This window comes from Scyliorhinus canicula, chromosome 6, assembly GCF_902713615.1.
Source record: "Scyliorhinus canicula chromosome 6, sScyCan1.1, whole genome shotgun sequence".
NCBI classification, from domain to species: Eukaryota; Metazoa; Chordata; class Chondrichthyes; order Carcharhiniformes; family Scyliorhinidae; genus Scyliorhinus; species Scyliorhinus canicula.
In genome coordinates this window covers 201,757,019-201,901,197 of record NC_052151.1, presented here as the reverse complement: position 1 = coordinate 201,901,197, position 144,179 = coordinate 201,757,019, and the positions used below count along the sequence as shown (strand labels likewise).

The 144,179-nt window shown below is 49.6% G+C and overlaps 2 protein-coding genes across 4 annotated transcripts; one reads left to right on the top strand and one right to left on the bottom strand.

Moving 5' to 3' along the window:
• Positions 1-1,677: 1,677 nt before the first annotated feature.
• Positions 1,678-16,664, top strand: LOC119967804 (T-lymphocyte surface antigen Ly-9-like). Its single transcript, XM_038800807.1, has 6 exons — positions 1,678-1,870; positions 2,564-2,884; positions 6,364-6,663; positions 13,321-13,425; positions 14,371-14,415; positions 14,893-16,664. Exons 1-6 carry the CDS (start codon positions 1,816-1,818, stop codon positions 14,937-14,939), a joined length of 873 nt encoding a protein of 290 aa, XP_038656735.1. The 5' UTR covers positions 1,678-1,815; the 3' UTR covers positions 14,940-16,664.
• A 27,217-nt stretch (positions 16,665-43,881) lies between these two features.
• Positions 43,882-106,059, bottom strand: LOC119967799 (signaling lymphocytic activation molecule-like). Of its 3 annotated transcripts, none has more exons than XM_038800801.1 (6): positions 105,706-106,059; positions 63,026-63,346; positions 61,049-61,345; positions 47,228-47,353; positions 45,068-45,186; positions 43,882-44,116 (listed from the first exon to the last, which is right to left on the bottom strand). In XM_038800801.1, exons 2-6 carry the CDS (start codon positions 63,261-63,263, stop codon positions 44,021-44,023), a joined length of 876 nt encoding a protein of 291 aa, XP_038656729.1. In that variant the 5' UTR covers positions 63,264-63,346; positions 105,706-106,059; the 3' UTR covers positions 43,882-44,020. The 3 variants fall into 3 exon arrangements, with proteins under 3 accessions (XP_038656729.1, XP_038656730.1, XP_038656728.1); XM_038800802.1 differs by lacking the exon at positions 105,706-106,059 and adding an exon at positions 98,698-98,776; XM_038800800.1 differs by lacking the exon at positions 105,706-106,059 and adding an exon at positions 86,028-86,143.
• Positions 106,060-144,179: the final 38,120 nt, after the last annotated feature.

The following is a 144,179-nucleotide window of genomic DNA, read 5'->3' as shown; positions in this document are numbered from 1 at the left end:
TATCGTGACACATCCTATGTTAATCTCTGTGATTGATTTTTGAGTGCGGGAGGTTGTATAATTGTTCCCCTGGGGGAGAAAGGTAAATGTTGCCCTTAGACACGGGAAACTAAAAATATACAGCGGGCGATTCTCCGCGAGGCGGACCAAATCCCCGCGCCATCGTGAACACCGTCGCCTTTCACAGCAGCGCGAACAGGGCCCGGGCACGACCTATTCTGGCTCCTTACGCAGTGCCAAATGGGCCCCGCGCTAACCCGCGCATGCGCAGTTGGGGCAGCCGGCGCGCTGGCCCCTCATCAACATGGCGCCGGTGTTCTGGGGCCGCCAGCGTAAGGAGGTAGGCCCGGGGGGGGCGGAGAGGCCGGCCCACCGATTGGTGGGCCCCGATTGTGGGCCAGACCCCATCGGAGGCCCTCCCCGGTGAAGGAGCACCCCTCCGACCCCCCCCCGCCCCCCCCCCCCACCCCACAGGCCGCCCCTCCAGCGTTCCCGCAGAGTTCCCGTCGGCAGAGACCAGGGGTGGACGGCGCTGGCGGGAACCTGTCGTGTCATAGCGGCCGCTCGGCCCATCTGGTCCAGAGAATCGCCTCTTGCCGTTTGCGGCGAATCTCCGAGTGGCCCAGCGTGGTGCTGGTTTCGGGGGGGTGGGGGGGGAGAACCCCGCGTGTGGGGTTGGGGCTGCGTGGCGCGATTCGTGCGGTGCCCCGGCGATTCTCCCACCCGGCTTGACCTCACTGGGTCATCTGTCTGTCTCTCTCTCTGTTGGTCAGTTCCAATCAGACCGACCTGATAGACAACAGGGTATCAGCCCAGTAATAAACGAGGGAGATCTTACCCCTCGAACCACACGGGAAAATCTCCATCTGCGCTGTTCGGCTTATTACAACTGGTGAAAAACATATTGTCAGTGGAGACACTTACTCTCGTGGGGGCAGTAGATACGGCATTATTTACATCCAGGATCCTGAGTGGAACTTTAAATGGAACAGGGTGTTGGATTCTCCATTTGAGAGACTAGGTTCCCACTCCGTCGTGAAAACGGTGGGTTTTACGCCAGGAAAACTGGCGGCAAACGGCCATCGATTCCCCGTTTTGCTGGGGGTTAGCAGGGAGGCAGCGTAGAGCACTGGAGTCTCGTTGCCGATACGGCCCGCAGCATTTCTGGGTCCGTGGCCGCACATGCGCAAGGTGGGGCTTCAGGGATAGGGCGGAGGAGTGGGCCTAGATAGGATCCTCTCAGAGTAATGGTGCAGACTCGATGGGCCAAATGGCCTCCTTTGGTACTGTTTGGGTTCAATGGTTCTATTCTACGGCAGGTTGCAGACGGGGCTCTATTTTCCTCCCCCCTGCTCCCCCCACACCTACTCCCCACCCCACACACCCATCTCCAACCCCAAAAAAGCAGGGGAATAGTGAATTCCAGCTCCACTCTGTGACTGAATTACTCTGGTCTTCTCGTCAGTCTGTGGCTCAATCTAATTATTGGAACAACCTCCGGCCAGCCCTGGTTTCCTTTCTTCACCCCAGTGTCAATTGTCGGCTGCACAGCCGTCCAATGGCCGGGCTGCTCTCTGACACCGACCAGTGAGTGAGACCCTGTCAGGTCTGAGTGAAGCCTCCCTTGGCCCATCATCCAATCACACTTCAACCCTCCCCCACACAATTAGCAGTCCGGTAAAGGGACAAGGGGAGGTGTTGACTGGGTCATTAGGATCTGATCTGTCTCTTTAATCTCATCATCAAAACCCCAAATATCCCCCAAGATTGGCTCCAATCTCTCAGATCTGCTCCCCGCCCTGTTACTGCTGGAAGATGGAGTTTGGGGAATTGTTCATCTGTTGTTCGCTGGCTCTCTCCCTATCAGTCTGTGAGTTTGATTCAGTGTTTCCGGTTCTCTCTCTCTCTCTCTCTCTCTCTGAACTTTCTTTGCTTCCTCATTTGCGTTGATGTCCAAATCCTTCCTTGAGCACTGCCAAGCCCTCGGGGAGAGGTACAGAGGAAGATTTACCGGAATGGTTCCGGGAATGAGGGACTTCAGTCGGTGCGGAGAGACTGGAGAAGCTGGGGTTGTTCTTCGAGCAGAGAAAGTTAAGGGGGGGGGGGGGATTGAATCGAGACGGTCAAAATCAGGAAGTGTTCAGATGGAGTAAAGAAGGAGGAAGTGTTTCCAGTGACAGGAGGGTGGGGAACGAGAGGGACACAGATTGAAGAGAATCAGTAAAAGAAGCAGAGGGGGAGATGAGGATGAGGAGAAATGTTTTTACACAGAGAGTTGTTGTGATCTGGAAGGTTCTGTCTGAAAGGGTGGTGGGAGCAGACTCAATAGGAACTTCCAGAAAGGGGGAATGGGAGAAACACTGGAAGGGGGGAAACTTACAGGGAGTTGGGGAAGGAGGGGTGAGTGGGATGAATTAGCTTGCTCTGTCACAGAGCTAGCATGTGCACGATGGGTTGAATGGCATCTTCCTGAATGGTATGGGGCTATGAATTGAAATTCTGCCTCCAGTCACTGAGCTTGTCTCGTTCCGCACTCACTGACTGTCTCCTCTTGTTCCCTCAGTTCAGAATCAGGCTGCTCGTCTCCCTGTGAATGGATCCCTGGGTCAGTCAATCTCCCTGTCTCCAGTAATCCCACATGGATTGATGGATGTCGAGGTTATCTGGAAACGATCTTCACGCAGACTCAGAATAGCACGATACAGCAAGAAACATGTCAGTTACTTTGGGTCTGAGGATTACCAGAAACGGATCAAATTTCATCCTGGGAACTTCAGTCTGCAAATCAGTGACTTACAGAGAGAGGATGCTGGGAGTTATGAGGTGGTTTTAACAAAAGTTTCAGGAGTGGAAACTCCAGAGACCATTCAACTGGACGTGTACGGTAAGTGAGATTCTATTGGATAGACTGAGCTTTACTGATCACTGAAAGATAGGATTGAGAGGAGGCCATTCAGCCCCTCGAGCCTGTTCCAAAGTTCAATAAGATCCTGTCTGATCAGGTACATCAACTCTATCATCCCACCCAATCGCAAAATCCCTCAATCCCACTTCTGTACAAACATTGCCCATCTCAGTCTCAAATACCCTCATCGAGTGAGAAACCCGAGCTCTCCCAGGGAGAGAGAGAGAATTCCAAATCTGCAGACCCTCTGACTGAAGAACGTTCTCTTCATCTCAGTCTGGAATGGGCTGACCCCGTAACCCTGAGATACTGTGACCCCTCTGATTCTACCCTGTCCAAGTGGGGGAACAGCCTCTCGACATCTAACCTGTCAAACACACAAAAGAATTTTAGACATTGTGTATAATCCTTCCCCTGCCCCATGTAAATAAACGAGTTGTTGCTCCAACCACCGTGTCCTGGTCCAGACATTTGGAGATGCTGCTCATTGTTACTGAGAACAGAGAGGACTGCTGCCAAAATGTTCCAGGAGTTGGGGGATATTTTATTCTTTCCTGTGGACGTCACTGACACGGCCAGCCTTTATTGCCCATCCCTAATTGCCCTTGAACTCAGTCACTTGCTGGGCCTTTTCAGGGGGGCAGTTCAAGACATCACTACAGGAGTTCCTCAGGGTAGTGTCCTCGGACCAACCATTTCCAGCTGCTTCAACAGTGACCCTCCTTCCAACATCAGGTCAGATGTGCGCAGTTCTGGAATCCACATTATGGGAGGGATGTGATCGCCCTGGAAAGGGAGCAGAGGAGGTTTACCAGCATATTGCCGGGGCTGGAGAGTGTTAGTTATGAAGAGAGGTTGGACAGACTGGGGTTGTTTTCCTTGGAGCAGAGGAGACTGAGAGGGGGACATGATTGAGATGTATACAATTATGAGGGGCATAGATAGACAGGAAGAAACATTTCCCCTTGGTGGAGAGCTCAATGACCAGGGGGCATAGATTTAAGTTCAAGGGCAGGAGGTTTAGACGGGATGTGAGGAAAAAGTGCTGGAAAATGGGACTAGAATAGTTAGGTGGTTGTTTTTCACCAGCTCAGAGTTGATGGGCTGAAGGGCCTTTTCTGAGCTGGAGGATTCTGTGACTCCCTATTTGCCGATGACTGCACAATGTTCAGCACCATTTGCGACTCCTCAGATAGTGAAGCAGTCCATGTCCAAACGCAGCAAGAACGCTGGACAATATCCAGGCTTAGGCTGCAAAGTGGGAAGTAACATTTTCACCTTAAGTGCCAGGCCATGACCATCTCCTACAGGAGAGGATCGAATCATCGACCCTTGACATTCAATGGCATTACCATTGCTGAATCCCCCACAGTCAGCTTCCTGGGGAGGTTACCATTGATCAGAAGCTGAACTGAACCCAGCCATATAAATACTGTGGCCCCAAGAGCAGGTCAGAGGCTGAGAATCCTGCAGTGAGTAACTCACCTCCTGACCTCCTAAAACCTGTCCACCATCTACAAGGCACAAGTCAGGAGTGTGATGGAAAACTCTCCACTTGCCTGGATGTGTGCAGCTCCAACAGCACTCAAGAAGCTCGACACCATCCAGGACAAAGCAGTCCACTTGATTGGTACACCATTCTCAACATTGCTCTCTCCCTCCCACCGACGCACAGCAGCAGCCGTGTGTACCATCTACAAGATGCACTGCAGCAACTCCCCAAGGTTCCTCAGGCAACACCTTCCAAACCCTCGACCACTACCGTCTAGAAGGACAAGGGCAGCAGATACCTGGAAATCTCTCCGTCACAACCCTTAAGAAAATTGGCAGTCAGAGGGATCTGGATGCAAAGGTCCACAGTTCACTGAAAGAGGCAACACAGGTGGAGAAGTTAGCCAAGAAGGTATACAGCATGATTGCCTTCATTGGCCGAGGCATTGAGTATAAACATTGGCAAGTCATGTTGCAGCTGTATAGAACCTTAGTTAGGTTGCACTTGGAGTATAGTGTTCAATTCTGGTCGCCACACTACCAGCTGAATGTGGCAACAATGGAGAGGCTGTCGGATTAGGTACACTGGTCCAACACTGGCTGCAACAGGATGCAGCTTAGATCAGAAAGATACTCCAGACCTTGAAGTTGGTTCAATCTGATTTATTGAACTAATAGCACAGTTAGCACAGTTCTCTGTGAGTTCGACTCTCTACTAACTTAAGTGGGGTTACTCTGTCTGACTGAACCAGACTAGCTCTTAGCCACGTGGTGGAGGTGTGAGATTGCAACAACACCCTTGGCTGACTCTCCAAGCCGGGGAGAGGATGTGGGGTGTGGAGGTATGATTAGCATAGCTGCCTGCCATTGGTGCAGAACACCGGCTTACCATTGGCTCTGGTCGGTCATGTGCCTCTCGACCGGTTGGTTGAGACCAGTCATGTGACGGCTCCCCGATTGGTCGAGAGGATGAGTTAACCCCGCCTCCAGGGTGGGGTATAAATACCCAGTACTCCCGGTGGTCGTCCATATACTGTAATCGACCGCAGGGCTAACATCTAGCTGATTAAAGCAATACTTTTGTACAGCAACTCGTCTCGCGATCAATTGATGGTACATCAGGGGGACAGCCTCTCAACATCTCACCTGTTTTAACATAATCTAAACAAAGAATTTTAGACATTGTGTATAATCCTTCACCTGCCCCATGTAAATAAACAAGTTGTTGCTCCAACCACCAAGTCCTGGTCCAGACATGTGGAAATGCTGCTCATTGTTAATGAGAACTGAGACGACAGCCTGGAATATGTTCCAGGAATCAGAGGATATTTTATTCTTTCCTGGGATATGAATGTCACCGTTAAGGCCAGCATTTGTTGCCCATCCCACCAGCTGCTGGGATGGGATTTGAACCCGTGTCAGGAGATCATTAGTCTGGGCCTCTGGATTACTGATCCAGTGACATCACCACGACACTACCATCTCCCTTGAGCTTGGTATAGAGTGATGACTGTATCTAGAGTCTCCCTATTGTGTACCCAGACTGATCTTGTTTAACCTGTTAACCGTCAGACTGAGAGGGTGCACTCCACATAACAAGGGTCACAGGGACCACTGACGGGAGTCACCAATGAGACTGATCCAGACAGAAATCCCAGGATGCAATCCCAAAACATGGACAATCACAGAGTGGGAGTGAATGAGTGTTTGTGATTGTAGTGAAAGAGTGTGTAACACACTGCGTATGTTCCATCCAGCCGGCATATTGACACATGTGACCTGTTTGAACTCAGTGGGATGAGGGGATGGTTAAGATGGTGGATGGAGGGATGGAGGGATGGAGGGGGGGGGGTCAGAGTTTTCTTTTGAGGGTCTGAAGTAGGGGTGAGGGTGCTGGATATTGAGGTGTCCCACGAGGGTCGACATTCCTTCCTCATGTTTCTTTTGTCTATTGATTTGAATGGCAGAGCCTGTGACAGGAACAAAGATCAGCTATAAACTCATCGAGAATTGTAACCTGACCCTGACCTGCTCAGTGAACACAGGCGACAACATCAGCTTCAGATGGTGGAGGGGACAAGAAGCATTGAGAAACGGCAGCTCCCATCATCTCTCCGACAATGGACAGGAATTACAGCTTCACTTCACAGAGGAGACCAACGACGCTGTGTACGTGTGTGAGGCCAGGAACCCAGTCAGTGAGGGCACTGCACAATTCAACACTGCACAATTCAACGTGAGTGGCGTCTGTAAAGGAATCAAACCTGGTGAGTCATAGAGAGAGAAATAAGCAACTAACATTAGATATTACACAGTAAAATGCTGTACCTGTCCTGCGAGTGTTTGATGGGGACAGTGCCGAGGGAGCTTTACTCTGTATCTAACCCCGTGCTGTACCTGTCCTGCGAGTGTTTGATGGGGACAGTGCCGAGGGAGCTTTACTCTGTATCTAACCCCGTGCTGTACCTGTCCTGGGAGTGTTTGATGGGGACAGTGTAGAGGGAGCTTTACTCTGTATCTAACCCCATGCTGTCCCTGTCCTGGGAGTGTTTGATGGGGACAGTGTAGAGGGAGCTTTACTCTGTATCTAACCCCGTGCTGTGCCTGCCCTGGGAGTGTTTGATGGAGACAGTGGATTGGGAGCTTTACTCTGTATCTAACCCCGTGCTGTGCCTGCCCTGGGAGTGTTTGATGGGGACAGTGTAGAGGGAGCTTTACTCTGTATCTAACCCCGTGCTGTACCTGTCCTGCGAGTGTTTGATAGGGACAGTGTAGAGGGAGCTTTACTCTGTATCTAACCCCGTGCTGTGCCTGCCCTGGGAATGTTTGATGGGGACAGTGTAGAGGGAGCTTTACTCTGTATCTAACCCCGTGCTGTACCTGTCCTGCGAGTGTTTGATGGGGACAGTGTCGAGGGAGCTTTACTCTGTATCTAACCCCGTGCTGTACCTGTCCTGGGAGTGTTTGATGGGTACAGTGTAGAGGGAGCTTTACTCTGTATCTAACCCCTTGCTGTACCTGTCCTGGGAGTGTTTGATGGGGACAGTGTAGAGGGAGCTTTACTCTGTATCTAACCCTGTGCTGTACCTGTCCTGGGAGTGTTTGATGGGGACAGTGTAGAGTGAGCTTTACTCTGTATCTAACCCCGTGCTGTGCCTGCCCTGGGAATATTTGATGGGGACAGCGTAGAGGGAGATTTATTCTGTATCTAACCCCATGCAGTACCTGTCCTGGGAGTGTTTGATGGGGCAGTGTAGAGGGAGAATTACGAACCCTATGATTATTATCTCTGTTATCTCTGGGTTGTTACCCGTGCCACGTGCTAGCGAAGTGAGAAATAAGGAGAGAGAGGAGTTGAACACGTGGCTACAGGGATGGTGCAGGAGGGAGGGTTTTGGTTTCCTGGATAATTGGGGCTCATTCTGGGGTAGGTGGGACCTCTACAAACAGGATGGTCTTCACCTGAACCAGAGGGGTACCAATATCCTGGGGGGGAGATTTGCTAGTGCTCTTCGGGGGAGTTTAAACTAATTCAGCAGGGGTATGGGAACCTAAATTGTAGTCCCAGTGTACAGGATGTTGAGAGTAATGAGGTCAGGGATAGGTTTAAAAATTCGAAAGAGGGCACCGGCAAGCAGGGCGCTGGTTTGAAGTGTGTCTACTTCAACGCTAGGAGCATCCGGAATAAGGTGGGTGAGCTTGCAGCATGGGTTTGTACCTGGGATCTCGATGTTGTGGCGATTTCGGAGACATGGGTAGAGCAGGGACAGGAATGGTTGTTGCAGGTTCCAGGATTTAGATGTTTCTGTAAGAACAGAGAAGATGGTAAAAGAGGGGGGGGTGTGGCATTGTTAATCAAGGAAAGTATTACGGCGGTAGAAAGGACGCTTGAGGACTCGTCTACTGAGGCAGTATGGGCCGAGGTGAGGAACAGTAGAGGAGAGGTCACCCTGTTGGGAGTTGTCTATAGACCTCCGAATAGTTCCAGAGATGTAGAGGAAAGGATTGCAAAGATGATTCTTGACAGGAGCGAGAGTAACAGGGTAGTTGTTATGGGGGACTTTAACTTTCCAAATATTGACTGGAAATACTATAGTTCGAGTGCTATAGATGGGTCAGTTTTTGTGCAGTGTGTGCAGGAGGGTTTTCTGACACAGTATGTAGACAGGCCAACAAGGGGCGAGGCCACATTGGATTTGGTACTGGGTAATGAACCCGGCCAGGTGTTAGATTTAGATGTAGGTGAGCACTTTGGTGATAGTGATCACAATTCGGTTATGTTCACTTTAGTGATGGGCAGGGATAGGTATATACCGCAAGGCAATAAATATAGCTGGGCGAAGGGCACTTATGATGCTATTCGGCAAGATTTAGGATGTATAGGATGGGGAAGGAAACTGCAGGGGATGGGTACAATCGAAATGTGGAGCTTTTTCAAGGAACAGCTACTGCGTGTCCTTGATAGGTATGTACCTGTCAGGCAGGGAGGAAGTTGTCGAGCAAGGGAACCGTGGTTTACTAAGGAAGTTGAAGCACTTGTCAAGAGGAAGAAGAAGGCTTATGTTAGGATGAGACATGAAGGCTCAGTTAGGGCACTTGAGAGTTACAAGTTAGCCAGGAAGGACCTAAAGGGAGAGTTAAGAAGAGCGAGGAGAGGACACGAAAAGTCGTTGGCGGATAGGATCAAGGAAAACCCTAAGGCTTTCTATAGGTATATCAGGAACAAAAGAATGACTAGAGTAAGATTAGGGCCAATCAAGGATAGTAGTGGAAAGTTGTGTGTGGAATCAGAGGAGATAGGGGAAGCATTAAATGGATATTTTTCATCAGTGTTTACACTGGAGAAAGACAATGTTGTCGAGGAGAACACTCAGGTTCAGTCGACCAGGCTAGATGGAATAGAGGTTCAAAAGGAGGAGGTGTTAGCAATTTTAGAAAATGTCAAAATAGATAAGTCCCCTGGGCCAGATGGGATTTATCCTAGGATTCTCTGGGAAGCCAGGGAGGAGATTGCAGAGCCTTTGTCCTTGATCTTTATGTCGTCTTTGTCGACAGGAATAGTGCTGGAAGACTGGAGGATAGCAAATGTTGTCCCCTTGTTCAAGAAGGGGAGTAGAGACAACCCTGGTAATTATTGACCTGTGAGCCTTACTTCGGTTGTGGGTAAAATGTTGGAAAAGGTTATAAGAGATAGGGTTTATAATCATCTTGAAAAGAACAAGTTGATTAGCGATACTCAACACGGTTTTGTGAAGGGTAGGTCATGCCTCACAAACCTTATTGAGTTTTTTGAGAAGGTGACCAAACAGGTGGATCAGGGTAAAGCTGTTGATGTGGTGTATATGGATTTCAGTAAGGCGTTTGATAAGGTTCCCCACGGTAGGCTATTGCAGAAAATAAGTAAGTATGGAATTGAAGGTGATTTAGCGGTTTGGATCAGTAATTGGCTAGCTGAAAGAAGACAGAGGGTGGTGGTTGATAGCAAATGTTCATCCTGGAGTTCAGTTACTAGTGGTGTACCGCAAGGATCTGTTTTGGGGCCACTGCTGTTTGTCATTTTTATAAATGACCTGGAAGAGGGTGTAGAAGGATGGGTTAGTAAATTTGCAGATGACACGAAGGTCGGTGGAGTTGTGGATAGTGCTGAAGGATGTTATAAGATACAGAGGGACATAGATAAGCTGCAGAGCTGGGCTGAGAGGTGGCAGATGGAGTTTAATGCGGAAAAGTGTGAGGTGGTTAGGGATCCTCTCGGAAGGAGCGATCACAATATGGTGGAATTTAAAATACAGATGGAGGGTGAGAAAGTAAAATCAAATACTAGTGTTTTGTGTTTAAACAAAGGAGATTACAAGGGGATGAGAGAAGAACTAGCTAAGGTAGACTGGGAGCTAAGACTTTATGGTGGAACAGTTGAGGAGCAGTGGAGAACCTTCCAAGCGATTTTTCACAGTGCTCAGCAAAGGTTTATACCAACAAAAAGGAAGGACGGAAGAAAGAGGGAAAATCGACCGTGGATATCTAAGGAAATAAGGGAGAGTATCAAATTGAAGGAAAAAGCATATAAAGTGGCAAAGATTGCTGGGAGATTAGAGGACTGGGAAATCTTTAGGGGGCAACAGAAAGCTACTAAAAAAGCTATAAAGAAGAGTAAGATAGAGTATGAGAGTAAACTTGCTCAGAATATAAAAACAGACAGTAAAAGTTTTTACAAACATATAAGACAAAAAAGAATGGCTAAGGTAAATATTGGTCCTTTAGAGGATGAGAAGGGAGTTTTAATAATGGGAAATGAGGAAATGGCTGAGGAACTGAACAGGTTTTTTGGGTCGGTCTTCACAGTGGAAGACACAAATAACATGCCAGTGACTGATAGAAATGAGGCAATGACAGGTGAGGACCTTGAGACGATTGTTATCACTAAGGAGGGAGTGATGGGCAAGCTAATGAGGCTAAAGGTAGACAAGTCTCCTGGCCCTGATGGAATGCATCCCAGAGTGCTAAAAGAGATGGCTAGGGAAATTGCAGATGCACTAGTGATAATTTACCGAAATTCACTAGACTCTGGGGTGGTCCCGGTGGATTGGAAATTAGCAAACGTGACGCCACTGTTTAAAAAAGGAGGTAGGCAGAAAGCAGGAAATTATAGGCCAGTGAGTTTAACTTCGGTAATAGGGAAGATGCTGGAATCTATCATCAAGGAAGAAATTGCGAGGCATCTGGATAGAAATTGTCCCATTGGGCAGACGCAGCATGGGTTCGTAAAAGGCAGGTCGTGCCTAACTAATTTAGTGGAATTTTTTGAGGACATTACCAGTGCAGTAGATAACGGGGAGCCGATGGATGTGGTATATCTGGATTTCCAGAAAGCCTTTGACAAGGTGCCACACAAAAGGTTGCTGCATAAGAAAAAGATGCATGGCATTAAGGGTAAAGTAGTAGCATTGATAGAGGATTGATTAATTAATAGAAAGCAAAGAGTTGGGATAAATGGGTGTTTCTCTGGTTGGCGATCAGTAGCTAGTGGTGTCCCTCAGGGATCCGTGTTGGGCCCACAATTGTTCACAATTTACATTGATGATTTGGAGTTGGGGACCAAGGGCAATGTGTCCAAGTTTGCAGAAGACACTAAGATGAGTGGTAAAGCGAAAAGTGCAGAGGATACTGTAAGTCTGCAGAGGGATTTGGATAGGTTAAGTGAATGGGCTCGGGTCTGGCAGATGGAATACAATGTTGACAAATGTGAGGTTATCCATTTTGGTAGGAATAACAGCAAACGGGATTATTATTTAAACGATAAAATATTAAAGCATGCCGCTGTTCACAGAGACTTGGGTGTGCTAGTGCATGAGTCACAGAAGGTTGGTTTACAAGTGCAACAGGTGATTAAGAAGGCAAATGGAATTTTGTCCTTCATTGCTGGAGGGATGGAGTTTAAGACTAGGGAGGTTATGTTGCAATTGTATAAGGTGTTAGTGCGGCCACACCTGGAGTATTGTGTTCAGTTTTGGTCTCCTTACTTGAGAAAGGACGTACTGGCGCTGGAGGGTGTGCAGAGGAGATTCACTAGGTTAATCCCAGAGCTGAAGGGGTTGGATTATGAGGAGAGGTTGAGTAGACTGGGACTGTACTCGTTGGAATTTAGAAGGATGAGGGGGGATCTTATAGAAACATTTAAAATTATGAAGGGAATAGATAGGATAGATGCGGGCAGCTTGTTTCCACTGGCGGGTGACAGCAGAACTAGGGGGCATAGCCTCAAAATAAGGGGAAGTAGATTTAGAACTGAGTTTAGGAGGAACTTCTTCACCCAAAGGGTTGTGAATCTATGGAATTCCTTGCCCAGTGAAGCAGTTGAGGCTCCTTCATTACATGTTTTTAAGGTAAAGATAGATAGTTTTTTGAAGAATAAAGGGATTAAGGGTTATGGTGTTCAGGCCGGAAAGTGGAGCTGAGTCCACAAAAGATCAGCCATGATCTCATTGAATGGCCGAGCAGGCTCGAGGGGCCAGATGGCCTACTCCTGCTCCTAGTTCTTATGTTCTTATGTTCTTATGTTCTTATGGTTCACTTTGGAAGGAGTAACAGGAATGCAGAGTACTGGGCTAATGGCAAGATTCTTGGTAGTGTAGATGAACAGAGAGATCTCGGCATCCAGGTACATAAATCCCTGAAAGTTGCCACCCAGGTTTATAGGGCTGTTAAGAAGGCATATGGTGTGCTAGCCTTTATAAGCAGAGGGATTGAGTTTCGGAACCACAAGGTCATGCTGCAGCTGTACATAACTCTGGTGCGGCCGCACCTGGAGTACTGTGTGCAGTTCTGGTCACCACATTATAGGAAGGATGTGGAAGCTTTGGAAAGGGTTCAGAGGAGATTTACTAGGATGTTGCCTGGTATGGAAGGAAGGTCTTACGAGGAAAGGCTCAGGGACTTGAGGTTGTTTTCGTTAGAGAGGAAAAGGCTGAGAGGTGACTTAATAGAGACATATAAGATAGTCAGAGGGTTAGATAGGGTGGACAGTGAGAATATTTTTCCTCGGATGGTGATGACGAACACGAGGGGACATAGCTTTAAATTGAGGGGTGGTAGATATAGGACAGATGTCAGAGGCAGTTTCTTTACTCAGAGAGTAGTAGGGGTGTGGAACACCCTGCCTGCAACAGTAGTAGACTCGCCAACTTTAAGGGCATTTAAGTGGTCACTGGATAGACATATGGATGAAAATGGAATAGTGTAGGTCAGATAGGCTTCAGATGGTTTCACAGGTCGGCGCAACATCGAGGGCCGAAGGGCCCACACTGCGCTGTAGTGTTCTATGTTCTATGTTCTTTGATGAGTCAAGAATTGATGAAAGGTTTTGTGACTGAGCTCTGAAATATGTCTCTATAAAATTATTTTTCTTTCCCCTTCCCCCTCCCCAGCTGAACAATCCTGTTGCTCTCCGTGTTATGTGAAGTTGATCATTTCTGTCACCATCCTGACTATTCTGCTCTCGGTCATTGTCATCGTCCAAGTGATCAGCAAACGTTGAGTATTCAGACATCATTTCTGAATTGTACTGAGTGTTAATGTTCAATATTCCTAGATATTATGATGGAGACAGAGTGATGGAGAAAGAGAGACAAATAGAGAATGAGACAGAGCGAGACAGAGAGAGAGGTAAAGGGAGGTAGAGTTGGAGAAAAGAGAGGGAGGGAGATTGGAAGAGAAAGAGGGCCAATAATTGAAAGAGTTAAAGAAAGAGAGAGAGATTGCGAGAGCCAGGGTGGGAGACAATTTGAGCGATGCATTGAGTGAGAGAGGAGAGAATGAGAGAAAGAATGAGTGGGCAGGAGACAGAAAGAGAGAGAAAGACCACAAAAGAGAGGCTGTGATTGAGGGGAAAAGTGACAGAGAGAATCTACAGAACCCCTACAGTGCAGAATGAGGCCATTCGACTCAACAACCCTGTACCGACCCTATCTCGGCCCCCTCCCCCGAACTATCGAACAACCCCGCAACCCACCAAAACTGCACGTCCTGAGACACAAGATAACCAATCTACCCAACCTCCATATCTTTGGACACTAAGGGGCAATTTAGGATGGTCAATCCAACTGTTCTTCACACCTTTGGGCTTTGGCAGGAAACTGGAGCACCCCGAGGAAACCCACGCAGACATGGGGAAGGAGAGAGAGTGAGAAACAGACAGAGAGAAAAGAATGTGAGAGAGAAGTGGTTGAGAGAGGCAGGGTTGAGAGACACAGCAAAGAGGACGAGCGGTGGGGGTAGTAAGAGAGAGAGATAATGAATGAGTGTGGCGTGGTGAGATGGAATGGGAGAGAGAATGAATGAGAAGTAGGGTGAGAGGGAGATTGAAGGTAGAGTGACGGAGAGAGAGGACAATGAAGAGAAGAAACAGACCGATAGAGATTAGGATCCAGCACTGTGTCAGCTCACTGATCTCCCTCCTTCTCTCTGCCCTCTCTCAGGCACCCAGTTGCGGGGTCGGAGAACGTGGATGCAAACTCGGAAAGGTTGGTGACTCCTTCCGTAGACTCATATCCCCCTCCCCCACCTCCCTTCATTTAAAATCTTCTTCACTTCCTGCAATCCATCCCCCCCTCCTGCGCCCTCCTCCATTGACCCTCCACTCCACATTCTCTTCCATTCCCTCCCCTTCCCATCTCCCTCACCCTCCTGTCTCTGTCACTTTCCTCACCTCTCCCTTGCTCTCCTCCTGTTCCTTCAAAACGTCTTTCCCCATTCTCTCCTTCACCTCCCTTTCCCTCAACTTTCCCTCCTCTCAAATCTCCCTTCACTTCCCTCCCGCACCCTCTCCCTCCCATCATCTCCTCCCTCTGCACTCCCTCCCCTTTCATCTCCTCTCCCTCCCCTCTCTTCCTTCCCCTATCCCTCCCTCTCCCTCCTCACCCTCCCCTCCCCTTCCCTCTCCCTCTCCTGTTCTCTCCCTCTCCTCTGTGCTGACATTGTGATTCCTGACTCCCTCACAGAGCTGCGTGGAGGGACAGAGGGACCTCTCTCTGAGCTGGATGGATGAAGAGATGGAGGACGCGTATTGAGGAGGTGAAAGGAGTGAAGGGAGTGTTCCAGCTGTCTCAGGAACTATCTCAAACTGTCCCAGGCTGTTTTCAGAGCGCAGTCCACTGTTACCCCAATGGGAAAAATCACAAAACACCCAGCCATGCACAGCAAGATCCCAGCTGCAGCCAACGTGAGGCTGACTTTCAGCCCCGTGACAAGATTGAGAATGACAGAAAGAGGGAATATCCCATATTCAGGAAGAGAGATCTCAGATTTTCCTGATGTGTGCTCACTGCAATCTTCACACAGACTGAATTTCACGGCTCTGAATGACCCGGGCGTAGAGTGGACTGGGGGTCATCTTCTCCGTGTTGTTCAATCTGGGCCGATCATTGAAATAGAGGATTTTCCCCAATCTTTGAAGTGACTCGGCTGCTGAAACTCCAACCCGTGGACATTGAGTCCCAGACTCGACTATTCCAAAGCTCCCCCAGCTGGTCTCCCGTCTGCCACCTCCTGTAAACATCAGTTCATCCAAAACTCTGCTGTCCCCATGTCCCAAACTCACATCAAGAACCATTCACCTGTCGCCCCCTGTGCTCGCTGGTCTACATTGTCTCCCAGTCCAATTCACTCACCCTCCTGGTCAAATCCCAATATGACCTCTTTACTATCGCTGTGACCTCCGCCCACCCCACCCCCCCCAGCCCATACAACCCTCCATACCTCCGTAAAACCATTCCTATCTCTGTAACCTTCTCAAGCCCTGACAAACTTTCGTAACTCTGTGACCTTCTCCAGCAGATATAACCCTCCCTATCTCCGTATCCTTCTCAAGCTCCTAAAAACCTGTGCAGTTGTGTAACCACGGCCAGCCTCTATAGAATCATAGCATTTACAGTGCAGAAGGAGGCCATTCGGCCCATCAAGTCTGCACCGGCTCTTTGAAAGAGCACCCTACCCAAGCCCACACCTCCACCCCATTCCCATAACCACACCCAGGGTGTGCCAGGGTCTCCCGGAGGAAACCCACGCACACACGGGGAGGACGTGCAGACTCCACACAGACAATGACCCAAGCCAATCGAACCTGGGACCCTGGGGCTGTGAAGCAATTGTGCTAACCACTGTGCTATCGTGCTGCCCCTATAATCCTCCCTATTTCTGTAACCTTCCCTGGAGCCCCTCTGCCATGAACAGTGTAAGTATGGCACAATCCCTGTGCCTAAGGGAGATCCCAGATCCCACCAGTCATACTCCACGTCTGATGCCTCAAAGGTGCTCGAAGCCTTTTCAGTAAAGTAAAGGTAAACCATAATTTTCCTCTGGATATCCGACCGTATAACCTAATCAATCTCCCTCCCCCTTTACTGTTAGCTACTGCATTATTAAGCATTTTCAAATCAATGGATTGCAATTAAGCTCTGACTGACCTTGGAACTTGCCTTTTTGCCCGACTTCCATCCTCAAACTACTGCATCAAACCACTAATTATTTAACACATAATTAATATATCCACCATGACATTGCTCCTGGTTAGTGCTCTGACAAGTTGTTATCACAACTTATTAAATAGTGCAGCAGAGATCAAATCGATTATAGATTGTGTTCACTGGAGTTAAGAAGAATGAGGGGGGCTCTCATAGAAACCTATAAAATTCCAAGAGGACAAGCCAGGGAAGATTCTGGAAGGATGTTCCCGATGGGGACAGGTAGATGCAGGATGGATGTTGCCGATGGGGACAGGGTAGATGCAGGAAGGATGTTCCCGATGGGGACAGGGTAGATGCAGGAAGGATGTTCCCGATGGGGACAGGGTAGATGCAGGAAGGATGTTCCCGATGGAGACAGGGTAGATGCAGGAAGGATGTTCCCGATGGGGACAGGGTAGATGCAGGAAGGATGTTCCCGATGGGGACAGGGTAGATGCAGGAAGGATGTTCCCGATGGGGACAGGGTAGATGCAGGAAGGATGTTCCCGATGGAGACAGGGTAGATGCAGGAAGGATGTTCCCGATGGAGACAGGGTAGATGCAGGAAGGATGTTCCCAATGGGGACAGGGTAGATGCAGGAAGGATGTTCCCGATGGGGACAGGGTAGATGCAGGAAGGATGTTCCCGATGGGGACAGGGTAGATGCAGGAAGGATGTTCCCGATGGAGACAGGGTAGATGCAGGAAGGATGTTCCCGATGGAGACAGGGTAGATGCAGGAAGGATGTTCCCAATGGGGACAGGGTAGACGCAGGAAGGCTGTTCCCAATGGCAGGTTTGTCCAGAACCAGGGCTCTCAGTCTGAGGATATGGGGTGGACCATTGAGGACAGAGATGAGGAGAAATTTCTTCACCCAGATAGTGGTCGGCCTGTGGAATTTGTTACCATAGGAAGGAGTTGAGGTCAACAAATTGCATGTTTTCAAGGAGTTAGATATTGCACATAGGGCGAAGGGGAAAACAGGATTCAGCTATTGAATTGGATGATCAGCCATGATCATAATGAATGGCAACGCTGGCTTGAAGGGCGTAATGTCCTCCTCCTGCTCCTATTTTCTATGTTTTATTAGGAATGCTGTAATGAATATGTAGTCTCGTAATTCATGTTTTAGGAAGTGGATTTATTTTAATGTGGATAAATAGGAAAGCAAGATTAAGAAACTGATGTACAACACTCAATGTAAATGCAAATCAAACAAATCTGGATTAATTTACAGTTATAAGGTAACCTGAGTTTACATTATTGTGTCAGAGGGAGAACGGCAAATTTGAACAAAGAATGACTCATTTCTAAGTTTGTAATGGAGTTAGAAGGTCCACACTTACCTAAATCAATTAGTTTCATAGATCCTGAGGTTATTTTGAATGTAAGAAAATTAAGTTGCATTTCTATTTGGAACATCCAAAAGCATGCCAGGTAGCCATGAAGATGGGCTGGAGGCATCTACAATCGTCTGGTTCATAGATCTGCAGTTTCTGACCAAAGCTAATTGCAGATTTGGTCCTGCACAGGTTGAACCTGATTGAGAATTTATGGGGGGAAAATAAATAAAATAATTGCATCGCCTGGATCCTGGGGCAGGAATCCCCAGTTTCCCGCACAGTGAAAGACAGGTGGCCTTACGGCAGGAGCAGTCAGTATGAATAGTTAACTTAAAGAGTGTGATCGAGAAGCTGTGGGAGCAAACTGGGGGAACAGCAGACTGTCAGGGCAAGGCAGCAATGGAATTATTGCTGGCAGATAAATCTCTGGAAATCTAAGTGTCAAAGTGGGAAATTGAGGTTTAATCAAAGTGAATTCTGGAGAGCTGTGGCATACCTATGGGTTGGTTCAGAAGAACTTATTCAAACAGGATTTTATGAGTGTATGGGTCCTCCTGTTTAAACCATGTTTGTTTCCTGTCTTCCACTTTCTTTTATTTCTTTTATTTATTTTGCCGTTACAATTTTTATCCATAGATGATTAATGGGCCTGTGACTTTAAACAAGACTTTCCCTTTAATTCAAGCTGGAGAGGTCAGTGATGACTCAGTTTGACTGACTTGGCTGGCGGCCAATGAAAGTGCTCGAAAAGCCTGTCTTTGCTGATAGCCAGTGGTGACCGGTTCTGACTTCACTGGAATCTTTTCTTCTCTCCAGTAAGCCTGGGTTGTTTTAGTTTTGTTTTCAGTTCAGAAGATGGAAGAAGCATCTCTGATTTTCTCTCTCTGATATGATGAAATCCCTCTGAAAGAAATCCTGTGTAAGAAATCTTATTTCTTTTCCCAGTAAAGCTGGATATCATTTATTGAAACTGCAATGGATTGAGATTAAAACTCAGGTTGGAAGCTGGGTTTAATGTGAGACCAAGAACCTTAAGAGAGAAGTAGACCTTTGAGTTGAAGACCCAGTTTAATAAAGGTGAATGTGTGGCTGCAGAAGAAATCCTCCTGCCTGTGAGCATTGTTTCTGCCAGAGGTCCATCACCAACTGTACACTGATAGCTTTGATCAAAGAGCATGCTGGGTGGACAGCCTGCTGCCAAAATCCAACATCAAAACACTTGTCTTTATTTTTTACCTTATTCATTATTATTTTCACCTCTTCCCACCCCTCTGTGTTTGTCTGCCTTGTGTGTGTGGGTAGAGGGTGGGGCCGTTAAAGGTGGTGCTCGGTGTGCTTGTCGCTATTCCGTTGTAATCCCTGCATATTCCAGCTTAATTTCTGCTACAAATAAACAGTAGTTGTGTTTACAGACTTGGTGACTGTCAATTATTGAGCTGCCAATGGCCAGAGATTTGGGGAATTTTATAAACATATTTGGTCAATTCACTTGCGTCGGGATTCCAGGGCCTGTGGGACTGGAATTAACCACACACTGGTTCAGGATGTCGTAACGTGAGATTTCTCCACAGCAAACATAGGTGGTTATAAAATGCATGCTGAACTTCCGGTGGCGGCCATGGAGCGAGCGGTCGCATATTTGGTAACTCCCGCTCAAGCTGGAATCTTTTGGTCCTTTCCCCGTTTGATGGGAGGTATTTTCCGGAATGGAAAGAGCTGCAGGAGTGCCAGGGGAAGGTATAGCCCCTCTGCTGTGGTTGGTGGATCAATCATCGAACTAGGAGTGGGGCAAGAAGGAAAGAGCTGTTGGGGCGGGAGAGTGTTCGCGGTGCGCCACAGGTTCAGACGGCGGAGAGCAAAGGGCCTGTTCTGCCCGTCCAGTGGTCAACGGAGCAGCTGGTGGACTTTTTAAATGATAAGTTTAGTCAGCAGAAGGAGATGGCCCTCGGGGACCTGGCCAAGGTGGTAGAGCCCTTCACAGAGGGTAATGAGAGAGTGGAGCAGAGGCTGGAGTCCCAGGGCCAGATGATCCAGAAAGTGGAGGAGGCGGTGGGGGAGCACGAGGAGCAGCTCGCCTCATTGGTGGGGCCTTTGACTGGCCTCTGGAGGTCGACCGAACACACAGGGCACTGAGGAGGAGGCCGCAGGCAGGCGAGCTACCAAGGGTGGTGGTGAGATTGTACTGCAGACGAGGCAGATGAGGAAGTGCACCTCGGAGGGGAACGAGCTGCGGGTGTATCAGGACCTGGGCACAGATCTGGCGAAGAGGAGGGCCAGGTTTAATTGGGTCAAGGCTGTCCTCTTCATGAAGGGGATGGAGTTTGGAGTGCTGTACCCGGCCCGCCTCTGGGTGACTTTCTCAAAGCGAGAATATTATTTTGGTGCGCCAGAGGAAGTGATGGAGGTGATGTGTTGGGTAAGCTGGGTCTGCGAGGACTGCGTTTACCAGAGCAGTGAGAGAGACAGGCTACCAACACTTGTAGAAGTACAACTCTATTTTATTAAACTATGAGCTGTTAAACATACTTACACTGTGGGTTGACACTGTTGAGTTGACTGGAGACCTAAGGCTAACCTGACCAGACTATCCTGCTGCCACATGGTGGATGTTCCTGTTGCTGCTCACAAGCTCTGGCTGTCTCAGAGGCTGCATCTCGAATGAGCGGGAAAACTAGTGCCCTCTGGCTTTGTAGTGGCCGTGTCCTGTCTGGTGATTGGCTGCTGTGTTCTGTGTGTTGATTGGTCATTCAGTGTGTCAGCCAGTGTCTGTATATGCACCATTATACACTGATGTGTATATTATGACAGGAGGTTCTGAGGGAAATGGATTGGCAGGAGAAGCAGGACACTGAACTTTTGAGGAGTTGGTAAGGAGAATTTTTGTTGTTCTTGGAAAACCTTTTCCCCTTTGAAATGTTTTTGGCGGGTTTGGTGGTGGAGTGTCTGGGAGCATCAAAGGTGAGTGGACCGTTTTTTTGTTGGGGGAGTGTGGAGGTGGGGGAGTAGGAGGTTTGGAGGCCTTGGGCAGGGGCTGCCATTCTAGCTGGGCAGGCTAGTTAACAGGAACACAGTGGGGGGTGGTCAGGAGGTAGGTGTATGGGAGGGGTTGCGGCTGTTGTTTTGTTTGGAATGGGGAGGGGTGCTGACACAGGCCAGATTGTTGTGGCCATATGGAAAAGGAATGAGGGTGGACATCCGAGGGTTGGCCTGGAGGGTCGCGTGACTCGGGACGCGGAGGGACCAAAAAGGAAATATGGCCGATTGGCAGGGGAAGGAGGTGGCGAGCCCTCCCGAGCAGGCTGGTCACATGGAACGTGAGGGAGCTGAATGGGCCAGTCAAACGGTCATGTGCGTTCGCGCACCGGAGGTGTCTGAAGGCGAACATGACCTTTTTATAAGAGACGTATTTAAAGGTTGGGACCAGACAAGGTTGAGGAAACAATGGGCAAGGCAGGTGTTCCATCTAGGAATGGTCATGGGGGGTGGTGGTGTTGCTGAATAAGCGGGTGGGCTTCGAGGTGGGGAACACTGTGGCAGATTCGGGCGGGGGGGGGGGGGTGTTTTGTGATGGTGAGTGGGAAGCTGGAGGGGATGCTGGTGGTCCTGATAACCGTTTATACCCCGAATTGGGATGGCTTTTATGAGGCGGGTGCTGGGGAAGATCCCAGACCTGGATTTGCACCAGTTGATCATGGGGAGGGGATATTAACTTGTTTATTGAGCCATGCTTGAATGGGTTGAGCCCAAGGTTGGCGAAGGTGTTGGTGGCGGCGAGGGAGCTGAAGGGGCTTATGCAACGTGTGGGGGGAGTGGGTTGGGCAGGGTGGACCCGTGGAAATTTGGGACGCAGAAGATGAAGGAATTTTCGTATATCTCCCATGTGCACACGGTGCCCTCCCGGATTGACTTTTTTGTGCTGCATAAGGCTTTGCTGGTGAGGATGATTGACTTTAAGTATTCAGCAATCAGGGTCTCTGACCACACGCTGCACTGGGTGGATTTCCGAGAGGACCGGCAGGGTGGGGGTGGGGGGGGGGGGAGGAGGGGAGGGGGGGGGAGGGGGTTTGCAGTGGGGGGGGGGGGGGACTGAAGTGACATCACAGTAAAGATGTGACGTGGTCGGCTTGAAGGGAATCTGCTAAATTGGGGGGGAAAAAATCATTCGAAAATCTAATTAATGAACTAGGTAGAAGAGTAACTAAACCTGAGGCCAGAGATTAGCAGTTTGCATTTAGTTTGACAGTAAAGGTCTAGCGCCAGGGCAATATAGTTAATTGTAACTTTTTCTAATAACAATGTAAGTATTTATTTTGAATTTATTAACTAGTGCATAAGTGTCACTCAGCGGGATGCAGTGCTCTAACTGTGAGATGTGGGAGATCAATGATGCTTCCAGCTTTCCGATTGACTACGTCTGTAGGAAATGTAATCAATGACAGCTCCTCGCACACCGCGTGGTTCAGTTGGAGCAGCAGTTGAATGCACTTAGGAGCATTCAGGTGGCGGAAAGCGTCATTGATAGGAGTTATAGAGACATGGTCACACCCAAGGTGCAGGCAGACAAATGGGTGACTGCCAGAAAGGGCAGGCAGACCGTGGAGGAATCCCTATGGCTGTTCTCCTCTCTACCAGGTAAACCGTTTTGGATACTGTTGGGGGGATAGCCAATCAGTGGAAAAAAACAGCAGCCAGAACAGCGGCACCACAACTGGCTCTGTTGCTCAGCAGGGAAGGGCCTGGTGCAGGAGAGCGATAGTTATAGGGCTCTCCAAAGTAAGGGGCTCAGATAGGCACTTCTGTGGATGTGAGACTCCAGGATGGTGTGTTGCCTCCCTGGTGCCAGGGTCAAGCATGCCTCTGAACGAGCACAGGTCATCCTGAAGGGGGAGGGTGAACAGCCAGTGGGCATAGCACACATAGGTACGAAAGACATAGGCAGGAAGAGTGATGAGGTCCTGCAGAAGGCGTTCAGGGAGTTAGGCAGTAAGCTAAAAAGCAGGACCCCTAGGATTGTAATCTCAGGATTACTCCCTGTACCACGTGCCAGTGAGGCTAGAAATAGAAGGATAGTGCAGCTAGCGACGTGGCTAAACTGGGTGGTACAGGAGGGTTTCAGATTTCTGGACCATTGGGATCTCTTCTGGGGCAGATGGGATCTGTACAAGAATGACGGGGGTTGCATCTAATCTGGAGGAGCACCAATATCTTGGCTGGGAGGTTTGCTAGACTCACTTGGGAGCATTTACACTGGTATGGCAGGAGGGGGGGGGGAAGGGGGGGGGGGGGTGGAACCAGAGCGGTTAGAAGGTGTAATAACTGAAGGGGAACTAGAGAACACAAATGAGAGAACAACATCACCCTCAGGCAGAGCAAAAATCATGACAAGTGTGAAAAGGGAGGTCAATTCAGGACTGAGGGTGTTGTACCTAAATGCGCGCAGTGTATGGATCAAGGTAAATGAGCTTGCTGCACACATTGAAATTGGCCTGCACGCTGTTCTGGGCATCACAAAGACGTGGCTGCAAGGGGATCAGGGCTGGGATCTAAATATACAAGGATACGTGAACTATCGAACGGACAGGCAGATGGGGAAAGGGGGAGGGGTTGCATTGTTAGTAAGGAATGAAGTTTAATTGATAGCAGGGAAGCGATATAGGATCAGAAGGCATAGAATCTCTGTGGGTAGAGTTGAGGAACGTAAGGTGATGGAACCCTGAGGGAGCAGGTTGTTGACAGAGCCTACTAGGGAACAGGCAATTCTGGATTTGGTGATGTGTAATGAGGTAGACTTGATTCGGGAACTTAAAGTGAAGGAACCCTCAGGGAGCACTGACCACAATATGGCAGAATTTATCCTGCAGTTTGAGAGGGAGAAGCTGGAATCAGATGTAACGGTATTACAATTAAATAAAGGTAACTGCAAAGATATGAGGGAGGAGCTGGCCAGAGTTGATTGGAAAAGGAGCCGAGCAGGGAAGACAGTGGAACAGCAATGGCAGGAGTTTTTGGGGGTTTTCCAGGAAGCACAACAGAAATTCATCCCAAGGAGGAGGAAACATGCTAAGGAGAGGCCAAGGTGCCCATGGCTACTGAGGGAAGTCAAGGACAGCATAAGAGCAGAAGAAAAAGCATACAAAGTGGTGAGGATTAGTAGGAAGCCAGAAGATTGGTAAGCCTTTAAAAGCGAGTAGAGTACAACTAAAAAAGCAATAAAGGAAGAGATGAAATATGAGTGCAAGCTAGCTCATAATATAAAAGAAGATAGGAAGAGTTTTTTTCAATATATAAAAGGTAAGAGAGAGGCAAAAATAGACATTGGATCACTACAAAATGTGGCTGGAGAAGTAATGACATGAAACAAAGAAATGGCAGACAAATGGAAAAGTTACTTTGCATCAGTCATCACGGTGGAAGACACCAGTGGGATGCCAGAGCTCCAGGAGAATCAGGGGGCAGAGGTGAGTGCAGTGGCCATCACTAAGGAGAAGGTTCTGGGGAAACGGAAAGGTCTGAAGGTGGATAAATCACCTGGACCGGATGGACTACACCCCAGGGTTCTGAAAGAGATAGCTGAGGAGATTGTGGAGGCATTGGTGGTCATCTTTCAGGAATCACTGGAAGCAGGAAGGGTCCCAGAGGACTGGAAAGTGGCTAATGTAACACCACTGTTTAAGAATGGAGGGAGGGAAGATGGGAAATTATAGGCCGGTTAGCCTGACTTCGGTCATTGGTAAGATTTTAGAGTCCATTATTAAAGATGAGATCGCGGTAGTGCATGATAAAATTGGATAGAGTCAGCATGGCTTTGTCAAGGGGAGGTCATGTCTGGCATATCTATTAGAGTCATTTAAGGAGGTAACAAGGAAGTTAGACAAAGAAGGACCAGTGGATGTGATTTATTTAGATTTCCCAAAGGCCTTTGAAAAGGTGCCACACTGTTAAATAAGTTAAGAGTCCATGGTGTTCAGGGTAAGATCCTGGCATGGATAGAGGTTTGGCTGACTGGTAGAAAGCAGAGAATGGGGATAAAGGGGTCTTTATCAGGCTGGCAGCCGGTGACTAGTGCTGTGCCTCAGGGGTCTGTGCTGGGACCACAACTTTTCACAATACACATTAATGATCTGGAAGAAGGAACTGAAGGCACTGTTGCTAAGTTTGCAGATGATACAAAGATCTGTAGAGGGACAAGTGGTATTGAGGAAGGAGGCAGGTTGCAGAAGGATTTGGACAAGTTAGGAGAGTGGGCAAAGAAGTGGCGGATGGAATACAATATGGAAAAGTGTGAGGTTATGCACTTTGGAAGGAGGAATGGAGGCATAAGACTATTTTCTAAATGGGGGAATGCTTCGGAAAGCAGAAGCACAAAGGGACTTGGGAGTCCTTGTTCACAATTCTCTTAAGGTTAACGTGCAGGTTCAGTCGGTAGTTAGGAAGGCAAATGCAATGTTAACATTCATGTCAAGAGGGCTAGAATACAAGACCAGGGATGTACTTCTGGGGCTGAATAAGGCTCTGGTCAGACCCCATTTGGAGTATTTAGCAGTTTTGGGCCCCATATCTAAGAAAGGACGTGCTGGCCTTGGAAAGGTTTCAGAGGAGGTTCACAAGAATGATCCCTGCAATGAAGAGCTTGTTGTCTGAAGAACGGTTGAGGACTCTGGGTCTGTGTGGCGGCACAGTAGCACACTGTTGCTTCACTGTGCCAGGGTCCCAGGTTCGATTCCCGGCTTGGGTCATTGTCTGTGCAGAGTCTGCACGTTATCCCTGTGTCTGTGTAGGTTTCCGGTTTCCTCTCACAAGCCCCGAAAGGCGTGCTGTTAGATAATTTGGACATTCTGAATTCTCCCTCTGTGTACCCGAACAGGTGTCACAATGTGGCGACTAGGGGCTTTTCACAGTAACTTCATTGCAGTGTTAATGTAAGCCTACTTGTGACAATAAAGATTATTATTGCTCATTGGAGTTTAGAAGGGTGAGGAAGGATATTATTGAAACTTACAGAATACTGCGAGGCCTGGATGAAACTTACAGGATATTGCGAGGCCTGGATAGAGTGGATGTGGAGAGGATGTTTCCACTTGTAGGAAAAACTAGAACCAGAGGACACAATCTCAGACTAAATGGACAATCCTTTAATACATCTCTGTATCAGCTGTTTGTCCAAATATAGATGGTTGAGTTGAATTCAAAATACAATTCAGTTTGTGGTAATTCTTCAGATCAAAATGCACAATACAAAAATGAAACGAATAAAATAATTATAATTCATCTAATTGACTGAAATGTCTGTCTATCAAGTTTTCAGAGATAATATGGCATGGGAAAACGTCTCTATGTTTCTATAATATGGTGCGATCGAACCACCTGTTTCCCACCATGTTTTCTAAAACTGGGATGTTTGCCCAGTAATGATAACAATGAGTCTATTCTACAACATGGATAGTCAGTTTGAACACTGACTTCCTTATCAGATCTTTCCCATGCTCTCAGCATTTTCTGCTGTCATGGCTAATACATGATTTTAATATTATAATGCCACTAAATCATTTCTTCTCAAAATGTACGTTTCTATCACTGGCACTGCAATACAGCAGTGCAAACCAATGTGCTACCTGTAATGATATGAATATCGTCAGGTTAGTGAAGGGTTAATAATTACATTATGTGTAAATCAAACACTAGAGGGCGTTACTAATTCTCTGTATATAAGACAGCCTCTCAGAGAATTCATGTTGCACAACTTGACCTCAAATTCTGACCCCTGAAATGAGTGAAGCCTCCCCGGCCCATGACCCAACTTAATCCCATCCCAATTCTCTATTTCAGTAAAGGGTCAGGGAAAGGTCTGAACAGGGCCTCTGAGGACTGATCTGTCTCTTCAGTCCCACCGTCACCAGAAATCCCCAATTCTTCCCCCGAGATTGTCTCCAATCACTCAGTGCTACTCCTCCCTCCTGATACTGAAGGAAGATGGAGTTCAGGAAATGGTTCATCTGAAGTTCCCTAGCTCTCTCCATATCAGTCTGTGGGTTTTATTCAGTACTTGTGCTTTTCTATCTCTCTCTGAATTTTCTTTGTGTTGTAACCTACACAGGACACACGGGGCTGAGCCGATTAGGGTCCCAGTGAATCTTGTGGAGTATGAACTTCCCCTCCGAGTGGGAGAGGTAACCAGAGCATTTAAACCTGGCCCGAGTGTGAGCCGGGCCTGGTAGTCACTGCCGTGGGACCTGTGTACATTGTCTTTTCATACGTCTGTAAATAAACCTCTGGGCCGGGATTCTCCCCGACCCGGCGGGGCGGGGGGTACCGTCGTGTCGGAGTGGCGTGAACCACTCCGGCGTCGGGCCGCCCCAAAGGTGCGGAACTGCACCTTTGGGGGCCAAGCACTCACATTGAGGGGCTAGGCCCGCGCCGGAGTAGTTGGCACTTCGCTGGCTGGGGTGGACGGCCTTTGGTGCCATGCCAGTCGGGGCCGAAGGGACTTCGCCGGCCAGCATAAGTCCGTGCATGCGCCGGAGCGTCAGCTGACGTCAACCCCGTGCATGCGCGGGGGAGGGGGTCACTTCCGCCTCCGCCATGGTGAAGACTATGGCGAAGGTGGAAGGAAAAGAGTGCCCTCACGGCACAGGCCCGCCCGCAGATCGGTAGGCCCCGATCGCGGGCCAGGCCACCGTGGGGGCACCCCCCGGGGCCAGATCGCCCTGCGCCCCCTCCCCAGGACCCCGGAGTCCGCCTGCGCCGCCTGCTCCTGCCGGTTAGGTAGATGGTTTGATTCCCGCCGGCGGGAGAGGATTGACAGCGGCGGGAATTCGGCCCATTGCGGGCCGGAGAATCGCCGGGGGGGGGGGGGGGGGGCTGCCAACCAGCGGGGCGCGATTCCCACCCACGCCGAATCTCTGGTGGCGGAGAATTCGGGACACGGTGGGGGTGGGATTGACGCCGGCCCCCGGCGATTCTCCGACCCGGCGGGGGGTCGGAGAATCCCGCCCCTCATTCCCAACGCTTCCTAAGTGGCTTCTTCTGTGAACTCAACACTTTGCTTCCTCATTTGCGTTGATGATGTCCAAATTCTCAGTGAGAAGGGGAGAGATAACGATTGTGAGATGGGGTTTTGAGTGGGAGATTGAATGCAGAGCAAGAGATGTAGAGAGAGGATAATGAAGAGAAGAGACAGAGCGAGAGTTTGGGATCCAGCCCTGTGTCAGGAATGGGATCACTTATCTCCCTCCTTCTCTTTTCCCCCAGGCACCGAGTGAGGGAGAACCTGGATGCAAACTCGGAAAGGTTGGTAACTCCTTCCGTAGACTCGTATACCCCTCCCCATCTCTCCAATTACCATTCCTTTGACTTTCCACAATCCAGCCCACTCCTCTTGCTCTCTCCTCTATTGACCCTCCACTCCACATCCTCCTCCATTCCCTCCCCTTCTTCTCCCTCCCTCCAGTCTCTGTCACTCTCCTCTCAACTCTCCTCCCATTGTTTAAACACTCCTCACCGAATTTTCTCCCTCCCCTCCCCTCTCCCCTCTATCTCCACTCACCGCTCCCACCCTTCTTCCGCTCTCCTCTCCCTCCCATATCCCTCTCCTCCCACATTCCACTCACCACTCCCTTCTCACCTTCACCTCTCCCTATGCTCTCCTCTCCCACACCCCTCTCCTTTTCCTCTTCTCTCCTTCCCCTCCCTCCACCCTTCTTTCCTACCCTCCTCTCCCTTTCCTCTGCTCCCGACTGCTCAATCCTTCCCTCCACTCACTCTGTTCCATCTTCCTCACTCTCCCTCTCCCTCATTCCCTTCCTCTCTGTGGTGATACAACCACTGTATATATGTCTGCTTTCCCACAGGGAGCTTGTGTATAAATATGCTCTAGCTTCACTGAGATACTATTCTACAGCTGTCGCCGGAGGAATAGCATCTCACAGCAATAAAGCCTGTCTTGTACTTCACTCGAGTCTTTGTGTACAATTGTTAGCACCACAATTTATTGCTGTGAGATTTTCCTTACACCATGAACATCAAGATCAAACCTGACCGCCTGCAGCTGGATCCGCAGTCGCCCCACGCCAAGAAAGACTTTGTTCACTGGCTTGCAGTCTTCGAGGCCTACGTCTCTTCAGCGGACCCACCCCCGACGGAGGCTCAAAAACGACAGCTTCTTTACTCAAGACTCAGCTCCAGCGTCTTTCCGCTAATTCGAGATGCTCCTGACTACGCCCGGGCCATGGAACTGCTCAAGGAAAACTACGCAAAGTCGACGAACACCCTGTTTGCGAGATATCTACTCTCTACTCGCGTCCAACAGCCGGGTGAGTCGATTGAGGACTTATGGAGGGTCCTTATACCTCTAGTACGAGACTGCGACTGCCAGGCCGTCACAGCCACAGAATATTCAAACTTACTCATGCGGGATGCCTTTGTTACAGTCATTGCATCGGACCCCATCTGGCAACGACTGCTGGAAGGGGCTGTCCTTGATCTCGCGGCTACAAAGACTGGCGCTATCAATGACGGCCACCTCCCATAGTGCGCGATCCTACCCCGCTAGCCACTCGGCCCACCCGTCCTACCCCTCGTGGACCCCCAAACGCCCCCCCCAGCAGCCGCCCCCGCGCACTATGCTTGCGCTGTTCGCCGCACCGCGCACCCTGGGGGTCCCCGATGCTACTTCTGTGGTCAGCAGAAGCATCCCCGCCAGCGCTGCCCGGCCCGCACCGCGACCTGCAAAGCTTGTGGCAAGAAAGACCACTTTGCAGCGGTGTGTCAGTCCCGGACGGTTGCCGCTATCGCGCCCGCATTCCCCCCTCGCCTCAGCCGATCGCACAATGGGCCCTGCCGTCCACTGCCCCCGACCCCACGTGCGATCAGTGGGCGCCGCCATCTTTCGCCGCCCCCACCATGTGCGCACCATGGGCGCCGTCATCTATACCCTCCACCCCCACAACGTGCGCTCAATGGGCGCCGCCATTTTGTCCGCAGACATCTTCTTCCACACAGGTACTCCAGACGCCGCCATTTTGTCCTCCCCTCGGGACGGGACCACGGGACTCGGGACGCTGCCGCTACTCGTCGGACTCATCAGACTCGTCTGCCAATCGCCCGCTACTCGCCTCCGTTACGCTCGACCAGTCCCGTCCTCGCAACCTGGCACCCTATTCCTCGACGGTGCTCGTCAATGGCCACGTGACCTTCTGCCTCATCGACTCCGGGAGCACCGAGAGCTTCATTCACCCGGACACGGTAAGGCGCTACTCCCTTGCGGTCCACCCCGCCAACCGGCAGATCCCTCTCGCCTCCGGTTCCCACTCTGTCCCAATCCGGGGCTCCTGCCTGGTTAAACTTACTGTACAGGGCGTGGAATTCGACCGTTTCCGTCTGTACATTCTCCCCAACCTCTGCGCGTCACTCATACTAGGCCTGGACTTTCAATGCAACCTCCAGAGCCTCACCCTCAAATTCGGCAGACCCCTACCTCCCCTCACCGTTTGCGGCCTCGCGACTCTCAAGGTCGAGCCTCCCTCCCTCTTTGCCAATCTGACCGCAGATTGCAAGCCCGTCGCCACCGGGAGCAGACGGTACAGAACCCAGGACAAGGCCTTCATCAGGTCCGAAGTCCAGCGGCTGCTTCGGGAGGGTATCATCGAGGCCAGCAACAGCCCCTGGAGAGCCCAGGTGGTAGTGGTTAAAACTGGGGAGAAGCAGAGGATGGTCGTGGACTACAGCCAGACCATCAACTGGTACACGCAGCTCGACGCGTACCCCCTCCCCCGCATTTCTGATATGGTCAATCAGATTGCACAGTACCGGGTCTTCTCTACAATTGACCTGAAATCTGCCTACCACCAGCTCCCCATCCGTAAATCGGACCGTCCCTACACTGCCTTCGAGGCGGACGGTCGCCTGTACCAATTTCTTAGGGTTCCCTTCGGCGTCACAAACGGGGTCTCGGTATTTCAATGAGAAATGGACCGAATGGTTGACTGGTACGGACTGCAGGCCACTTTTCCGTATTTAGACAATGTCACCATCTGCGGCCATGACCAGCAGGACCATGACGCCAACGTTGCTAAATTCCTCAACACTGCATCCCTCCTTAACCTCACGTGTAACAAGGAGAAGTGTGTGTTCCGCTCAGGCCGTTTGTCCATCCTCGGCTACGTAGTCCAAAACGGACTACTGGGGCCCGACCCCGACCGCATGCGCCCCCTAATGGATCTCCCTTCCCCCGCTGCCCCAAGGCTCTCAAACGCTGCCTGGGGTTCTTTGCTTACTACGCCCAGTGGGTCCCACAATACGCAGACAAGGCCCGCCCACTAATCCAGTCCACACATTTTCCCCTCACGGCCGAGGCACAACAGGCCTTCACCGTATTCGCTCTGACATAGCCAAGGCCGGGATACACGCAGTAGATGAGACACTGCCTTTCCAAGTAGAGAGCGACGCTTCAGATGTCGCCCTTGCCGCCACGCTGAATCAGGCAGGCAGACCCGTGGCATTCTTTTCCCACACCCTCCACGCCTCCGAAATTCGACACTCCTCTGTTGAAAAGGAGGCCCAGGCAATCGTTGAAGTGGTACGGCACTGGAGGCATTACCTGGCCGGCAGGAGATTCACTCTCCTCACTGACCAACGGTCGGTAGCCTTCATGTTCAATAACACGCAGCGGGGCAAGATCTAAAATGACAAAATCTTGCGGTGGAGAATTGAGCTCTCCACCTATAACTACGAGATCTTGTATCGCCCCGGCAAGCTCAACGAGCCCCCAGACGCCCTCTCCCGAGGTACATGTGCCAGCGCACAAGTGAACCAGCTCCGTGCCTTGCACGAGAGCCTTTGCCATCCGGGGATCACTCGTTTGTACCACCTAATCAAAGCCCGCAATCTGCCCTCCTCCGTCGAGGGAGTATGGGCAGTCACCAGAGACTGCCAGGTCTGTGCGGAGTGCAAGCCGCACTTCTACCGGCCAGATCACGCGCGCCTGGTGAAAGCGTCCCGCCCCTTTTGAACGCCTCAGTGTGGATTTCAAAGGGCCCCTCTCCCCCACCGACCACAACACCTACATCCTTAGTGTGGTCGATGAATTTTCTAGGTTCCCCTTCGCCATCCCATGCCCGGATATGACGTCTGCCACCGTCATCAAGGCCCTGGATTCCATATTCCCTCTGTTCCGTTTCCCCGACTACATCCACAGTGACAAGAGATCCTCATTCATGAGCGATGAGCTGCGTCAGTTCCTGCTCAGCAGGGTTATCGCCTCCAGCAGGACGACCAGCTACAACCCTCGGGGAAACGGGCAGGTAGAGAGGGAGAATGGGACGGTATGGAGGGCCGTCCAGCTGGCCCTACGGTCCAGGAACCTCCCAGCCGCTCGCTGGCAGCAGGTCCTCCCTGACGCGCTCCATTCCATTCGGTCAATACTGTGCACTGCAACTAACAGTACACCCCATGAACGTGTTTTTGCCTTCCCGAGGAAGTTACATCCGGGGTGTCGCTCCCGACTTGGCTCGCTGCTCCGGGCCCAGTCCGTCCCCGTAGGCACCTCAGGCACCTCAAGGCGGAACCCCTGGTGGACAAAGTACGCCTGCTCCACGCCAACCCCCAGTATGCCTACGTGGAGTTCCCCAATGGCCGCCAGGACACAGTCTCGCTTCAGGACCTGGCTCCCTCAGGTGCCGATCACACGCCCCTTTTCTCCACCCCGCGCCACCCTCCTTTTCCCCGGCGCCCCCATATTCGTTCCCACCAGGTCCATCCCTCGTCCCCCTGCCCATACTGGAGGACACGGAAGATTCTGGCTCGCTCGCGGAGTCATCCCGCCACTGGCCAGCACCAACGCCGCCAGCACCTGCATCGTTGTCGCCAACACCGCCTGTGCCGACGTTGCCACCACAGCTACGCCGATCACAGCGGAATGTTCGACCGCCGATTCGGCTCAACCTGTGACCTGCTAACCGGATGGACTCTTGGTTTTCTGTTGTTTGGACCTTTTGTACATAGATCACCTTTTGTATTATAGTTCCACGTCACCCCGCCGGACTCATTTTTTACAGCGGGTGAATGTGGTGATACAACCACTGTAGATATGTGTACTTGCAGTAGGGGGATGTATGGCCGTACCTGTAATACACGTTTCTCCGGTAAGCCCCAGCCGGCTAGCTCCGCCCACAGGGAGCTTGTGTATAAATATGCGCTAGCTTCACTGAGATCCTATTCTACAGCTGCCGCCGGAGGAATAGCATCTCACAGCAATAAAGCCTCTCTTGTACTTCACTCGAGTCTTTGCGTACAATTGTTAGCGCCACACTCTCCATCCCGTCTCACTGCTCCCCTCCCCTCTCCGCCCTTTCTCCTGTTCTTTCTCCTCTTCAACTCCACTCCCCTCTATCTCTCCTGCATATCCCTCCAGACAGCGGCTCAGTCACCCAACCAGAATCCACGAACCGGATGTCCTGACATAAGTTGTTGTGACTCCCGCCTCCCTCACAGAGCTGCGAGGAGAGGGAGTGGGACTTGTCCATGGCTGGATGGAAGAACAGAAGGAGGAAATTGACTGGAGGAGGAGGCGATGGAGGAGCTGAAGAAGGGTGTGGAGAGAAGGAAGAGAAGAGATTTTCAGTTGCCTCGGGAACTATCTCAAAGTGCCACGGGCTATTTCCAGACAGCAGTCCACTGTCATCCCATCAGGAAAATTGCACCCACCTGTGCACAGCAAGATCCCAACAGCAAACACCAAGAGGGCTGTCCCCATGGACTCGCATCAAGAACCATTCACCTATCATCCTCTGTGCTCACTGATCTACATTATCTCCGAGTCCAATTTTATATTTTACTCATCCTCTTCAATTTCCCAATTTGACCTTGTCCTCAACTCTGTAACCTCCCCTAGCCCTATAACGCTCCCAATGGCTGTAACCTCCCCTAGCCCCAACAACCCTCTCTATCTCTGTAACCTCCTCCAGCCCCAACAACCCTCCCTATCTCTGTAACCTCCTCCAGCCCCAACAACCCTCCCTATGGCTGTAACCTCCCCCAGCCCCTACAACCCTCCCTATCCCTGTAACCACCTCCAGCCCCTACAACCCTCCCTATCCCTGTAACCTCCCCCAGCTCCTACAACCCTCCCTATTTCTGTAACCTCCCCCAGCTCCTACAACCCTCCCTATTTCTGTAACCTCCCCAGCCCCTACAACCCTCCCTATCTCTGTAACCTCCCCCAGCCCTCCCTATCTCTGTAACCTCCCCCAGCCCCTACAACCCTCACTATCTCTGTAACCTCCCCCAGCCCTCCCTAACTCTGTAACCTCCCCCAGCCCCTACAACCCTCACTATCACTGTAACCCCCTCCAGCCCCTACAACCCTCCCTATCTCTGTAACCTCCTCCAGCCCCTACAACCCTCCCTATCTCTGTAACCGCCTCCAGCCCCTACAACCCTCCCTATCTCTGTAACCTCCCCCAGCCCCTACAACCCTCACTATCACTGTAACCCCCTCCAGCCCCTACAACCCTCCCTATCTCTGTAACCTCCCCCAGCCCCTACAACCCTCCCTATCTCTGTAACCTCCTCCAGCCCCTACAATCCTCCCTATCCCTGTAACATCCCCCAGCCCCTACAACCCTCCCTATCTCTGTAACCTCCCCCAGCCCCTTCAACCCTCCCTATCTCTGTAACCTCCTCCAGCCGCTACAACCCTCCCTATCCCTGTAACATCCCCCAGCCCCTACAACCCTCCCTATCTCTGTAACCTCCCCCAGCCCCTACAACCTTCCCTATCCCTGTAACCTCCCCCAGCCTCTATAACCCTCCCATTTGGCTGTACCTTCCACCAGCCCCTACAATGTTCCCTGTCTCTGTAACTTCCACCAGCCCCTGCACCCCTCCCTATCTCTGTAACTTCCTCCAGCCCCTCCCTTCTCTGCAACCTCCCTTCTCTGTAACCTCCTCCAGGCCCTGCAATTCTTCCTGTGGTATACCATTGGGTCAATCCCATGAGAAGTGAATTAATTTTCTGGAGTTCATGTGACCTTTAGAGGGAAGTGAGAATTGAATTCACAGCATATGTGGTTACAAAATGTATATCATCAAGTTTATCGTACTTGCTTTGTGTAAGTCTCAATACAATAAAGTTCATGGTGTAGTTCCTTCAGTCCATTACAGATTTATATTTAAACATTAATGTTCCCTACCATGATAGAAGCAATGCGTAATATGTGATAATTAATGCTGATTGATCACCCGTGGCATTGCTCCTGGTTAGTGTGGTGTTGAGCAATAAATAAGTTTAGGAATCTTACACTATGTGATGTTGCATAGGTATTAGTGTCAAATCTCTTGTGGCATTGCTCGTGGTTACTGAGATGCTCAGAATTGGACAAGATTAGGCACCTTACACCAAGCAATATGTTATGGATATTATTGACAGATTTTTCACGGTATTACTCCTGGATAGAATGTTATTGAATATCAGGACGTGAAGAAAATCTTTTTCACCCAGAGGGCGGTGGGAATCTGGAACTCACTGCCTGATTGGGTGGGAGAGGCAGAAACCCTCACAACATTTAAGAAGTATTTAGATGAACGCTTGAAATGCCCTAGCATACAAGGCTACGGGCCAAGTGTTGGAAAATGGGATTAGAATAGATAGGTGCTTGATAGCCGGCGCAGACATGATGGGCTGAAAGGACTCTTTCCTTGAGCTCGATGGGCGAGATCTAACCAAATTGGAACACAGTGCCGTGACTAACACATTTAGCCAGGATTCCCCGGCGCTCATAGCCTGAGAAACACCATGCTAACTATCGGGAGTCTGTTTCAATTCAGGGCCTCAGCAGAGAACTCCCGACCGAGGCTGCACATAATCCCGTTTCCTGTAGTGAGGAGCTCCACTCTCCGGACCCCCTCAGTGCAGGAAGAGATCGGGACGGCATTTTTATACAGCACCCCGATCTCAATCCCCCCTCCCCCCCCTCAAAGCCCCAACTCACCTATCAGGGAGCCCTCAGGTCCCTTTGCACCCCACCTCACATGCAGTGCCAGTCTGGCACCTTGGCCCTGCCAGCTGACAGGGTCACCTGGGCACCTTGGCAATGCCAGGCCGGCACCCAGGTGGCACTGTCAGGGTGTCAGTCAGGCACTGCCAAGGTGGCACCAGTAGTGCCACGTTCTCCCCCTACCTAGTGGGCAAGCACCTGGACACCTCCGATCCCCTGGGAGACCCCCACAAGGGCCTTCCGTCTGGTCCCCATTGTGGAGACTAGCACTGAACGGCGCTCGTCCAAGGTCTCGAGGCGAAGGGGTTAGATCCCACTCCTTGTGCAGATCAAAGGAGAGAATATTAGAATGAGACGACCTGTCTCACAATGGGTGGGATTCAGATCGCGTTAGATCTTGCAAGGCATGGTGAGTCGGGTAGATCCTGGAAGAGAGATCTCCCGGCACCTACCAGCCACATCGCGCTGAATACAGGTACAACAGGAATGGTAGATCGTGCCCTATGGCTCTATCTCCCATGGCATTTGCTCCTGGTTTGTGTGTTGTTGAGCGTTCAGTAACATTAGGATGTTCCACTCTGTAATGGGGTCGTACTGACAGATCTCCCATGGCATTGTTCCTGATTAGTAATAAAGAATCGTGCAATGCATTAGGAGATGTTTCATTCATACTGGAGTGAATGTTTTTCTGCCCAATATCTCAGTTAATGATAGCAAGATCCTCTGATTGCATTGAAATGGTCCATATTGTTCCCAGTGATACTTTAATCTCTGCCGTTGAGGGGTTGCTCACGGCATTGGCAAAATTGGCAATAGTGCACAATTTGACAAAATGTTTTGCTAATATTTCTTATACCGCTTGTTACATAAACGAATAAGGATTAAATTTGTTTTTTGTTAAGATTGTCCCTTCCTTTAAATAACAGGTTACTGACAATTATGTGTTCAACGTTAATCAAGTTTATTAATATTTTTTGAAAAATATTATAACACATTCACCCTAAAAATACAGCCAAAGCAGTTCACGCAGTCCTAGGACTCTCACATAGGACTCTCCGGGAAAGAGAAATAATCCTCTCTCCCAGTTGTTAATGAAAGGAATTTGAACTTTTCTTTTATTCCTATTTGACCCTTAACATAAGGTTAAATACAAGCATATATTATCCAGTCCTTACAGAGTTGGGTATTTCCTGTCCATCAGACAGCTTGTGATGTTGTACGAAATAAGTAATGGCATGATGGGAAAACTGGTCAATTACTTGGTACAATGTAAGAAAAGCTGACTTCGCATAGCCTAAAGCCTGATCAGAGAAGGTCAAGCTGTTCCAAAATGCCTGAGCTCCGCAAATTCTGATAAGACTAACTCCTCATAACCCAAGGCAGTCTAAATACGACAAGGTAAGATCAGGAAGGAGTCTCCTCCAACATTTAAATATTCCATCAAAGGACAAAGAGTCCTGAAAGGTCAGCAAGGTGACGCCTGTTTTATGATATTGCTTATGTTTGTACTTCTGATCGAATTCCTGACCAAGCTGTAGTCACGTAATCTTGATTCTGATAATGTATAAATGCTGAGCTGATTCTCTGTGAACGCGCGAACTAGAGTAGGAATCAACAGTGGTAGTAACTGCTCTCTGACCTCAACTTTCAGCCAAAACTGCATGCAGTCTGTTTGAAAATAAAGTCTTATTATTTTTCCATAACGAGCGTTGTTGAATCTTTCTACCACAGTCCAGAAGCGGGAAAAATATTGACTACTACAAGCTGAACACATGCACAGACTACCGAGGGTCAATCCTGATCAATCCCCTTATCCGTTGTCCAAACTTTCATCCCACTCCAACATTCCCTCAACTTCACCCTCAGGGGCTGGTTTAGCTCACCAGGCTAAACCGCTGGCTTTTAAAGCAGACCAAGCAGGCCAGCAGCACAGTTCGATTCCCGTACCAGCCTCCCCGGACAGGCGCCGGAATGTGGCGACTAGGGGCTTTTCACAGTAACTTCATTGAAGCCTACTTGTGACAATAAGCCATTTTCATTTCATTTCATTAAAAGGAAAGGTTTTTCCAACACTGTTTGAACTGAGACTGATCAAATCATGTTGTTTCACCTTATTCTCCTTATTGATTCATGGGACCAGCATTTATTTCCCATCCCTAAATGCACCTTGAGAAGATGGTGATGAGCTACCTTCTTGTACTGCTGCAATCCCCGAGGTATAGGTGCACCCATTGTGCTATTAGAGAGGGAGTTCCTGGATTTTGACCCAACCACAGTGAAGGGATGGCAGAGATATTTCCAAGTCAGGATGGCGCGTGGCTTGGAGGAGAACTTCCACGTGGTGGTGTTCCCAGCTATCTGCTGCCCTTGTTCTTCTAGATGGTAACGTTCACAGGTCTGGAAGGGGTTGCCTGAGGAGCCTTGGTGAGCGGCTGCAGTGCATCTTGTAGATTGCACACACGGCTGCCACTGAGGCTCGGTGCTGGTAGGAGTGAGTGCTGAGGAGCCAATTAAATGTGTTCCTTTTCCCAGGATGGTAGTTACAATCCCAGCTGAAGTTACGACTGGACAGATCAGATCCCAGGATCTGTTTAGAGACGTGGATGAAAAGGGCCACAGGGCGAGTGCTGAACTCTGAACAAAAGAATAAAACATTAATTTTTAAAAAAGATTAATAATAATACACTGCTCCCCCACCTCAGTTATACCTTTACATCATCATTCAGATTTGTAAGGGTAAAAATTGTACAAAATATATCTTGTCCTCTAATGTTGTAAGTACAAAGTCCATGTAAACAAATTGGTGAAATGTCAGACACTGTGCATTAAATCAGGTAATATATGCCACCCAATTCAACTTTTACTGATTTCTCATCAACCCCGCAGACGTTTGTCACACTGTGAGCTAACTGGCCTCACTGCAATTGCCTTTCACATGAGAGATACTAATCTCTGTTCCAGAAGAATGCAGTTTGGAATCTTCTCCCACACAACACTTTGTCTCAGAGGCCTTCACCGAGGATCCACCTCCAGGGTTTTAATCTCTCCTTTTTGGTATATCTCTGCCCAGGATCACTACGTGCATTCAATCTTTGCCTTCCACAGACTCTCTCAGGTACTCAGCCATGCCAAGAGAACGCCCTGCCTCGCAGGCCTGCAATAAGGAGTCACCAACCTTTTGAGCAGCTCAGATATCTGGCTTCCGATACAACTGACGTTAAATCTATTTCCTTAACCTGTCTTTTGAATTCAGAGCCATTTCCCTGCTCTTTACTTTAATTTGAAGGCAGCTCACCACCACCTTCTCAAGGGGACATGATTGAGATGTATAAAACTAAGAGAGGCATAGACAGAGTAGACAGGAACAAACTTTTCCCCTTGGTGGAGGGGTCAATGATCAGGGGACATAGATTTCAGGTACGGGTCGAGGTTTAGAGGGTATCATAGATAGATCTTAGATTTTACAGTACAGAAGGAGGCTATTCGGCCCATTGAGTCTGCACCGGCCCTTGGAAAGAGCATGCTATTTAAGCCCATGCCTCCATCCTATCCCCATAACTCAGTAACCCCACCTAACTTTTGGGACACTAAGGGGCAATTTAGCATGGCCAATCTACCTAAACCTGCACTTCTTTGGACTGTGGGAGGAAACCTGAGCACCCGGAGGAAACCCACGCAGACACGGGGAGAAAGTGCAAACTCCACACAGTCACCCGAGGCCGGAATTGAACCCAAGTCTCTGGAGCTGTGAGGCAACAGTGTTAACCACTGTGCCATCAAGCCACCCTGTGAAGATGGAAGGAAAAACATTTTTACCCAGAGGGTGGTGGGAGTTTGGAACTCGCTGCCTGCAAGGGTGGTGGAGGCAGAGACTCTCATAGGGGGTATTTAGATGTGCACTTGCGATCCCAGGGCATACAAAGCTTTGGGTCAAGTCTGGAAAATGGGATTCGAATAGTTAGCTCGTTGTTTTTGACTGGCGCAGACTTGATGGGCCGAAGGGTCTTTTCTGTGCTGTATGATTCTATGACTATTTCCCTGAACAGGACCTTGCTCAGATTTCTCTTCCTTGTTTCATTACTTAATCATCTTCCTGAGATATTCCTTTGTCCCATCCCCTGGGAATTCTAGGACTTTCTTTCATTCTTTTGGGAGATCAGCTGTCTGCAGTTCCCTGTCCTATGTCTGGCTGCTCCTGGCACTAGCCTACAACTAAGTCAACAGCTACTTCTGTCTTAGCACGGCCTCTGGTTGTGTGGTCTCTGCTTGCTTGTCAATGGCCTGGTTTTGATTTAACCCTATTGGCTTTAAAGTTGTAAAACCATCAATTCAATGCAGGCATCTGAACCAAACTACAGACTGGCAGGAACATATTTTAACATGAAGCTAAACTGAAGTTTCAATCCTCTCTTTTTTTGGTTTAGATCCTTTCTTAGCTTACAAATACAGAAACACAAATTAAACTTAAACTTAAAGCCACACATGCAGCGGGATTCACCGACCCCCCCGGCAGGTTGGAGAATTGCCTGGGCTGGCATCAATCCCGCCCCCGCCGTGTCATGAATTCTCCGCCACCCGAGATTCGGCGGGGGCGGGAATTCCGCCGCGCCGGTCGGCTGGCCCCCCGCGGCGATTCTCCGGCCCGCAATGGGCCTAAGTCCCGCCTCTGTCAGGCCTCTCCTGCCAGCGGGAATCAAAACACCTACCTGACCGGCAGGATTGGCGGCGCGGGCGCCAGGGTCCTGGGAGGGGCGCGGGGCGATCTGACCCCAGGGGGGTGCCCCCACAGTGGCCTGGCCCATAACCCTTTTCTTCCGCCTTCGCCATGGTCTTTACCATGGCGGAGGCAGAAGAGACCCCCTCCCCTGCGTATGCGCCGCGATGATGTCAGCAGCCGCTGACGCTCCGGCGCATGCGCGGACCTACGCCGGCCGGCGAAGTCCTTTCGGCCCCGGCTGGCATGGCGCCAAAGGCTGTTCACGCCAGTCGGCGGAGCGGGAACCACTCCGGGGCGGGTCTAGCCCCTCAATGTTAGGGCTGGGCCCCTAAAGGTGCCCGACGCCGGAGTGGTTCACGCCACTCCAACACGCCGGGACCCCCCCCCCCCCCCCCCCGGGTAGGAGAGAATCCCGGCCCTTATTTCTGATACCCACAAAACAAATATTAATGAAGTAAAACTACCTCTATTTCCTGACACAAGCTTCTTGCGTTTTGTTGGAGCTGCACTCACCCAGGCAAGTGGGCAGTATTCCATCACCCACGTGACTTGTGCCTTGTTAGAACTTCTAGTTATTTGTTGATTAACTTGGAATTAACGAAGACTTATTATATTCCCAACATTCAAAATAATCTAGGAACTCGCGATAAGGTTAATAAAATTAATAAAAATAAAAGCAAAATATCTCATTGAATAAAAATAATGAGATAGTTAATTAGAACACATTAAGAATGGCAAGATGGGAATCACCCCTTGGAAGGCAGTGGCGTAATGGTATTGTTGCTGGACAAGTAATCCAAAGAACCAGGGTAATGCTCTGGGGTTAGGGTTTGAATCCACCATGGCAGATGGTGACATTTTAAATCAGTAAAAATCTGGAATTAAAGGTCTAATGCCGAACATTAAACCATTGTGGTAAAAACCCATCTGGTTCACTAAGGGAAGGGAATCTGTCGTCCTTACCTGGTCTGGCCTACATGTGACTCCAGAGCCACAGCAATGTGGTTGACTCTTCACTACCCTCTGAAATGGGCTAGCAATCCACTCAGTTCTAGGGCAAATAGGTTCTATAAATGCTGGCCTCGCCAGCAACGCCCACTCTCCACGAACGAATAGAACAAAGGGACAGGTGATGTATCACAGCTGTAACCAGTGGGAGGCAGTCTGATCCAGGACAGACAAGTCTGCAGTCAGGGTTTGAAGTTCGAGGAGCTTCTTCGGCTCAGAGTTCAGGCACTGGAGCCTGAGCTGCAGATGCTGTGACACATCAGGAAGGGGAAGTTACCTGGACTCTTTATACCACGAGGCAGTCGCATCTCTTAAGACAGGGTTTTCTGATTTGGTCATTAGTCAGGGAGAGGAGAGCATGACTGCGAGTGAGGCAGGTAAGGGGACTCAAGACGGCAGAAGCCTCGGCCTTTAGAATGGTCTAACAGGTTTGAGGGAGTGGAGGCTGCAAGGTGGGTGAACTATCTGACCATGGCACTGTGCTACAGAAACATTCAGGTGAGGGGAGCAAAAAGGAATGCACCAAAGTGACACCTCATTTTTAGGTCTACCTGACGCTGCTCCTGGCATACCCTCCTACCCACTTCATTGAACCAGGGTTGATCCCTTGGCTTGAGGGTAACGGAAGAGTGGGGGATATGCCAGGCTGTGAGGCTGCAGATTGTGGCTGAGTGCAATTCTGCTGATGCTGATGGTTCACAGAGTCTCATGGATGCCCAGTCTGGAGTTGCCAGATCTGTTCAAAGTCTATTCCATTGAGCAAAACGGAAGCGCCACACAACACGATGGAGGGTATCCGCAATGAGAAGATGTGACTTTGTCTCCACAAGGACTGTGCGGTGGTCCCTTCTACTGATACCATCATGGATACATGTATCAGCAGCAGGCAGGCAGGTGAAGATGGGCCATTTCAGAGGGCATTTAAGAGTCAACTACATTCCTGTGGATCTGGAGTCACAAGTAGGCCAGACCAGGGAAGGACTGCAGATGGTTTTTTGTGACAATCGACAATGACTTTGTGATCGTTGTTAGAGTTTTAATATTTAGATTTTTATTATTTGAATTGAAATTCAGCGGTCCCTGTGGTGGGATTTGAACCGGGTTCCCCAGAGCATTAGCTTGGCCCTCTGGATTACTAGCCCATTGACAATACCATTCACTGAGATCCTGAAGGGGATTGACACTGTGAAGCTGTTTCTCCCATGATTTGGAGATGCCGGCGTTGGACTGGGGTGAGCACTGTGGGAGGAAACCGGAGCACCCGGAGGAAACCCACGCAAACACGGGGAGGATGTGCAGACTCCGCACAGATAGTGACCCAAGCCGGAATCGAACCTGGGACCCTGGAGCTGTGAAGCGATTGTGCTATCCACAATGCTACCGTACTGCCGTACTAATGTTTGAAACAAACCTGTTGGACTTTAACCTGGTGTTGTAAGACTTCTTACTGTTTCTCCCTGGCTGGGGAATATAGAATGGTGAGACATAAGAACAAGAACTAGGAGCAGGAGTAGGCCATTTGGTCCTACGAGTCTGCTCCTCCATTCAATGAGATCAAGGCTGATCTTTTGTGGACTCAGCTCCACTTTCCCGCCTGAACACAATAACCCTTAATCCCTTTATTCTTCAAAAAACTATTTATCTTAATCTTGAAACAGTCTCAAAGGAGATTTAGGTCTGTGATGAAAGGAAACTTCCTTACTCAGAGGGTTATGAATCTTTGGGTTCCTTGACCCCAGGGAGCTATGGACACTCCACCCTTGAACATATTTAAGGCTGAGACAAAGTGATTCTTGGTCTCTCAGAGAATCAAGAGACTGGCTGGATTTGAGGTAGACAATCAGCCATGTGATATGGAATGGTGCAGCAGGCTTGAGGAGGCCATGTGGTTTACTCCTATTCCTATTCCTTGTCTACTTACATTCTTTATTGCTCATTAAAATAAATGTAAAGATATCTGTATTCTCTGTCTTTCTCTCTCCTTTTTTTCTTCAAATTTAGAGTACCCAATTCATTTTTTTTCCAATTAAGGGGCAATTTAGCGTGCCCAATCCAGCTACCCTGCACATCTTTGGGTTGTGGGGGCGAAACCCACGCAAACACGGGGTGAATGTGCAAACTCCACACAGACAGTGACCCAGAGCCGGGATCGAACCTGGGACTTTGGCGCCGTGAGGAAGCAGGGCTGACCCACTGCGCCACCGTGCTGCCCTGTCTTTCTCTCTTAAGCACACGTTTCATTGCAATGGGCAAGATTTTCCAGTCATTCCCGCCAGCAGGATCTTCCGGTCCCACCGAAGGTGACCCCCCCCCCCCCCCCACCCGGTGGTGGGTTTCGTGTAAGAACGATGGCAGTGTGAGTATGTCAAGCAAATTCAAATTCAAAGACCTTAAAAGATAAGTTTACAAAAAAGAATCCAGCACAGATTAGATGAGTCAAATGGTATCTTCTGCGATTTGGAACAAAGCTTAATCGGAACCTGCTGTGGAGCCAGGCTGGGTTCAGCTCACACAGTTCAGACCAGGCTGAAATCTAAGCCTATCCTGGTGTGAACAGGCCCAGAATTTAATCACATTGTTGATCAGGCAGTTGAGAAACTGGGACTCCAGGGTTCTTGACCGTATCGTAGACTGTGAATGGTGTCTCAGTCTCCGTCGCTACCTACAGAACAAGTAGAAAAGTCTGATCAGTGAAAGAAAGAAAGATTCTGTTTTTTATGGGATGGGATGTGGGCATCACTGACAAGGCCAGAATTTATTGTCTGTCTCTAATTGCCCTTCAGAAGGTGGTGGTGAGCCGCCATCTTGAACGGCTGCAGTCCCTGAGGTGTAGGTACACCCACGGTGCTGTTCGGGAGGGAGTTCCAATGTTGCCCCAGCGACAGTGAAGGAACGGCCGATATATTTCCCAGTCAGGACGGTGAGTGACTTGGAGGGGAACCTCCAGGTGGTGGGGTTCCCAGGTATCTGCTGCCCTTGTCTTTCTTTATGTTCGTGGTCATGGGTTTGGAAGGTGGCGTCTAAGGAACTTTGGCGAGTTCCTACCGTGAATCTTGTAATGGCACACACGGCTGCCACTGTGCGCCGGTGGTGGAGGGTTAGAATGCTCTTTGGGGAGTCAGGAGGTGAGTTACTCGCCACAGGATTCCGAGCCTCTGACCTGCTCTTGTAGCCACAGTATTAATATGGCTAGCCAAGTTTCTGGTCAATGGTAGCCCCCAGGGTGAGGGGTGAGGGGGGGGGGGGGGGCGGGGATTTCAGTGAAGATAATGGCATTGAACATCCCTCAATGCTGTTTAGGATGATGTTTGGCCCAGTGTCAGTGAATGAACTGTCAATGGCCATCCTGATCGGGGTGATGTGTGTCCGCCTCAGAGAGTTTTGGTATTTCCACGCAACCTCTGCCATCGCCATTCTCACTGGTGGAGGTCACTTTGAAAAATGAGGCAGCTGGTGCCTTCATTGAATGCTGGGATCTTACTGTGCGTGTTTGAAGGACTCAGTACAGCAGTTCAGGAACGGATGAGAAGATTATCAGGAGATTGAGAGGGAATCAGTGATTCAGGGAATGTAGAGTCTCTGGGGGAGAAATGTGTGTCCCATTTCCCTTTACCATCTCATTTCCTTCTGGGGGAGGGCGTGTCTCTTGATGTTTCTTCATTGGCTGCACCAAAGCATAAATGGTCTGTGGCTCGCAGGCGCATTCCTGCTCTTTTCCCGGCTTATTCGAATCTTTGAAAGGGAAGAATAGACAACAGTGAATGACATGGGGTTTGTCAATGTAACCCCATTATACAGACCCCTCTTTCCCAGTCCCAGTCTCCTCTGTGCCACATCTCCCAGCTCACCCCTCAGTCCCCTCACTCCTGCCCCCCCCCACTGCTGTTCCCACCCCTCACTGCCATCTGCTTACACCAACTTCTTTCCCTCACTGCTGTCCCCTCCCCTCACACCAGGCTCTTCCCTTCACTCCCTCCCCCTCACACCAGGCCCTTCCCCAGACTCCCGCCCCCTCACACCAGGCCCTTCCCCTCACACCAGGCCCTTCCCCAGACTCCCGCCCCCTCACACCAGGCCCTTCCCCAGACTCACGCCCCCTCACACCGGCCCTTCCCCAGACTCCCGCCCCCTCACACCAGGCCCTTCCCTTCACTCCCGCGCCCTCACACCAGGCCCTTCCCCAGACTCCCGCCCCCTCACACCAAGCCCTTCCCCAGACTCCCGCCCCCTCACACCAGGTCCTTCCCCAGACTCCCGCCCCCTCACACCAGGCCCTTCCCCAGACTCCCGGCCCCTCACACCAGGCCCTCCTCCTCTCTCCCGTCCCCTCACACCAGGCCCTTCCCCAGACTCCCGCCCCCTCACACCAGGCCCTTCTCTTCACTCCCGCGCCCTCACACCAGGCCCTTCCCCAGACTCCCGCCCCCTCACACCAAGCCCTTCCCCAGACTCCCGCCCCCTCACACCAGGTCCTTCCCCAGACTCCCGCCCCCTCACACCAGGCCCTTCCCCAGACTCCCGGCCCCTCACACCAGGCCCTCCTCCTCTCTCCCGTCCCCTCACACCAGGCCCTTCCCCAGACTCCCACCCCCTCACACCAGGCCCTTCCATTCACTCCCGCCCCCTCACACAAGGCCCTTCCCCAGATTCCCACCCCCTCACACCAGGCCCTTCCCTTCACTCCCGCCCCCTCACACAAGGCCCTTCCCCAGACTCCTACCCCCTCACACCAGGCCCTTCCCTTCACTCCCGCCCCCTCATACCAGGCCCTTCCCCAGACCCCGCCCCCTCACACCAGGCCTCTCCCTTCACTCCCGGCCCCGCACACCAGGCCTCTCCCTTCACTCCCGGCCCCTCACACGAGGCCCTTCCCCAGACTCCCACCCCCTCACACCAGGCCCTTCCACAGACTCCCGCCCCCTCACACCAGGCCCTTCCCCAGACCCCGCCCCCTCACACCCGGCCCTTCCCTTCACTCCCGGCCCCCTCACACCCGGCCCTTCCCTTCACTCCCGGCCCCTCACACGAGGCCCTTCCCCAGACTCCCACCCCCTCACACCAGGCCCTTCCACAGACTCCCGCCCCCTCACACCAGGCCCTTCCCCAGACTCCCACCCCCTCACACCAAGCCCTTCCCCTCACTTCCGCCCCCTCACACCAGGCCCTTCCCCAGACTCCCGCCCCCTCACACCAGGCCCTTCTCCAGACTCCCGCCCCCTCACACCCAGGCCCTTCCCCAGACTCCCACCCCCTCACACCAGGCCCTTCCCCAGACTCCCACCCCCTCACACCCAGGCCCTTCCCCAGACTCCCACACCCTCACACCAGGCCCTCCTCCTCTCTTCCACCCCCTCACACCCAGGCCCTTCCCCAGACTCCCGCCCCGTCACACCAAGCCCTCCTTTCTCCCACACCCTCACACCCAGGCCCTTCCCCAGACTCCCACCCCCTCACACCCAGGCCTTTCCCCAGACTCCCACCCCCTTACACCAGGGCCTCCTCCTCTCTCCCGCCCCCCCTCACACCAGGCCTTTCCCCTTACTCCCGCCTCCCTCACACCAGGCCCTTCCTCTCAGACCAGACCCTTCCCCAGCACTCCCACACACTCACCCTTCCCATCAATTCTTCCCACTGTCCGCATTCCCACTCTTTCACCTCAGTACTATCCCTGAATCAGTCTCCATTCTTTAACGCTCACCCAGTCCACAGGCACAATTACATCACCTCAGTACTATGAGTCCCTCATACACAGGGATGCGTTCACAAAACTTGCCTCCTAACGTCAAGTCCCTTTTCTTTCTTGAAGCTCGTTTGCACAAGATAATCAGTAGGCAGGAGAGTATGAGGACGAAGACCAACAGTATATAGAGCAAAGTTTCATACTGGAATGTTACTGGCTCTGCAAAAGGGAAAGATAGATTTTCCAATGACAATGTGATCTTCAAACAGAGAGACAGCAGCACACATTCCATTCTCCATCCAGCTCCCTCACTCTGTTATTCAGTAACCCCTCTCCCCACAGCAGCCTCTGTTCCTGACTATGGGTGTGAATTAATGGACTTGTTGCACCCGACTTGGTGGCATGATGAGGTTGTTTAATCTCACGAGGGGCCACTCACGAGATTCCCGATACACTAAATGGCCCGTAAGATTCTCATGAGATGTCAAGATCTGGATTAATATTAGCATATTTAAGTAAGCCTTCAGGCTCATTTAAATATTTCTGCGCTGTCTTCTCCTGGAGCCCGGGAATTAACCAGGAACGTTTTTTTATAACATGGGCCAGGTGTAATGGTACCTGGGGGAGGGGAGGGTCGCCCAGGCTCAGTACAAACCCCTGGGTAGTTGGACTCTGGGTAGGGTGGTACCCTCGCTGACACCTGGCATGTTGGCATTCCCAGACCAGCACATTGGAACCACTCGAGGGCATTAAAATAGCCCCTACATAACTGAGCCCCCAGAAGCTACAGCTCTCTTTCCATGGAGAAGTTATCAGATAGCAGCAGTGCAGCAGAGTAAGATCACAGCCTAGACACCATGTGTAGCTTAGATACAGTTTGTACAGTTATTTAGCCATATTTATTGCTTGAGTTAGTTCAGTGGAGTGTCAAACTCATTTAGTAGTTTTATCGTTACTCAATAAATTCTTTCAGTTTATTTTGAAGACTCAAGTGTTCTTCAACATCATCTACAGTTAGTAACGACATATATTACTGAAACCCAGTAATATAACATGGTACCAGAGTGGCTACTGAATCTACCTAGTCAAATTTAGCGAGAACAGAGAGAAGAATAGACAGCTATTCGGCAACAGAAGCATCGCCTTCGGAAAACAAAACCTGATGATGCCGGCACGATGGACAGACCACAAGCTCCTCGTCACCTTAGGACAATCGGTAACCTTAATGTTAAGTGGTGGCTGTTTAGACAACAATTCCAACTGTATTTAGAAGCGTCTGATTTAAAAAGTGCGGCAGATGCTCGTAAAATTGCTCTTTATTGACTATGGTTGGTCTGCATGGGATAGAGATCTACAACTCATTTAACTACTCAGAAGGTCAAGATAAAACTATGTATGAGACCATCCTTGAGAAATTTGATAGCCACTGTAAAGTACAGACAAATGAAATATTTGAGCGCTACATCTTTAAAAAAAAAGGATGCATGGGAAAGAGGAAACTTTAAACAGCTTTTTCACTGACCTTAAACTGTTAGCTCAATCCTGCAATTTTTCTGCACTAAATGACTCAATAATTCATGATTGATGGAACCATCAATTCACGAGACACGTGCTTTAAGATATGAACAGTGGTTTTAATCTAATTACTACAGAGCCAGCCTGTTACCCATTGAACTTTCGATGATCTGCAGGCTGGCTCTGGACACGGTTATTTATACAGCAGTCTAGGGGGAGGAGTCGTGGGTGGAACCAAGGGTGGAGCCCTGTACAAACTCCTGAGCATTCCCAGAGCTACCCCCCCTAGTGATCGGATAACGCTACTGCGCTTACAATAGTATTGGTAAATACAGTGTGAATTACTAAGCTACATTCAGCACATTCACCCTGGGTGTATGAAGCTCTCAGTACTCCCGGAGTCGAAAAGGCATGGCGTGTTGTACCCGTTAATTTGGACCTCTGCCATCAAATTTCGCAGATGCTTCGGGCGCGATTGGTCCAGAGTGACTGCGCTGAGTTGCGCGTAGTCAGCGGCTCGATCAGCTGTGCTGGTGTGGCCCCATGATGACTGCCCTCTGAGTTCATAGTCGTACTGTTACGATGAGTTGTCCGAGCGTGGAGATGCAGGTCAGGCCCGTGGTTCGCACGTGGCGGGCGGCGAGGAAGATGGCATCCAAGGTGGCGGCCCCATGAGTCGCACGTGGCCGGCCGCGTGGTGGAGGTTTGCCAAGATAGCGGCCCCCATGGATCGCATGTGGCGGGAGGGGGCGGGATCGGGGCATAGGCCGCAGAGTTTCGGGCCCCGTGGGCCTGTGGGTGTGGGGAGCGATTACTTTGTGCCGCTGGGGAGTTGGAAGCTGTGGCCCTTTTTGCGAGACACACTCTCGCGTAGTGGCCTTTAGGTCGCGTTGCGGGCCGGGCAGTGCTGCCGCGGGTGCTGGTTCTGGCCGCAGAAATGGCTGGCTGGAGCAGCATAGTGGCTGGCTGGAGCAGCATAGTGGCTGGCTGGGGCAGCATAGTGGCTGGCTGGGGCAGCATGGTGGCTGGCTGGAGCAGCATAGTGGCTGGCTGGGGCAGCATAGTGGCAGGCTGGGGCAGCATAGTGGCTGGCTGGGGCAGCATAGTGGCTGGCTGGGGCAGCATAGTGGCTGGCTGGAGCAGCATAGTGGCTGGCTGGGGCAGCATGGTGGCTGGGGCAGCATAGTGGCTGGCTGGAGCAGCATAGTGGCTGGCTGGGGCAGCATAGTGGCTGGCTGGGGCAGCATGGTGGCTGGCTGGAGCAGCATAGTGGCTGGTTGGGGCAGCATAGTGGCTGGCTGGAGCAGCATAGTGGCTGGCTGGGGCAGCATAGTGGCTGGGGCAGCATAGTGGCTGGCTGGAGCAGCATAGTGGCTGGCTGGGGCAGCATAGTGGCTGGCTGGGGCAGCATGGTGGCTGGCTGGAGCAGCATAATGGCTGGCTGGGGCAGCATGGTGGCTGGCTGGAGCAGCATAATGGCTGGCTGGGGCAGCATGGTGGCTGGCTGGAGCAGCATAATGGCTGGCTGGGGCAGCATGGTGGCTGGCTGGAGCAGCATGGTGGCTGGCTGGGGCAGCATGGTGGATGGGCGGCCGCGTGGCACAGGCCTGAGGGAGTTGCTGGTCGGGGGCCCATGATTGGGTCGCGGTGTCCGCGGGGACCGAGGTGAGGCGGCGGAAGGAGACCTCCATCGTGGTAGCAGCTTCCACAGTTGTTTCTAAGTCTTTCCAGCAGTCGTTGGCGCACATAATTAGACCTGAGGCCCGTTACAAAAACATCGTTTACAGCAAGTTCTCTATGTTCAGCCGCGGTAACCGCTTGATAGTTACAGTCATTTGATAGGTTATTGAGCTCTCTTAAAAATTCAGCGAGTGATTCTGTAGGCCGCTGGCGGCGAGTCGTGAACACATGGTGAGCGTAAACTTCGTTAATGGGCCTTACATACATCTTATCGAGTATCGCTAGCGCTGCAGTATATGAACCGGCCGCGTTTAGTTGCGTAGAGATTCTGTGGCTCACCCTCGCGTGCAGTAGACTTAACTTCTGTTCCTCTGTTGTTTCGGCTGTGCTCGCTTCTGCCAGGTAGGCCTTAAAGCACCGCAGCCTGTGGGAAAAGATTTATTTTGCCTCTGCATCCTGTGGGTCGAGTTCCAGGCGTCCAGGCTTGAGGACTGATTCCATGATCCATCCTGACTGTTCTTAAGTAGATTAAATTGATGGAACCATCAATCCATGAGACACATGCTTTAAGATATGAACAGTGGTTTTAATCTACTTACTACAAAGCCAGCCTGTTACCCATTGAACTCTCGATGATCTGCAGGCTGCTCTGGACACGGTTATTTATACAGCAGTGTAGGGGGAGGGGTCGTAGGCGGAGCCAAGTGTGGAGCCCTGTACAATCTCCTGAGCATTCCAGTGCTACTCCCCCTAGTGGTTGGATAACGCTACTGCGCTTACAATAGTATTGGTAAATACAGTGTGAATTACTAAGTTACATTCACCACAATGATCAAATAGTGTTTGGAATTATTGATGCAAACCTTAGAGAGAGATTACTTCGGCAAAAATATTTGATCCTTGAAATTGCTATTGAAACGTGTTTGGTCCATCAACAGTCCAAAAATCAGTACTTGCAGGATAAAATCGGTGAATATGGTGCCAAAATAAGGCAGTTATCTCGCGTGCGCTCACTCGGGCCCCGCACATGCGCACTTCACAAAAAAGTGCGAGACGGCCGAGAACCGTTCTGCGCATGCGCAAAGACACACGCATCATCATGATGTTGACACGATGACGTGTACCACGTGTGGAACCGTCCTCCTCTGAGAAAAATGCCCTGTAAAAGGCAAACAATGTCTCCAATGTGGGAGATTGAATCACTATGCTGCACAGTGCAGATCTGCACTCCCATTTAAAACTCACAAACTGAACTTCAAGAAGAGTAACATTGGCAGTGTACAATTTAAAACAGATGAGGCGGATCAAGATAGTGCAACAGGTCCAGAAGATTATTGCCTGGATAAAACATTCCAAGTGGGAATTATTGAACAGTTTGAAAACTCCACAGAGTTTTGGCAAGCAAAATCAATCCATGCCATTGATTCCGACGCTGCAAGGAACACAATGTTGGATGTCAACAGATGGCCGATTAAATTCAAGCTGGACACAGGTGCCTCCGCTAACCTGCTTTTGACGCTCGACTTCTCGAAGCTCAAGCAAGCTCCGAATCTCCTTCCAGCTGCCTGCAAACATCAAGACTACAATGGCAATGCAATCTCGTCAATGTGGTCATGCCATTTCGTAGCGTCCAACAAACACATCGAGATGAGCCTGAGATTTGAGATTGTCCGATCAGACAAGTCATCGCTCTTAGGTGCGAAAGCCTGCAAGCAACTGAACCTTATTCAAAGGATTTACACATTGACGTCGTCTCATCCAGCTCTTCAGAGCAGAATTGAAGGAATATTGGATCAATATCCAGATGTCTTCAGCGGAATGGGCACACTTCCATTTGAGTACAAAATGTTGCTGCGTTCTGATGCAGAACCTGCAGTTCACCCAGCAAGGAGAGTCCCTGCTCCACTGAGGGAACGGTTAAAATCAGAGCGAGCAAGTCGACAGAAAAAGACATCATCTCCAAAGTCACTGAACCGACTGACTGGGTCAGTTCAATGGTGTGCGTCAAAAAGCCTTCGGGTGATTTAAGAATCTGCATAGACCCTAAGGACTTAAACAAGAACATAGTGTGGGAACACTACCCAATCCCAAAAAGGGAAGAGATTACAAGTGAGATGGCCCACACGCGCATCTTCACCAAGGTGGATGAATCTGGAGGATTCTGGCAAATACAACTAGAAGAATCCAGCAGGAAGCTCTGCACCCTCAATACACCTTTTGGCAGATTTTGCAACAATCGAATGCCATTTGGAATCATTTCAGCGTCTGAAATATTCCACCGCATCATGGAACAGATGATGGAAGGAACAGACGGAGTTTGTGTTCTAAGTGGATGATATTATCATCTGGTCTTCAACTCCAGAGAAACATGTGTCGAGACTGCAGAGAGTCTTCAAACGCATGGCCTCACGCTAAACAAATCCAAATGCAGCTTTGGAACGTCCACGCTCAAGTTCCTGGGTGACCAGATGTCGGAACACGGTGTACGACTGGACACAGACAAGATAAAAGCCACTGAAGCCATGAAAGTCCCTAAGGACAAGAACGTTTTAGGCAAATTTATGCCAAATTTGGCCAACCACACAACATCTCTAAGAAATTTAATCCAAAAAAAAATCAACCTTGTTTGAGTGGACGACGGAACAACAAAAAGAGTGGTTGGAGTTAAAGGCAAAACTCACAACTGCACCCGTCTTAGCATTCTTTGATCCAGATTGTGAAACCGATTTCGACTGACGCAAGTCAGGATGGAATTGGAGCAGTGTTGTTACAGAAAGATGACACTTTGTTATTGGGTTTCAGCAGCGTATGCATCACGGGCAATGACACCAACAGAGACTCGGTCCGCTTAAACTGAAAAGGAATCTTTAGCTCTTCCATGATTACGTTTACTGCCTCCCCACATTCACCGTGGAAACAGATCATAGGCCGCTGGTGCATATCATTGAAAATAATCTAAATGACATGACTCCTCGATTACAAAGAATATTACTCAAACTTCGGAGATATGATTTCAATCTTGTATATACGCCTGGCAAAGATCTAATCATTGCGGATGCATTGTCTCGTTCAGTCACTTCGCCAAGTGAACCACGAGAGATAATCCAACACATCGAGTCTCAGGGACAAATGTGCGCAGACCAACCTTCGTGCAACGGGCGAAAAAAGAATGGTTAACACTGCTGCCTCACAGCACCAGGAATCTAGGTTAAATTCTGCTTGGTCACTGTCTGTGTGGAGTTTGTACATTCACCCCGTGTGTGCGTGGGTTTCCTCCGGGTGCTCTGGTTTCCTCCCACAGTCCAAAGATGTGCAGGTTAGGTGGATTGGCCATGCTAAATTGTACATTAGTGTCTTAGGGATGTGTAGGTTAGGTTATGGGGTTATGAGAATAGGGGGAAGTGGGTATGGGTAGAGTGCTCATTTGAAGGGTCGGTGAAGACGTGATGGGCCGAATGCCCTCCTTCCGTACCGTAAGGATTCTGATAATGATAGTTTTCGGCGATCCAAGCAGGAGGACACCAGAATTCCTCTGCACCGGAACACCTCGATGTTTCTCTACATTTACATAATAAAGTTGCCTTTCTATTTTTCCCACCAAAATGCAGGACCTCCGCTTATCCACGTTCAACTCCATCTGCCACATTTTGGCCCACTCTCCTAACCTATCCATATGGGCAGCACGGTAGCATGGTGGTTAGCATAAATGCTTCACAGCTCCAGGGTCCCAGGTTCGATTCCCGGCTGGGTCACTCTCTGTGCGGAGTCTGCACGTCCTCCCCGTGTCTGCGTGGGTTTCTAAAGATGTGCGGGTTAGGTGGATTGGCCGTGCTAAATTGCCCATAGTGTCCTAAAAAGTAAGGTTAAGGGGGGGTTGTTGGGTTACGGGTATAGGGTGGATACGTGGGTTTGAGTAGGGTGATCATTGCTCGGCACAACATCGAGGGCCGAAGGACCTGTTCTGTGCTGTACTGTTCTATGTTCTATATCCATTTGTAAGGTTCTTATTTCCTCCTTGCAACTTACTGTCCCACCTATTTCTGTGCCGTCTGCAAATTTGGTTGTAGAACCTTCTATTCCTTTTATCCAAATCGGTAATATAGATTGTAAATAATAGGGGCCTAAGGACAGGACCCTGTGACACCTAACTAGTTGCATCTTGCCATCCAGAAAAAGACCCATTTATCCCAACTCCGTCTCCTGTCCTTCAGCCAGTCTTCCATCCAAGTGAGTAAATTACCCCTAACCCCATGTGATCTAACCTTGTGTATTGATCTTCTGTGTGGCACCTTATCAAACATCTTCCCAAAGTCCAGATATCCGACAGCTACAGGATCCCAATTATCCACTTGGTTTGTTCCATCTTCAAGAACTCTAAAAGTAGAATCCCTTCAGTACAGAATGAAACAAGTTGGCCCATCGAGTCTGTACCGACACTTTGAAAGGCCCAATCTCCCACCCTGCTACTGTAACCCACCCTAAAGGGCAATTTAGCATGGCCAATCCACATAGCCTGCACACCTTAAGACTACGGGATGAAACTGGAGCACACGGAGGAAACCCACACAGACACAGGGAGAATGTGCACTCCACACAGGACAGTCATCCGATGACAGAATCAAATACGAGTCCCTGGAGTTGTAAGGCAATGGTGCTAACTACTTTGCCACCTTGCCGCCCTATGCGGGGAATCCGTGTAATAATTTCTTGGGCGTACGTAATAGAGTCCGTAGAATCTGTGGACTACCTACTGTGCAGAAGGAGGCCATTCAGCCCATCAAGTCTCCACCGACCCTCCGAAAGAGAACTCTACCGAGGCCCCCTGCACTATCCCTGCCAACCTCGTAACCTACACATCTTTGGACACTAAGAGGAAATCTTAACCTGGCCAATCCACCTAGCCTACATATCTTTGGACTGTGGGAGGAAACCGGAGCACTCGGAAGAAACCCACACAGACACGGGGAGAACGTGCAAACGCGACACAGTCATCCAATGCCGGAATTGAACCCAGGTCCCTGGCGCTGTGAAGCAGCAGTGCTAGCCACTGTGCCGTAATTATGTCCCTCACCTTGACAAAACTGAATGAGGGACATCCTGGTTTGGTGATGATGAAGGAATTGGCACACTGTTATTTTTGGTGGCCAGGATTAGACGCTCAACTTGAAGAGAAGGTTGGGCGATGCCAAGGAACACTCCACCATTACATCTGTGGGAATGGCCAACTCAGCCACGTCAGAGATTACACATCGATTATCCTTGTCCACTGGAGAGTCGGAAAGTCACATGATCTTAGTGATTGTGAACTCACGCTTGAAAAGGCCGGAAGTCACGATCATGAAATCAACAATGACTGAGCAGACCATTGAAAAACTAGTTGAAATATTCACAAGGTTTGGAACACTGGAGCAGATCATCAGTGATAACGGTACTCAGTTTACTGTGAGAGAGTTTCAAAACTACTTAAAAACGGAATGGTGTAGACTTTATCAAGTCAGCTCCATATCATCCAGCAACGAATGGATTGGCCAAACGTTTAGTAAAATCATTAAAGCATTTTATCAAAGCATCGAAGCAAGGAACTGTAGCCATCTAAGATGGACACTGGGCTACAAAATGGAGAACTGCTAAGACTGCAGGGAAAAACAGTCATAGTGAGGACACACAGCTTGCAGAAGACTGTTTTGCATTTTGCACGTACAGAAACCAGTTTCAAGCCAGGTGCAGAGTTTCAGCCAAAGGTGCAAATGGGAAACAGATCTGCATAGTAATGAGGTGATCAGATCCAGACCCCGGACAATAGAAACATTTAAGTATCGATGGATACTTTTCCATAGACGCCCAGACAGAATGGTGCCAAAGCAACCAACACAAAGAGCCGTAGGGACCGCCCCACCCATCGAGGAACGACCCTAGGATTGGGGAGTTTGAAAGATATCGATTGGGAAAGACCCAATCGATGAGAGGGCCGCCCCAAGGGGGCCTGAACCTCCTGGGACCTATAAGAGTAGGTCCCGCACATGGTTCGGTCTGTTTTGCTCCGGCCCAGATCTGCTGTTGCTCCCAGATATGTTTGCTCCAACTGTTGCTTCCAGACTCCGGCCCAGACCTGTTGCATCGCATCCTGTCTCCAGTTTCATCACCGGCCGTTGAGCATCAGCCATCGAACTGTAAGTGCCAACACAACGATCGCTACGTGACCCAGACCTTGCCAGCCCTTGACAACTTTGCCAATCAGAAAGTTACAGACCAAGAATGGGACGAATGCCTTGCTCCCTGACCTTGCCTGTTCCTGTCTAGATAAGTATTTAGTTGTTTAGTATTAGAAGTAAGTTAGTCTCTTTAGCGTCTGCATGTGTATTTATTATATTTGTTATAATAAACACCAATCGTTTGGACTTACTAATCGGTGTATGGATTTATTACTTTGAACCTGACCTTGATATACTTGTGACGGTGTCTCAATACGGCACCTGGCGACTCCAACCATAATTACACATACAGAGCCATAGTAGTGTTAAGCACACGGTCTTTAAACGGAGGAGTGTTAATCACACTCCAGTAAAACGAGCAACAGAACATTATCAAAAAGAGAAAACAAGTTTCTAATAGCTTATTGGAACACTGTTCATATTATCCACAAAGTTCACCGGCAATGCTGTTGTTCAAGGGGAAACTGCAAACAAAATTTGATTTGTCAGCTCTCCCTGACACTTCAGAGATTGTCAAGTGACAACAACAAACACAAATTGCTAAGATAGAGAAAATCTCTAAAAGATGAATATTTAACCAGGGAGCGGGAGTACTAGCTACAAATTACACCACCAACAGATGAGTACCAGCTATGATCCTGGTGAAAACAGGTCCAATTTCATACACTGTTTAGACTAATGATGAAAGAGTTTGGTGAGATCATGCTGATCAGCAACTTGCTGCATGAAATGAGTTCACAGAAACTTCTCAAGGGGATAGCATTGGATTGGATTTGTTTATTGTCACGTGTACCGAGGTACAGTGAAAGTATTTTTCTGCAAGCAGCTCAACAGATCATTCAGTACATGGAAGACAAGGGAATTAAACAAAATTCAAGAAAATACATAATAGGGCAACACAAGATATACAATGTGACTACATAAGCACCGGCATCGATGAAGCATATAGGGTGTAGTGTTAATGAGGTCAGTCAATAAGAGGGTCATTTAGGAATCTGGTGACAGTGGAGAAGAAGCTGTTTTTGAGTCTGTTAGTGCGTGTTCTCAGACTTCTGTATCTCCTGCCCGATGGAGAAGAAGTTGGAAAAGTGAGTAAGCTGGGTGGGAGGGATCCTTGATTATGCTGCCCGCTTTCCCCCGGCAGCGGGAGGTGTAGATGGAATCCATGGATGGGAGGCAGGTTCGTGTGATGGACTGGGCAGTATTCACGACTCTCTGAAGTTCCTTGTGGTCCTGGGCCGAGCAGTTGCCATACCAGGCTGTGATGCAGCCTGATAGGATGCTTTCCATAGTGCATCTGTAAAAGTTGGTAAGGGTTAATGTGGACATGCCGAATTTCCTTAGTTTCCTGAGGAAGTATCAGCGCTGTTGTGTTTTCTTGGTGATAGCGTCGACGTGGGTGGACCAGGTCAGATTTCTGGAGATGTGCACGCCTAGGAATTTGAAGCTGCTAAACATCTCCACCTCGGCCCTGTTGATGCTGACAGGGGTGTGTACAGTACTTTGCTTCCTGAAGTCAATGACCAGCTCCGTTCTACCTTTAGAAGATCTGGAGAGCTATACTTTGGAACAGAGACCAGAGACAGTGACGGGTTCCTGAGGACTTGCCTGTAGTGACAGATAGAGAAATAACAACTCAAGTAGTACTGTCTACGGAAAGGAATGAGGAAACTCCTGAGGTCACAAAGGTTCAAGAGCACCGAATACTACCAAAAAGGAAGAGACATCCACCACAGAGACTGTCTTATTGAATTGTATATATGTTTATAAAATAACACATATGGATCTGTTATACAATTGTTAACTGATGTCGTCACACTAATGAAGTATAGAGGGAGGTATATTATGTATCTGGGGATGCATTCTTGCTGGTTCTAAGTCATGTGATGTGTAGTGACATCAAAAACAGAGTGTTTATGCAACTTTTGGGTATCGCACCGTTTTGATTGTAGAAGCACCACCCTTAATAAACCTCTCATCGTGTTTTACAAGAATCCAGGGTGTGGGAACTCCATGGGCTGGATTCTCCATCCTGTCTTCCCCTTTTCAGGTGCAGCGCACTCCCGCCAACTGCGCAATCCTCCGTCCCACTAGCCGGCCAATGGGGTTTCCCATTGTGGGCACTCCCTCACCGTTGGGAAATCTGTAGGCTGAATGCGCTGCCGGCAGAACAGAGGATCCTGCCAACGGAGAATTCAGCCCCATTACTTTTCCATGTGTGACAACTAAGAAATATAACACCATCAAACACTCCCAGGACAGGTACAGCACGGGGTTAGAAACAGAGTAAAGCTCCCTCTACACTGTCCCTATCAAACACTCCCAGGACAGGGACAGCACGGGGTTAGATACAGAGTAAAGCTCCCTCTACACTGTCGCCATCAAACAGTCCCAGGACAGGTACAGCACGGGGTTAGATATGGAGTAAAGCTCCCTCTACACTGTTCCCATCAAACACTCCCAGGACAGGTACAGCACGGCTTTAGATACAGAGTAAAGCTCCCTCTACATTCACTCCATCAAACAGTCCGAGGACAGGTACAGCACGGGGTTAGATACTGAGTAAAGCTCCCTCTACACTATCCCCATCAAACACTCCCGGGACAGGTACAGCATGGGGTTAGATATCGAGTAAAGCTCCCTCTACACTGCCCCCATCAAACACTCGCAGGACAGGTACAGCACGGGGTTAGATACAGAGTAAATCCCCCTCTGCACTGCCCCATCAAACACTCCCAAGACAGGTACAGCACGGGGTTAGATACAGAGTAAAGCTCCCTCTACACTGTCCCCATCAAACACTCCCAGGGCAGGTACAGCACCGGGTTAGATACTGAGTAAAGCTCCCTCTACACTATCCCCATCAAACACTCCCAGGACAGGTACAGCATGGGGTTAGATATCGAGTAAAGCTCCCTCTACACTGCCCCCATCAAACACTCGCAGGACAGGTACAGCACGGGGTTAGATACAGAGTAAATCCCCCTCTGCACTGCCCCATCAAACACTCCCAAGACAGGTACAGCACGGGGTTAGATACAGAGTAAAGCTCCCTCTACACTGTCCCCATCAAACACTCGCAGGACAGGTACAGCACGGGGTTAGATACAGAGTAAAGCTCCCTCTACACTGCCCCCATCAAACACTCCCAGGACAGGTACAGCATGGGGTTAGATACAGAGTAAAGCTCCCTCTGCACTGTCCTCATCAAACACTCCCAGGACAGGTACAGCACAGGGTTAGATACAGAGTAAAGCTCCCTCTACACTGTCCCCATCAAACACTCGCAGGACAGGTACAGCACGGGGTTAGATACAGAGTAAAGCTCCCTCTACACTGCCCCCATCAAACACTCCCAGGACAGGTACAGCATGGGGTTAGATACAGAGTAAAGCTCCCTCTGCACTGTCCTCATCAAACACCCAGGACAGGTACAGCACGGGGTTAGATACAGAGTAAAGCTCCCTCTACACTGTCCCCATCAAACACTCGCAGGACAGGTACAGCACGGGGTTAGATACAGAGTAAATCTCCCTCTACACTGTCCCCATCAAACACTCGCAGGACAGGTACAGCACGGGGTTAGATATCGAGTAAAGCTCCCTCTACACTGCCCCCATCAAACACTCGCAGGACAGGTACAGCACGGGGTTAGATACAGAGTAAAGCTCCATCTACACTGTCCCCATCAAACACTCGCAGGACAGGTCCAGCACGGGGTTAGATACAGAGTAAAGCTCCCTCTACACTGTCCCCATCAAACACTCCCAGGACAGGTACAGCATGGGGTTAGATACAGAGTAAAGCCCCCTCTGCACTGTCCTCATCAAACACTCCCAGGACAGGTACAGCACGGGGTTAGATACAGAGTAAAGCTTCCTCTACACTGTCCCCATCAAACACTCCCAGGACAGGTACAGCACGGGGTTAGATACAGAGTACAGCTCCTTCTACACTGCCCATCAAACACTCCTAGGATAGGTACAGCACGGGGTTAGATACAGAGTAAATCTCCCTCTACACTGTCCCCATCAAACACTCCCAGGACAGGTACAGCAGGGGGTTAGATACAGAGTAAACCTCCCTCTACACTGTCCTCATCAAACACTCCCAGGACAGGTACAGCACAGGTGTTAGATACAGAGTAAATCTCCCTTTACACTGTTGATGCACAATCAATGGACACGAAATGTAGATAAAGTCCGAACGATAGGCTTTAATACACAAGAAGTGGACCTGGCAGCAGACGTACAGAAGAAAGGCCGACTACCGGGGAACCCGGGTTCTTATACCCCGCCTTGTAGGCGGAGCTACCTACCTCTCAGCTAATCGGCTGAGAGGCACATGACATACCTGGGCCAATGGGCAGTGAGTCCTCTGCACCAATGGCAGCTGACACTCCCAGGTACCGTAATACCCCTAGTCATACTACCACAACTGTCCCCATCAAACACACTCAGGACAATTGGAATATTGGACTGTGTAATACTTTATCTGTGACACTCACCATTTCTGTTTGCATTGCAGATGCCACTCAAGTTGGATTGTGCAGTGTTGAATTGTGCAGTGCACTCACTGACTGGGTTCCTGGCCTCACACATGTACACAGCGTCGTTGGTCTCCTCTGTGAAGTGAAGCTGTAATTCCTGTCCATTGTCGGAGAGATGATGGGAGCTATAGTTTATCAATGCTTCTTGTCCCTTCCACCATATGAAGCTGATGTTGTCGCCTGTGTTCACTGAGCAGGTCAGGGTCATGGTGCAGTTCTCTGTCTTTTGGCTGATCTTTGTTCCTGTCACAGGCTCTGACAATCAGATCGAAAGACAAAAGAAACATGAGGAAGGAATGTCGACCCTCGTGGGACACCTCAATATCCAGCACCCTCACCCCTGCTTCAGACCCTCACAAGACCCCCCTCCCTTATCCCTCCATCCACCATCTTAACCATTCCCCTCATCCCACTGAGTTCAAACAAGTCACATGAGTCAATATGACGAATGGATGGAATACGCAGTGTGTTACACGCTCTTTCACTACAATCACAAACACTCATTCACTCCCACTCTCTGTGAATCTCCACAATTTTGGGATTGTATCCGAGGTATTCTCTCTGGATCAGTCTCATTGGTGACTCTAGCCAGTGCTCCCCGTGACCCTTGTTATGTGGAGTGCACCCTCTCGGTCTGCTCTGTGTTTGGTTAATGCTTGTGGCGCCTCCGACATTGGAATAGTTTTGCACTGAGATTGATTCTGGTGTTTCAGAGTGAGTGTGTGAATATGTGGAACATAACGTAAATCTCCACTCACTCAGTGTTTACAGAGGCAGAATGGGTGTGTAATTGATGATAATTTTTTTGTCACAAGTAGGCTTACATTAACATTGCAATGAAGTTACTGTGAGAAGCCCCTAGTCGCCACATGTTCGGGATACACGGAGGGAGAATTCAGAATGTCCAATTCACCTAACAGCACGTCTTTTGGGACTTGTGGGAGGAAACCGGAGCACCCGGAGGAAACTCACGCACACACGGGGAGAATGTGCAGACTCCGCACAGACAGTGACCCAAGCCGGGAATCAAACCTGGGACCCTGGAGCTGTGAAGCAACAGTGCTAACCAATGTGCGACTGTGCCACCCACTTTCAATATTAAACAAAGAGAGCCTGTGATGGTCTCACAAATGTCTGTTTAGGTAGAGATTGAGAGGTCTCTGTGCCTGTGAGTAAGGCTGGTATTTTCATACATAACACTGGAATGCATTTGTTATGGCGATAGAATTAAAAATGATGGAAGTTAAGTTCAACTTTTCTGAAACCTTGCTTAAAGTACATTTGGATCGTTGTGCACAGTTATACTCTCCAAATAACATATCCCTGGTCAGACCACATTTGGAGCCCTGTGCACATTTCTGGTCTCGATATCCTGGTCAGACCACGAAAAAGATGCTCTCATTGAAAAGTATAACATTTCTGGAGTAGTTAATGGGGTAGATGCTGAGAGGCTGCTTCATGCTGATTGGGGAATCTTGTCTGGGTGGAGGATGGGTCACGGAATAATGGCTCAGCCAGTTTGGGTAGAGTTGAAGAGAAATTACTTCACTCAGGCGAATGTGAATGTTTGGGATTCTCTACCTCAGACAGCTGTGGCTTCAGAGCCAATTAGTTTATTTCAAAGTGAGATGGATAGATGTGTGGAAAACAACGAGAGATATGCGGAATAGAGCGGAATGGCAGAGTCGATGTAGATGAATTGACCTCAGAGAATAATTTAACGTGATAAGAGGGGTTGAATGGCCTTCACCAGAGAGGGTTTATTCTGCTCTTACATTCTGAGATGTTTTTACCTAAGATCAGTTACACCATTATGGATTCTGCAATGAGTGAGTTCTGGAAACTGAAATATCCAGGAAATCTGCCCTGAAAATGTTACAAGGCAGGTTTCAACAACTGGGTAAAACCAGGCATGTCCAATAGAATCTCACTTACCGTACACGTCCAGTTGAATGGTCTCTGTAGTTTCCTCTCCTGAATCTCTTGTTAAAAACACCTCATAACTCCCAGCATCCTCTCTCTGTAAGTCATTGATTTGCAGACTGAAGTTCCCAGGATGAAATTTGATCCGTTTCTGGTAATCCTCAGACCCAACGTAACTGACATGTTCCTTGCTGTATCGTGCTATTCTGAGACTGCGTGAAGATTGTTTCCAGATAACCTCGATGTCCATCAATCGATGTGGGATTACCGGAGACAGGGAGACTGACTGACCCAGGGATCCATTCACAGGGAGACGGGCAGCCTGATTCTGAACTGAGGGAACAAGAGGAGACAGTCAGTGAGTGCGGAACGAGACAAGCTCAGTGACTGGAGGCAGAATTTCAGAGATATTGAACCGAGGATCACAATTACGATTCAAAGACTGCAAGACAAGCAATTACTTTGGAAATGAAGACACGGATGCAATTTATGGAAATGTGCAATAAACCTGTGTAGGAGTAACATATCGAGTAAATCTCCCTCTACACCGTCTCCATCAAACACTCATAGAACAGGTACAGCACGGGGTTAGATACAGAGTAAAGCTCCCTCTACACTGTCCTCATCAAACACTCCCAGTACAGGTACAGCACGGGGTTAGGTACAGAGTAAAGCTCCCTCTACACTGTCCTCATCAAACACTCCCAGGACAGGTACAGCAGGGTTAGATACAGAGTAAAGCTCCCTCTACCCTGTCCACATCAAACACCCAGGACAGGTACAGGACGGCTTTAGATACAGAGTAAAGCTCCCTCTACATTCACCCCATCAAACAGTCCGAGGACAGGTACAGCACGGGGTTAGATACGGAGTAAAGCTCCCTCTACACTGTCGCCATCAAACACTCCCAGGACAGGTACAGCACGGGGTTAGATACAGAGTAAAGCACCCTCTACACTGTCCCCATCAAACACTACCAGGACAGGGACAGCACGGGGTTAGATACAGAGTAAAGCTCCCTCGACACTGTCCCCATCAAACCATCCCAGGACAGGAACAGCACGGGGCTAGATACAGAGTAAAACTCCGTCTACACTGTCCCCATCAAACACTCACGGGACAGGTAGAGCACTGGGTTAGATACAGAGTAAAGCTCCCTCTACACTGTCCCCATCAAACACTCCCAGGACAGGTACAGCATGGGGTTAGATACAGGGTAAAGCTCCTTCGACACTATCCCCATCAAACATTCCCAGGGCAGGTACAGCACGGGATTAGATACAGAGTAAAGCACTCTCTACACTTTCCCCATCGAACACTCCCAGGACAGGTACAGCATGGGGTTAGATACAGAGTAAAGCTCCCTCAACACTGTCCCCATCAAACACTTCCAGGACAGGTACAGAATGGGGTTAGATACAGAGAAAAGCTCCCTCGACACTGTCCCCATCAAACACACCCAGGACAGGAACAGCACGGGGTTAGATACAGAGTAAAGCTTCCTCTACACTGTCCCCATGAAACACTCCCAGGATAGGAACAGCACGGGGTTAGATACAGAGTAAAACTCCCTCGACACTGTCCCCATTGTGGTGGTATGAATGGGAGCACTGCCATTGGTGCAGAGCACTGGTTTCCCACTGGCTCTGGCTGGTCATGTGCATCTCGTCTGATTGGCTGCGACTAGTCATGTAACTGCTCACCAATTGGTCGAGAGGCAAGTAGACGCCGCCTCGCTGGCGGGGTATAAGTACCCAGAGTTCCCGGCGGTCGGCCTTTCTCTACAGTCGACCACCGGGCTAACATCTAGCTGATTAAAGCCTAAGTTTGGACCTTCATTGTGCCTCGCGTCCAATTGATGGTACATCACCCATCAAACACTCCCAGGACAGGTACATCACGGGGTTAGAGACAGAGTAAAGCTCCCTCGCAACTGTCCCCATCAAACACTCACAGGACACGTACAGCACGGGGTTCTATACAGAGTAAAGCTCCGTCTACACTGTCCCCATCAAACACTCCCAGGACAGGTACAGCACGGGGTTAGATACAGAATAAAGCTCCTTCTACACTGTTCCCAATTAACACTCCCAGGACAGGTACAGCACGGGGTTAGATACAGAGTAAAGCTCCCTCGACACTATCCCAATCAAACATTCCCAGGGCAGGTACAGCACGGGGTTAGATACAGAGTAAAGCTCCCTCTACACTGTCCCCATCAAACACTCCCAGGACAGGAACAGCACGGGGTTAGATACAGAGTAAAACTCCATCGACACTGTCCCCATTGAGGTGGTATGAATGGGAGCACTGCCATTGGTGCAGAGCTCTGGTTTCCCACTGGCTCAGGCTGGTCATGTGCATCTCGTCTGATTGGCTGCGACTAGTCATGTGACTGCTCACCAATTGGTCGAGAGGGAAGTAGACCCTTCCCGGCGGTCGGCCTTTCTCTGCAGTCGACCACCGGGCTAACATCTAGCTGACTAAAGCCTAAGTTTGGACCTTCATCGTGACTCGCGTCCAATTGATGGTACATCGCCCATCAAACACTCCCAGGACAGGTACGTCACGGGGTTAGAGACAGAGTAAAGCTCCCTCGACACTGTCCCCATCAAACACTCCCAGGACAGGTACAGCACGGGGTTAGATACAGAGTAAAGCTCCCTCTGCACTGTCCCCATCAAACACTCCCAGGACAGGTACAGCATGGGGTTAGATACAGAGTAAAGCTCCCTCGACACTATCCCCATCAAACATTCCCAGGGCAGGTACAGCACGGGGTTAGATACAGAGTAAAGCTCCCTCTACACTGTCCCCATCAAACACTCCCAGGACAGGTACAGCACGGGGTTAGATACAGAGTAAAGCTCCCTCTACACTGTCCCCATCAAACACTCCCAGGACAGGAACAGCACGGGGTTAGATACAGAGTAAAGCTCCCTCTGCACTGTCCCCATCAAACACTCCATGGACAGGAACAGCACAGGGTTAGATACAGAGTAAAGCTCCCTCTGCACTGTCCCCATCAAACACTCCCAGGACAGGAACAGCACAGGGTCAGATACAGAGTAAAGCTCCCTCTGCACTGTCCCCATCAAACACTCCATGGACAGGAACAGCACAGGGTTAGATACAGAATAAAGCTCCTTCTACACTGTTCCCAATTAACACTCCCAGGACAGGCACAGCGCGGGGTTAGACACAGAGTAAAGCATCTTCTACACTGTCCCCATCAAACACTCCCAGGACAGGTACAGCATGGGGTTAGATACAGAGTAAAGCTCCCTCGACACTATCCCCATCAAACATTCCCAGGGCAGGTACAGCACGGGGTTAGATACAGAGTAAAGCTCCCTCTACACTGTCCCCATCAAACACTCCCAGGACAGGTACAGCACGGGGTTAGATACAGATTAAAGCTCCCTCTACACTGTCCCCATCAAACACTCCCAGGACAGGAACAGCACGGGGTTAGATACAGAGTAAAACTCCATCGACACTGTCCCCATTGTGGTGGTATGAATGGGAGCACTGCCATTGGTGCAGAGCTCTGGTTTCCCACTGGCTCAGGCTGGTCATGTGCATCTCGTCTGATTGGCTGCGACTAGTCATATGACTGCTCACCAATTGGTCGAGAGGCAAGTAGACCCTTCCCGGCGGTCGGCCTTTCTCTGCAGTCGACCACCGGCCTAACATCTAGCTGATTAAAGCCTAAGTTTGGACATTCATCGTGCCTCGCGTCCAATTGATGGTACATCACCCATCAAACACTCCCAGGACAGGCACGTCACGGGGTTAGAGACAGAGTAAAGCTCCCTCGACACTGTCCCCATCAAACACTCCCAGGACAGGTACAGCACGGGGTTAGATACAGAGTAAAGCTCCCTCTACACTGTCCCCATCAAACACTCCCAGGATAGGTAAAGCACGGGGTTAGATGCAGAGTAAATCTCCCTCTGCACTGTCCCCAATCAAACACTCCATGGACAGGAACAGCACAGGGTTAGATACAGAGTAAAGCTCCCTCTGCACTCTCCCCATCAAACACTCCCAGGACCGGAACAGCACGGGGTTAGATACAGAGTAATCCTCCCTCTACACTGTCCCCATCAAACACTCCCAGGACAGGTACAGCACGGGGTTAGATACAGAGTAAAGCTCACTCTACACAGTCCCCATCAAACACTCCCAGGACAGGAACAGCACGGGGTTAGATACAGAGAAAAGCTCCCTCCACACTGTCCCCATCAAACACTCCCAGGACAGGTACAGCACGGGGTTAAATACAGAGTAAAGCTTCCTCTACACTGTCCCCATCAAACACTCCCAGGACAGGTACAGCACAGGGTTAGATATAGAGTAAAGCTCCCTCGACACTGTCCTCATCAAACACTCCCAGGACAGGAACAGCACGGGGTTAGGTACAGAGTAAAACTCCCTCGACACTGTCCCCATTGTGGTGGTATGAATGGGAGCACTGCCATTGGTGCAGAGCACTGGTTTCCCACTGGCTCTGGCTGGTCATGTGCATCTCGTCTGATTGGCTGCGGCTAGTCATGTGACTGCTCACCAATTGGTCGAGAGGCAAGTAGACCCCGCCTCAGAGGCGGGGTAGAAGTACCCAGAGTTCCCGGCGGTCGGCCTTTCTCTGCAGTCGACCACCGGGCTAACATCTAGCTGATTAAAGCCTAAGTTTGGACTTTCATCGTGGCTCGCGTCCAATTGATGGTACATCACCCATCAAACACTCCCAGGACAGGTACATCACGGGGTTAGAGACAGAGTAAAGCTCCCTCGACACTGTCCCCATCAAACACTCACAGGACAGGTACAGCACGGGGTTAGATACAGAGTAAAGCACCCGCTACACTGTCCCCATCAAACACTCGCACGACAGGTACATCACAGGGTTAGATAAAGAGTAAAGCTCCCTCGTAACTGTCCCCATCAAACACTCCCAGGACACGTACAGCACGGGGTTAGAGACAGACTAAAGCTGCGTCGACACTGTCCCCATCAAACACTCACAGGACAGGTACAGCACGAGGTTAGATACAGAGTAAAGCACCCGCTACACTGTCCCCATCAAACACTCCTAGGACAGGTACAGCATGGGGTTAGATACAGAGTAAAGCTCCCTCGACACTGTCCCCATCAAACACTCCCAGGACAGGAACAGCACGGGGTTAGATACAGAGTAAAGCTTCCTCTACACTGTCCCCATCAAACACTCCCAGGACAGGAACAGCACGGGGTTTGATACAGAGTAAAACTCCCTCGACGCTGTCCCCATTGTGGTGGTATGAATGGGAGCACTGCCATTGGTGCAGAGCACTGGTTTCCCACTGGCTCTGGCTGGTCATGTGCATCTCGTCTGATTGGCTGCGACTAGTCATGTAACTGCTCACCAATTGGTCGAGAGGCAAGTAGACGCCGCCTCGCTGGCGGGGTATAAGTACCCAGAGTTCCCGGCGGTCGGCCTTTCTCTACAGTCGACCACCGGGCTAACATCTAGCTGATTAAAGCCTAAGTTTGGACCTTCATTGTGCCTCGCGTCCAATTGATGGTACATCACCCATCAAACACTCCCAGGACAGGTACATCACGGGGTTAGAGACAGAGTAAAGCTCCCTCGTAACTGTCCCCATCAAACACTCACAGGACACGTACAGCACGGGGTTCGATACAGAGTAAAGCTCCGTCTACACTGTCCCCATCAAACACTCCCAGGACAGGTACAGCACGCGGTTAGATACAGAATAAAGCTCCTTCTACACTGTTCCCAATTAACACTCCCAGGACAGGTACAGCACGGGGTTAGATACAGAGTAAAGCTCCCTCGACACTATCCCCATCAAACATTCCCAGGGCAGGTACAGCACGGGGTTAGATACAGAGTAAAGCTCCCTCTACACTGTCCCCATCAAACACTCCCAGGACAGGAACAGCACGGGGTTAGATACAGAGTAAAACTCCATCGACACTGTCCCCCATTGAGGTGGTATGAATGGGAGCACTGCCATTGGTGCAGAGCTCTGGTTTCCCACTGGCTCAGGCTGGTCATGTGCATCTCGTCTGATTGGCTGCGGCTAGTCATGTGACTGCTCACCAATTGGTCGAGAGGGAAGTAGACCCTTCCCGGCGGTCGGCCTTTCTCTGCAGTCGACCACCGGGCTAACATCTAGCTGACTAAAGCCTAAGTTTGGACCTTCATCGTGACTCGCGTCCAATTGATGGTACATCGCCCATCAAACACTCCCAGGACAGGTACGTCACGGGGTTAGAGACAGAGTAAAGCTCCCTCGACACTGTCCCCATCAAACACTCCCAGGACAGGTACAGCACGGGGTTAGATACAGAGTAAAGCTCCCTCTGCACTGTCCCCATCAAACACTCCCAGGATAGGTACAGCACGGGGTTAGATACAGAGTAAAGCTCCCTCTGCACTGTCCCCATCAAACACTCCATGGACAGGAACAGCACAGGGTTAGATACAGAGTAAAGCTCCCTCTGCACTGTCCCCATCAAACACTCCCAGGACAGGAACAGCACAGGGTTAGATACAGAGTAAAGCTCCCTCTGCACTGTCCCCATCAAACACTCCATGGACAGGAACAGCACAGGGTTAGATACAGAATAAATCTCCTTCTACACTGTTCCCAATTAACACTCCCAGGACAGGTACAGCGCGGGGTTAGACACAGAGTAAAGCATCTTCTACACTGTCCCCATCAAACACTCCCAGGACAGGTACAGCATGGGGTTAGATACAGAGTAAAGCTCCCTCGACACTATCCCCATCAAACATTCCCAGGGCAGGTACAGCACGGGGTTAGATACAGAGTAAAGCTCCCTCTACACTGTCCCCATCAAACACTCCCAGGACAGGTACAGCACGGGGTTAGATACAGAGTAAAGCTCCCTCTACACTGTCCCCATCAAACACTCCCAGGACAGGAACAGCACGGGGTTAGATACAGAGTAAAGCTCCCTCTGCACTGTCCCCATCAAACACTCCATGGACAGGAACAGCACAGGGTTAGATACAGAGTAAAGCTCCCTCTGCACTGTCCCCATCAAACACTCCCAGGACAGGAACAGCACAGGGTTAGATACAGAGTAAAGCTCCCTCTGCACTGTCCCCATCAAACACTCCATGGACAGGAACAGCACAGGGTTAGATACAGAATAAAGCTCCTTCTACACTGTTCCCAATTAACACTCCCAGGACAGGTACAGCGCGGGGTTAGACACAGAGTAAAGCATCTTCTACACTGTCCCCATCAAACACTCCCAGGACAGGTACAGCATGGGGTTAGATACAGAGTAAAGCTCCCTCGACACTATCCCCATCAAACATTCCCAGGGCAGGTACAGCACGGGGTTAGATACAGAGTAAAGCTCCCTCTACACTGTCCCCATCAAACACTCCCAGGACAGGTACAGCACGGGGTTAGATACAGATTAAAGCTCCCTCTACACTGTCCCCATCAAACACTCCCAGGACAGGAACAGCACGGGGTTAGATACAGAGTAAAACTCCATCGACACTGTCCCCATTGTGGTGGTATGAATGGGAGCACTGCCATTGGTGCAGAGCTCTGGTTTCCCACTGGCTCAGGCTGGTCATGTGCATCTCGTCTGATTGGCTGCGACTAGTCATATGACTGCTCACCAATTGGTCGAGAGGCAAGTAGACCCTTCCCGGCGGTCGGCCTTTCTCTGCAGTCGACCACCGGGCTAACATCTAGCTGATTAAAGCCTAAGTTTGGACCTTCATCGTGCCTCGCGTCCAATTGATGGTACATCACCCATCAAACACTCCCAGGACAGGTACATCACGGGGTTAGAGACAGAGTAAAGCTCCTTCTACACTGTCCCCATCAAACACTTCCAGGACAGGTACAGAATGGGGTTAGATACAGAGAAAAGCTCCGTCGACACTGTCCCCATCAAACACTCCCAGGACAGGTACAGCACGGGGTTAGATACAGAATAAAGCTCCTTCTACACTGTTCCCAATTAAACACTCCCAGGACAGGTACAGCGCGGGGTTAGATACAGAGTAAAGCATCCTTCTACACTGTCCCCATCAAACACTCCCAGGACAGGTACAGCATGGGGTTAGAGACAGAGTAAAGCTCCCTCGACACTGTCCCCATCAAACACACCCAGGACAGGTACAGCACGGGGTTAGATACAGAGTAAAGCTCCCTCTGCACTGTCCCCATCAAACACTCCCAGGATAGGTACAGCACGGGGTTAGATACAGAGTAAAGCTCCCTCTGCACTGTCCCCATCAAACATTCCATGGACAGGAACAGCACAGGGTTAGATACAGAGTAAAGCTCCCTCTGCACTGTCCCCATCAAACACTCCCAGGACAGGAACAGCACGGGGTTAGATACAGAGTAATCCTCCGTCTACACTGTCCCCATCAAACACTCCCAGGACAGGTACAGCACGGGGTTAGATACAGAATAAAGCTCCTTCTACACTGTTCCCAATTAACACTCCCAGGACAGGTACAGCACGGGGTTAGACACAGAGTAAAGCTCCCTCGACACTATCCCCATCAAACATTCCCAGGGCAGGTACAGCACGGGGTTAGATACAGAGTAAAGCTCCCTCTACACTGTCCCCATCAAACACTCCCAGGACAGGAACAGCACGGGGTTAGATACAGAGTAAAACTCCATCGACACTGACCCATTGAGGTGGTATGAGTGGGAGCACTGCCATTGGTGCAGAGCTCTGGTTTCCCACTGGCTCAGGCTGGTCATGTGCATCTCCTCTGATTGGCTGCGAGTAGTCATGTGACTGCTCACCAATTGGTCGAGAGGGAAGTAGACCCTTCCCGGCGGTCGGCCTTTCTCTGCAGTCGACCATCGGGCTAACATCTAGCTGACTAAAGCCTAAGTTTGGACCTTCATCGTGACTCGCGTCCAATTGATGGTACATCGTCCATCAAACACTCCCAGGACAGGTACGTCACGGGGTTAGAGACAGAGTAAAGCTCCCTCGACACTGTCCCCATCAAACACTCCCAGGACAGGTACAGCACGGGGTTAGATACAGAGTAAAGCTCCCTCTGCACTGTCCCCATCAAACACTCCCAGGATAGGTACAGCACGGGGTTAGATACAGAGTAAAGCTCCCTCTGCACTGTCCCCATCAAACACTCCATGGACAGGAACAGCACAGGGTTAGATACAGAGTAAAGCTCCCTCTGCACTGTCCCCATCAAACATTCCCAGGACAGGAACAGCACAGGGTTAGATACAGAGTAAAGCTCCCTCTGCACTGTCCCCATCAAACACTCCATGGACAGGAACAGCACAGGGTTAGATACAGAATAAAGCTCCTTCTACACTGTTCCCAATTAACACTCCCAGGACAGGTACAGCGCGGGGTTAGACACAGAGTAAAGCATCTTCTACACTGTCCCCATCAAACACTCCCAGGACAGGTACAGCATGGGGTTAGATACAGAGTAAAGCCCCCTCGATACTATCCCCATCAAACATTCCCAGGGCAGGTACAGCACGGGGTTAGATACAGAGTAAAACTCCATCGACACTGTCCCCATTGTGGTGGTATGAATGGGAGCACTGCCATTGGTGCAGAGCTCTGGTTTCCCACTGGCTCAGGCTGGTCATGTGCATCTCGTCTGATTGGCTGCGACTAGTCATGTGACTGCTCACCAATTGGTCGAGAGGCAAGTAGACCCTTCCCGGCGGTCGGCCTTTCTCTGCAGTCGACCACCGGGCTAACATCTAGCTGATTAAAGCCTAAGTTTGGACCTTCATCGTGCCTCGCGTCCAATTAATGGTACATCACCCATCAAACACTCCCAGGACAGGCACGTCACGGGGTTAGAGACAGAGTAAAGCTCCCTCGACACTGTCCCCATCAAACACTCCCAGGACAGGTACAGCACGGGGTTAGATACAGAGTAAAGCTCCCTCTACACTGTCCCCATCAAACACTCCCAGGATAGGTACAGCACGGGGTTAGATACAGAGTAAAGCTCCCTCTGCACTGTCCCCAATCAAACACTCCATGGACAGGAACAGCACAGGGTTAGATACAGAGTAAAGCTCCCTCTGCACTGTCCCCATCAAACACTCCCAGGACAGGAACAGCACGGGGTTAGATACAGAGTAATCCTCCCTCTACACTGTCCCCATCAAACACTCCCAGGACAGGTACAGCACGGGGTTAGATACAGAGTAAAGCTCCCTCTACACAGTCCCCATCAAACACTCCCAGGACAGGAACAGCACGGGGTTAGATACAGAGTAAAACTCCCTCTACACTGTCCCCATCAAACACTCCCAGGACAGGTACAGCACGGGGTTAGATACAGAGTAAAGCTTCCTCTACACTGTCCCCATCAAACACTCCCAGGACAGGTACAGCACAGGGTTAGATATAGAGTAAAGCTCCCTCGACACTGTCCTCATCAAACACTCCCAGGAAAGGAACAACACGGGGTTAGGTACAGAGTAAAACTCCCTCGACACTGTCCCCATTGTGGTGGTATGAATGGGAGCACTGCCATTGGTGCAGAGCACTGGTTTCCCACTGGCTCTGGCTGGTCATGTGCATCTCGTCTGATTGGCTGCGGCTAGTCATGTGACTGCTCACCAATTGGTCGAGAGGCAAGTAGACCCCGCCTCAGAGGCGGGGTAGAAGTACCCAGAGTTCCCGGCGGTCGGCCTTTCTCTGCAGTCGACCACCGGGCTAACATCTAGCTGATTAAAGCCTAAGTTTGGACTTTCATCGTGGCTCGCATCCAATTGATGGTACATCACCCATCAAACACTCCCAGGACAGGTACATCACGGGGTTAGAGACAGAGTAAAGCTCCCTCGACACTGTCCCCATCAAACACTCACAGGACAGGAACAGCACGGGGTTAGATACAGAGTAAAGCACCCGCTACACTGTCCCCATCAAACACTCGCACAACAGGTACATCACAAGGTTAGATAAAGAGTAAAGCTCCCTCGTAACTGTCCCCATCAAACACTCCCAGGACACGTACAGCACGGGGTTAGAGACAGACTAAAGCTGCGTCGACACTGTCCCCATCAAACACTCACAGGACAGGTACAGCACGGGGTTAGATACAGAGTAAAGCACCCGCTACACTGTCCCCATCAAACACTCCTAGGACAGGTACAGCATGGGGTTAGATACAGAGTAAAGCTCCCTCGACACTGTCCCCATCAAACACTCCCAGGACAGGAACAGCACGGGGTTAGATACAGAGTAAAGCTTCCTCTACACTGTCCCCATCAAACACTCCCAGGACAGGAACAGCACGGGGTTAGATACAGAGTAAAACTCCCTCGACGCTGTCCCCATTGTGGTGGTATGAATGGGAGCACTGCCATTGGTGCAGAGCACTGGTTTCCCACTGGCTCTGGCTGGTCATGTGCATCTCGTCTGATTGGCTGCGACTAGTCATGTAACTGCTCACCAATTGGTCGAGAGGCAAGTAGACGCCGCCTCGCTGGCGGGGTATAAGTACCCAGAGTTCCCGGCGGTCGGCCTTTCTCTACAGTCGACCACCGGGCTAACATCTAGCTGATTAAAGCCTAAGTTTGGACCTTCATCGTGCCTCGCGTCCAATTGATGGTACATCACCCATCAAACACTCCCAGGACAGGTACATCACGGGGTTAGAGACAGAGTAAAGCTCCTTCTACACTGTCCCCATCAAACACTTCCAGGACAGGTACAGAATGGGGTTAGATACAGAGAAAAGCTCCGTCTACACTGTCCCCATCAAACACTCCCAGGACAGGTACAGCACGGGGTTAGATACAGAATAAAGCTCCTTCTACACTGTTCCCAATTAACACTCCCAGGACAGGTACAGCGCGGGGTTAGACACAGAGTAAAGCTCCCTCTGCACTGTCCCCATCAAACACTCCCAGGACAGGAACAGCACGGGGTTAGATACAGAGTAATCCTCCCTCTACACTGTCCCCATCAAACACTCCCAGGACAGGTACAGCACGGGGTTAGATACAGAGTAAAGCTCCCTCTACACAGTCCCCATCAAACACTCCCAGGACAGGAACAGCACGGGGTTAGATACAGAGTAAAACTCCCTCTACACTGTCCCCATCAAACACTCCCAGGACAGGTACAGCACGGGGTTAGATACAGAGTAAAGCTTCCTCTACACTGTCCCCATCAAACACTCCCAGGACAGGTACAGCACAGGGTTAGATATAGAGTAAAGCTCCCTCGACACTGTCCTCATCAAACACTCCCAGGAAAGGAACAGCACGGGGTTAGGTACAGAGTAAAACTCCCTCGACACTGTCCCCATTGTGGTGGTATGAATGGGAGCACTGCCATTGGTGCAGAGCACTGGTTTCCCACTGGCTCTGGCTGGTCATGTGCATCTCGTCTGATTGGCTGCGGCTAGTCATGTGACTGCTCACCAATTGGTCGAGAGGCAAGTAGACCCCGCCTCAGAGGCGGGGTAGAAGTACCCAGAGTTCCCGGCGGTCGGCCTTTCTCTGCAGTCGACCACCGGGCTAACATCTAGCTGATTAAAGCCTAAGTTTGGACTTTCATCGTGGCTCGCGTCCAATTGATGGTACATCACCCATCAAACACTCCCAGGACAGGTACATCACGGGGTTAGAGACAGAGTAAAGCTCCCTCGACACTGTCCCCATCAAACACTCACAGGACAGGAACAGCACGGGGTTAGATACAGAGTAAAGCACCCGCTACACTGTCCCCATCAAACACTCGCACAACAGGTACATCACAGGGTTAGATAAAGAGTAAAGCTCCCTCGTAACTGTCCCCATCAAACACTCCCAGGACACGTACAGCACGGGGTTAGAGACAGACTAAAGCTGCGTCGACACTGTCCCCATCAAACACTCACAGGACAGGTACAGCACGGGGTTAGATACAGAGTAAAGCACCCGCTACACTGTCCCCATCAAACACTCCTAGGACAGGTACAGCATGGGGTTAGATACAGAGTAAAGCTCCCTCGACACTGTCCCCATCAAACACTCCCAGGACAGGAACAGCACGGGGTTCGATACAGAGTAAAGCTTCCTCTACACTGTCCCCATCAAACACTCCCAGGACAGGAACAGCACGGGGTTAGATACAGAGTAAAACTCCCTCGACGCTGTCCCCATTGTGGTGGTATGAATGGGAGCACTGCCATTGGTGCAGAGCACTGGTTTCCCACTGGCTCTGGCTGGTCATGTGCATCTCGTCTGATTGGCTGCGACTAGTCATGTAACTGCTCACCAATTGGTCGAGAGGCAAGTAGACGCCGCCTCGCTGGCGGGGTATAAGTACCCAGAGTTCCCGGCGGTCGGCCTTTCTCTACAGTCGACCACCGGGCTAACATCTAGCTGATTAAAGCCTAAGTTTGGACCTTCATCGTGCCTCGCGTCCAATTGATGGTACATCACCCATCAAACACTCCCAGGACAGGTACATCACGGGGTTAGAGACAGAGTAAAGCTCCTTCTACACTGTCCCCATCAAACACTTCCAGGACAGGTACAGAATGGGGTTAGATACAGAGAAAAGCTCCGTCTACACTGTCCCCATCAAACACTCCCAGGACAGGTACAGCACGGGGTTAGATACAGAATAAAGCTCCTTCTACACTGTTCCCAATTAACACTCCCAGGACAGGTACAGCGCGGGGTTAGACACAGAGTAAAGCATCTTCTACACTGTCCCCATCAAACACTCCCAGGACAGGTACAGCATGGGGTTAGAGACAGAGTAAAGCTCCCTCGACACTGTCCCCATCAAACACTCCCAGGACAGGTACAGCACGGGGTTAGATACAGAGTAAAGCTCCCTCTGCACTGTCCCCATCAAACACTCCCAGGATAGGTACAGCACGGGGTTAGATACAGAGTAAAGCTCCCTCTGCACTGTCCCCATCAAACATTCCATGGACAGGAACAGCACAGGGTTAGATACAGAGTAAAGCTCCCTCTGCACTGTCCCCATCAAACACTCCCAGGACAGGAACAGCACGGGGTTAGATACAGAGTAATCCTCCGTCTACACTGTCCCCATCAAACACTCCCAGGACAGGTACAGCACGGGGTTAGATACAGAATAAAGCTCCTTCTACACTGTTCCCAATTAACACTCCCAGGACAGGTACAGCACGGGGTTAGACACAGAGTAAAGCTCCCTCGACACTATCCCCATCAAACATTCCCAGGGCAGGTACAGCACGGGGTTAGATACAGAGTAAAGCTCCCTCTACACTGTCCCCATCAAACACTCCCAGGACAGGAACAGCACGGGGTTAGATACAGAGTAAAACTCCATCGACACTGACCCATTGAGGTGGTATGAATGGGAGCACTGCCATTGGTGCAGAGCTCTGGTTTCCCACTGGCTCAGGCTGGTCATGTGCATCTCCTCTGATTGGCTGCGACTAGTCATGTGACTGCTCACCAATTGGTCGAGAGGGAAGTAGACCCTTCCCGGCGGTCGGCCTTTCTCTGCAGTCGACCACCGGGCTAACATCTAGCTGACTAAAGCCTAAGTTTGGACCTTCATCGTGACTCGCGTCCAATTGATGGTACATCGCCCATCAAACACTCCCAGGACAGGTACGTCACGGCGTTAGAGACAGAGTAAAGCTCCCTCGACACTGTCCCCATCAAACACTCCCAGGACAGGTACAGCACGGGGTTAGATACAGAGTAAAGCTCCCTCTGCACTGTCCCCATCAAACACTCCCAGGATAGGTACAGCACGGGGTTAGATACAGAGTAAAGCTCCCTCTGCACTGTCCCCATCAAACACTCCATGGACAGGAACAGCACAGGGTTAGATACAGAGTAAAGCTCCCTCTGCACTGTCCCCATCAAACATTCCCAGGACAGGAACAGCACAGGGTTAGATACAGAGTAAAGCTCCCTCTGCACTGTCCCCATCAAACACTCCATGGACAGGAACAGCACAGGGTTAGATAAAGAATAAAGCTCCTTCTACACTGTTCCCAATAAACACTCCCAGGACAGGTACAGCACGGGGTTAGACACAGAGTAAAGCATCCTCTACACTGTCCCCATCAAACACTCAGAGGACAGGTACAGCATGGGGTAGGATACAGAGATAAGCTCCCTCGACACTGACCCCATCAAACATTCCCAGGACAGGTACAGCACGGGGTTAGATACAGAGTAAAACTCCATCGACACTGTCCCCATTGTGGTGGTATGAATGGGAGCACTGCCATTGGTGCAGAGCTCTGGTTTCCCACTGGCTCAGGCTGGTCATGTGCATATCGTCTGATTGGCTGCGACTAGTCATGTGACTGCTCACCAATTGGTCGAGAGGCAAGTAGACCCTTCCCGGCGGTCGGCCTTTCTCTGCAGTCGACCACCGGGCTAACATCTAGCTGATTAAAGCCTAAGTTTGGACCTTCATCGTGCCTCGCGTCCAATTAATGGTACATCACCCATCAAACACTCCCAGGACAGGCACGTCACGGGGTTAGAGACAGAGTAAAGCTCCCTCGACACTGTCCCCATCAAACACTCCCAGGACAGGTACAGCACGGGGTTAGATACAGAGTAAAGCTCCCTCTACACTGTCCCCATCAAACACTCCCAGGATAGGTACAGCACGGGGTTAGATACAGAGTAAAGCTCCCTCTGCACTGTCCCCAATCAAACACTCCATGGACAGGAACAGCACAGGGTTAGATACAGAGTAAAGCTCCCTCTGCACTGTCCCCATCAAACACTCCCAGGACAGGAACAGCACGGGGTTAGATACAGAGTAATCCTCCCTCTACACTGTCCCCATCAAACACTCCCAGGACAGGTACAGCACGGGGTTAGATACAGAGTAAAGCTCCCTCTACACAGTCCCCATCAAACACTCCCAGGACAGGAACAGCACGGGGTTAGATACAGAGTAAAACTCCCTCTACACTGTCCCCATCAAACACTCCCAGGACAGGTACAGCACGGGGTTAGATACAGAGTAAAGCTTCCTCTACACTGTCCCCATCAAACACTCCCAGGACAGGTACAGCACAGGGTTAGATATAGAGTAAAGCTCCCTCGACACTGTCCTCATCAAACACTCCCAGGAAAGGAACAGCACGGGGTTAGGTACAGAGTAAAACTCCCTCGACACTGTCCCCATTGTGGTGGTATGAATGGGAGCACTGCCATTGGTGCAGAGCACTGGTTTCCCACTGGCTCTGGCTGGTCATGTGCATCTCGTCTGATTGGCTGCGGCTAGTCATGTGACTGCTCACCAATTGGTCGAGAGGCAAGTAGACCCTTCCCGGCGGTCGGCCTTTCTCTGCAGTCGACCACCGGGCTAACATCTAGCTGATTAAAGCCTAAGTTTGGACTTTCATCGTGGCTCGCGTCCAATTGATGGTACATCACCCATCAAACACTCCCAGGACAGGTACATCACGGGGTTAGAGACAGAGTAAAGCTCCCTCGACACTGTCCCCATCAAACACTCCCAGGACAGGTACATCACGGGGTTAGATACAGAGTAAAGCTCCCTCGACACTGTCCCCATCAAACACTCACAGGACAGGTACAGGACGGGGTTAGATACAGAGTAAAGCACCCGCTACACTGTCCCCATCAAACACTCGCACGACAGGTACATCACAGGGTTAGATAAAGAGTAAAGCTCCCTCGTAACTGTCCCCATCAAACACTCCCAGGACACGTACAGCACGGGGTTAGAGACAGACTAAAGCTGCGTCGACACTGTCCCCATCAAACACTCACAGGACAGGTACAGCACGGGGTTAGATACAGAGTAAAGCTCCCTCTACACTGTCCCCATCAATCACTCCTAGGACAGGTACAGCATGGGGTTAGATACAGAGTAAAGCTCCCTCGACACTGTCCCCATCAAACACTCCCAGGACAGGTACAGCACGGGGTTAGATACAGAGTAAAGCTCCCTCTACACAGTCCCCATCAAACACTCCCAGGGCAGGAACAGCACGGGGTTAGATACAGAGTAAAGCTCCCTCTACACTGTCCCCATCAAACACTCCCAGGATAGGTACAGCACGGGGTTAGATACAGAGTAAAGCTCCCTCTGCACTGTCCCCATCAAACATTCCATGGACAGGAACAGCACAGGGTTAGATACAGAGTAAAGCTCCCTCTGCACTGTCCCCATCAAACACTCCCAGGACAGGAACAGCACGGGGTTAGATACAGAGTAATCCTCCGTCTACACTGTCCCCATCAAACACTCCCAGGACAGGTACAGCACGGGGTTAGATACAGAATAAAGCTCCTTCTACACTGTTCCCAATTAACACTCCCAGGACAGGTACAGCACGGGGTTAGACACAGAGTAAAGCTCCCTCGACACTATCCCCATCAAACATTCCCAGGGCAGGTACAGCACGGGGTTAGATACAGAGTAAAGCTCCCTCTACACTGTCCCCATCAAACACTCCCAGGACAGGAACAGCACGGGGTTAGATACAGAGTAAAACTCCATCGACACTGACCCATTGAGGTGGTATGAATGGGAGCACTGCCATTGGTGCAGAGCTCTGGTTTCCCACTGGCTCAGGCTGGTCATGTGCATCTCCTCTGATTGGCTGCGACTAGTCATGTGACTGCTCACCAATTGGTCGAGAGGGAAGTAGACCCTTCCCGGCGGTCGGCCTTTCTCTGCAGTCGACCACCGGGCTAACATCTAGCTGACTAAAGCCTAAGTTTGGACCTTCATCGTGACTCGCGTCCAATTGATGGTACATCGCCCATCAAACACTCCCAGGACAGGTACGTCACGGCGTTAGAGACAGAGTAAAGCTCCCTCGACACTGTCCCCATCAAACACTCCCAGGACAGGTACAGCACGGGGTTAGATACAGAGTAAAGCTCCCTCTGCACTGTCCCCATCAAACACTCCCAGGATAGGTACAGCACGGGGTTAGATACAGAGTAAAGCTCCCTCTGCACTGTCCCCATCAAACACTCCATGGACAGGAACAGCACAGGGTTAGATACAGAGTAAAGCTCCCTCTGCACTGTCCCCATCAAACATTCCCAGGACAGGAACAGCACAGGGTTAGATACAGAGTAAAGCTCCCTCTGCACTGTCCCCATCAAACACTCCATGGACAGGAACAGCACAGGGTTAGATAAAGAATAAAGCTCCTTCTACACTGTTCCCAATTAACACTCCCAGGACAGGTACAGCGCGGGGTTAGACACAGAGTAAAGCATCTTCTACACTGTCCCCATCAAACACTCCCAGGACAGGTACAGCATGGGGTTAGATACAGAGTAAAGCTCCCTCGACACTATCCCCATCAAACATTCCCAGGGCAGGTACAGCACGGGGTTAGATACAGAGTAAAACTCCATCGACACTGTCCCCATTGTGGTGGTATGAATGGGAGCACTGCCATTGGTGCAGAGCTCTGGTTTCCCACTGGCTCAGGCTGGTCATGTGCATATCGTCTGATTGGCTGCGACTAGTCATGTGACTGCTCACCAATTGGTCGAGAGGCAAGTAGACCCTTCCCGGCGGTCGGCCTTTCTCTGCAGTCGACCACCGGGCTAACATCTAGCTGATTAAAGCCTAAGTTTGGACCTTCATCGTGCCTCGCGTCCAATTAATGGTACATCACCCATCAAACACTCCCAGGACAGGCACGTCACGGGGTTAGAGACAGAGTAAAGCTCCCTCGACACTGTCCCCATCAAACACTCCCAGGACAGGTACAGCACGGGGTTAGATACAGAGTAAAGCTCCCTCTACACTGTCCCCATCAAACACTCCCAGGATAGGTACAGCACGGGGTTAGATACAGAGTAAAGCTCCCTCTGCACTGTCCCCAATCAAACACTCCATGGACAGGAACAGCACAGGGTTAGATACAGAGTAAAGCTCCCTCTGCACTGTCCCCATCAAACACTCCCAGGACAGGAACAGCACGGGGTTAGATACAGAGTAATCCTCCCTCTACACTGTCCCCATCAAACACTCCCAGGACAGGTACAGCACGGGGTTAGATACAGAGTAAAGCTCCCTCTACACTGTCCCCATCAAACACTCCCAGGACAGGAACAGCACGGGGTTAGATACAGAGTAAAACTCCCTCTACACTGTCCCCATCAAACACTCCCAGGACAGGTACAGCACGGGGTTAGATACAGAGTAAAGCTTCCTCTACACTGTCCCCATCAAACACTCCCAGGACAGGTACAGCACAGGGTTAGATATAGAGTAAAGCTCCCTCGACACTGTCCTCATCAAACACTCCCAGGAAAGGAACAGCACGGGGTTAGGTACAGAGTAAAACTCCCTCGACACTGTCCCCATTGTGGTGGTATGAATGGGAGCACTGCCATTGGTGCAGAGCACTGGTTTCCCACTGGCTCTGGCTGGTCATGTGCATCTCGTCTGATTGGCTGCGGCTAGTCATGTGACTGCTCACCAATTGGTCGAGAGGCAAGTAGACCCTTCCCGGCGGTCGGCCTTTCTCTGCAGTCGACCACCGGGCTAACATCTAGCTGATTAAAGCCTAAGTTTGGACTTTCATCGTGGCTCGCGTCCAATTGATGGTACATCACCCATCAAACACTCCCAGGACAGGTACATCACGGGGTTAGAGACAGAGTAAAGCTCCCTCGACACTGTCCCCATCAAACACTCCCAGGACAGGTACATCACGGGGTTAGATACAGAGTAAAGCTCCCTCGACACTGTCCCCATCAAACACTCACAGGACAGGTACAGGACGGGGTTAGATACAGAGTAAAGCACCCGCTACACTGTCCCCATCAAACACTCGCACGACAGGTACATCACAGGGTTAGATAAAGAGTAAAGCTCCCTCGTAACTGTCCCCATCAAACACTCCCAGGACACGTACAGCACGGGGTTAGAGACAGACTAAAGCTGCGTCGACACTGTCCCCATCAAACACTCACAGGACAGGTACAGCACGGGGTTAGATACAGAGTAAAGCTCCCTCTACACTGTCCCCATCAATCACTCCTAGGACAGGTACAGCATGGGGTTAGATACAGAGTAAAGCTCCCTCGACACTGTCCCCATCAAACACTCCCAGGACAGGTACAGCACGGGGTTAGATACAGAGTAAAGCTCCCTCTACACAGTCCCCATCAAACACTCCCAGGGCAGGAACAGCACGGGGTTAGATACAGAGTAAAGCTCCCTCTACACTGTCCCCATCAAACACTCCCAGGACAGGTACAGCACGGGGTTAGATACAGAGTAAAGCTTCCTCTACACTGTCCCCATCAAACACTCCCAGGACAGGTACAGCACAGGGTTAGATATAGAGTAAAACTCCCTCGACACTGTCCTCATCAAACACTCCCAGGACAGGAACAGCACGGGGTTAGGTACAGAGTAAAACTCCCTCGACACTGTCCCCATTGTGGTGGTATGAATGGGAGCACTGCCATTGGTGCAGAGCACTGGTTTCCCACTGGCTGTGGCTGGTCATGTGCATCTCGTCTGGTTGGCTGCGACTAGTCATGTGACTGCTCACCAATTGGTCGAGAGGCAAGTAGACCCTTCCCGGCGGTCGGCCTTTCTCTGCAGTCGACCACCGGGCTAACATCTAGCTGATTAAAGCCTAAGTTTGGACTTTCATCGTGGCTCGCGTCCAATTGATGGTACATCACCCATCAAACACTCCCAGGACAGGTACATCACGGGGTTAGAGACAGAGTAAAGCTCCCTCGACACTGTCCCCATCAAACACTCACAGGACAGGTACAGCACGGGGTTAGATACAGAGTAAAGCACCCGCTACACTGTCCCCATCAAACACTCCTAGGACAGGTACAGCACGGGGTAAGGTACAGAGTAAAGCTCCCTCTACACTGTCCCCATCAAACACTCCCAGGACAGGTACAACACGGGGTTAGATACAGAGTAAAGCTCCCTCTACACTGTCCCCATCAAACACTCCCAGGACAGGTACAGCACGGGGTTAGATACAGAGTAAAGCTCCCTCTGCACTGTCCCCATCAAACACTCCATGGACAGGTACAGCACGGGGTTAGATACAGAGTAAAGCACCCGCTACACTGTCCCCATCAAATACTCCCAGGACAGGTACAGAATGGGGTTAGATACAGAGTAAAGCTCCCTCGACACTGCCCCCATCAAACACTCCCAGGACAGATACAGCACGGAGCTAGATACAGAGTAAAGCTCCCTCTACACTGTCCCCATCAATCACTCCCAGGACAGGTACAGCACGGGGTTAGATGCAGAGCAAAACTCCCTCGACACTGTCCCCATCAAACACTCCCAGGACAGGTACAGCACGGGGTTAGATACAGAGTAAAGCTCCCTCCACACTGTCCCCATCAAATATTCCCAGGACAGGAACAGCACGGGCTTAGATACAGAGTAAAGCTCCCTCTACACTGTCCCCATCAAAAACTCCCAGGACAGGTACAGCACGGGGTTAGATACAGAGTAAAGCTCCCACTACACTATCCCCATCAAACACTCCCAGGACAGGTACAGCACGGGGTTAGATACAGGATAAAGCTCCCTCTACACTATCCCCATCAAACACTCCCAGGACAGGTATAGCACGGGGTTAGATACAGAGTAATGCTCCCTCTAACATTCCCCATCAAACACTCCCAGGACTGGTACAGCACGGGGTTAGATACAGAGTAAAGCTCCCTCTATATTGTCCCCATCAAACACTCCCAGGACAGGTACAACATGGGGTTAGATACAGAGAAAAGCACCCTCTACACTGTCCCCATCAAACACTCTCAGGACAGGTTAGATACAGAGTAAAGCTCCCTCTACACTGTCCCCATCAAACACTCCCAGGACAGGTACAGCACGGGGTTAGATAAAGAGTAAAGCTCCCTCTACACTGTCCCCATCAAACACTCCCAGGACAGGTACAGCACGGGGTTAGATAAAGAGTAAAGCTCCCTCTACACTGTCCCCATCAAACACTCCCAGGCCAGGTACAGCATGGGGTTAGATACAGGGTAAAGCTCCCTCGACACTGTCCCCATCAAACACTCACAGGACAGGTACAGCACGGGGTTAGATACAGAGTAAAGCTCCCTCTACACTGTCCCCGTCAAACACTCCCAGGACAGGTATATCACGGGGTTAGATACAGAGTAAAGCTCCCTCTAACTTTCCCCATCAAACACTCCCCGACCTGGTAGAGCATGAGGTTAGATACAGAGTAAAGCTCCCTCTACACTTTCCCCATCAAAAACTCCCAGGACAGGTACAGCACGGGGTTAGATACAGAGTAAAGCTCCCTCTACACTGTCCCCATCAAACACTCCCAGGCCAGGTACAGCATGCGGTTAGATACAGAGTAAAGCTCCCTCGACACAGTCCCCATCAAACACTCACAGGACAGGTACAGCATGGGGTTAGATACAGAGTAAAGCTCCCTCTGCACTGTCCGCATCAAACATTTCCTGGACAGATGTAGCACGGGGTTAGACACAGAAAATATATTTTCTGGCAGCAAATAATTATTCCACCTGAATAATCTGATTTTGTTGGTATTGTTAACTTTTACTTTGAAGCACCAAATTAATCTGAAACAACTTCTGGTGCGGTTTGTAGTCGTGGAAATGGAACAAAAAATGTTTGTCCGTAATGGTGGCATTTCTTTCAATAAACCTCATTGGCAGGATGTGGTGAGACATGAACACTTCTCGTAAATGAAGTAAAGGCTCATAAAGTGAGTGCGAGAGGGAAAGAGAGAGAGAGAGAGACAGTGACAGAGAAAGAGGAAGACAGCGAGGGCGGCAAGGGAGGGAGAGAGAAAGATGGTGAATAGAGTGAATGCGACTTGCTTCAGGGTGCGGTCGAGTAGATTCTGCTACGGCAGGGTTAAATGGTCTTTCGACACTGGAAACACTTTGCCGGGCCTACAGACTGATCACTATTTTCAAAAACAGAATGGATTATAAATGATATTTCTTACCAATACGGAAAGCAGAAAGGGAGACACAGAGCAGGTTGAAGATCGTTGCCATTGAGAAATTACTCGTTTTAGGTCGAAACGAATCGATTTAGTTGAAGTCAGGAAGCAGATAATGGAACAAACGTCATCTTATGGTCATTGAAAATTAACATAATTTACAGGATGTGACACTCAGAAGAGTCTTGCACTATCAATTATCATGAGACGAGAGTCAAGAATAATCGAGGCTTTATTAAGCAGAGATGTGGTGCCTCCTGCAGCTGCTGCTGAAATGGCTGCACCTCGGTGAGCACACACATTTATACTCTGCCTACTGGGCGGAGCCAGCAGGCAGCGATCTACCCCTGTACCTGTAGTACAGGAGCCTTACCGTATTACCTCCAATACACGTATTATACAAACAGTGGTGACTACCACATTCACCCCCCTGTGAAAAAAGGAGTCCAGCGGGGATGGTGGAAAAACTATTTACAGGTATGTGAGAATTTAAAGTTGACAGTCTGGTGAAAGATTACAAATTCAGCCAGTCAGGTGCCTTGATCCTCCGCTGTGAGCGCCGCTGTCCCGGTGGTGATGCAGGCGCCGGCTTGGTCGCCTGTGACTCCGGGAGCTTGTAGTGCTCATCCTCATCCCCTGGTGGAACCAATGGGAGGACAGATCGTTCTGAAGCGGGGGCTGTAGTGAGGTGCGCTGGGGGAGGATGGGTGGCACCGGGGCAATTGGAGGGGGGGGGGGAACCAGCTGGTGCCAGGTCCCCGAGGGATACTACGACTTGGTGGCCGTCGGGGTACGCCACGTGGTTCGCATGCAGCAGCTGTACCCTTTTGACCAACGGGTCCGCCTTGTGTAGCCGCACGTCTTTGCGGAGGAGAACGGGTCCTGGAGCTGCCAGCCATGTTGGGAGCGAAACCCCGGAGGTGGACTTCCTAGGGAAGGCAAGGAGACGTTTATGGGGGGTTTCATTAGTCGCAGTGCAGAGTAGCGATTGGATGGAGTGGAGCGTGTCAGGGAGGACCTCCTGCCAGCGGGAGACCGGGAGATGTTTTAGAGCGTAGGGTCAGCAGGACGGCCTTCCAGACCGTCCCGTTATCCCTCTCCACCTGCCCGTTTCCCCGGGGGTTGTAGCTGGTCATCCTGCTCGAGGCAATGCCCTTGCTGAGCAGGAACTGACGCAGCTCATCGCTCATAAAGGAGGATCCCTGGTCACTGTGGACGTAAGCCTTGATGACTGTGGCAGACGTCATAGCGGGGCATGGGATGGCGAAGGGAAATCTGGAGTATTCATCGACCACGTTCAGGAAGTACGTGTTTCAGTCGGAGAAGGGGAGGGGCCCTTTGAAGTCCATGCTGAGGCGTTCAAGGGGATGAGAAGCCTTCACCAGGTGCGCTCGGTCTGGCTGGTAGAAGTGCGGTTTGCACTCCGCGCAGACCTGGCAGTCTCTGGTGACAGCCCTGACCTCCCCAATGGAGTAGGGCAGGTTGCGGACCTTTATGAAGTAAAGAACCGGGTGACCCCTGGGTGACAGAGACCATCGTGTAGGGCCTGGAGTCAGTCCACTTGTGCGCTGGCACATGCACCTCAGGATAGGGCATCGGGGGCCTCTTTTTCGACGGATGAGTGCCGAATTACTGAGGCATGAAGGGCGCGGGAAAAGAATGCCACGGGTCTGCCTGCCTGGTTGAGGGTGGCGGCAAGGGTGACATCTGATGCGTCGCTTTCTACTTTGAAGGGCAGTGTCTCGTCTACAGCGTGCATCCCGGCCTTGGCTTTATCAGCTCTGATACGGGCGAAGGCCTGTTGTGCCTCGGCCCTAAGAGGAAAGTGGATGGATTAAATGAGTGGACGGGCCTTGTCCGCATAGTTTGGGACCCACTGGGCGTAGTAGGAGAAGAACCCCAGGCAGCATTAGGGCCTTGGGGCAGTGGGGGAGGGGAAGCTCCATGAGGGGGCGCATGCAGTCGGGATCGGGCCCCAGTAGTCCGTTTTGGACTATGTAGCCGAGGATGGCTAAGCGGGTTGTGCTGAACACACACTTCTCCTTGTTGTAGGTGAGGTTGAGGAGAGTGGCGGTGTGGAGGAATTTGTCAAGGTTGGCGTCATGGTCCTGCTGATCGTGGCCGCAGATGGTGATGTTATCTAGGTACGGGAAGGTGGCCTGCATACCGGTCGACCATTCGGTCCATCTCCCTTTGGAAGACCGAGACCCTGTTAGTGACGCCGAAGGGAACCCTGAGGAAGTGATAGAGACAACCGTCCGCCTCGAAGGCAGTGTATGGACGGTCCGATTTACGAATGGGGAGCTGGTGGTAGGTGGATTTGAGGTCTATCGTTGAGAAGACCTGGTACTGCGCGATCTGATTGACCATATCAGATATGCATGGGAGGGGGTACGCATCAAGCTGAATGTACTGATAGTCCACGACCATTCTGTGTTTCTCCCCAGTTTTAACCACTACCACTTGGGCTCTCCAAGGGCTGTTGCTGGCCTCGATGATGCCTCCCCGTAGCAGCCGCTGGACCTCGGACCTGATGAAGGTCTTGTCCTGGGTGCTGTACCGTCTGCTCCTGGTGGCGACGGGTTTGCAATCCGGAGTTAGATTGACAAAAAGGAAGGGTGGGTCGAACTTTAGGGTTGCGAGGCAGCACACAGTGAGGGGTGGTAGGGGCCCGCCAAATTTGAGGGTAAGGCTCTGGAGATTGCACTGGAAGTCCAGGTCTAGTCGTAGTTCAACGCAGAGATTAGGAATGACGTAGAGGCGGAAGCCGCTGAATTCTATGCCCTAGACCATGAGAGTGACCGTGCAGAACCCCCGGATCGCGATGGAATGGGATCCGGAGGCCAGGGAGATTCTTTGATTGGCGGGGTGGACCGCGAGGGAGCAGCGCCTTGTCGTATCCAGGTGGATGAAGCTTTTGGTGCTCCCGGAGTCCAGCAGGCAAGAGGTCACATGGGCATTGATTCTCAGACTGTTCAAAGCGGTGGCCAGGTTATGCTGACGTGACTGGTCGATCGTCACTGAGGTGAGCTGTGGTCGGTCGTCGCTGGCGTCAGAAGATGGAAAGTGGGGGGGGGGGGGGGGACCTAGTTCAGGGAATGCCGACGGTGCCATGCCCAGTGGGGAAGACAAGATGGCGGCGCCTGAAAATCCTGCGGGGGACAAAATGGTGGCGCCCATGGGCCGCACGTTGCGGGGGCTGGACAAGGTGGTGGTGCCCATGGGCCACACGTGGACTGAGGGGGGGAAGATGGCGGCGCCCTCTGGCCGCTCGCGGCCCCGGAAGGTGAAGATGGCAGCGCCCACAGGCCGCGCCTGGTCCGGGACGAAGATGGCGGCGCCCATTGTGTGTAGGTCAGGGGGCGATAGCGGCGACTGCGCGGGCCTGGCACACCGTGGCGAAGTGCCCCTTTTTGCCGCAAGCCTTGAAAATGGCAATGCGGGCCGGGCAGTGTTGGCGGGGGTGCTTCTGCTGGCTGCAGAAGTAACATTGGGGACCACCGGGGTGCGCGGGTTGGCGTGTGGTGCAGGCATACTGGCTGGGTAAAGCCCCGGCTGGGGCGGCCGTCTGTGGGGTCCACGAGGGATAGGAGGGGTGGGCCGCGCGGCGGGAGGGGTAGGCCTGAGCATAACGTGAGGCGACCGTCATGGAGAGTGCTAGCTTTTTAGTCTCAGCTAGGTCGAGCTAGGTTCTAGCAGTCTAGTGTACGAGGTCCGACACAATCCCCGTTACAAATGCATCGCGCATAAGAAGGTTGGTATGTTCGGTGGCTGAAATGGCCTGGCAGTCACAGTCCCGGACGAGTGGGATTAGGTCCCGCCAGAAGTCTTCTATGGACTCACCAGGGAGTTGAGAGCGAGTGGCGAGTGTGTTCGTTTTCTGTGCATAGTTTTCTTTGAGGAGTGCCATGGCTTCGGCGTAGGTTGGGGCATCCTGGATCAGCGGAAACACGTTGGAGCTCAACCTTGAGTATAGGATCTGTATCTTCTGAGCCTCCGTCGGAGGGGTGGTTGCTGAGTTGATAGAGGCCTCGAAGCAAGCTAGCCAGTGATTAAAGTCCTTTTTGGCGTCGCTTGAGTGCGGATCCAGCTGCAGGCGATCTAGTTTGATTCGGAGGTCCATCTTTTGGAAAATCATAGAGCAATAAATTGATGCACGATCAATTGTACAAACACTAAGGTTGGATACAACAGTGGCTTTATTGCAGTAAGATGTGTGGCCTCCCACAGCAGCTGGCGAAATGGCTGCTGAATAGAGGACACGCTACTGGGCGGAGCCAGCAGGCAGGGACTAATGGCGAATGTGTAGTACAGGTCCGACCTTACATCACCTACTACAGGTATAACAGTGTTTTATCACACCCTCAGTCTCTCCTGTAACTCTGAGTGATCCTCTCAGTCTCTCCTGTAACTCTGAGTGACCCTCTCAGTCTCTCCTGTAACTCTGAGTGACCCTCTCAGTCTCTCCTGTAACTCTGAGTGACCCTCTCAGTCTCTCCTGTAACTCTGAGTGACCCTCTCAGTCTCTCCTGTAACTTTGAGTGATCCTCTCAGTCTCTCCTGTAACTCTGAGTGACCCTCTCAGTCTCTCCTGTAACTCTGAGTGATCCTCTCAGTCTCTCCTGTAACTCTGAGTGACCCTCTCAGTCTCTCCTGTAACTCTGAGTGACCCTCTCAGTCTCTCCTGTAACTCTGAGTGACCCTCTCAGTCTCTCCTGTAACTCTGAGTGATCCTCTCAGTCTCTCCTGTAACTCTGAGTGATCCTCTCAGTCTCTCCTGTAACTCTGAGTGACCCTCTCAGTCTCTCCTGTAACTCACTATTACCCCCAATCTCTCCAATACCTCTTTGTCTCCTCCTCAGTCTCTCCCTGTATTCCTGGCTATGCTGTACCTGTTTGGGTGTTTTGGATGGGGACAGTGTAGAGGGAGCTTTACTCTGTATCTAACCCCGTGCTGTACCTGTCCTGGGAGTGTTTGATGGGGACAGTGTAGAGGGAGCTTTACCCTGTATCTAACCCCATGCTGTACCTGTCCTGGAAGTGTTTGATGGGGACTGCGCAAGGGAAGCTTTATTCTGTATCTAATCCTCCTGTTCCATTTCTGTCCTCACATTACTCTGTTGTCCTGGAAAAGCTCACATAAGTTTTAGGAACAGCACCACAATAATGACAAGGGGAGGCCGGCGAGATCACAAGTTAGACATTTATTCAGCTTTATAGTGGCCCATACATAGGGCCCGGTTACACATTACCGGGTCCTTCCTCCTTTCTGTCAGCTACTCCAGAGGCCGACCTATTATACAGATGCTACACTGGGCACACATAAAGGGCAAAGTCGCTCACGGTTGAGCCTGGGGACGGTGCAGATCTTGACATCTGATCCATCTACCCAAGGTCTCACCGGCACAATGTAACTTTCAGCCACAGAGGGACAGGGTTGGCCGACAGACAACGTCCAGCTCCGCACTCCACACACCCCCAATGCCTGCCACAGTATTAGCTTTCAAAAAGGGGAGGGGTTTACGCGCCTTCGGAATACACTCAGGAAACTGTCACCCCAAAATTTTGCATCATATTAATGTAGTTTAAGCACAACGTAAATAAAACAGAGCCCCGCACAGAGCATCACAACACTAGCATTCACACCTGGAATACCCAGTCACAGAATCATACAGCACAGAAATGGCCCTTCAGCCCATTGCGTCTGCGCCGGTCATAAACAACCACCAAACTATATTAGTCCCATTTTCCAGCACTTGGCCCATAGCCTGTATGCCCAGGGATAGTAAGTGCACATCTCAATACTTCTTCAATGGTATGAGGGTCTCTGCCTCCACCACCCTTTAAGGCAGCGAGTTCCAAACTCCCACCACCCTCTGGGTAGAAAGGCTTTCCCTCACATCCCCTCTAAACCTCCCCCTCAGCTTAAATCTATGCCCCCTGGTCATTGATCCCTTCAGCAAGGGTAAATGTTTCTTCCTGTCTACTCTATCTATGCCCCTCATAATTTTATTCATCTCAATCATGTCCCCCCTCTCAGTCTCCTCTGCTCTAAGGAAAACAATCCAAGTCGATCCAATCTCTCTTCATAACGAACACTCTCCGGCCCAGGCAACATGCTGGTAAACCTCCTCTGCTCCCTTTCCAGGGCGATCACATCCCTCCCATAATGTAGATTCCTGAACTGCACACAGTACTCTAGCTGTGGCCTAACCAACATTTTATACAGTTCCAGCATAACCTCCCTTTAACATGATGGCTACACAGGCCCCCATATCTGACCCCTCCAGCCCTTCCAGAAGGCTCAGGATCCGCAGATTTTTCAGCCTCGACCGGTTCTCCATCTCCTCGAACCTCTCCTGCTATTTTTTATGGAGCGCCTCGTGCATCTCCACCTTCACCGCGAGGCCTAAGGTCTCGTCTTCTCTTTCGGAGGCCTTTTGTCGGATCTCTCGGATCGCCACCCCCTGGGCCGTCTGGGTCTCCAGCAGCTTGTCAATTGAAGCCTTCAACGGCTCCAGCAGCTCCGCTTTAAGCTCCCTGAAGCAGCGCTGGAGAGTCTCCTGCTGCTCCTGCGCGCACTGCCTCCATGCCTCCTGGTCTCCGCCCGCCGCCATCTTGTGCTTCTTCCCTCGCTTCTGCTTTGGCGCTGCAACCACTTTCTTTCTCGCCCCACTCCTGGTCCAGGCCATATACTGCCGGGGAAATGTTGCTGACTCCTTCCCACGTCGGGAAATGTCGGAAAAGTACCGCTGGGGGCCCTAAAAAGAGCCCAAAAGTCCGTTCCTGGCGGGATCTGCCGAACGTGTGACTCAGCTCCGCATAGCCGCAACCGGAAGTCTCGGCCCTGCATATTATAAGAAACGGATACATCTTTTTCAGGAGAACATCACTCTGCTTATCCCTGGGTTACATGTCAATGACTCGGAAGATTCTGTGGTGATTTTTGGAGAGTTGTTGGGAGTGGAATCTTCAGCTGAATTTTCACTGATTGTGCACAGTGAATGAGATTATTGCATGTGTCTGCTTTAGACATTTCTCTGCCACACAGTTGGATTGGATTGGATTGGATTTGTTACTGTCACGTGTACCAAGGTACAGTGAAAAGCATTTTTCTGCGAGCAGCTCAAACAGACCATTCAGTAATCAAAAGAAAAGGAAATAAAAGAAAATACAGAATAGGGCAACACAAGGTACACAATGTAACTACATAAACACTGGAATCAGGTGAAGCATACAGGGGTGCAGTGTTTCATAGAATTTACAGTGCAGAAGGAGGCCATTCGGCCCATCGAGTCTGCACCAGCTCTTGGAAAGAGCACCCTACCCAAGGTCCACAGCTCCACCCTATCCCCAGTCAGACCATAAGAGTCGTTTAGGAGTCTGGTAACAGCGGGGAAGAAGCTGTTTTTGAGTCTGTTCGTGCGTGTTCTCAGACTTTTGTATCTCCTGCTCGATGGGAGAAGTTGAAAGAGTGAGTAAGCCGGGTGGGAGGGGTGTTTGATTATGCTGCCCGCTTTCCCCAGGCAGCGGGACGCGTAGATGGGGTCAATGGATGGGAGGCAGGTTTGTGTGATGGGCTGGGCTGTGTTCACGACTCTCTGAAGTTTCTTAAGGTCCTGGGCCGAGCAGTTGCCATACCAGGCTGTGATGCAGCCCAATAGGATGCTTTCTATGATACTGCTCAGCTTCGCTTTGTAGCCCGTTATGTTGTTTAGGCCTTGCCACAACCACCGAGAGTCTGTCTTGGTTTGATATTCTCTCTTGGAATCTCGGATGGCTTTGCGGAGGTCGTACCTGGATTTCTTGTATAGGTCAGGGTCGTCTTACTTGAACGCCTCAGACCTGTCCTTCAGTAGGGAGTCAATCTCGCGGCTGAGCCATGGTTTCCGGTTGGGAAACGTACGTACTGCTTTCTTTGGCACGCAGTTTCCACACATTTGCTGATTAAATCTGTGACGGTGGTGACATACTCGTTTAAACTGGCCGCCGAGTTCTTAAATATGGACCAGTCCACTGTCTCTAAGCAGTCACGTAGGAGCTCTTCTGTCTCCTCGGACCAGCACTGCACAACCTTCTTAGCTGGATTCTCCCGCTTGGGTTTCTGCTTGTATGCTGGGAGAAGGAGCACAGTCTTATGGTCTGATTTCCCAAAGTGCGGTCGGGGGATGGAACGGTAGGCGCCCTTGACTTTTGAGTAGCAGTGGTCAAGAGTGTTGTCGCCCCTGGTGGGACAGGAGATGTGCTGGTGGAATTTTGGCAGTACACTCTTGAGGTTGTCCTTGTTGAAGTCCCCAGCCACGATGAACAAGGCCTCCGGGTGTTCTGTTTCGTAGTTGTTTATAACTGTGTACAGTTAGTCCAGCACCTTCCTCACTTTGGCTTGGGGTGGGATGTAGACCGCTGTGATAATGGCTGAAGTAAACTCATGTGGAAGATAGTATGGGCGCTACTTCACGGTCAGGTATTCCAAGTCCGGGGAACAGTAGGTCGCCAAGGTCACCACATCACTGGAAATAAATGATTCTCTTAGCCGGAGCTTATTACCCACAGAATCACAGCACTGTTATGGTGCAGGAGGCCATTCAGCCCATCATGTCTACACCAGCTCTCCAAAATGATCAGCTCTCCAAAACGAGCATCATGACTGCGGAATCCAACCAAAGCGATGTAGGAACGTTTGGTGGGATAAAATGAACTACTGATTTAATTAGGTTTACGCAAAGTACACTACTGATGGATCTGTACTTTGTAAAGTAGATTTCTATCAACTACTAACAACTCCTCTAGCTGAAGAGCCACCCTGCTTGACCTGCACCAGGGTTTTTATACAGTGAGGTTCCCCCTTGTTAATGGAGAACCCTGCCCCGAATTACTGGGGGAGTTCATATTCAGAGGTAATTAAAGAGAACCGGATGGAACATAGTCCGTGGTCTCCGAGAGGGTCGTAATGCCATTCTCCTGCTTTTTCTCCAGACCCCTGAATATTTAAGTAATCATCTTGAATGCCTTGATTGGACCTGCTTCCACCACACTTTCAGGCAGTGCATTCCAGACCAGAATCATTCATTGTGTGAAAATAAATTCTCACATCACGTTTGCTTCTTCTGCAAATCATTTCAAATCTTTGACCTCTTGTTCGTGATCATATTTCGAGCGGGAGCAGTTTCTCCCTCTCTACTCTGTCCAGCCCACTCACCATTTTGAACATTTCTATAAAATCTCCTCTTGGCCTTCTTCTCTCCAAGGAGAACAGTCCCAACCTCACCAATCTATCCTCATAACTCAAGTTCCTCATCCCTGGAACCATTCTTGTCAACCTCTTCTGCACTCTCTCCAATGCATTCACCTCTTCCCTCTGGTGCTGCACCCAGAACTGTCCACAATATTCCAGCTGAGGTCTAACTAGTGTCTTGACTAACTAGAGGGGCTTGTTTAGCACAGTGGGCTAAACAGCTGGCTTGTAATGCAGAACAAGACCGGCAGCGCGGGTTCAATTCCCGTACCAGCCTCCCCGAACAGGCATTGGAATGTGACGACTCGGGGCTTTTCACAGTAACTTCACTGAAGCCTACTCGTGACAATAAGCGATTATTATTATTATGTGTAAGTTAAGCGTAACCTCCTTGCTCTTGTACTCAATGCCTCAGTTAATAAAGTCCAGAACACTATGTGCTTTATTAACTGTCTCTCCACCTGTCCTGCCAACTTCAATTACCTATGCCTAAACACTTAGAACATACAGTGCAGAAGGAGGCCATTCGGCCCATCGGGTCTGCACCGGCCCACTTAAGCCCTCACTTCCACCCTATCCCCGTAACCCAATAACCCCTCCTAACCTTTTTGGTCACGAAGGGCAATTTAGCATGGCCAATCCACCTAACCTGCACATCTTTAGACTGTGGGAGGAAACCGGAGCACCCGGAGGAAACCCACGCAAACACGGGGAGAACGTGCAGACTCCGCACAGACAGTGACCCAGTGGGGAATCGAACCTGGGACCCTGGCGCTGTGAAGCCACAGTGCTATCCACTGTGCTACCGGGCTGCCCACTTATTTATGTTTAACATGGGGTCAATCAGTATTACAAAGAAAATCTCAACTACTTTTCATTAATGATCAAGATTGAGGATCACTCCTCATTTCCAGGGAGTGAGAATCCTAGAACTGCATGGAGTGCTTTTATTTTTAACGTGAATTCATTACTGCTGATACGTGATTTTGTGTAAAACTAACAAATGGGATTCATTTGCAGATATATCACCATCCATTATTTAAACGATGAGGACAATTCTCGAAGAAAGCAAAATTAATATTTATGTATCAAGCAATACAAGAAATTTTATGTGACATTTTGTTAAATTGTGCGATTCTGATCTGTATTTTTAAAGGCCAAAATGTTTTATTTTTTTATTTTTTAGAAATTTAGATTACCCAATTATTTTTTCCAATTAAGGGGCAATTTAGCGTGGCCAATCCACCTACTCTGCACATTTTTGGGTTGTGAGGGCGAAACCCACGCAGACACGGGGAGAATGTGCAAACTCCACACGGTGACCCAGAGCCGGGATCGAACCTGGGACCTCAGCGCCATGAGGCAGCTGTGCTAACCACTAGGCCACCGTGCTGCCCTTAAAGGCCAAAATTAACTCCAATCCAGTGCCTTGAGCAACCTGCTGCTGTAGAGATCAGAATATCATGTTAACCAGGTGTAATACCATGAGTTATCCGTCAATAACACTTAGAACATATTGCACTGTAAGGCTCCTTTCCCTTGCTAACATCACAGCAATCGGGAGCAATGCCACTGAAAATCTGTCAACAATACTTAGAATACATTACATGCTGTAAAGTTCCTTTTATTCATTCACATTACAATAACCAGGAGTAATGGCATGGGAGATCTCTCCATAACACATAGAATAGGCTAAAGGTAGACAAGTCTCCTGGCCCTGATGGAATGCATCCCAGAGTGCCAAAAGAGATGGCTAGGGAAATTGCAGATGCACTAGTGATAATTTACCGAAATTCACTAGACTCTGGGGTGGTCCCGGTGGATTGGAAATTAGCAAACGTGACGCCACTGTTTAAAAAAGGAGGTAGGCAGAAAGCAGGAAATTATAGGCCAGTGAGTTTAACTTCGGTAATAGGGAAGATGCTGGAATCTATCATCAAGGAAGAAATTGCGAGGCATCTGGATAGAAATTGTCCCATTGGGCAGACGCAGCATGGGTTCGTTAAAGGCAGGTCGTGCCTAACTAATTTAGTGGAATTTTTGAGGACATTACCAGTGCAGTAGATAACGGGGAGCCGATGGATGTGGTATATCTGGATTTCCAGAAAGCCTTTGACAAGGTGCCACACAAAAGGTTGCTGCATAAGATAAAGATCCATGGCATTAAGGGTAAAGTAGTAGCATGGATAGAGGATTGGTTAATTAATAGAAAGCAAACAGTTGGGATAAATGGGTGTTTCTCTGGTTGGCAATCAGTAGCTAGTGGTGTCCCTCAGGGATCCGTGTTGGGCCCCACAATTGTTCACAATTTACATTGATGATTTGGAGTTGGGGACCAAGGGCAATGTGTCCAAGTTTGCAGATGACACTAAGATGAGTGGTAAAGCGAAAAGTGCAGAGGATACTGGAAGTCTGCAGAGGGATTTGGATAGGTTAAGTGAATGGGCTCGGGTCTGGCAGATGGAATACAATGTTGACAAATGTGAGGTTATCCATTTTGGTAGGAATAACAGCAAACGGGATTATTATTTAAACGATAAAATATTAAAGCATGCCGCTGTTCAGAGAGACTTGGGTGTGCTAGTGCATGAGTCACAGAAGGTTGGTTTACAAGTGCAACAGGTGATTAAGAAGGCAAATGGAATTTTGTCCTTCATTGCTAGAGGGATGGAGTTTAAGACTAGGGAGGTTATGTTGCAATTGTATAAGGTGTTAGTGCGGCCACACCTGGAGTATTGTGTTCAGTTTTGGTCTCCTTACTTGAGAAAGGACGTACTGGCGCTGGAGGGTGTGCAGAGGAGATTCACTAGCTTAATCCCAGAGCTGAAGGGGTTGGATTATGAGGAGAGGTTGAGTAGACTGGGACTGTACTCGTTGGAATTTAGAAGGATGAGGGGGGATCTTATAGAAACATTTAAAATTATGAAGGGAATAGATAGGATAGATGCGGGCAGGTTGTTTCCACTGGTGGGTGACAGCAGAACTAGGGGGCATAGCCTCAAAATAAGGGGAAGTAGATTTAGGACTGGGTTTAGGAGGAACTTCTTCACCCAAAGGGTTGTGAATCTATGGAATTCCTTGCCCAGTGAAGCAGTTGAGGCTCCTTCATGACATGTTTTTAAGGTAAAGATAGATAGTTTTTTGAAGAATAAAGGGATTAAGGGTTATGGTGTTCGGGCCGGAAAGTGGAGCTGAGTCCACAAAAGATCAGCCATGATCTAATTGAATGGCGGAGCAGGCTCGAGGGGCCAGATGGCCTACTCCTGCTCCTAGTTCTTATGTTCTAATATATTGCAAGGTGTCAGTCTCCTGTATTTGTGTAACAATACATCATCACAATAACCAGTACAATGCCATGTGAGATCTGAGCTATTTGTAATGTGAATTAATTGTGATTATTCTTACGTTTTGTGTAAAAACATTAATAAATATGATTACCTTTTGGTCATTTCACCGTCGCTAACCTATTTTCTTTTGAGGGTGAGAATAATCCGAACACAAGTGAGTTTTTTCTGTGTTGTTGAATCTATGGACAAGAGCGCAGCAAAAAAAGAGGTGCATGGTAACACATGAAACTATGTGAGGAAGTGCCACCAAAGTTAGAAGAGCCGGATGGGTGACATCAAGACCAAAGCTTTTCAGTAACAGTGAGTGGATCTGAATCAATGGCCTCGGGCTGTGGAGTCAGGATTTTTTATTTAATTCATTTTTACGGGATGTGGCCTTAACTGGTTAGATCAGCATTTGTTGCCCATCCCTAATTGCCCTTGAGAAGGTTGTAGTGAGCTGCCTTCTTGAACTGCTGCAGTCCATGTGGTGTAGGTACATCCACTGTGATGTAAGGGAGGGAAGGGAGTTCCAGGATTTTGATCCAGTGACAGTGAAAGAATGGTGATGTTTTTCCAAGTCAGGAATGTGAATGACTTGGAGGGGAACCTACAAGTGCTGGGATTCCCATGTATCTGCTGCCCTTGTCCTTCGAAATGGCAGTGGTTGTGGGCTTAGAAAGTGCTGCCCAAGGAGCCTTGGCGAGTTCCTGCAGTGCATCCTGCAGATGGAACACACATAGAACATAGAACAGTACAGCACAGAACAGGCCCTTCGGCCCTCAATGTTGTGCCGAGCCATGATCACCCTACTCAAACCCACGTATCCACCCTATACCCGTAACCCAACCCCCCCCCCCCCCCCCCCTTAACCTTACTTTTTAGGACACTACGGTCAATTTAGCATGGCCAATCCACCTAAGCCGCACATCTTTGGACTGTGGGAAGAAACCAGAGCACCCAGAGGAAACCCATGCACACACGGGGAGGACGTGCAGACTCCGCACAGACAGTGACCCAGCCGGGAATCGAACCTGGGACCCTGGAGCTGTGAAGCATTTATGCTAACCACTATGCTACTGTGCTGCTACTGTGCGTCAGTAGAGGGAGTGAATGTTTGTGGAAGGAGGAGCAATCAAGTGGGTGCCTTGTCCTGGGTGATGTTGAGCTTCTTCAATGTTGCTGAGACTGCACTCATCCAGGCAAGTGGAGAGTATTCCATTACACTCCTGACTTTGCTAATTTATTTGACCTCTATAAAATACAAACTGCATAGTACTGCATCCAACATTATATTTTACCCGTACATTATATGCAGTAAATACAACAGGTAACTAAGTACATAATTCTACAAAATATTCCTTGTACTTAATCCCAAATGCAAAATCTGTGGATGGCGCACAGGCTTTACGGAGTCAGGAGGTGAGTTACTCGCCGCAGGATTCCTAACCTCTCACCTGCTCTCGTACCCACAGTATTTATATGGCTAGTCCAGTCAGTTTCTGATCAATGGGAACCCCCCAGCATGTTGCCAGTAGGGATTCAATTATGATAATACCGTTGAATCTTGAAGCGATGATTAGATTCTCTCTTATTGGAGATGGTCATTGCATGGCACTTCTGTGGCACAAATGCTACTTGCCACTTGTCAGTCCAAGCCTGAATATTCTTTCATTCTTACTGCATTTGTACATTAATTGGTTCAGTGTCTGAGGAGTCACGAATGGTGCTGAACATTGTGCAGTCATCAGCAAACATCCCCACATCTGACCTTATGTCGGAAGGAAGGTCATTGATGAAGCAGCTGAAGATGGTTGGGCCTAGGATACTACCCTGAGGAACTCCTGCAATGATGTTCCAGGACTGAGCTGACCGACCTCCAACAATCACAACCATCTTCCTTTGCGCTAGGTAAGACTCCAACCAGTGGAGAGTTTCCCCCAGTTTCCATTGACTTCAGTTTTTCTAGTGTAAGAATCAGAATTTACAGTGCAGAAGGAGGCCATTCGGCCCATCGAGTCTGCGTCAGCCCTTACAAAGAGCACCCTACTGAAGCCCACCTATCTACCCTATCCCTGTTTCCCAGTAAGCCCCACTTAACATGTTTTGGACACTAAGGGCAATTTAGCATGGCCAGTCCACCTAACCTGCACATCTTTGGACTGTGGGAGGAAACCGGAGCACCCGGTGGAAACCCACGCAGACACGGGGAGAACGTGCAGAGTCCGCACAGTTACCCAGCCGGGAATCGAACCTGGGAACCTAGAGCTGTGAAGCAACTGAGCTAACCACTATGCTACCGTGCTGCCCTAGAAAACTGGGCTAATAAGTTTATTCCCCTATTTCCATTTTCATTTATTTTGCTGTTATTATTTTCATAGAATTTACAGTGCAGAAGGAGGCCATTCAGCCCATCGAGTCTGCACCGGCTCTTGGAAAGAGCACCCTACCCAAGGTCAACAACTCCACCCTAGCCCCATAACCCCATAACCCAGTAACCCCACCCAACACTAAGGGCAATTTTGGACTCTAAGGGCAATTTATCATGGCCAATCCACCAATCATGGCCATTTTGATCCATGGACGATTAATGGACATGTATCTTTAAGTCAAGCAGGATTAATGGACATGGGTCTTTAAAGAAAGCATCAGAATCCAGAAGTTACAGGAAAGATCCCTTTGCTAGTCTGTGTTAGTATGAACAGGAGACTAGACGTGTCGGCAACACAGAGAGAGATGGGTTGATTGGCTGGTGGCCAATGAATTGGCCCAAAAGGCTGTACTGTGCCCGGTAACATATGGTGATTGGATCCTATCGCAGTGGAATACCGTTCAGAGTCCCAGGGAATTTCAGTTTTTATCCTGGCGGAACAGAGGCAAGAGCTGAGTAACTCTCTCTTTCCAGAAAGACTGCTCTGAGTGCTGTATTTCTAAACTTTCAGAGAAATGCTGCAAAACAAAGACTACAACCTGCTATTTGGTCTTGGGTGACTGTGTGGAGTTTGCACGTGTCTGTGTGAGTTTCCTCCGGGTGCTCCGGTTTCCTCCCACCGTCTAAAGATGTGCAGGTTGGCCATGCTAAATTGCTCCTTGGTGTCCAAAAGGTTAGATGAAGTTACGGGAAAAAGTTGGGGCATGGGCCAAGCTAGCGCGCTCTTTCGGAGAGTCAGTGTAAACAAGATGGGCCAAATGGCCTCCTTCTGCACTGTAGGGACTCTATGATCTCTCTCCAAGAAAGCTGCGAGAACTGTCTTCTTGAAACTGCAGAGAACCTGAGTGAATGAATCTGCAGAGAAGACCATTAGAAGCTGCAGAGACTTTAACCTGTAAGTTTTCTGTAAAGGAAGGTGTGCTAAAAGCCACCGTCTGCAACAAAGTCTCTCTTTCCTTTTATTTACGATTTTTACCCCTTTCCACCCCTCTGTGATTGTCTGTCTTGTGTGTGTGTGTGTGTCTGGGGGGGGGGGGTGAGTTAAAGTGGGGATTGGCAATTAGATACTAGTTAACCAGTCGTATTTGCTGTATATTTCATTCTAGTGCTTGCTACAAATAAACAGTAATTGTGTTTACATTTACAAACCTGGTGACTGTAATTATTGGGTAGCAAAGGGTCAAAGACCTCAGATTAATTTCAAAGAACTATTGGTTAATTCATTGGTATTGGGACTCCAGGTCAAATGGGGATGGAATTGACCATGCACTAGCCCAAGGTGTCGTGACACTAGGGCTCCTTGATGACATTCTCGATCAAATGTTGCCTTGATGTCGAGGGCAGTTACTTTCACGTCACCTCTGAAGTTCAGCTATTTTGTCCATGTTTGAACCAAGACTGTAATGAGGTGAGGGGCTGAGTGATCCTGGCGATCGCAAACTGAGAGTCTTTGAGCAGATTATTGCAAAGTAAGTGCAGCTTGATAGCGCTGTTGATGATGATTGAGAGCAGACTGATAGGACGGTAATTGGCTGGGTTGGATTTGTCCTGCTATTTGTGCGCAGGACGTACCTGGGCAATTTTCCACTTTGCCAAGTAGATACCAGTATTGTAACTGTACTGGAACAACTTGGCTTGGGGTGCTGCAGGTTCTGGAGCACAAGTCTTCAGTGCTATTGCCGGGGTATTGCCAGGGCCCTTCGTCTTGGCAGTATCCAGTGCCTCCAGCCATTTCTTGACATCCCATGGAGTGAATCGAATTGGCTGAAGACTGACATCTGCGATGCTGGGGATCCCTGGAGGAGACCGAGATGGATCATGCACTTGAATCACCATTTGTGATTAGGGTTTGGGGGGTCAGGATTTATGCTCAGATTTTGTGGTGAGTGTTTGGTGTCAAGTGTTTGGGTTTCGGGCCCAGAGTCAGAGTTTGAAATTACAGCCAGGCTTTTCAGGATTACCATCGGGGTTTTGGGGTTATGGTCAGGGTCATGGATTATTGTCAAGAATTAGGATTACTGTCAGGGATGGGGATTATTTATTACCCAGACCTAATTGCCGCTACATTTGCAGCGTTATCGCCAAATTAATTCCAGATTTTTCTTATGCTGTGGTGCAATTTGAACACAGGTTCCCAGAGCATTACCCTGGGTCTCTGGATTACTGGTTAGAGGTAATATCACTACACCACCACCACCCTTTAAACATATATTTTTATATATTATTAAATGTGATGTGGACTCTAAAATTTTCCCAATGAGAGGTGTTAAGTTGGGCTATAGTCACCTATTTCTGTCTCCCTCCCTTTTTGAATCAGGACATGACATTGGCAGTGGTCCAATCCTCTGCCAATTGTCACATTACATTCACCCCCCACCATCTGGCCTGGGCTTGCAAAATCCTACCAACTGTCCTGGCTTGAGACAATTCACACCTCTTTAACCTGGGGTTACCCCTATCTCTGGATCTGTAAAGACTTAATTACCTGCAAATGCTCACATTCAAAGCATTGTCTGGCATCTTTGAATTTGTCTAGATATATGTTTCTGGAACATACCTCTTCATTCACCTGAGGAAGGAGCAGTGCTCCGAAAGCTCGTGTTTGAAACAAACCTGTTGGACTTTAACCTGGTGTTGTAAAACTTCTTACTGTGCTCATTAAACATTAACATCCAAAATAGCCTGATCACTGGTTGGATCCACGCACATTGTTCGAGGAAACTGTCCCAAAACACATGCCATGAATTCTTCCTCATGGCTACCACTACGAATTTGATTTTCACAATTTACATGAAGATTAAAGTCATCCATGATTAAACTACTGCCTTTTTTACATGGCCTCATTATCTCCTAATGTATTCTCCGTCCTATAGTGTAGCTACTGTTTGAGGGCCTACAGGCTACACTGAGTGTCTCCTTCCCCTTGTGGCCTACCTGTGAGGCCTACCCTGCATGGCGGTCTATCTCGACAATGTTCTGGTGGGCACGTCCGACCAGGAGCACCTACAAAGCCTGGCCGAGTTGCTGGGCCGTTTTGAGGATGCCGGCATCCGCCTCTGGCGGGTGAAATGTGTATTCAATGTCGGCGAAATAACATACCTTGGTCATGGCTTGCACCCGATGGAAGAGAAGGTACAAGCATTTCGGCAGGCTTCTGTACCAGGTGACCTGAAGGAACTCCGTTCATTCCTGGGATTGGTAAACCACTAGAGTAAGTTGCTGCCAAACCTGGCCACCACTTTAGCCCCCCTCCACCGTCTGCTGAAGGGGCAACACTGGGAGTGGGGCCGAGAGCAGCAAGCGTCTTTCGTCGAGGATAAACAACAACTATCCTCATCAAGATTGCTAACTCGCTTCGACCCATTCAGGCCAATCCTGTTGACCTGCAATGCTTCTCCGTATGGTTTCAGGGCCGTGCTGGTCCATGTAATGGACGATGGATCTGAACGTCCCATCTTTGCCTCAAGAACATTAGCCGATGCAGAGAAGCGATATGCCCAGATCGAGAAGGAGGTTTGGCTGTCCTATTCTGGGTCAAGAAATTCCATCAATATATCTACAGGCATAGTTTTACCATTCTCACGGACTGTAAGCCCCACCTTGGGCTCAAGGAAGATCTAGCGATTTCCTCCCCCCCCCATTGCTTCCGCCCGCATCCAGCGATCTGCATTGCTGCTTCCAGCATACGACTAAGTGTTGGAACACCACTCCGGGACCAAGATTCTCCACACAACGCGTTCAGTGTTCTGCCCCTGCTGACCAGGCCACCTACACCAGAGGTGGCCGGAGAAGTCATTGTCACTCTCCATTTTATGGACTCACTTCCATTCGTGGCTTCCCACATCCATGGGTGGACCCAGACTGACCCTCAGCCATCCCATGTCTACCACGTGATGCAATTTTGGGCTCAGCACAGGGCTGTACCGCAGGATCTAAAGACCTACGCTACAGAGACGCAGGAGGTTAGCATAGAGGGCACAGACCGCGGGTTTAATCACCACGGTGGACCATCTCTGAAGCCACGTGCTGGATACTCCTGCTGTACCGGCCGTTGATTCAGAGATCCCGGCTCTGCCGTCTTCACCGCTGCCCCGGCCACCCGTTAGCGGCAACGCACCCGGCTTCGCTGGTTGTCGAGGATTCAGCGGTAATATTTGAGGACACCGAGATGCCAGATGAAGAGCCGCCGAGCTCCGACTTGGAAACCGCGATGGATATTCTGCCACCTCCGGAGGTGTCCGTGCCGGCTCTCGTGGCCATGTCAGCGTTTCCGTCACCGGCCAGACACTCGTCACATAAACGCCACTCTCCAGTCTGAAATACGCCTGAAGGCAGCCCACAGGCAAAGCGGTCGATATGGATGCTGCTCCAGACTTTGGGGGGGGGGGGGGGGGGAGGAGTGTTATAAACCAAATGGAGGTCCCGGGATTAGGACCATACAATTTTCCAGAACCTCCCTGGAATATGAACTTCCTCTTCAAGGCAGGCAGGGCATCCCCTTTCACGGGGCAGTGTTTCCGTTTTACAAGGAGAGGCCCAGCTGTATAAAACCCCGGCCTAGCTGTCGGTCAGACCCTTAGGGGAGTGGAGGAGTATTGTAATCGTATTGAAATGAACCTTGTTCTTTAATTTCGACAATTGTCTATCCGTTCCCCTTATCGGGGATTCAAAACTGGCCAATCAACTTACCGGTTTGTTGTGACTTCAGGGCTGACAGGGTTCCCGTGCCTCACAGCAGCTGAAATACTGACCAAATACTCTATTATTGCTCCAGTAAGGCAAGCCCGATTGCTGAAGGGTGAAAAGTTATAAAGCAAAAAGCAAAGGAGCATTTCTTTCCCCTCTGCACCGAATTCCCACTTTGCACCAAATTCCCAAATACTCTCACTCAGACTGTGTCTCACTCAGGATGAGGTCTTTCCCACTGCTCTTGTGCGGGTGATGGTGCACTTGGAACAGGCCCTTTCTCATATTGTTTAGGGGTGTTGTTGGTATTGACAGGTTGTTGGTGTTCAGGTTAAGGGGTTGGGTTGGATGTTGGGTTGGGAGGTTTGAGTTGGGATTAAGGGGTTGGGTTGGATGTTGGGTTGGGAGGTTTGAGTTGGGTTTAAGGGGTTGGGTTGGATGTTGGGTTGGGAGGTTTGAGTTGGGTTTAAGCGGTTGGGTTGGATGTTGGGTTGGGAGGTTTGAGTTGGGATTAAGCGGTTGGGTTGGATGTTGGGTTGGGAGGTTTGATTTGGGTTTAAGCGGTTGGGTTGGATGTTGGGTTGGGAGGTTTGAGTTGGGTTTAAGCGGTTGGGTTGGATGTTGGGTTGGGAGGTTTGAGTTGGGTTTAAGGGGTTGGGTTGGATGTTGGGTTGGGAGGTTTGAGTTGGGTTTAAGCGGTTCGGTTGGATTGGGAGGTTTGAGTTGGGTTTCAGGGGTTGGGTTGGATGTTGGGTTGGGAGGTTTGAGTTGGGATTAAGCGGTTGGGTTGAATGTTGGGTTGGGAGGTTTGAGTTGGGTTTAAGGGGTTGGTTTGGATGTTGGGTTGGGAGGTTTGAGTTGGGTTTAAGCGGTTGGGTTGGATGTTGGGTTGGGAGGTTTGAGTTGGGTTTAAGCGGTTGGGTTGGGTTGGATTGAGAGGTTTGAGTTGGGATTAAGGGGTTGGGTTGGATGTTGGGATGGGAGGTTTGAGTTGGGATTAAGGGGTTGGGTTGGATGTTGGGTTGGGAGGTTTGAGTTGGGTTTAAGCGGTTCGGTTGGATTGGGAGGTTTGAGTTGGGTTTCAGGGGTTGGGTTGGATGTTGGGTTGGGAGGTTTGAGTTGGGATTAAGCGGTTGGGTTGAATGTTGGGTTGGGAGGTTTGAGTTGGGTTTAAGGGGTTGGTTTGGATGTTGGGTTGGGAGGTTTGAGTTGGGTTTAAGCGGTTGGGTTGGATGTTGGGTTGGGAGGTTTGAGTTGGGTTTAAGCGGTTGGGTTGGGTTGGATTGAGAGGTTTGAGTTGGGATTAAGGGGTTGGGTTGGATGTTGGGATGGGAGGTTTGAGTTGGGATTAAGGGGTTGGGTTGGATGTTGGGTTGGGAGGTTTGAGTTGGGTTTAAGCGGTTCGGTTGGATTGGGAGGTTTGAGTTGGGTTTCAGGGGTTGGGTTGGATGTTGGGTTGGGAGGTTTGAGTTGGGATTAAGCGGTTGGGTTGAATGTTGGGTTGGGAGGTTTGAGTTGGGTTTAAGGGGTTGGTTTGGATGTTGGGTTGGGAGGTTTGAGTTGGGTTTAAGCGGTTGGGTTGGATGTTGGGTTGGGAGGTTTGAGTTGGGTTTAAGCGGTTGGGTTGGGTTGGATTGAGAGGTTTGAGTTGGGATTAAGGGGTTGGGTTGGATGTTGGGATGGGAGGTTTGAGTTGGGATTAAGGGGTTGGGTTGGATGTTGGGTTGGGAGGTTTGAGTTGGGTTTAAGCGGTTGGGTTGGGTTGGGAGGTTTGAGTTGGGTTTAAGGGGTTGGGTTGGGTGTTGGGTTGGGAGGTTTGAGTTGGGATTAAGGGGTTGGGTTGGATTGAGAGGTTTGAGTTGGGTTTCAGGGGTTTGGGTTGGGTGTTACAGTTGCTGTTGGAGTTAAGGGTTTAGGTTTTGGGTTGAGATTTCAGGGTTGGGTTAAGGGCTGGGATGACGGCGCAAGAAGGTTTGGGTTGGAGGTGACAGCTTGGTTATTGGGTTGGGGGTTAGGGTTAGGTTGACAGATTTAGGTTGGGGGTTACGATCGTTGTTGGAGTTAAAGGTTTAAGTATTAAGGGTGGGGTTTCCATGTTGAGGGTGGGGTTTTGAGGTTAAGGGTGGGGTTTATGTATTAAAGATGGGGTTTAGATGTTAAGGGTGGGGTTTATGTATTAAAGATGGGGTTTAGATGTTAAGGGTGGGGTTTATGTATTAAAGATGGGGTTTAGGTGTTAAGGGTGGGGTTTAGATATCAGGAGTGTGGCTGAGATGTTGAGGGTGGGGTTGAGATGTTGAGGGTGGGGTTGAGATGTTGAGGGTGGGGTTTAGGTGTTGAGGGTGGGGTTTAGGTTTTAAGGGTGGGGTTTAGATGTTGAGGGTGGGGTGTAGATGTTGAGGGTGGGGTTTAGGTGTTGAGGCTGGGGTGTAGATGTTGAGGGTGGGGTGTAGATGTTGAGGGTGGGGTTTAGGTGTTGAGGGTGGGGTTTAGGTGTTGAGGGTGGGGTGTAGATGTTGAGGGTGGGGTTTAGGTGTTGAGGGTGGGGTGTAGATGTTGACGGTTGGGTTTAGGTGTTGAGGGTGGGGTGTAGATGTTGAGGGTGGGGTTTAGGTGTTAAGGGTGGGGTTTAGGTTTTGAGGGTGGGGTTTAGGTGTTGAGGGTGGGGTGTAGATGTTGAGGGTGGGGTTTAGGTGTTGAGGGTGGGGTTTAGGTGTTGAGGGTGGGGTGTAGATGTTGAGGGTGGGGTTTAGGTGTTGAGGGTGGGGTGTAGATGTTGACGGTTGGGTTTAGGTGTTGAGGGTGGGGTGTAGATGTTGAGGGTGGGGTTTAGGTGTTGAGGGTGGGGTTTAGGTGTTGAGGGTGGGGTTTAGGTTTTGAGGGTGGAGTTTAGGTGTTAAGGGTGGGGTTTAGGTTTTGAGGGTGGGGTTTAGGTGTTAAGGGTGGAGTTTAGGTGTTAAGGGTGGGGTTTAGGTGTTGAGGGTGGGGTTTAGGTGTTAAGGGTGGGGTTTAGGTGTTAAGGGTGGGGGTTAGGTGTTGAGGGTGGGGTTTAGGTGTTGAGGGTGGTGTTTAGGTGTTAAGGGTGGGGTTTAGGTATTAAGGGTGGGGGTTAGGTGTTGAGGGTGGGGTTTAGGTGTTAAGGGTGGGGTTTAGGTGTCAGTGGTATGGGTTAGAGGTTAGGGGTTGTGTTAGAGGTTAAGGGTTAGGTGTAGATGTTAAGGGTTATGTTAGAGCTTAAGGGTATGGTTTAGAGGTTCAGGGTTGTGTTAAAGGTTAAGGGTGTACAGGTTAAGGGTTGGGTGTAGATGTTAGGGTTGTTGGTGTTTGGGGGGGGGGGGGGTAGGGGTGGAGTCACGTGTCCTCCACGCTCGCGCTCCTACTGACGGTTACTGACAACACTCCGAAGGCGCCCTTCCAACCGTAACCACAAGCTGGTGAGACGGCGGGAGGTCACGCGCCCCCCCAGACCAGCCGTTTGATTAGTCCAGTCCCACGTGGGTGTGTGAGGGAGGCAGCGGAAGCCCTCTGATTGGCAGTGGCCCACGTGATCACGAGGCAATCGGCGCGATCTGATTGACGGAGACGGACACGGGGGTGGTGCGGGGGAGATAATGGTGGGCGCTGATTGGCCGTTTATTGGTTGCCATGGGAACGGTCGGTGCGACCGGGGGATGGCGGCGGTGCTGGTCCTGGTTCACCTGATCCTCCTGTGGATGGGTACATGTGGAGGGGAGGATGGGTACATGTGGAGGGAGGGGGATGGGTACATGTGGAGGGAGGGGGATGGGTACATGTGGAGGGGAGGATGGGTACATGTGGAGGGAGGGGGATGGGTACATGTGGAGGGAGGGGGATGGGTACATGTGGAGGGAGGGGGATGGGTACATGTGGAGGGAGGGGGATGGGCACATGTGGAGGGAGGGGGATGGGTACATGTGGAGGGGGGTGGGTACATGTGGAGGGAGGGGGTTAGGTACATGTGGAGGGGGATGGGTACATGTGGAGGGGGGTTAGGTACATGTGGAGGGGGGGTACATGTGGAGGGGGATGGGTTCATGTGGAGGGAGGGGGGTGGGTACATGTGGAGGGAGGGGGTTAGGTACATGTGGAGGGAGGGGGGTACATGTGGAGGGGAGGTACATGTGGAGGGGGTACATGTGGAGGGAGTGGGGTACATGTGGAGGGGGTACATGTGGAGGGAGGGGGTACATGTGGAGGGGTAATAGGTATGTGGAGGGAGGGGAGGACCATGTGGAGGGAGGGGTTGACCATGTGGAGGGAGGGGTTCACGTGGAGGGGGAATACATGTGGAGGCAGGGGGGAGATGTTGAGAGAGGGGGTAGATGTGGAGGGAGGGGGTAGATGTGGAGAGAGGAGGTACATGTGGAGGGAGGAGGTCATTTGGAGGGAGGGGGAAATGTGGAGGGAGGGGTATGAGTGCGATGAGCTCGAAGTGTGGGATGGGGCTTCTGGGATCTCAGGAAGGATGTTTGGGGAAGGGGAGAGTTTTGAGGGGAGGGGCTCAGCAGGAGGGCTGTCAAGGAGGATGGGGGTTAGAGTCCCAGAATGTAGGAGGGGCGGCGAGGATCCTGGTGCACGAGTCTCTGGGAGGGAGGAGTCCCGACTGGACAGGTCTGGTGAGGGAGATGGACTGGCTACAGGAACGAAGGTTTAAGGCGAGGATTAGAGTCCCTGCAGGGAGGCATTGGGGAAGGGTAAAAAACTATCAATGGGAAGGGGTCGCAGGGCAGAGCAGTCTGAGGGGTAGAGGGCTCTCAAGGGAGCACCAGGGGAGGTGACGATTCTCAGGCAGCATTGTGGGTCTCAGGGAGTGGAGAAGACTTGGGATGGTTCTCTGAAAGGGTGGAGCACGGGGCCTCGTCTAGGGTGCGAAGTCTCGGGAAGGACTCTCAGGGAGTGGAGGGGAGGGATCACAACAGAGGGGAGGGTGGGTCTTCGGGGAGAAGTCTCAGAGGGGAAGTGGGTTGGGCTCTCAGGGCAAGGGACAAGGGGTCTCGGGGAGGGATCGCGGGAATGGGAGGAGAGAAGGATATCGGTGAAGGAAGAGGTCTCATGGAGAGGGGCAGGGCATTATGGGGGACGAATGGGATCTTGGGGAGCAGTGCTATCAAGGGAAAGGAGGCGGGGAGAAAAGGAGTTGTCAGGGAGAAGTTGGAAGGGAGGGGGTCTCGGAGAAAGTGGGATGGCAGGTGTCTGGGCAGAGGAGGAGTCTGAGGGGAGGGAAGGAGGGTGTGTGTTAGGGGAGTGGAAGAGGGTGTCTGAGCTGGGAGGGAATGTGTTGGGTATAAGGTGGGGGGGGGGGGAGTTGAGCGGGAGAGGTCCTGAGGGAGGAATGCAATTTGGGGAAATTGAGGTTGATGACCCGTGGAATGGAAAGAGGGAGGACTGAAGGGAGAGGAGGGGAGGAGGCAGGGAAGTCGGGAGATGGGAGGAATGGTGCAAGGCATCATAGGTGATTTGAGTCTGTGAGAGAGCTGGAGGTGAGTGTCTGAGGGAGGTTGGGCTTTGAAGCGGTGGGAATGAGTTGGGTTTGAGGAGGGTTTATCTGGAACTGAAGGTACAGAAGTGGGTCTGAGGGAGGAGGGGAAGAGAGTGGGCCTGAAGAAGAAGGGGACAGGCTTCCTGAGGGAGGTGAGTGGTCTGAGGAGAGGGGGAGCCCCAGGATGTAGGGAAGCACGAGGATGGCTCCAGGGGATGGATCTGAATGTTGATGAAGGGGAGGAGCCTGACAGTGATAGGAGAGGGTAGAGTGGGGAGGAGAGGGGCGGTGGGCAAGGGGTCTGGAGGGTAAAGAAATGGGAGAATTCTGTGATGGAGGGCAGAGGTCTGAGAGAGATAGGCTGAGGAAGGATCAGAGAGAAAAGGCATCTGTTGGGAGGAAGGAGTCTGAGAGGAGGGGCTTTAATGAGATTGGAGGTTTTGAGGGGAAATGGGGATGGAAACGTTTGAGAAAAGGGGGAGGAGTCTGAGGGAGACTGTGTGGATGGCTCAGAGGGGGCGGGAGTACACTGGAGGGATCTGAGAGGGGGAGGAGATTCGTCAGAGGGATGCGGGGATTGAGAGGGGATGAGACAAGACTGTGCGGAGTCTGCACATTCTTCCTGTGCCTGTGGGTTTCCTCCGGGTGCTCCGGTTCCGCCCACAGTCCAAAGAATATGCAGGTTAGGTGGATTGGCCAAGCTAAATTGCCTTTAGTGTCCAAAAAATGTTGGGGTGGGGTTATGGGTTACAGGGATAGGGTGAAGGTGTGTGCTCGGGTAGGGTGATCTCTCCAAAGGCAGGTACAGACTTGATGGGCTGAATAGCCTCCTTCTGCACTGTAAATTCTATGAGAGCGGTGGGAAGGCTCGGGAGAGTGTGGAAGGTGCTAAAGGGGATTTGGGAGGGGTCTGTGGGGAGGGTCTGAGAGGGGAAGGGAGTCATTTGAAGGGAGATGCTGGAGGATGGAGAGAGTGGGTGGGGCTTGTGAGGGAGCCATCTGAGAGGGATTGTCAAGGGACAATGTGTGTGAAGGGGACAAGGCATTGGTGAGGGGAGACGCTCGAGAGGAAGGGAACCGGTGAGGAAGGGGATGAGTCGGGGTTGGAAGGGGCAAGAGTATATGTGGAGGGAGGGGAAAGAAGGTGTCTAAGGCGAGGGGGAGGGGTGTGAGGGGGGGGTGTGAGGAGGAGGGGATCAGTTGGAGGATAGCAGCAGTCTGTGTGGACAGCAGTGCAATGTGAGGGGAGGGGTCTCAGGGCGAAGGGAGAGTCTTCTGGGAGATGGGAGGATCTGAGGAGGGGAAAGTCTGAAGGGGGGAGGGGGAGAAGTTGGCAAGGGGTGAGGTTTGAGTGCACAGCAAGAGGGGTCCAAGGCGAGGCGAGAGGGGTCTTGAGGGTAAGGGGAGGGTTCAGAGCGGAGTGGCCTGAAGGAGAGGGGTTAGTCAGAGGAGAAGCAGTTTGTGGGGGAGAGGGTATCTGGGGAGGCAGGGGGATGAGAGGTCTGAGGGGGAAGTGAGGTCGGACGGTAGCGTTCGGAGGTGGGGGGGGGAAGAGTCCGAGGGGGGCAAAAGAGTCCGGGGTGGGGGGGGGGGGAAGAGTCCGAGGGGGGGGAGAGAATAGTCCGAGGAGGGGAGTGGGAAAAGAGTCCGAGGAGAGGGGGGGAAAGAGTCCGAGGGGAGGGGACTGACAGTGTCTAAAGGTTTGGGTGGCCCAGAGACCGAGCATTCCTCCATTGATCATCTTCCTCTCTCTCTCTCTCTCACACTGTCCCCTCTTCCAGGCCAGGCTTCGGCCACCTGGACCCCAACTCAGGTTATCAACGCCACCGTTAAGGAGCCAATAACACTACCACCCAGACTGCGGGCACACCCTGAAATCATCCAGTGGGCATACCGCAAGACCAACTCGGACTCCTCGATCACCCTCTGTGAGAAGCTGGGCAACAAGTCCAGAATTTGCCTACCTCCGTTTGCCACCCGGATGAACCTGAACCCCCTGTATGAACTCACAATCTTGTCCGTCGCGCCTTCAGACTCAGGCCTCTATCGTGCGGTGGTCTGGTATATCTGGGATGAGATGGATCGTAATTTGATACAGCTTGCAGTCTATGGTGAGTGAAACCTCACCATCTCCCTAACCCCACTCCTCCCCACAACCCAATCAGTAATGTCACAACCCACTCTCCACTCTCTGGCAATAAAAGCCCCCGGATTTAAACCGTGGCTTGCACTGAGGGAGTGCTGCATTTCTGGAGAGTCGGCACAGAGTGATTCCTGCACTGTCAGAGGGTCAGTACTGAGGGAGCGCTGCACTGTCAGAGGGTCAGTACTGAGGGAGTGCTGCACTGTCAGAGGGTCAGTACTGAGGGAGTGCTGCACTGTCAGAGGGTCAGTACTGAGGGAGTTCTGCACTGTCAGAGGGTCAGTACTGAGGGAGTGCTGCACTGTCAGAGGGTCAGTACTTAGGGAGCGCTGCACTGTCAGAGGGTCAGTACTGAGGGAGTGCTGCACTGTCAGAGGGTCAGTACTGAGGGAGCGCTGCACTGTCAGAGGGTCAGTACTGAGGGAGTATTGCACTGTCAGAGGGTCAGTACTGAGGGAGCGCTGCACTGTCAGAGGGTCAGTACTGAGGGAGTGCTGCACTGTCAGAGGGTCAGTACTGAGGGAGCGCTGCACTGTCAGAGGGTCAGTACTGAGGGAGTGTTGCCCTGTCAGAGGGTCAGTACTGAGGGAGTTCTGCAGTGTCAGAGGGTCAGTACTGAGGGAGTGCTGCACTGTTAGAGGGTCAATACTGAGGGAGTGCTGCCTTGTCAGAGGGTCAGTACTGAGGGAGTTCTGCAGTGTCAGAGGGTCAGTACTGAGGGAGTGCTGCCTTTGTCTGAGTTGTGTCTTTCAGATAGGGCATTGATCGAAGGCTCCACCTGTTTCTCGGGTGGATGTAAAAGCTCCAACAATAGCAATGTAGAGCAGAAGTGTTTTCTCTAGTATCCAATCCAGGATTTGTCCCTCAATCAACAACCCTAAAAGAAGTTTGGGTGTCACATTCCCATTGATGGATTTTGCTGTGCTGATATTGAATGCCATGTGAAAACGGTGATTATTGTTCAAAAGTACTTACTTAGTGTGAAATGCTTTCAAACACTCTGAGGTGATGAGAGATGCAGTAGAACAGGTCTTTTCCCATGCTCTCCCACCCATTTCCTGTGGTCCTGTCAATGTTTTTCCCTCAATTAACAATTTCACGTTTGAAAGTCACAATCTAACCTGCCTCCACCACACAAACAGTCAATGCATTCCTGATCCGACCCATTCTGCTTGAAAAACTTACCCCCTCCTGTCACACCTCATCCATTTCCCACTCACCTTGAACTGGTGTCCTTTGGTGCTTCACTCTTCCGCCAGCAGGCACACTTTCTCCCGATCCTGTCCAAACCCATTATGATTTTGAACACCACTATCAAGTGTCCTCGTGACAATCTCTCAACACTGAAGTAGTGTTTGTTCTGTTGACTCTCAGTTTAAACGCTTGGCATGGATAAATACACGAAGAAACAAGGGGGACGAGGGCCAATGAAGATTCTACTGTTCAAATCTAACAGGCCCAGCTTCTCCCATCTCTGCATCAAATTGAAAGCCTCAGACCATTCTCGCAAATTGTTTTTGAGGCCTCTCCAAAGACTTTAAATCCATCCTAAATGTGGTGCCCAGAATTGTACACAGCTTTCCAGTTGTGGTAGAACAAAGTATTTCATAAATGTACACAAGCGACTCTCAGGGAAATGTACACTGATTGGTGTCTCTCAGTCCCTCTCTCTCAGGGAGATATCTGTATACCGACTAGTGTCTCTCAGTCCCTCTCTCTCAGGGAGATATCTGTACACTGACTGGTGTCTCTCAGTCCCTCTCTCTCAGGGAGATATCTGTACCCTGACTGGTGTCTCTCAGACCCTCTCTCTCAGGGAGATATCTGTACACTGACTGGTGTCTCTCAGACCCTCTCTCAGGGAGATATCTGTACACTGACTGGTGTGTCTCAGTCCCTCTCTCTCAGGGAGGTATCTGTACACTGACTGGTGTCTCTCAGTCCCTCTCTCTCAGGGAGATATCTGTACACTGACTGGTGTCTCTCAGTCCCTCTCTCTCAGGGAGATATCTGTACACTGACTGGTGTCTCTCAGTCCCTCTCTCTCAGGGAGATATCTGTACACTGACTGGTGTCTCTCAGTCCCTCTCTCAGGGAGATATCTGTACACTGACTGGTGTCTCTCTGTCCCTCTCTCAGGGAGATATCTGTACACTGACTGGTGTCTCTCAGCTGCAGCAGCTCCCAACAAATCTAATTTTCACAGGCTTGTTATTCACCAAAATAGCAGCATCTGCTGGACCTCCTCATTCCTGCTCACAACAGTCTTGATGGTTCACATTCCCCAGGGAATACTTTGTCCCATTATCTGTAAATGGTTTATTCTTCTCTGGTGAAAACTGAAGTGATATTGTCCTGTTCACTGGTCCCCATTTCTCGCCCTGAAGGCGTGTGGGCGCAGAAGCATGCACAAAATGCATTCACAGCCGTTGTCAGCCCTGTTGCGCAATTTTGCGCAGCTGTCAAGCATGAAATGGTCTCTGTTAAAGGCTGGGGAGGATGTGCGCCATGAACAGGAGATTGAGGATTCGTGTTTCTCATGCTCCCTCTAGATAAGTCTCTGCTGATTGTCTAAGGCAGCTGTTGACCCATAACAAGCAAATAATGATGTTAAAACTATGCCACAAGTTAAAACTATGCCACAAATGTCCAGGCAGCACAAATCATACTCAAACCACCTCACAGCTATTCCTCCCACTTCCTCTTCCCCTCCCCAATTGGGACCCCTTCCCACTCCATCAGTTCCTTTGTTTTATTTGAATCCTGGCAGTTCATCCTCCCAGGATCCTAATTGCAGCTAAAATGTAAAGGCTGCCTGAGCAATCAGTCCGCCCGCCAAATGTAAAAGCAGACAAGCCACATAAAATTACATTGAATTGGCCCTTCAATGGGCTAAGCTGCCTGTTTGGCTGTCAGAGGCGCATTTCTGATTGTATCCGCTGAGCAAAATATTGCGCAACAATGTAACGCACGCCCTACGCCTTCTCACATAATTTCATGCGTTGCTGGGTCAGACCGAGCTACATAAAATTCTGGCCACAGTCTTTGCTCCAATCCTGTTTCAGTTTTTTGTCCTGTTTTAAGGTATTAGACGTACACAAACTTCTTGTAAATGTGCCTTCCCTGTTCTCCCCTTGATTGCAGCTCTCCTTTGTTATTTACAACCACAGCTTTTCCTCCATCCTCCGTGTGCCTGGTCACACACCTGTTTTTGCCTTATCCATCCAAGTAAAGCATTGCCAGGTGGCAGTGGACCTGTATTTCTTATCATTCAAGAAAATCACAATTCATGCAAATTCTTAAAAAATACCCATTTTCATACCTTCTGAAGAATATCTACACATCCACGGGCATCTTAAAGAAATTACAGATTATCCTTACGGCATGGCATCCAGGTCAAAGATCATTACAGCACCCAACAGAACACACAGTTTAGCTGTTCACACAACAGCTCGCACCTCCACAACCTCACTGGGCACTCAAACCTCAAATTCCACCTCGCACCAACCTCCTTGGGGGGATGGGAGGGGCTGAGGGAAGATAGCTTCCCCATAGTGAAGCTTTCTTTACGACAATTTTGAAATGCAGAAAATTCTAACTTCATTTATAGTTTTACAAATAACTCCCCCCTCCCCCACAGGGCCATCTTAGGATCCCTACAGTGCAGAAGAAGGTCATTCGACCCATTGAGACTGCACCGACCCTCTGAACGAGCACGCCACCTTATCCCAGCAATACCATAACCTAACCTACACATCCCTGGACACTAAGGGGCAATCGATCATGTCCAATCTACGCTTTAACAGGGGCTGGTTTAGCACACTGGGCTAAATCGCTGGCTTTTAAATCAGACCAAGGCAGGCCAGCAGCACGGTTCAATTCCCGTACCAGCCTCCCCGAACAGGCGCCAGAATGTGGCGACTCGGGGCTTTTCATAGTAACTTCATTGAAGCCTACTCGTGACAATAAGCGATTTTCATTTCATTTCTACCTAACGTGCACATCTTTGGACTGTGGGAGGAAACCGAAGCACCCAGAAGAAACCCACGCAGACACAGGAGAATGTATTAAACAGGAAGTGAACCTGGTCCCTGGCGCTATGAGGCAGAAGTGCTAACCACCGTGCCACCTGTGCCGCCCTTGTTTTGCTTTCACTATGCGCTGACCTTTTTGCTCCCATTAACAGGCCAGTTGAAACAGTTGCTAAGAAGGCTGAGAGGATTTTTGGGTTTATAAATAGAAGCAGATAGGAAGTGATGGTATACCTCTGCAAATCATTTGGCGTATTGTGTTCAGTTCTGGGCATCTTATTTAAGGAAGACTATTAAAGCTCTGGAGAGAGTGCAGAGGAGATTTACTCGAATGATCCCAGGAATAGATACAGGGAAAGATTGGAGAAATGTACTTGTCCTCCTTGGAACAGAGAAGATTAAAAGGTGACTTTTTGAGGTGTTCAAAATTCTGAACAATTTCAACAGGGTAAAGAAGGATATTCTGTTTCCAATAGTTGGTATGTCAGTGACCAGGGGGGTCACAATTTCCAGATGGTCAGCAATGTTGTGTTTTGTGATATAACCATTGTAATGATGTACACAGAACATCTAGTTGTTTAACTAGAAAGATGAATTATTAACAAACACATGGAAAGATAACTAATGAACTATAATACAGACGATGGCTACTGAATGAATTCAGTGAATTCTCCTGGAGCTACTCTAAGTGTGACTATCTTCTTGTACAACTTACTACCAACTGCCGGGTGTCTCCAGTCACGTGATGGATGTCTGACACCACCTGCTGGCCGGAGGTTGTACCGATAACTATGTGCATTCACATACAACTATGTACATTTATGTGTACATGCTGATCACCACAAGCAAGAGAGCGTGGAGTGAGATGAGGAGAAACTTCTTTACTCAAAGAGTTGTTGGGGTTTGGAATGCGCTGCTTGGGAAAGTGGTGGTGGTGGATTCCATAGGAGGTTTCAAAAGAGAGTTGGATATATAGAGGGCTACGGAGATGGGACTGGAGAATGGGACTTGCTGGGTAGTTCTTTTGGGAGCCGGTGTGGATACTGTAGACCCAATGGCTGCCTTCTATGCTGCAAATAAATATTCTGCTATCTTACCATTATGCCTTTGTCAGCACCTTATATAGTCCTTCACACTACCATTAACCTCCTCGGTCTTGTGACCTACATCTTTGTTGCAATCTTTCCTAGCTATCACCTCTCAATGACCTTCCATTATGCTCAAACCCTTTAAAACATTAGAAAATCCATCAAATTTCTCCTCTTTAGCTCACTCCACAGATGCTTCCAGGCCTTATACCTATTTCCAGAATTTTTCTGTTTTTATTAAACAAATGGCTATTACATATTAAGGGTGTAGCAATTTGTTTTCATATTCCAGTGTGCTGGGCTACTCGCCTATATCCGAGAAATAACAGGATAGAAATGTCAACTAAAATTTAAAAAGAAAAATGAAGAACGTAAGGATTAGGATCAGGAGGAGGGTGCCACAGTGGTTATCACTGCTGCCCTCACGGCGCTGAGGACCCGGGTTTGATCCCGGCCCCGGGTGTCTGTCCATGTGGAGTTTGCACATTCTCCCCGTGTCTGCATTGGTCCCACCCCCAGAATCCAAAGATGTGCAGGGTAGTTGGATTGCCATGCTAAATTGCCCCTTAATTGGAAAAAATGAGTTGGGTACTCTAAATTTATTTTTTAAAAAGGATTAGGATCAGGAGTAGGCCACTCTAGTCTGCTCCACCACTTAATAAGCCCACAGCTGATATGATTGTAACCTCAACCCCACATTCCCGCTGACCCCTGATAAACTTTCTCCCCTCCCCGCTAACCCCTGATAAGCTTTCACCCCTCCCCTCAGTGTTAAATTAAGACTGAGAAAATCTCAAAGACTCTGCTTCCACTGCCTTTTGAGGAAGAGAGATCCAGAGACTCTCAACCCTCTGTGGGAAATAAATTGTCTTCCTCTCCTTAAATGAGTGTCCCCTATTTTTTAAACAGTGACCCCCTCCAGTTCTAGATTCTTTCACAGGAAGAAATGTTTTTGTGAAGAAATAAGCTGGTATATTCATTATTGGAATACTCTATTTGAAACTCTTTCTTATTTCAATCAGTTTTATTAAACAATTCACCATTATTTTTTCACTTGGTTATTTTAATTAACAATTTAACCCTTCAAATATTAAACGCAAATACCTAAATTAACAAAAAATTATTTTGCTCAGAAACATTATATGACACAAACTATTTCTTTTCACAATTAAAAGACTTTCACTGGCTGCACCCAACTTGTCTTTTGCATAATTAGATGTCCAATTTTTACTGTGCTTCCTCCTAATCGCTCTCCATATTGTCATAGCTATGCAAAAGGTATTTCTTCAAAATGGTCCATGAGCTAAGGATTTGTGTGTCGGATGTTTGTAGCCGCCTTTTACTTTGTGCGTGATTCATGAAGTCATAGAATTTTGCAGCACAGAATGAGACCATTCAGCCCATTGTGTCCGCTGCCGCCATCAAGCACTTGTCTATTCTAATGCTGGATGTTGACTACATGGACTTTAGTAAAGAATTTGATAAGGTCCCTCATGGCAGGCTGGTGCAAAAGATTAGATCACATGAGGTCAGCGGTGAACTAGCTGGATGGATCCAGAACTGGCTTGGCCATAGAAGACAGAGTGTAGCTGTGGAAGTGTGTTTTTCCGAATGGAGGTCTATAACTAGTGGTTTCACAGGGATCAGTCTGGGACCTCTGCTTTTTGTAATATATATAAATGACTTGGGAGAAAACGTAGTTGGTCTGATTAGCTAGTTTGCGGATGATACTAAGATTGCAGGAGTTGCGGATGGTGATAAAGATTGTCAGAGAATACAACAGAATATAGATAGGCTGCAAAATTGGGCAGAGAAATGGCAGATGGAATTTAACCCGGACAAATGCGAGGGGATGCATTTTGGTAGATCCAATTAAGGTGGGAGCTATAAAATAAATGGCAGAACCATTAGGAGCATAGAGACACAGAGATCTGGGCGTGCAGGTCCATAGATCCTTAAAAGTGGTAGCACAGGTGGAAATGTGGTGAAGAAAGCATATGGCATGCTTGCCTTCATAGTACAGGGTATTGAGTATAAAAACTCAAAAATTATGTTACAATTATATAGAACATTGGTTAGGCCACATTTGGAATAATGTGTCCAATTCTGGTCACCGTACTACCAGAAGGACGTGGAGGCTTTGAAGAGAGTACAGAAAAGGTTTACCAGGATGTTGCCTGGTATGGAAGGTATTGAGGGCTATGAGGAGATATTGAATAAACTGGGGTTATTTTCCCTAGAGAGACGGAGGCTGAGTGGTGACCTGATAGAAGTTCATAAAATTATTAGGTGTATAGATAAGGTGAACAGTTGGAGGCTTTTTCCCAGGGCGGAAATGACAATTACAAGGGGGCAGAGGTTCAAGGTGAGGGGGGAAGAGGTTCAGGGGAGATGCGCGGGGGACTTTTTTTTTACACAGAGGGTGGTGGTAGCCTGGAATGCACTGCCATGTGAGGCGATTGAGGCAGAACATTAGCGACCTTTAAGACTTACCTGGATAGGCACATGAGGAGATGGGGTATAGAAGGATACAGGCGGTTGGTCTAGACAGGACACATGATCGGCGCAGGCTTGGAAAGTCGAAGGGCCTGATCCTGTGCTGTATTGTTCTTTGTTCTCTAAATGAAGTCCTCCTTAGGTTGCAAAAATCAAACAGCGTACTGTCTAGCATGCTAACTGTAATGTGGTTGCGAGTTAATTCATGTTTTAAGGCTTCATAACAGCAATCACTAACCAATTGATACAAATAATTAATAAAGGAATCAATGGATTCACCCAGCTTTTAACTACTCAGGTTGAATCTTCCTCTTTCAATGGCTAGATTATTCTTGGGCTGAAGCAATTATCAAATGTACCCATAACCTCATTGGATGCAGAGTTCTCCTTGATGCCTTGTCGTGCAGCACATCATCACTCTGGCCTCGATTGCATATGAAAGGGTGAAGGCCTGGTGTTTCTGTACTTTATCTTATAAACCCTGTTTGTTGATTGGTTGTCACACTGTCTCCTCCAGAGGTCGAACTGTAGTCCTTGCTGTGGATCCCCAGTGTGTGGAAAGGATGTGGCTGCTCAATAGCCATTCGCATCCTGTGTGGCTCACCCTCCCTATCCAAGGTGCATTTCAGTTTTGTATTTCCTTCTTGTCAAGTCGACCACTTCTCGGTTACCAATCTGTTGGTCTCAGTTTCTTAAATTGAGGCCTTCAATGCTGTCATTAGTGCTTTAGGATGTCTCTGTGCTCCAGTGTGTTACCATATCTTGATTAGGTTTGGTTTTAACTAGGAATGCATTGAGATAACCCGTGTATTGTTTTTCTTGGAACTATTTAAAAATAAATGTTTGCAAAGACTTCGGGTAAACAAGTGGTTTCCAGGACATAGACTGCTCTGCGTCTTGCTCTTTCTCAGGTCTTTTGGTCATCTGACTCTTGGTGTCATGCTGAACATCATAAACCTAATTAACAGAACAATTAAGGCAGGGTTTTTAAATAAACTGTGGCTCAGGGGTTGGAGGATCACAGAACAATTGAGGAAGAAGTGCCCAACGGCCGCAACCGGCTTTTAAATTGAGAATGCCATCGCGACTGACATTTAAATGGAACAATGCAGTCTCCCAGCCAGAAGCAGCGGCAGAGAGCGTGTCATGCGCCTTGCATGTCCGTGCTTTTGGCATAAAATCACAGAGGAGAGATTCCTCCATTTTTGAGCTTTGAGCAAGCAAGGCAATAGGTCTCTGAAGAACTGAGGATGGATTATTTTGTTATAAGGAAAAGAGGACCAGGGACACAAACAGGCTAAGATCTCGCACTGAATCTGCTGCAGAGAGCTGCTCAGGAGAGCCCACGGCAGGACAAAGCAGTGCTCGTGTTAGCTCTGCAGAGCTCCAGGGCCTCTGGTGAACTATCCACCCACCACCCTGCTGTGGCTCTACTCATCATCTCTATAAACAAGGTAAGGGGTCTAAAATGCATTTACTCCCCATAAATGCAAGGATGACAGAACATAGAAAAGGGATAAGACTATGCACAACCATGAGTCACAATACCGACAGTACAATTTTTTGCCAGAAGGGGATAACAGGTGACCCTCACCCTTGTGCTCATATAATGCACACCCTTTTCAGGAGAAAAGACAATAACATGAAATCAACAGCATAACTACAAGGGAATAAATTCCACGATGATTGATAAACTACGGGATTATAACACTGTCCATGATGCTTGGAAAGGCCAAACCCAACCCTCAGGATCCCCTCAAAGTTCCATCAAAAGAAGCATTTTCATCTCGGCCACGCTGTCGCCCCCATGACCAGGCAGCAAAGGGTCTAAGCCCTGGCCTGGTGGGATCGACATGACCCGCAATACCAAACCCTCATGACGAGCATCGAGGATATTCCAATATAAGATCAATGGTTGGGGCCTTTGACCGACCTCAGGCCTCGAACACTGGACACAATTTGTTCCGTCAAACCTGAAATGCCCAATCTTCAAATCCAGATTGTGAAAGCATGGCAGCTAACTCTCAAAATCAGTTCAGAACTCATTCCCAATTTTTCACAAGACCAAGATCACAAGCACTCCTTGTCTGGCCCCTACTCCCCGAAGCGGTCAGGATGGATGACACATCATGTAGCAGCATTTCCAAGGACCGAAGACGAGCCCCCACTAGGGAAATTGCCCCATCAATTAACAGGATTCTCTTCTCCACTTCCAAAATTGTCTCAAGGATATTTCGCAGTTCATCAAAGTGAGCACGAAAAACCTACACCATGGAACCGAGATGCTCATCCACACATCATTCACAGAGGCTGCCAACATCCTGATGCCGACAGCACTGCCGAGGAGTAGGCCTGCTCACCAGCAAAACTGCCACTGCAAGCTGGGCCCCATCCCAGCCGACTCCGACCTCCACAATTAATCCAGATATTGTAACTTGGCTCCTCATTACTAAAATCTAGCTAGTATCATCCAGAGACACAGTACAAGACATATATCCCCAAAATAAATCATGTGATGTGCAATCGGATAAAATAAATGATTAAAAGACAAGTAGAGCCAGAGCTCGTGAAAATGCAGCCACGCCTGCGCTCACATCACGTGATCCCCCCATCCTTTTGTATACGATACAAAAACCACAAAAAAAATGGCTGTTCCGTTAACGTTCAATAAAACATTGTTTTCCAACAGCGGAGGAGGCTTGTCATTGACCCTCTACTTAATCTTTTAGTCCCGCCAATTTCTACGCCGTTTTGTATGACTTGCTCATCCCACACTGGGCACCTGCCACAAGGGTTGTGGCCTTTGGTGGTACCTGAAGATCGCGCTGGCAGGAAGGGCCAGAAAATCCCACCCATTCTTTGAAACAAGCACAGGAAATCACAGTCTTTGAGAAATTCTTCCCACCCGCAGCAGTAAGCTGCAATCGCGCTGTCCAAGGCAACCTCAAATTAATATTGTTTCTGCTAGAGACTGGTTCCGGGGTAACATCATTCAGCAATCTTTAAGCAATCATCTATGAAGACAGTAATCTGCTGTGACTTCCATTTGCAAAGGACTTTTAAAACTTTGTTAAATGTTATTTTTTTGTAAAACAGGAATGTACTGTCACAATGTTCCTTAAAAAAATGCAATGTCAAAAACTGACTGCTTGTGACAATATCCTCAGTGTCACAATTCTCAGAATCAGAATCTACATGTGCAACTATTTCCTCGATTTGTTAATACAAATAATTCATCATGAGTTTCAAATGCTGACATTTCCCGTGTCTCTCACTGCATTTTTAGTGTTTGTTGCAACCTTAAATGGCCCTTGCTAGACCACATTAGACCTTCTTCCTTCTTGAGAGTTCTTGATGTTCGTACTCAGCTGTCATATTTCCTGATATTTTTTGTTGCTATGCCCATAAGAAGAGCTTGCATGTTATATGTTTAGCTGCTGTTGTATAAAGAGTCAAAGATTCTGTTCCTTTTCCACAAACACCTTAAATTTACTTCAACGGACTCTGCACAAACCTCTAACATCACATCACCTGACACAAATGCCACCTGAAGCCCCTTTACATGTCCGTGTCAATTATTGGATACTTAACTTAAATGAGACAACTAATTGGAATGTCTCTTAGCCCGTTACTTAACAGTCTCCCCTTCCTTGGAGAAAAAAATAATTAGATGCAAACAAAATTACAAGAAACTCAAAAACACATACACAATTTCCCCCATTCTTTTTTTTTTGTGGAAGGAATAAAAAACAGTCACAGAAACAGTTTCTGTAAACTAGCCCCTCTTTTTGTAAAACAGTCTGACAATTGATACCTACTGTTGACCCATTTAATTTTTTGCTGCTTCCCCTCTGTCCAACATCTGCTTCTAACTTGCGATTCTATCCTTAACCTTTTGTAGAGTGTACATTTTCCTACAGGGATTTATTGTCAATGTGACATTCAATAGGTATATTCCCCAAATCCCCCAATACCAACATTTCTGACAATATCTGAGATATATAAAAGGCCATATCCACTGCTTTTACAAGGCTCAACGTCTCAGCAGCCAAAGTGCTTTTTACCACTCTCCTTATTTTCTTTGTTTCCCACACAAGAGGGCAACATTTACCATTCGCCTCCCTCACTTTCCCGTCTCTCATTGTCGGGCAGCACAGTAGCATGGTGGTTAGCATAAATGCTTCACAGCTCCAGGGTCCCAGGTTCGGTTTCCGGCTGGGTCACTGTCTGTGCGGAGTCTGCACGTCCTCCCCGTGTGTGCGTGGGTTTCCTCCGGGTGCTCCGATTTCCTCCCACAGCCCAAAGATGTGCGGGTTAGGTGGATTGGCCATGCTAAATTGCCTGTCGTGTCCTAAAAAGTAAGGTTAAGGGGGGGGGAGTGTTGTTGGGTTACGCGTATAGGATGGATACGTGGGTTTGAGTAGGGTGATCTTTGCTCGGCACAACATCGAGGGTCGAAGAGCCTGTTCTGTGCTGTACTGTTCTATAGAATTCTATTCTATTGTTCCCCCAAAGGAAAATTATTAAACCTCCTGCGCTTGAAACCCCATCACATAATTTGCATAGGTTGCATCACTATAAACTATGAGTTTCAAGTGCCTAAGGTCACCTAAAACTGGGAACCTCAAAACACACTCCTGCATTTTTAGTTTGACCAACACTTTATTTACTCTTCGGTCTTCTACTTTGGGATCATTCATTTTTGTACTCAACTCTCAGACGTCTGTCTGCCTAACCTGACCTTACCAAAAAATATCAGACTCTAGACGCATCATTTAATCCATAGACACAGTTGTTCAACTTCCAGAGTACCCCTTCTGTGCTGGCTGCTTCTTTAGGAGGACGGAGAAAAATGTCTCTCTGGAGCTGATGCCCCTGCAAAAAGGCAGCTTTTATATCTATAGATTTGCATTCCCATGCCTTTGTGGCTAATAGAACCAAGAAGATCTTTAAAATAACCTTTCCTGCCGTAGGTGAATCTACCCTCAAATCCTGATCTTCTAAGTTTACTTCAAATCCCCTCGCCACAAGCCTGGCCTTTGCCTTGTAAGTTCCATCCGGAAGAACCTTTTCCATGCAAATCCATCTGTGGGATAGAGCTCTTTGTCCCCTATCCGGTACACCCCAATTTCACTTCAACTATGCAGTTCTTGCTGTTTGGCATCTTTGATAACTTTTTCATCTAACTTATTGGAAGCCACCAAAATCTCACGTGCATGTGGGCTTCTACTCCTATTAGTATTTGTGCTCTTACTCATGTTCCGAGGCCTTGATAAACTACTTCCCCTCTCCCGCCTGGTATCTTGTTCTGTGCTGCTACTGCTTGATTTTTCCCTTCTGCTGTGGGATGTCCTTTCAATAGTTCTCGACCTTTTCCTGCGAACCTGTTCACTATCCGATGTGCTATCTGAACTGGCACTGCGTTTCTGTGCCCTCCATTTTTGAACTTTGTGTTCCCAATCCATTGTCTTGAGTCTGTTGCTCGTTCTGGGTGAGTGTGCTTTACACTCAATTTGGCTCTGTTTTGTTCCTTAACTCTAGAGTCGCCAGGTATCGTTAAGATACCACCACAAGTTTCAAGTTCAAGTTCAGACCAATAACTCGATACACCAGTTAGTAAGTTCAAACAAAACACGTTTATTATAATACAGTTATCTACTAATTATGCATATAAAACTACAAGACTAGGCTAATCCTACCACTAACAGGCCAATACTTATCTGGGATAAGGGAACTGCTGGATCAGGGAACAATGGCCTCTTGCTTTGTCCTGGATCCGCAGGCTTCCAGTCGGTGTGGACTAAAGGGGTCAGGAGTGTCTACTCTCGTAGCGTGTGTTGTATGACACTTACTTGATGGCGGCTGCTGACCAGACCTCTCCTTCTCAAGGTCTTCTGCTGCAACGGTGGTCAAGGAGAGCGCTGGCTAAGAGGAGCTGGTCAAGACGAGCTGGTCAAGAGAAGCTGGTCAAGAGAGCGAATCAGTCCTGGGACCTGACTATTATAGGTCCCAGGGGCTTCGCATCCTTCTGGGCGGACCCTCTCTAAACCTGCAATCGATTAGGTCTCTTCCCAATCGATTAATTTGAATTTCCCCAATAATGGGGCCGTTCCTCGATCACCGGGCGGTTCCTTTCACCTTATTGGTGTCCTTTGTCTTAGACTCTACTGGCGCCGAAATGTCTGGCCTGCCATAGAATGTTTAACTGTTGTGTCCATTGTGCCTGGGAATCACCGTAAATCGCTTCATTAATATGCACAGCTTGTTAGTTACAATTCTGGCGGGTTTCTGTGGCAGCTAGAATACAGGGGATTCTGCAGACTGCTGATTTCTTTGCCAATGTCCATTTTACCCTGCAATCTTTGCGTTCTTCCATTTTGTGTGAGGAAGTGGCCAACCCAGGTGGCTACAAGTCCCTCCCGTGAATGCTGTACATTCAACCAATGTTTATACTTTCCAGTGGCCTTCCCTGCTCTACTAATAACAGTTGTAACCTGCCATTGACTAGACCCTTCAGGCAATTATGTCACTTTTGTACCAAGGAGGCAAAGGCCAGAACTCCGGCCTCTTTCGACTCCTGCACTCCCGGATCCTCTGACACCCCAAATACCGCTATCCCCCAGCTCGGTTTTACCCGAGTGTCCAAGACCTTGGACATAGCCTTTGCAAAGCCTCTCCAAAATTCTGTAAGTGCCGGGCATGCCCAAAACATATGGACATGGTTTGCTGGGCTCCCTGAACACCTAACACATCTGTCCTCCACACCAAAGAACTTACTAATTTTCGCCACTGTCATATGCGCTCGGTGCACCACCTTCAACTGAATCAGGCTAAGTCTGGCGCAAGATGATGAGGAATTGACCCTGCCCAGGGCATCTGCCCACAGGCCCTCATCCAGCTCCTCACCCAGCTCCTCCTCCCACTTGCCCTTCAGCTCTTCCACCGAGGCCTCCTCCGCCTCCTGCAGCTCCTGATATATGTCTGATACCTTGCCGTCCCCTACCCACACACCCGAGACCACCCTGTCCTGTATCCCCTGGGCAGGTAGCAATGGAAATTCCCCCACCTGCTTTTTCATGAAAGCCCGGACCTGCAGGTATCTAAAGGTGTTCCCTGGGGGCAACCCAAATTTCTCCTCCAGCGCCCTCAGGCGAGAAAACGTCCCATCAATAAACAATGCCCCATCCTTTTGATACCCATTCTGTGCCAGCTTAGGAACCCACCGTCTATTCTACCTGGAATGAATCTGTGATTGTTTCGTATCGGGGTCCAGACTGAAGCCCTTGGCTCCCCCCTGTGCCGTCTCCACTGACCCCAGATCCTCAGTGTCGCCGCCATCACCGGCACGTGGTGTACCGTGTCGGCGGGAGCGGCAGCGGAGCCGTCATCAATGCCCCCAAGCTAGTATCCCTGCAAGACGCCGCCTCCAGCCGTTTCCATGCCCCCCCCCCCCCCCCTTCCTCTACTACCCATTTCCGAATCATGGATATATTCGCTGCCCAATAATAGCTGCAAAAGTTCGGCAGCGCCAGCCCACCCCCACCCCGACTGCGTCTCTTAACACGCGGGATCTTGTTTGCCCACACAAATCCCGTAATAATCCTGTTCATCCGCTTGAAAAAGGATGGGAAGGCACTGGAAGACGAACAATAACCTGGGGAGGACTGTCATCTTCACGGACTGCACCCTGAACGTCCACTCCAGGGAAAGAGGCAGCATGTCCCACCTCTTAAAGTCCTCCTCCAATGTGACAGGGGGATGGGAACCGATGCTGGAAGTCGGAAGGACGTAAAACAGGGACAGAAGCAAAAGGAAGTAAGGCGGAAAGTGTAAGGCAGAGAAGCCACAGTCAAAAATCAAAAAGGGCGACAGTACAAGGTACAGTGACTGAGGGGAGCTCAGTGAATAGGCCCAGTAATACTAAAAGGAATAAAACGGGAAGTAAAAACATTAATAGTAAGCGACGCGGCAGGTTGTTACATGAAGATATGGGTTCAACGACAAAGAAAATTAGGAGAAAAGTTAAGAGCAAATATAATTTAGGAGAGGTTACTGATCGAGGTGTTAAGATTCAAAACAGAGGTAAAAAAGCCAACATAAGTGTACTTTACCTGAATGCTCGTAGTATTTGGAATAAGGTAAATGAGTTGATGGCGCAAATCATCGTGAATGACTATGATTTAGTGGCCATCACTGAAACATGGTTGAAGGATGGTCACGACTGGGAGTTAAATATCCAAGGCTATCAAACTATTCGGAAGGACAGAGTGGATGGTAAGGGAGGTGGTGTAGCTCTGTTATTTAAGGATAACATGCGGGCAATAGTAAGGTATGACATCGGTGCTATGGAGGATAAGGTTGAATCCATTTGGGTGGAAATCAGGAATAGTAAGGCGAAAAAGTCACTGATAGGAGTATTCAATAGGCCACCAAATAGTAACGTTATGGTGGGGCAGGCAATAAACAAAGAAATAACGGATGCATGTAGAACTGGTACAGCAGTTATCATGGGGGATTTTAATCTACATGTCGATTGGTTTAACCAGGTCGGTCAATTCTATTTGGAGCGGAGGAGGATGAGAGGCGACTTAATAGAGGTTTATAAGATGATGAGGGGGATAGATAGAGTGGACGTCCAGAGACTATTTTCTTGGGTGGATGTAGCTGTTACAAGGGGGCACAACTATAAGATTCAGGGTGGGAGATATAGGAGGGATGTCCGAGGTAGGTTCTTTACTCAGAGAGTGGTTAGGGTGTGGAATGGACTGCCTGCTGTGATAGTGCAGTCGGACACTTTAGCAAATTTCAAGCGGTTATTGGATAGGCACATGGAGCACACCAAAATGACAGGGAATAAGATAGCTTGATCTTGGTTTCGGACAATGTTCGGCACAACATCGCGGGCCGAAGGGCCTGTTCTGTGCTGTACTGTTCTATGTTCTATGTTTAAGGCAGCCTTGAGAAGGAGTTTATAGAATGTATCCGCGATAGTTTCCTAGAACAGTATGTAATGGAACCTACGAGGGAACAAGCAGTCATAGATCTTGTCCTGTGTAATGAGACAGGATTGATTCATGATCTCATAGTTAGGGATCCTCTTGGAAGGAGCGATCACAATATGGTGGAATTTAAAATACAGATAGAGGGTGAGAAGGTAAAATCAAATACTCGTGTTTTGTGCTTGAACAAAGGAGATTACAAGGGGATGAGAGAAGAACTAGCTATGGTAGACTGGTAGCAAAGACTTTATGGTGGAACAGTTGAGGAACAGTGGAGAACCTTCCAAGCGATTTTTCACAGTGCTCAGCAAAGGTATATACCAACAAAAGGAAGGACGGTAGAAAGAGGGAAAATCGACCGTGGATATCTAAGGATATAAGGGAGAGTATCAAATTGAAGGAAAGAGCATACAAAGTGGCAAAGATTAGTGGGAGGCTAGAGGACTGGGAAATCTTTAGGGGGCAACAGAAAGCTACAAAAAAATCTATAAAGAAGAGTAAGATAGATTATGAGAGTAAACTTGCTCAGAATAGAAAAACAGATAGTAAAAGTTTCTACAAATATATAAAACAAAAAAGAGTGGCTGAGGTAAATATTGGTCCTTTAGAGGATGAGAAGGGAGTTTTAATAATGGGAGATGAGGAAATGGCTGAGGAACTGAACAGGTTTTTTGGGTCGGTCTTCACAGTGGAAGACACAAATAACATGCCAGTGACTGATAGAAATGAGGCTATGACAGGTGAGGACCTTGAGAGGATTGTTAACTCTAAGGAGGTAGTGATGGGCAAGCTAATGGGGCTAAAGGTAGACAAGTCTCCTGGCCCTGATGGAATGCATCCCAGAGTGCTGAAAGAGATGACTAGGGAAATTGCAAATGCACTAGTGATAATTTACCAAAATTCACTAGACTCTGGGGTGGTCCCGGCGGATTGGAAATTAGCAAACGTGACACCACTGTTTAAAAAAGGAGGTAGGTAGAGAGCGGGAAATTATAGGCCAGTGAGCTTAACTTCGGTAGTAGGGAAGATGCTGGAATCTATCATCAAGGAAGAAATAGCGAGGCATCTGGATAGAAATTGTCCCATTGGGCAGATGCAGCATGGGTTCATAAAGGGCAGGTCCTGCCTAACTAATTTAGTGGAATTTTTTGAGGACATTACCAGTGCGGTGGATAACGGGGAGCCAATGGATGAGGTATATCTGGATTTCCAGAAAGCCTTTGACAATGTGCCACACAAAAGGTTGCTGCGTAAGATAAAGATGCATGGCATTAAGGGTAAAGTAGTAGCATGGATAGAGGATTGGTTAATTAATAGAAAGCAAAGAGTTGGGATTAATGGGTGTTTCTCTGGTTGGTAATCAATAGCTAGTGGTGTCCGGGATCAGTGTTGGGCCCACAATTGTTCGCAACTTACATAGAGGATTTGGAGTTCGGGACCAAGGACAATGTGTCCACGTTGGCAGACGACACTAAGATGAGTGGTAAAGTGAAAAGTGCAGAGGATACTGGAAGTCTGCAGAGGGATTTCGATAGGTTAAGTGAATGGGCTAGGGTCTGGCAGATGGAATACAATGTTGACAAATGTGAGGTTATCCATTTTGGTAGGAATAACAGCAAACAGGATTATTATTTAAATGATAAAATATTAAAACATGCTGCTGTGCAGAGAGACCTGGGTGTGCTAGTGCATGAGTCGCAAAAAGTTGGTTTACAGGTACAACAGATGTTTAAGAAGGCAAATGGAATTTTGTCCTTCATTGCCAGAGGGATGGAGTTTAAGACTAGGGAGGTTATTGCTGCAATTGTATAATGTGTTAGTGAGGCCACACCTGGAGTATTATGTTCAGTTTTCGTCTCCTTACAAGAGAAAGGACGTACGGGCGCTGGAGGGTGTGCAGAGGAGATTCACTAGGTTAATCCCAGAGCTGAAGGGGTTGGATGTACTCGTTGGAATTTAGAAAGATGAGGGGGGATCTTATAGAAATATATAAAATTATGAAGGGAATAGATAGGATAGATGTGGGCAGATTGTTTCCACTGGCGGGTGAAAGCAGAACTAGGGGGCATAGCCTCAAAATAAGGGGAAGTAGATTTAGGGCTGATTTGAGGAGGAACTTCTTCACCCAAAGGGTTGTGAATATATGGAATTCCTTGCCCAGTGAAGCAGTTGAGGCTCCTTCATTAAATGTTTTTAAGATAAAGATAGATAGTTTGTTGAAGAATAAAGGGATGAAGGATTATGGTGTTCAGGTCGGAAAGTGGAACGGAGTCCACAAAAGATCAGTCATGATCTCATTGAACGGCGGAGCAGGCTCGAGGGGCCAGATGGCCTACTCCTGCACCTAGTTCTTACATTCTTATGTTCCATCTGATCCACCAACCGCGCTAGATTGAGCTTGTGCAGGGCATCCCAACTCTTAGCCACCTGAATGCCCAAGTAGCGAAAGCTCCTCTCCACCATCTTAAGCGGTAGCTCTCCCAGTCTCTTTTCCTGGCCCCTCGCATGTATCACAAAAAGCTTGCTTTTCCCAACATTTAGCTTATACCCCGAAAAGTCCCCAAAATCTCTAAGGATCTGCATGACCTCCTCCATCCCCTCCACCGGATCCGCAATGTACAGGAGCAGGTCATCCGCATACAGTGAAACACGATGCTCCTCCTCCCCCCCCCCCCCCCCCCCCCCCCGAACCAGCCCCCTCCAGTTTCTAGACTCCCTCAACGCCATGGCCAGCGGCTCGATTGCCAGGGCAAACAGCAGGGGGGGACAGGGGCACTCCTGCCTCGTTCCTCGATGTAACCTAAAGTACTTCGACCGCAGCCGGTTCGTTGACACACTCGCTACCGGGGCCTGATACAACAATTTAACCCACCCTATAAATTCCTCACCGAACCCAAATCTGCCGAACACTTCCCACAGGTACTCCCACTCCACCCGATCGAAGGCTTTATCCGCGTCCATTGCCGCCATCTGCATCCCCCCTTCTGAGGCCATCATGATCACATTCAGGAGCCTCCCCACATTCGTGTTCAGCTGCCTGCCCTTCACAAACCCCGTCTGATCCTCATTGATCACTCCCGGGACACTGTCCTCAATCTTAGTGGCCAAGATCTTGGCCAACAGTTTGGCTTCTACATTAAGGAGCGATATCGGTCTATAGGAGCCACATTGCAATGGGTCCTTATCTCGCTTAAGGATGAGCGAGATCAGAGCCTGCGACATCGTCGGGGGAAGGGTTCCCTTTTCCTTCGCCTTGTTAAAAGTTCTCAACAATAGCGGGCCCAACAGCTCTGATAATTTCCTGTAAAATTCTACGGGATATCCGTCCGGTCCCGGGGCCTTGTCCGACTGCATACCCTCCAACCCCTTTAACAATTCCTCCATCTCAATCGGGGCCCCCAATCCCTCTACCCGCCCCTCCTCCACCTTAGGGAACCTCAGTTGGTCCAGGAATTGCTTCATCCCCTCCCCCCGCCCCCTCTGGGGGGTTCTGACTCATACGGTTTACCATAAAAGTCCTTGAAGACCTCAATGATCCTTGCCGAGCTCAGCACCGTGTCCCCCCCCCCCCATGTCCCTAATTCCTCCAATCTCTCTGGCCGCCTCTCTCTTCCGCAGTTGGTGCGCCAGCATCCTGCTTGCCTTCTCCCCATACTCATACACCGCTCCTTGTACCTTCCTCAACTGAACCTCAGCCTTCCCTGTGGTAAGCAGGTCAAACTCCGCCTGCAGACTCCGGCGCTCCTTCAGCAACCCCTCCTCGGGGGATTCCACATACATCCTGACCACCCTACGTATCTCCCCCACCAACCTCTCCCTCTCCATCCTGTCCCTCTTCTCCCTGTGGGCCCTGACTGAAATTAGCTCCCCACTGATAACTGCCTTCAGCGCCTCCCAGACCACACTCACTGAAACCTCCCCAGTATCGTTGGTCACCACATAGCTTTGGATACTCCTCCGAATCTGCCCACAGACCTTCTCATCCGCCAATAGTCCTACGTCCAGTCTCCACAGAGGGCGTTGGCCTCTCTCCTTCCCCCAGCCACAACTCCACCCAGTGCAGGGCATGGTCCGAGATCGCAATGGCTGAATACTCCACCCCTTCCATTCTCGGGATTAGCGCCCTACTTAGCACGAAAAAATCAATCCGCGAGTACGCCTTGTGCACATGTGAGAGGAAAGAAAACTCCTTCGCCCTGGCCTGGCAAATCTCCACGGGTCCATTCCCCCCATCTGGTCCATGACCCCCCTCAGGACATTGGCCGCTGCCGGTCTCTTATCCAATCTAGACCTAGACTGATCCAGTGCCGGGTCCAGGACCGTATTGAAATCCCCCCCCCCCCATTACCAGACTGCTTGACTCCAAATCCGGAATCCTACTCAACGTCCGCTTCGTGAACCCTGCATCATCCCAGTTCGGAGCATACACATTCACTAACACCACCCAGGCCCCCTGCAACCTGCCACTCACCATAATAAATCTACCCCTTTATCCGCCACAATACCCCCCGCCTCAAATGCCACACGCTTGCTGACCAAAACTGCCACCCCCTGGTCTTCGCATCCAGCCCTGAGTGGAAAACCTGCCCCACCCATCCCTTCCTCAGCCTGGTTTGATCCGCGACCTCCAGATGCGTTTCTTGCAGCATGGCTACGTCTGCCTTTAGCCCCCTTAAGTGCGAAAACGCCCAGGCCCTCTTGACCGGCCCATTCAGGCCTCTCACGTTCCACATGATCAGCCTGGTCGGGGGGCTAATTACCCCCTCCCCCTCTGCTGACTAGCCATCTTTTTTAGGCCAGCCACGTGCCCTCGCGTCCTGCACATTCCAGCCCCCCAGCCGGAGGCTCCCCGACCCGACTATCTACTTTAAAATTAATTCTCCTTCAGTCAGCAAAGCAGCATCCCAGCCCCTCTCCCTTCAACCCCCCCACCGAGGTCAAACATCCGCTTAACCCCCCTAACCCCCCCACCCCCCCCATTGCACTCCCGTAAGTCAGCTGACTCATGCTGACCCCGGCCGCTCCCGCCTCCAACCCCAATCCCGCTGTTCACTCCCTTTACGATTCTCTAACCCACCCCCCCCCCCAACAAAGTGAGGTAAAAAGAGTCCCCCCCCCTACATCCCGTGTGTACAGAGAAAAAAAAACAAAGCACAATACTCTCAAACCACCAAGCTTTGGGTACTACCCCCACCGTTGAGCGGATAAACCGCTCTCCCTGTCTGGGCCCACCCCACCACCTGTGACGCAGCTCTTCCCGACTGCGACCCCGCCCAAAGTCTCGAGGTCCCAAGACAAAGGGGAAACAAAAACACAAGAGAACACAGGGAAAGCACCAACATAACCCCCCCCCCTCCCCCCAGCCACCACCACCCCACCTGCAAACCCCACAACATATTGCAGTCCATTAGTTCGAGTCCAGCTTCTCATTCTTAATAAAAGTCCACGCCTCGTCCGGCGTATCGAAATAGTGGTGCCGGTCCTGATATGTAACCCTCAGCCTCGCCGGTTGTAACAGCCCGAACTTCACCCCTTTGCTGTGGAGGACTGCCTTGGCCCGGTTGAATCCCGCACGCCTCTTGGCCAGCTCTGCACCCCAGCACTGATAGATACGGATCTCAGTGTTCTCCCACTTGCCACTCCGCTCCTTCTTTGCCCGTCGCAGGACACACTCCTTATCGGTGAAGAAGTAGAATCTTACCACCATAGCTCTCGGCGGTTCGTTCGCCCTAGGCCTCCTTGCCAGGACTCTGTGCGCCCCATCCAGCTCCAGGGGCTGCGGGAAAGCCCTTCAGCGTACCCAGCATCGTGGTCACATACGCACCAGCATCCGACCCCTCCATGCCTTCAGGGAGACCCAGAATCCGCAGGTTCTGCCTCCTTGACCTATTTTCCAGGTCCTCCAGCTTCTCCTGCCATTTTTTGTGCAGCGCTTCCACTCTACCGCCAGGCCCAAAATCTCATCCTCGTTATCAGAGGCCTTCTGCTGCAGTCCCCTGCATCTTCTGGGTGTCCACCAACCTTTCAATCCACGGCTTCGTCGGGGCCAACATCTCTGCCTTTAACTCCACAAAACAGCTTCTCAAAAACTCCTGCTGCTCCCTTGACCACTGGGCCCATGCTACCGGATCCCTGCCAGCTGCCATCTTGCTTTTTCTCGCCCGTTCTCATCTCTTCTTCAAAGCCACTTTTTTGATCGCCCCACTCCTGGTCCACTCCATACAGCGCTGGGGGACCCTCACTGTTTCCTTCCCACACCGGGAATCATCGCCAAAGTGCCGCTGGAGCTCCGTAAAAGGGCCCAAAAGTCCGTTATAGGTGGGAGCTGCCAACCGTGCGACCTACCTAGGCATAGCCGCAACCGGAAGTCCTCCATTATCCTTGATGAATGTACCCTAATAGTTTGATTGCCATATTGCAAAATAATTGTTTTGCCATCTATGCCTATGATCTTCCCTTGGCCTTTCCATTCATTAAAATTTTCTCTCTTACAGTATACTATGTCTCCTTGCTGAAAACGGTATTTTATGACCGTACATTATGTCTTAAAGCTCTGCGAATTCTTTCAGAAACTTCTGCTTCCAAAAAAGCTTTTCTACTGCTGTCATGCATTTAAATGGTCAGCAAAACCAGAGCTAATTGTAGTCCCCTCCCAAGCTGGAGGCTGGTCATCCAAAATGGACAGAGGTTTAGTACTTCTACCAAACATTAATTGATGGGGACTATTGCTCCCAACCATCTGCATTGAATTGTTTACATGTACCGCCCATGCTAAAGCTGAATTTAGCTGCCAAAATTTTCCCGAGCATGTCATCTATTACCGCATGGTTTCTTTCACACACACCATGACTAAATGGGCTTTCTGCAGCCATATTCAGAACTGTGATATTCACATTTTCACTCATATCTCTAAACTCATCATTAGCAAATTCTCCCCCATTCGTCCGTAAGGAATGTTGCCGGTGGGCCCATTCCTGTCCCTATCCATTTTTCCACGATTTGATCCAGAATTACTCTTTTCTTTACTTCGTACAATCGTTGATTGACTAAATCTGGTTGCTAAATCTGCTAAATGCTAAATAAATATATTATTAGTTTTATCCCAAATCTTAAGGTACATGGCCACAATGTCGTTAAAATCCCTGGCCAAAGGTAGGGTTACTATCGGTCATGCTGGTGTCCTTCTGTACTTCCTACAAATTTCACAGCGATCACTAACCTGTTCTATTAGCTTAGTATAGTCTTCATCCCTTACCCCTGAATCCTTTAATACATTTTTCAGCCTCCGAGGAGATGGATGGGCAAATTGCCTATGCAGTTTTAATACAGCAAGCTTTTTATCAGCTAAAGTCCCATTTTCAACTGCCATTAATACATCCTTAACAACTGTACTTGAAATATTACTTGTCAGTAATGGAATACAATAAAGTCCCGACTGTGTAAATTGTAAGTCCACCGTCTTTCCAAAAACTGTTACCTTATCCTGTTCCATATCCAGTTTCATGTGTGCTTTCTTCATCGACGGTCTGCTCAGAAGCAAAGGCATCTCACTGGATACAACATCCGTGCTAATGAAATGATTCACTCCAGCAATATTGCAAGGGATCACCACTCTTTTCAGTGACTTCAGAGTATTATCATCCCCAAACCTGAAACTTGTGGAACTTTCAAATTCCTTAACCTTGTTATGATTTTCAGCATTCAAGGAGTCCAGGTAACATTTTAACCAGTCACTTCCACACACAGTAGATGTGCAGCCACTGTCCAATACAGCACAATTGAAGGATTTACACCCTCATTACTGGCGTGAAACTGCTTGTTAATAGAACAATGCCTTCTTTCTGGTCAGTATCTTTTTCCTCTTCTGACTCTTCCATGTCATGTGTCGCTTCAAACACTCTATTATAACGTGTTGGACAGTTGAAAGCATAATGGTATTGAGAGTCACATCGAAAACATCGATTTATCATGCCCTGTGCATTTCTGGGGTTCATCTTCCTATTGTAGGTTCTAACTAGGTTTCTGTCTTCATAATTTCCAGGTCCCAATCTCCTTCTATAGTCTTGGAACCTGTTTGTAGCCATACGATTTTGCCATCCTGTTAGTAGTGTATCTTCCATATTCTGCTTTATTGCAGGCTGACCTATTTGGGTCATCAGAGCCATCCGAATCGAATGTTTACCTAGAAACCTTTTTTAAGCTTCTGTCATCTGATCGAATAAGGTATCCTTATCCGCAAACTGAACTCTTGTCAAAACCAGGAGCCTATCCATGTTGCTCACTCTAGCACAGTCAAGTAATGTAACGTTCCAGACAGACTGTGGAAATTCCAGGTTGTGTTTCTGCAGCCTTTTATATAGTCTGCCAACTTCCATTATATAGTCATCCATGGAGAAATCCTCTATTTTCCGGAACCTATCAAAATCCGACCATGCTTCATATGCACTTAACAAGTCATCCTTCTTATAAATCTTATCCATATAATGTAATAAAGTCTTCAAACCTTCTTCTGAGTCTAACTCTTCCAATTCCAGCTCAGAAAACACTTTGCTCTGTGTTTTACTGTCACAAGGTAGAGAAAGAGCCAATGCCATACCTTGTTTTCTCTTTCCCAAGGCAGTTACCTTAGTTCACGTAACTACTGCACTTCTCCATTGGTCGTACCATCCCCTTTCAGAACATAAGGGGGTGGAGTAGTCATATCCAACCATCTTTATCCGAGGTTCAGCCATATATCTTTGTTTTTTTTTCTTCTCACTCACTCCTTGGTTTGGTGTGGAAAAGTTGTATCTTTCAACCCTTCACATTTGCACAGCAACCATCCTCTTCTACCATTTGTTATACATTTAGCTGCTGTTGTATAAAGAGTCAAAGGTTTTGTTCCTTTTCCACAAACACCTTTAATTTACTTCAACAGACTCTGCACAAAGCTCTAACATCACATCACCTGACACAAAGGCCACCTGAAGCCCCTTTACATATCAGTGTCAATTATTGGATACTTAACATAAATGAGACAACGAATTGGAATGTCTCTTAACCCATTACTTAGCATTGCAGTGGGTGGGACGGTTTACCGGAGGGTGGCATTCATACTTTGGCATTTATACAACAGTGATTCTTTTTCTTTTTAGAAAATAATTTATTCAAGGCATTTTCACATTATATACACAAAAAAAACAGAACACTATGAACAACCACACCCCACCTGCCCCCATGATGCCAACCCCACATCACAGCCCCCTTCCCCATTTTAACTCCCTTAGCCCTGCCCTCAAACCACTCGCCCCTTGCTGACACCTCAATCCTCCTGAAAGAAAGAGGAACCCTCCAGGCCCAAATGCTGCCTCTACTGCCCCCACACCCTTAGAATCATAGAATTTACAGTGCAGAAGGAGGCCATTCAGGCCATCGAGTCTGCACCGGCTCTTGGAAAGAGCACCCCACTTAAGCCCATGCCTCCACCCTATCCCCGTAACCCCACCTAACCTTTTTGGACACTAAGGGCAATTTATCATGGCCAATCCACCTAACCTGCACATCTTTGGACGTGGGAGGAAACTGGAGCACCCGGAGGAAACCCACGCAGACATGGGGAGAACGTGCAGACTCCGCACAGACAGTGACCCAAGCAGGGAATCAAATCTGGGACCCTGGAGCTGTGAAGCAACTGTGCTAACCACTGTGCTACCGCGCTGCCCTTAGGGCCGATTCCACCACTGGCTTAAGAACATAAGAACATAAGAACTAGGAGCAGGAGTAGGCCATCTGGCCCCTCGAGCCTGCTCCGCCATTCAATTAGATCATGGCTGATCTTTTGTGGACTCAGCTCCACTTTCCAGCCCGAACACCATAACCCTTAATCCCTTTATTCTTCAAAAAACTATCTATCTTTACCTTAAAAACATGTAATGAAGGAGCCTCAACTGCTTCACTGGGCAAGGAATTCCATAGATTCACAACCCTTTGGGTGAAGAAGTTCCTCCTAAACTCAGTCCTAAATCTACTTCCCCTTATTTTGAGGCTATGTCCCCTAGTTCTGCTGTCGCCCGCCAGTGGAAACAACCTGCCCGCATCTATCCTATCTATTCCCTTCATAATTTTAAATGTTTCTATAAGATCCCCCCTCATCCTTCTAAATTCCAACGAGTACAGTCCCAGTCTACTCAACCTCTCCTCACAATCAAACCCCTTCAGCTCTGGGATTAACCTAGTGAATCTCCTCTGCACACCCTCCAGCGCCAGTACGTCCTTTTCAAGTAAGGAGACCAAAACTGAACACAATACTCCAGGTGTGGCCGCACTAACACCTTATACAACTGCAACATAACCTCCCTAGTCTTAAACTCCATCCCTCTAGCAATGAAGGACAAAATTCCATTTGCCTTCTTAATCACCTGTTGCACTTGTAAACCAACCTTCTGTGAGTCATGCACTAGCACACCCAAGTCTCTCTGAACAGCGGCATGCTTTAATATTTTATCGTTTAAATAATAATCCCGTTTGCTGTTATTCCTACCAAAATGGATAACCTCACATTTGTCAACATTGTATTCCATCTGGCAGACCCTAGCCCATTCACTTAACCTATCCAAATCCCTCTGCAGACTTCCAGTATCCTCTGCACTTTTCGCTTTACCACTCATCTTAGTGTCATCTGCAAACTTGGACACATTGCCCTTGGTCCCCAACTCCAAATCATCTATGTAAATTGTGAACAATTGTGGGCCCAACACGGATCCCTGAGGGACACCACTAGTTACTGTTTGCCAACCAGAGAAACACCCATTAATCCCAACTCTTTGCTTTCTATTAATTAACCAATCCTCTATCCATGCTACTACTTTACACTTAATGCCATGCATCTTTATCTTATGCAGCAACCTTTTGTGTGGCACCTTGTCAAAGGATTTCTGGAAATCCAGATATACCACATCCATCGGCTCCCCGTTATCTACTGCACTGGTAATGTCCTCAAAAAATTCCACTAAATTAGTTAGGCATGACCTGCCTTTTACGAACCCATGCTGCGTCTGCCCAATGGGACAATTTCTATCCAGATGCCTCGCAATTTCTTCCTTGATGATAGATTCCAGCATCTTCCCTATTACCGAAGTTAAGCTCACTGGCCTATAATTTCCTGCTTTCTGCCTACCTCCTTTTTTAAACAGTGGCGTCACGTTTGCTAATTTCCAATCCACCGGGACCACCCCAGAGTCTAGTGAATTTCGGTAAATTATCACTAGTGCATCTGCAATTTCCCTAGCCATCTCTTTTAGCACTCTCGGATGCATTCCATCAGGGCCAGGAGACTTGTCTACCTTTAGCCCCATTAGCTTGCCCATCACTCCCTCCTTAGTGATAACAATCCTCTCAAGGTCCTCACCTGTCATGGCCTCATTTCTATCAGTCGCTGACATGTTATTTGTGTCTTCCACTGTGAAGACCGACCCAAAAAACCTGTTCAGTTCCTCAGCCATTTCCTCATTTCCCATTATTAAAACTCCCTTCTCATCCTCTAAAGGACCAATACTTACCTTAGCCACTCTTTTGTGTCTTATATATTTGTAAAAACTTTTGCTATCTGTTTTTATATTCTGAGCAAGTTTACTCTCATACTCTATCTTACTCTTCTTTATAGCTTTTTTAGTAGCTTTCTGTTGCCCCCTAAAGATTTCCCAGTCCTCCAAACTCCCAGCAATCTTTGCCATTTTATATGCTTTTTCCTTCAATTTGATACTCTCCCTTATTTCCTTAGATATCCACGGTTGATTTTCCCTCTTTCTTCCGTCCTTCCTTTTTGTTGGTATAAACCTTTGCTGAGCACTGTAAAAAATCGCCTGGAAGGTTCTCCACTGTTCCTCAACTGTTTTCCACCATAAAGTCTTAGCTCCCAGTCTACCTTAGCTAGTTCTTCTCTCATCCCCTTGTAATCTCCTTTGTTTAAAAACAAAACACTAGTATTTGATTTTACTTTCTCACCCTCCATCTGTATTTTAAATTCCACCATATTGTGATCGCTCCTTCCGAGAGGATCCCTAACTATGAGATCATGAATCAATCCTGTCTCATTACACAGGACAAGATCTAGGACCGCTTGTTCCCTCGTAGGTTCCATTACATACTGTTCTAGGAAACTATCGCGGATACATTCTATAAACTCCTCCTCAAGGTTGCCTTGACCGACCTGGTTAAACCAATCGACATGTAGATTAAAATCCCCCATGATAACTGCTGTACCATTTCTACATGCATCAGTTATTTCTTTGTTTATTGCCTGCCCCACCATATCGTTACTATTTGGTGGCCGATAGACTACTCCTATCAGTGACTTTTTCGCCTTACTATTCCTGATTTCCACCCAAATGGATTCAACCTTATCCTCCATAGCACCGATGTCATCCCTTACTATTGCCCGGATGTCATCCTTAAATAACAGAGCAACACCACCTCCCTTACCATCCACTCTGTCCTTCCGAATAGTTTGATACCCTTGGATATTTAACTCCCAGTCGTGACCATCCTTTAACCATGTTTCAGTAATGGCCACTAAATCATAGTCATTTACGATGATTTGTGCCATCAACTCATTTACTTTATTCCGAATACTACGAGCATTCAGGTAAAGTACACTTATGTTGGTTTTTTTACCTCTGTTTTGAATCTTAACCCGCAAACTGCCGGCTCAAAGTGGAGAGGATCTCCAGGAAGATCGCGCATATAGACACTGACATTCAGTTTCTACAAAGATGCAAAAAAGCAGACAAGATCCCGAAAGGACTACAGATCAAAAACCCACTCAAGTCGACTTACAACACAGACTACGCTGAAAGACTCTGCCACCGCACCTCTGTCACACTCCTCAAACACCTCGTACACCAACTCTACAGCAGTCGACGCAACCTGGAAACCAAGAGAGAGGCCATATTCTCAACTTGCGCTCAGGACACAGCAGACCAGCTGCGGAACACCGCCAAACAGATGAGACAGCAATACTATGCCACCTACATGCACACCAAGAACAGGAAGCTTGAGAAACTTGGCATCACCACCAGCAGCAATCAAGCTTCTCCCGGTACAACAGTTGTAAACAATACAGGGAAATCCATTGTCAACTTGTCAGACTACACCCTTCAACCAGACGAAATCGAAGTCCTCAGCAGAGGGCTCAATTTCTGCACCACCACCAAAATGGACCCCATCAGTCTCGCGGCAGATACGGAGGAATTCATCAGGCGAATGAGGCTCCGGGAATTCTTCCACAGACCCCAAGAGGCCGACAGCGAACCCAGGGACACGACCAATGAACCGGAACAGCAGACCGCGAGATCTGCAGTGCAGCAACCGAAAAGGAAAGAGTCAAATTGGACCCCTCCGGAAGGCCGCTGCCCTAGACTCGACATGTATGCTCAAGCCGTCAGAAGTCGTGTCAATGCCAGATTCATCACTCGCAATCACAAGGCAGCCTCAAACGTCACCCAAGCACAACGCAACGCCATCCGCACTCTCAAGACCAACCGCAACATCGTCATCAAACCAGCAGACAAAGGAGGGGCCACCGTCATACTGAACAGAACAGACTACTGCAAAGAAGTATACCGACAACTCGACAACCAGGAACACTACAGGCAGTTACCCGCAGATCCAACCAAGGAACACATCCGCCAACTCAGCAGACTGATCAAGACCTTAGATCCAGACCTTCAGAACACCCTACGTGCTCTCATCCCACGTAATCCCCGCATTGGAGATCTCTACTGCCTCCCGAAAATACACAAGGCCAACACACCAGGCCGTCCTATCGTTTCAGGCAATGGGACCCTGTGTGAGAACCTCTCTGGCCACATCGAGGGCATCTTGAAACCCATCGTACAAGGTACACCCAGCTTCTGTCGCGACACGACGGACTTCCTACAGAAACTCAGCACCCATGGACCAGTTGAACCAGGAACATTCCTCGTCACAATGGATGTCTCGGCACTCTACACCAGCATCCCCCATGACGACGGCATTGCTGCAACAGCCTCAGTCCTCAACACCGACAACTGCCAATCTCCAGACGCAATTCTGCAACTCATCCGTTTCATTCTAGACCACAACGTCTTCACCTTCGACAACAAATTCTTCATCCAGACGCACGGAACAGCCATGGGGACCAAATTTGCACCTCAATATGCCAACATCTTCATGCACAAGTTTGAACAGGACTTCCTCACCACA

What these genes read in the sequence shown, in the direction of transcription:
- LOC119967804 (XM_038800807.1), top strand. Translation starts at nt 1,816, where the DNA reads ATGGAGTTTGGGGAATTGTTCATCTGTTGTTCGCTGGCTCTCTCCCTA. An exon ending in GGCTCTCTCCCTATCAGTCT is followed by an intron (nt 1,871 to 2,563) that starts GTGAGTTTGATT and finishes TTGTTCCCTCAG; the next exon opens with TTCAGAATCAGGCTGCTCGT. An exon ending in CATTCAACTGGACGTGTACG is followed by an intron (nt 2,885 to 6,363) that starts GTAAGTGAGATT and finishes TTTGAATGGCAG; the next exon opens with AGCCTGTGACAGGAACAAAG.
- LOC119967799 (XM_038800800.1), bottom strand. Translation starts at nt 86,079, where the DNA reads ATGGCAACGATCTTCAACCTGCTCTGTGTCTCCCTTTCTGCTTTCCGT. An exon ending in CCTTTCTGCTTTCCGTATTG is followed by an intron (nt 63,347 to 86,027) that starts GTAAGAAATATC and finishes TTGTTCCCTCAG; the next exon opens with TTCAGAATCAGGCTGCCCGT. An exon ending in CTGCAATGCAAACAGAAATG is followed by an intron (nt 47,354 to 61,048) that starts GTGAGTGTCACA and finishes TCCCTTTTGCAG; the next exon opens with AGCCAGTAACATTCCAGTAT.